This window comes from Vidua macroura, chromosome 8, assembly GCF_024509145.1.
Source record: "Vidua macroura isolate BioBank_ID:100142 chromosome 8, ASM2450914v1, whole genome shotgun sequence".
NCBI lineage: Eukaryota > Metazoa > Chordata > Aves > Passeriformes > Viduidae > Vidua > Vidua macroura.
The window spans coordinates 16,089,738-16,199,541 of NC_071578.1; the positions used below are offsets into that span (position 1 = coordinate 16,089,738).

At 36.9% G+C, this 109,804-nt stretch overlaps 2 protein-coding genes across 4 annotated transcripts; one reads left to right on the top strand and one right to left on the bottom strand.

Moving 5' to 3' along the window:
- Positions 1–32,889: 32,889 nt before the first annotated feature.
- On the bottom strand, positions 32,890–95,009 carry MYOF (myoferlin). Of its 2 annotated transcripts, XM_053983656.1 has the most exons (55): positions 94,878–95,009; positions 88,961–89,016; positions 88,011–88,102; positions 81,672–81,780; positions 80,373–80,457; positions 78,715–78,875; positions 78,090–78,218; positions 76,755–76,817; positions 76,592–76,642; positions 75,074–75,104; positions 74,517–74,632; positions 73,247–73,373; positions 72,759–72,862; positions 71,757–71,825; positions 71,599–71,642; positions 71,136–71,218; positions 68,928–68,966; positions 67,094–67,218; positions 66,510–66,626; positions 65,969–66,146; positions 64,963–65,087; positions 64,369–64,475; positions 61,890–62,082; positions 60,669–60,824; positions 59,576–59,707; positions 58,145–58,308; positions 56,401–56,515; positions 56,171–56,276; positions 54,507–54,649; positions 54,001–54,174; positions 52,679–52,790; positions 51,340–51,417; positions 49,399–49,580; positions 49,152–49,310; positions 48,901–48,999; positions 48,445–48,606; positions 47,771–47,936; positions 47,085–47,161; positions 45,598–45,654; positions 43,758–43,769; positions 42,834–42,932; positions 42,065–42,190; positions 41,041–41,196; positions 40,840–40,931; positions 39,707–39,877; positions 39,037–39,185; positions 38,680–38,819; positions 38,316–38,404; positions 38,139–38,234; positions 37,411–37,552; positions 36,998–37,097; positions 35,944–36,137; positions 34,626–34,735; positions 34,175–34,322; positions 32,890–33,723 (listed from the first exon to the last, which is right to left on the bottom strand). In XM_053983656.1, exons 1-55 carry the CDS (start codon positions 94,963–94,965, stop codon positions 33,688–33,690), a joined length of 6,234 nt encoding a protein of 2,077 aa, XP_053839631.1. In that variant the 5' UTR covers positions 94,966–95,009; the 3' UTR covers positions 32,890–33,687. The 2 variants fall into 2 exon arrangements, with proteins under 2 accessions (XP_053839631.1, XP_053839632.1); XM_053983657.1 differs by lacking the exons at positions 45,598–45,654; positions 68,928–68,966.
- A 1,392-nt stretch (positions 95,010–96,401) lies between these two features.
- On the top strand, positions 96,402–109,451 carry CEP55 (centrosomal protein 55). 2 transcript variants are annotated; one of them, XM_053984322.1, is made up of 8 exons: positions 96,402–96,772; positions 98,577–98,864; positions 101,089–101,133; positions 101,897–102,035; positions 103,908–104,221; positions 105,209–105,280; positions 105,909–106,034; positions 106,495–109,451. In XM_053984322.1, exons 1-8 carry the CDS (start codon positions 96,590–96,592, stop codon positions 106,699–106,701), a joined length of 1,374 nt encoding a protein of 457 aa, XP_053840297.1. In that variant the 5' UTR covers positions 96,402–96,589; the 3' UTR covers positions 106,702–109,451. The 2 variants fall into 2 exon arrangements, with proteins under 2 accessions (XP_053840297.1, XP_053840298.1); XM_053984323.1 differs by lacking the exon at positions 106,495–109,451 and adding an exon at positions 106,163–106,485.
- The last annotated feature ends 353 nt before the right edge of the window (positions 109,452–109,804 follow it).

Below are 109,804 nucleotides of genomic sequence, written 5' to 3' on the forward strand. Positions count from 1 at the left end.
AGTCACTTGAGTTCAAAAGTTCAGATGAACCATGAACTTTGTCATTTCACAGCAGGCAGTTCTACAAATATAATCCGAAAGTGAAAAAACATGGTATATTTAAGGTGCGTTTGTTGTTCTGTGGGGAATATACTTGCAGTTCCGCATTCGCAGAGTTCTGCTCGACTTAAAAAAACCTTTTAACTATTTAAAAGACAAAAAAACCTAAACACAATTAAGCCAAATAATTCCTTGATCCCTGACCTTTTAGGCTTTCAAACCAACACATATTCAGTGACTAATCATTACTGCACAAACTAAACCCAGCTAATCTTCTTAATAAATTGTGAAGTCTTGTATGTCTCATGGTTTCAGTGATGGCTTTTCTCCCTGTCTGGAACATTGCAGAATATCAAAACAAATGGGTCATGGCTTTATGTATTTGTTTAAAGTTTGAATCTATGTCATCTCATGATATAGTCTTGAATTGAGAAGGTTTTACAAGCCTATGTGAAGTATAAGACTAGCAGGAATGAAAAATCAGTCAATGCAATTTTTACCTACTTGCTAGAATATAAAAATGGGTGGACAAAACCAGTTTGTTCAAAACTATTTTACAAATGTGGAAACTTACCAGAAACTGAAGAGTCTGTAATAAATTCAGCTTCTTTTCCATGAAAAGGAATTCCTTATGCATACTCTCTTCCTCCTCCTAGTAGGTCTGGAGTCTCAATCTATCAGGAAGAAGCAGCTCTTATTTTTTTTTTCCAGACTTCAATTTGGAATTATAAGTAAATCTAGGCTGTTGTCACTGACCGTTCGTAAGTTGTAATTCAATGTTTAGAACAGAAAACCTCCGAATCCAACAGGATGTTATCTGAAATATATTTTTCAATATTATATATTTTCTGATTTTTGCATTACAATAACTTTGAATTTTTCCACTTTTTGTTATGCTGTATAAGGCCTGAGACTGCATATGGGGGCTTATCATTTGATTATAACACTCTAGGAACTTCTCATTTAAGGAACACAAAATAATTACAGATTCTTGATAAAATTTGGTCTCTGTATGAAGCACATGCTTTTGGCAGAAGGAGTAATTTAATTGTTTGAAATAATTCGTGTATCCTTGTGTTACTCAGAAGAGAACAGATATGAACATAGAGAAGAAATTACCAATCATGTTCTTTGTGAACAGCAGAGAGAGAGTGAGGAAACATCACATTTAGTGGACATCTGCCAACAGTTCACCAGCTGTGCTGCTGTGCCCATATTTGTAGCTGAGATTGTGACTGAACTTGTGATGTGAGCTGTGATTACTACCAGGATCACTACCCTACCTCCTTCCTCTTTCTGAAGGTTTGTGTCTGCTGAATGGAAAAATTACACCTTGTGAGAGAGTGCATTGCCTGTCTTGTCTGATAGTTGCCAGTGTTGGTTATCTCGGGCACTTCTGCTGCAGCACCTTGGCCAGGTGCACCAGTTCAGGGACTGGTGACATGGAACTCATGAGCTACCTCTGCTGCAGCAGGCATGAGCTCTCTTCCTGCTGGCAGGCTGTCCTGGAAAAAGCCAGGAAACAAAAGTAGAATTTCCAGAATACAAGCCATGCATTTCTGTAGCAATAGCTTCCTACTAGTGCTGGCAGGAAGCTTTATGTAATGCATCAGTGATTTTCAGTATGAGCCACAAACCTACTCGGAAATTTTGATTATAACCTAATTTTTTATATACATGTAAGTCTTTCCTCAGTCCCCTTATGCTGGGTAAAAATCACAGAGCAGTACATCAAGCTTTCAGGATTTTAGATCTAGGTGAGGAAGACTGTCTACTGAGAGCTCTCCTGCCCTGCCTTCCAGCATTCCTGGAGGTGGGTTGGTAGTAGGGGAGTCATTTATCACATCTGGGCAGCCTTCCATAACATGGTCAGTAAGTGACCTCAGAAACTGTGATACAGACTGGCTTCAGAGATGGCTTTAAGCAAACTGAGCATTCTGTAATTTCTGTGAGAGCTCTCGGTAGAGGAGGTACAACATATGGACAGCCTTCCTAAATTGCTGTCTAACCTGTAAGCTGAAGAGAATTTCAGGGGTGGTGGTGGTTGTTATTTGGTTGGTTGGTTTGTTTTTGCAAGGTGCAGTTTAGACCAGAGCCCTGTGTAAGCTTTCAACTAAAGATGAGGTGGCCTTCACTGATTGCAGTGGCATAGCAGTGGAATAGCTAGGAAGGATAGGCTGCTTTTCTGCTATTCTGAACATGGCCAGTGACTGTAAACACAGTGTTCTTTTTCCGTTTGGGAATGTGAGCTTTACTGAAAAATATTCTACTGGCACCAGGCTGCAACACTAATAATGTTAATGCAACACCATACTTTTCATTGTATTGTCTCTTTTATTCAACTTTAGTGAGATGATAGAAAAACATTTATTTACTTCTAGATATCTCGTGCAACAAAGAGATGTTCAGGATCTAATTCATTGTGGTAGGTTCTAACAGGTGAAAGCTAAAGAGGGCTCCTGTTTTTATCACTTCTCCTAAATGTGTAGTAATTGCTATGCAGTGCTTTTGATGTACTTTAGAGTCAGGCTGAGGAAATCAAAATCTTTAAAAAAAAGTGCAACTCACTTTTTTGTTAGATGTTTCTTCCTCTAGGTCATCTCAGTTCTGTGTGGGTATGATTAGCAAAAAACTGATAGTCACTGAGATTAATTACTAAAGCTATGTGAAAAAGGTCAGATTCCTCTAGTACCATTCATAAATTAGACTGTGTTCATCTCATATTGTTTTGACTGAAGCAGAATGATAGTGGTGATAAATGCAATACATTTTTCTATTCAGACTGCTCTTAATGGGAGTGATCAAATTATTGAGTGACTGGAAATCAGTCCAGGATGGGAGAAAGACGGGCATAGGAATAGTATTGCTCATTAAGGCTTGAATTACTAGATTTTCTAGCTAATTATAATTTGTTGTTTGTTTTAACAACTGTGACATTTACTAAGATTTGCTATTAATTATAATCGTATCAGTAACTTTATTTAGGTTACTCATGATCAGCACAGAAAGAAAGCACATTGCCTGCTTTGAGAATGCTGAAATTCTGGGGTTTCTTGATTTAAGCACCTAAAATGGTGTCAGTTTTTCTCAAGCTTCTTGAGATTTCAAATGTTGACTTGAAAACCTGAAACAAAAACTTGATTTCAGATACTAACCTCTTGCTGGTCCTTTTACACGTATTTGGGAAAGAGAATTTTCAGTGGTATTTTATCCTTTTGGCTCTGCTTGCAAGTTAAGTAATATTGAAAAACCATTAAGGTGATTTCAGAAATGTTCTGTTTAGACTTGACATAAAAACATTTAAAATATTTTTGGATGACAATGGTGGAAAATTTGTACACTTTTTCCCAGAGTGGTTGAACAATTACTAATTCAGTGGTTCCTGGTCTTATCTATACAATGCAGTAGAGGCTTTGAACTTCTTTTTCAAATAATGTCCTTTCAGAGTAAATATTAGTGTTACCTTTTTACTTCATAAACGCATTGTTCCTTTGGTTAATTGTTAGATTTACTGGTCCTCTGGGGCTGACATGGAGTTTAAAATGAAGTCACTTAAACTAAGGGCTGAACAACAAAAAGCTGAGACTGGCACTGACAGCACAGAGACCAGGCTAGTGCACTAGTGTATGTCTTTACTGTGTTAACAAAAAGCACATCAAAGGTGCAGGAACCTGATCCTCTGACTGCTCAGAAGTCTGAAAATAATTTGGTAGTAAGGTGCCTTCCCAGAAGGGAAGTGGTAAACTGCAGTCCCAACTCTAAGTCAGTGTGGTCAAGTCTTGCACTAGTTTGGGCAAAGAGTCAGTGCCTGCAGGAATTCCAGTTTGACCATTGGTCCACAGGAGCGGTGAGATATTACTTGTATGGCTTGCCCAAGAGTTTATGTCTCTAATTGCCTTAACAGGAGTGATGAAATACACAGCAGAATACTTGTGAATGGCAAAGAAATAGACTATGAAAAAAACAGGGAATAAATGAGAATGTTAGTTGTAAGAATTCCAACGAGAATTCTGTCTTTGTTTTTGTCTGCATTGGGATTCTCAAGTACTTTGACATCCTGCTACGGATACTGTCAAGAGAGATCTTTGTTTTGAACTTATTTCCCCTTTTCCTGTCAAAGGAGAGTCACTGACAGCAGGCTAGCCATATATTAACATATGTTTCATATCATCATCAGATCAGGTACCTGGCCAAGTTGTGGTTAGCAATTCTTTGCATTGTTTGCGGACTGCAAGACTGTAGGTTGCCTAAGCCTTCAGGACTACCTCCTCTCAGACAGTTGCTCCATTGCTCTGTTCCCCTATTCTTCAAATTGCTTTTACTATAACTGCTAAAAGCATATTTTTTAGCTTAGATATTCTCCTGGCTAGGTAGAAGTGAGAAACTGTCAGTACCGGCTTCACAGCCCATAAAAGACTCTGTGCTATTGATAGTTTTCACCACAGTATTTTGGAAAATGTACTATTGTAGGAAACGTCCAGGGTGCATTGCTGTACCCTGTGGACCTGCCCGAGGCCACACAGTACAGTGGCCTCCTTGCTGGTTTGTTTGTCTCCACATTGGGATGCCAGAACTGTCACTGGCTTGTCCTGTGCCCAAGGATGTTATCCCACTCCAATAAAAACTCAAGAGGATTCACTACTTCAGTGTAATGACAATGCTGCTGAAAGTCAGGGCATCCACTGCTGCAGTCTGATATGGCCAGTTCTTTAAACTCAAGTTCTGCATGTGTTTGGTTTTAATGCTTTGAACAAGCTTTACCAATTTCCACAGGAGCTGTGGAAGTACGAACTTTCTGATGGCATGTTTCCAGCTTGAACTGGAGAGTGCTGTTCATACAACACTTCCATAATTGGTTTTGACTTTGTAAAGTCAGTCCAAGGAAATAAATTTCAAGCAGTTCACTGTCCAATCTGTAGATGACTGCCTTTCAGACTATCTCTTTCCCTTGGTTCTCAATTCCCTACTGTCACTGACTAATTTTTCAGCCTACATCAGGGACATCTGAACTTTTTGTAGTTTTTTGTTTTCTCTGAAATAAAGAGATCTCAGCTGGTGAATCTGAAAGTTTGTGGACATGCTGGAGATCAGTATCTGTTCCAAGGTCTAATAATGCTGTACTTCTTTATTTTCCAGTTTGGATTCCATGTGCTTCTTAATGTATAAGGTATAATTCCTTAAAATTCATCTGCATTACTAGTAGTTTCTTTTATTCTTTCTCACATGAGCCTCATAGAAATACCAATAGGGAATGACACAGCTACCTCAGCTGTTCTGTTAGTATAGGAAATCAGCTTTTTCAGTAACACTGTATTTTAATGGATTTGCTGTCACAAAAAATGCACAGAAAGCACGGCTCAGGCAGAGAAGAACACAGGGAATGTCCTCTTCTACCTCCACTTTGGGGGCTGGTTATCTTCTCACACAGACTTGGAATGCTTGCAGCAGGCTTGCTTGAATGTAAGTGGGAGGGAAACTCTGGGAAACAGGGATATCTGCTTCGAGAAGTGCACAGAGGAGAAGGAAAAGGTAAAATCAAAGGTTGAGAAATTTTTGGCCTAAGAAGATGGATTCATCATATCTGTCAGTGGCACTTTCAAACAGTCCACCTTTTAGATGTTCTTGCATCTGTGATCTCTGCTCTGAAAAAATCTCCACTACATTCTTTCATCTTACAGCTGGAATATTGAATAAGTGACCTTTTCTGACTTAGACACATTGTTGTCTCTGACCTCCTCAAATCATAGCTTCACCTTTGCTGCTGCCAGATGCCTGACTGCTTTCCATCTCCCCTCTCTCTGCACCTCAAGAAGTGTCCTTCATTCCTAGCAGAGTCTTTCCTGTTGGTCTGTTGCAGAGCTGCTTTTCTCACCAATTGCCTCTCAGATGATTATAAATGACAGGCATTTACATTTTATTCCACTTTAGGAAAGCAGCTTCCATATGGAAAACACATTTTATTTGATGTTGGATTTATCCAGGAGCTGATCTTAGTCATAATAACTGTTTCTCATTCAGGGCTGCTGCTTTTTTTTTCTGTATTTTCCAGCTGGACTGTTTGAGGCATAGGAGGTCAAGTGACTTCTCCCAGACTATGAGTCAGTGCTGTGAATTTGGATAAGTACACAGTATCCTAAAGGCTCCCAGTCTTCTCTGACCATCACTAGACCATGCAGCATCTCTGAAAGGATTGGCTCTATGGAAAAATACAAATTAAGAACACTGAGTTTGAATCTTTAATTCCCAGAATGTAGTTATTGAGCCTTGCTCCTATTACAATGAAAACATGTTTTTTTAAGTAAATAAACCATGTAACAGCTTTTTGCGTTTTGGCTTTGTCTGTTTCTCTGCCCAGCTAAGTAGTGGCAAAATGTTTTTATCAGCAGCTAATACAGGAAGCAAAACGTGAAAGGGAAGAAATCTAGAAATGTTTGGCCTAACAGTGGCCATGATTTAACAGATATTTTGGACAGACTGGCTCTTTTGGAGCTGCTTGCAATTGAGTGCCTCCTCCATTTAATTAGAGAATACTGCTGTTTATAACTTGAGGTTAAATTCTCCTCTTTATTTGTGATATATATTGTGTTTTCCCAAGGGGACCTTCTGGAATGCTTGGCTAATACCTTAATTAAGACATTTTGTTTTCACAGCAGCTCCAGTGTGAAGAGGATACGCCCTCATCTTATGAAGTATGACAAAAGTGCAGGGAAGTTGGTTCAAGAGTTTCTGCTAAGTTTGTGACTCCAGTCTGAGGTATTTAGGCCTGATTCACTGGCAAAAAAAAAAGTTGTTGCTTATGATTTAAAAGATTTTGGCTGTTATTGGCTGTTTGAATTCAGTAAAAACTGAATACAAAAATTACTTCTTTGTGAACAAGATCTATGGGTTTCCACAAGATGCCATTTCATAGAGCTGATCCCAAAGAAACTTCTGTCCCAGGTTTTGGACTGACAAGCCCCTATGACTTGTTGTCTAGCTCAGTGAAGGCAACATGAAATCTTCTGCAGACAGGAAATCTTTTGCTGAGGTCTGATCAAACCTTTTTGTTTTCTTTCCCTATCCACTGCTCCTCATCCCCAAGCTGACTTCATGCAAGTGTGAAATAGTGGTCTCCCAAACCAAGTCTTAAGCCTTTGTTCTCAAGCACTTTAGTGCTGGGCATTATCATTGGAATGTATTGATGGGGCAAAGGTATTCTTCTTTCAGGGAGCAGTGGTACAGTTGCACTGCAGCTTTCTCTAACTCCCATGTCTGAGGAACATGAATGTTCAGATTAAAGAGAGTAGTGAAATGATGGGCAGTTGAAAAGAGACTTTTATAGTGCAAAATGATTCTATGATTCTATGCTTCTGGTCAGCTAAGCAAGTTCTGGAGATGACTGGTTCCAAAGTCAAATGTTTTTGATAATTGGAATTTGTAACACAGTGCTGATATTCATTTTCCTTTAGATTATCTCTCCTAGGTAAACATCACTGTGGCAAATCTGAGACCCTTCCTCCATACATTCAAATTAACCAGCTAAGTTTTAATTTAAATTTGAATTAAAAATTTGAATAGTTTTGTAAGTCTCTATACAGGGGCAAATACAAATGGCATTCTCATTGCTGCTTCCTAAAAATACCAAGTAAAGAGGTTTAAGCTCAGCATAATTTAAGGTTACATTGAAAAAATGGGCACAGATGAAAAGACATCCACATGCCATAAGATTCCAAGGGAAATATTTAAAGGTTAGCAATTCTTATAAGATGTCTGCTCTTTGAAATTTGATCCTTATGGAAATTCATATTCTCATGAAAATTTCAACTCCTAACAGACTAAAACTGAAGAAAATCTGTCTGGTTTTGATTTTAACTGGAGTCAAAGCTGTTCTTTCAGTATTGGACAACTTTGAGGAGACTGACTCTCATAGCTGAAGCTAATTTTTTTCTGAAATGTTAGATGAATCAGGGCATTAGACTCAAGGTTCTGATTATAACGCCTCTCTAACCAACTTCATGTAATCATGTGCACACATAACTTTTTAAACTCATTTTGTCTATCAGTTTGCACTGATATATGTAGAGTGAGGAAGTTTCACATATTGCAGAAGGGAGGGAGTGTTGGTTCCACTTGGTTTTTGTTTTGTTTAAGCTTGAATTTGAACTCTGGATGTAGGATTTTCCAAAGAATATCTATCTTGGGTACTTTTGAGACATAGACACTTGTGAAATGGAGAACATCTGGTTTAACATTGTTAATCTCCATTTGAAGAATGCCATTTAGTTATTACTCAGACTTTTTGGTGAAAAGAAAATATTTTATTTTTCAACACTGTCTGTTGTTTTTCTGCCTTTGAAACTTTTCTGGGATAGTGGGGTGGAAATATATTTACGATGAATGTGTTATGCAAATGAATTTTTTTTGTCTCTGTAACTGAAAAGTGTTTTGGTTTAGTGCTAGCTTGTCTGAAAAGATAGGTAACTCTAAATAGCAAATTACAGTTCTGGTTGCTTTGTTGTGGGGCTGTAGTATGCAAACTTGCAGTGTAAACTTGCATTCAAATGAGAGAAAATGAGGGCTAAGGAGGCTTGCCTGGTTTTTCACCTGCTGCAGTGAACTTCTGACTTCACAGAATTTGTGTAAAGCCTAGGAAAGCATTAAGTTTTACAGCTACTGGTCTTTCATCAAATCATTGGTAGCAACCAGTGACTGAAATACCAGTTGCTCCCTTGGGTTTCATATACTCAACACAATACAATTTGACTTTCATTCTTTCCCATTTTGCTTTCGCTCCCATTTAATAAAAATTGCCAAATACTTTGTAAGGTCTACATTGCAATGTACTTTGTCAGTTTCCCATAATTGTATCCAATAAGGAGAATGAAAATGTTTACTTCTCTCTTTATTTTCTTTCTTTTTTTTTTTCTTTTTTTTCTTTTTTTTTTTTTTTTTTTTTTTTATAAGCCTTTTATATGGCACTTAACAATGACTTTTTCTTTCTTCCACAGTATTTTGCTAACTGGGCAAATGATAATTTTGTTCATGACACAGATTAAGATAACGTACCTTTTAGTAATGTTCCCCATTAAATGATGCTTTTACCTTTTGAATTTCCACTACCCAATCTTTTTGTTCCAGAAACTTTGCTCTTGAGGTTAGTTGCCAAACATAGGAAGAGGTAGTTTGCATCAAAGGGTCTGCCCTGTTGTTGAAAAAGGATAAAAATATGAGAACACTCACTTTTTTATTTCCAAGTTTAATTTTTATTTCAGTTATCACTGAGCTTTTTTTTTTTTGTCTAATTGGTAAGGAAAATACTTTTATTTAATTAAGTGAAAGCACAGCTTCTACAAATTTTTCTACTTTGAATAATTGGAAAGTTAAATTCAGCAAGTTCTAGTAGTGTTTTGTTTGGGGGAGGGGGAAAGTACCTATATGTGTAACATTTTCTCTGAAATGAGGGGGGAAATCTGTAGGAAATCTCTTTAATTCTTATTGATTTTTTTTTTAATCAGTTATGACATGGTGCACCAAGAATGACTATTTCCCTCTCCCCCCATCCTCCATGAATTCTTCAACAAGTAGCAAATTATTTAAGATAAATGCCTACTGCTGTAGACAGCTGCCAGAATAGAAGTGAAAATAAACTGGTGAAAGGAAACTGCCCAGTTCATGGAAAGGGCAGCAACGATATAGTGCAGCAAGTCCATGACACTTCTGGATACACATGCTGAAAGACTTACCCTGGCTGGCCTGCTACAAATCTCCCAGTAATTCATTAAGGGGAAACGCTTCTTGCAACATTTCACTCCTATTTTAACACCCTTTGTCTTTACCTTACATACTCACTGGGTTCATTCCTATGTCAAGTGAGCCTCAGTGAAACCAGTTTTTCATTCCTGATAGAGCATACTGTTTTGCTCGAGTAGAAAGATTAGATGGATGCTTTTACTGTAAGTATTTTAGCAGTTTGTGGTATTTTTTCAAGGCTTGGGGTCAAAAGAAGGATATGATTATTGTGATCCAGTAAACAACGTAGAATGTAGTAACTTGACTAGTGACTGAAAGAGGCAATTTTTTCATGTTTTCCCATAACTTCGAAGAAACAGTTATTCTCTAAATATAATGCAGTCAGACATGTATTAAGATGGAAGTACAAAATCATGCCCTGGTTGTTCTAATCTGCTTCAAATCTTTGAAATTACAGAATTTATTTTCATTATCATGGGGCCAATTTGCTACAATTGTCTAGGGAGGAATCCCATTAACTTCACTCTGATTTTTTTTCTGAATGCTGACCATGGGATTTGACGTGTTTAAACAAAGCAGCTTGCCGTTTATTTCAGCTAGTATTTAGTTACATCAAGTGTCTCTATTCCTCCTTATGTAACTTTACAATACTGAAGATGGTTGTAGCAGAGTCCTGGTTTAGTAATTTTGTATTTCTAAAACAGATCAGAGTGATGGGAAAATGCTCGAATTTACACAGTACTGCCTCAAATATGTTGGCAAAAAACTGGGTCTGGATAACCTGAGTGTACCCACTGAAGCTGAACTGTCATCTTTGCTCATAGTTTACAGTTTCATGGTATTAGGTTGGGAGGGCAAACTATGGCAATACCAGTACCTCTGGTACAGTGTTGGTGTTTTGTTGCTGTTAGTTTGGAGGGATGGGGGGGAAGGCTGTTTGTTTTGGAGGTGTTTGTGTGTTTGTTTTAAGTGTCATAGATACATAATGGCATACTGGCAGGTGCTGTAATACTTTGAGCATAGTTTGTGAATGGAACCATCAAGAGAAAGTTTCAGAGTGACTCTATCAGATGTACAATTCAAGAAGCAATCTGTTTTGCATTAGTAAGTTTCTGGCTACAGATTATAGGGTTTTTAAAGTCTTGTTGTTATTTCCCAGTTTATAAAATAGCTCATCATTGATGGTATTCTGTGTAGCCTTTGGATTCCATTCATAAACCTTTACAGTTTGATGGGATTTCCATGGCTGAGACACATTCCATTGAGCATATGCAAACATCCATACGTGTGCATGTTTCAGTCTTATCTGTATAAAGGAAACTCCTCTTTAGTAGAGGTATATGAATAAAATATCATCTGACTGAAAAAATGTTTATACTGGGCCAAGAGTGGTCTGCATGTTCACGTTGGTCCAGTAAGAAAACTAACCTCTGTAATACTTGCAAATTTTGTTTCCTGGTTGTTTGTTTGTTTTTAAATGGTTTTCTATAGAACTAGCCAGTGTCCCTGAAGGTACCACAAGCTAGGCTGCTGGAACTCCTGTTAACTCTTCTATGGGTTTAAACTCAGAAAATCAGCGAGCTGCTGTTTCCTTGGTTTTACGCAAATGGTAGTTGCAACTAGGACAGAAACTTCCAATGTTAGAAAGCAATCCCTCTGCACAGTACTTATTTTTTCACTCGCTGCAATAAGTTTGAGTCTTCAGCACCTTTTTAAGTGTGATTAAAACATTCTCATGCTTTTATATGGGTGTATGTTTGCTGTCCATTTCTTAAAGATGCAGAGGAACCTATGTTTGGCATGATGCGGACGTGCAATGCTTGACACTCTTTCTTATTATATACACAGAACATTATTAAAGTTTCCTTTTCACCCTTACATCTTAGCATTGCTGTCTTTCCGCTGGGATTATATTCTGTGTCTAAATATTGTTTAAAGTGCTATGATTATTTAAAAAATCTCTCCCTGCTGTGACACATAAATACATCTTCTACTTGATGCCCTGTGTTTTCTATATTTCTCCTTTTCAGAATATTAGAAATTTACATATATGAGAATTAAACATTTTAGAGGGCATGGTCTTGCTGCCTAAAAGCAATGAGCTCCTGAAATACAAGTAATGTGCTTAGAAAGGAAGAAGTATCACATAAAATGTGATTTTATTATTTTTTTCCCCAGAATTTAGGCTTGGGCCTAAATTAGGGTACACTCCCTAATTTATCTTGAATTTATTTCTTTATGGGAACACAGAGGTAAAAAGGTTTGTATTACTGCTGGGAGATGTGGCAGAGCAGTTTGTTAACCAAGTTCTGAGGGAGACTTTGAAAGACTTAAGAAAAACATGTACCTGAATCTTATCAAGTCTCTCAAGGAGTCTGGCACCCAATGTGCCTTTACCAGAGGTGAAATTTTCTCTTATTTTGTTTACCAGCCTTACAAATGTAGGTTATTCTGTTTCACACTACAAAGTAGGCCTACTTCAATATTAAATTAGCTACTGCTTTCTTCCCTCTTGTTTTGTTTATACTTGTTTATTAATTACTTCTTTAGGGGTCAACGATAGGTTTAGGTTTAGGTTTTGTGGGTTCAAGGTTGATAAAGTAAAATATCTTTAACTACCAGAAGAGATTAAGAATTAATAGGTTAAAAACTTACTACATCAATCAATACTTTTGTGCCTTGTGGTTTAAGGAGGACAAAGCTGTGTAAGTATATATTGCTTTAAGTTCAAACCAAGAATCCCAGCTAAATTTTAAGTAACAGGGCATATACAGACCTGTGGGGTGGAGCATGTGCCTTAACCAAGAAATTTTAGTTTGGCATAGTGAAAAAGGAGAAAAAATTGTAATGCATAGTATGAACTGGTGAAAGAGAATGATGAGCAGCATTGCTTTGCTGGTCATGCTTCTGCTTCAGGAAGTCATCCTTACTTTAGGAAGTGTCAAAAATAGAAAAATGTGAGGCTAGGAAGAAGAATAATGGGAACAAATCTAATTGGGCATGAAAAGAAGCAATGGTGTGAATTAGAAACATCAAGATGCTGAAAGACTTTTTCTCTGTCAAAAATGAAGGAATAAATAAGATTTCAAATATGGAACTTGCATAAATCCAGTGTGCCAGCAGCCACACTTGTGTCCTCCAAGAACTGGCAAGAATCGTTGCTCAGATAGGAGATGTGGAAAGATTGCTTTCATCATGCTGCTTATTCCTTGTGGCATGTAGTGCCACTGAGGGTAAGGTAGGAAGTGACTCCTGCTGTTCTGCTGTGACATTTTAAAAATGGCCAATCCAACAAGGAATCTGAGGTTAGGGTACCCTGACCAATCAGTTACTATTTCATGTGGTAAAGAGGTGAATTACAGCAAATGTTAGGGAGGAAGGAGGACATGTAGAGAGCAGCAGGTTTCAGAAATGTAAGTTTCCAAGTTCTAGAGCCTTAGAGATACATAGGCATGAATAAAAAGACTTGCAGAACAGGGCACGCTGAAGCGTGTTTTCTGAATTAGGTCTCACAAAATCCTGAATTAGCTCATCTCTACTTCAGCCACTTGAGAAAGGAGCCAAGAGCCTTTTTGAGTTATCAGAGAAGCAGCCATGAGAGAGGACTAAAGGCACAGTGTGATAGTCATGTACCCCTTTGTATATTTGAAGTTCTCATTGCTTTGCTCCTGGGACTCTCTCTCCATCAGCTAATTCTGCTATGAACAGGTGAGTATGTACCAAGTGGTAAAGAAGCAATTTACCTCTAAGTTCAGGACACAGGACCATTTAGAATTGAGTTTAGGTTTTACAATTCCTTGTGACAGTCATCCTTCAGGTGAGTTGGAACAGCTTTTTCTCCTAGGTAAATAAAACTTTGAGTCTTGGATTTGGATTCCCCTTGCTATCATCATGCTAAAATGCATTACAAAGAAGCCAATCCCATCACCGCTAAATTCTAGTAAAACTTTAATAATTTGTGAAATCATACGCCACACTTGATGGTTACTTAGTAAACAGAGAAGAGAACATAAATTGAAGTGCATTGCAAAGCAATTGGATACATTTAAATGAATACCCCTAAGCCAGCAAGCCTGGTGTGAGTGAGTGTGCTGGTACTGGCAAGTTGAACCTTGTTTAAAAGGACAGGTGGAAATCAAGGCATTTGCTATATCAGTAAAATAACACTGGGAGAAAGGATGTGTATGACTGAGTGATGAAATGTGCCAGGTAAAGCAAAAGCACCAGGTTTTCTTCACCTTTTTGTTGGTAGGTAGGTAAGGAACTGATCCACTGAACAGCACTGCACAGGTACAGAATAACTTGGAAAAGCCCAAGCTGAATTGAAGTCACAGTGGCTGGAGCAGAGAGGGTCAAATCTTTTGTAAAGGTTAGAAAGAAGAACAAGTAAAATTCTCTTCAGGACAGCTGTGAGTTGGGACGATGCCTTACTCCTGTGTCTGTCTGACAGTGTGTTTTCTTGGAGAAGTGAGCAATAGACAACAAATGAAAAATTCATTGTTAATCTTCTTCTGTTTAGTTCTGTAGGAATTATTTCTGCTTATCCAGAAGGACATTTACAAATTAGGTAAGGAAAAAAACACCAACCCCTTAATTTCTGATGAGATCTTGTTTAATTGTAAGAAATTTTATGTCCCATTGACTTTAATTATGTCTTAGTTTTGGGATGTTTTCCCCTTTTGGTTTCTTATAATTTCCAGATATTTTTGGTTTGGTTTCCAGAGAGCACATCTGATTTACTAGCTCCCTTTTAACTTGAGTTACAAAGTTTTAGAAGATCAATAATAGTTTTTCTTGCTATGAAAAATGAAGTTCTCAATGAAAAAGGCTTTTATATGGTGATTGATAGATCTACTGTATTTCTGGTTTTAAAATTCACTTTGTTCATTTTTTTTGTAAAGCAGAATAGTGTGAATATTACATTCTATTCAGACAAGTCCACTATAGGCACTCAGATGTCAAAATGTTTCAAAACATATAAAAAATAAAGAAATGAATAGAAGCTTCCTTGTTCCTTAAATTATTACTGTGTTACCCTGAACTGTAAGTGAACCCTTTTTGCTTATAAAAGAAGCAGCTGTTCATGCGATTGAAACCATGGTTCATTACAAGCTGACCTCAAATTCAGGAGTAAAACTTCCTCTATTTTACTACAACTATTCAGACATGGAGTAGAGATAAACAATAATCAAAATCAGGATGAAACTTGACTGGGAAACCCTCTATACTCTTTGGCAGAATTATAGCAGCTTTTGGATCACCAAGAGTGATATAATGTTAAATGACCCTAAAACATTCCCTTCTCAAATGCAGCAGGTCTGTGCTGCCAACTCTGTAGCAAACAAAGGCTGATTGTAACGACTCCTTAAGCATAAGAGTATAGAAACGTTAATTATCGCATTTTTTCACATTAAACATTTACAGAGAGTCAAGATGAAAATGGACTTGTTTATGATGATTTCCCACTTCTTTTTGGGTAAGCCATGTGATTAAAACAGATTCTCATCATGTGTGTCTTATTTGAGTTTCATATCTTTCCGAAATGGTTTTGTTTTTTAGCTAATTTTGGAATTAGGAGTGGATGTGAAAGTAACAAAAGCAGCCAACGTGCCAGTACCCAGTTTTGAAGATGTATGGTTAGAATAATGTCTTACCATTAAAAGATGTAAACTAAATTAATGCTCATTACTAGCCAACTCTTTTATAAATGAAGTAGGGCAGTGACATAGTGCCTTGGATGTATGTTTCTCTCTTTTGGTCTATTGTGTTTGTTATTCCTCTTCTGTAGCTCCCTTGTTTGTTGTTGTCCAGTTCTGAAACACAGCACTGCTTTCTAGTATTATTCATGACCCATATAACAAGACTCAGAGATAAGATCCTTTACCATTTACCGGGGGGCTATACAGAGTCCCTAAGATTTCATGATCAAATACAAATAGGAGATTATGAATGTGTGTGTGCTTGCTATGATATATTTCATTACAGAGATTTGGGGCAAAAATCTTTTGACTCAGAGTGGAACATAATATGAACCAAATAGTAGCAATATTACTGCTACTTGTTCAGTAAACCAGACATCTTTCTCGTATTACAAGTATGTTCAGACAATTTCTTTTGCTTTCTGACCTAAATTTCTTGTGGGGTTGTTAAAAACTTAGTAATGGGAATGTGTCTCTGGGCTCTTAAAATGCATTATGGGAGTGTCTTAAGAAATTGATGTGGGAAAAAGAAAGAAAAAACTTGTTCTTCTATGCTTAGAAATCTGCTGGCTGAAATGTGTAATATTGTTCTGGGATAAGCTGATACTATCTTCCATTGATAGTTTTCCTTACACCTTATTCATTCATTGAAGAACCCTTTGTGGGGTTTGACTTAGAATCTGCATAAAATTTGTTGATTTCCTTTACCAACAGATTTTGAGAGGTTTTTACTGAAGATGAGGTTTGTTTAAATTAGTTAGGCTTTGAATGTTAGGAAAGCAAAAAGTACTTCTGTCAAAGTGTATTTTGAGGGAAGATAATTCAAAAGCTAAAACTTTACATTTCTGAGAAATATTTTCTTAAATTTGTTGTATTTTCTTGGTTCGTGACGTGTGCATTGCATTCAGTGTCTTCTTCCCTACTCCACAGAATTTCATGTCATCTTTATTCAGGTCTTGCCCCTGCCCTTCCTGTAAAGAAGCCCAAAGGAGGCCACCCAACTTGACATCTCAGTTCTCCTAATGCTTGGTTTGATCCCATCACCCTGGTAGATCATTCATGCCTGCTTGCCAGGGCATCAAGGAGCCTTATGTGATAGAAGTCAGAATCCCACTAAACTAGACTACCTTTTTTTTTAAAACTTTCTTTTCTTGAGCTACTGCCCAAATGGTGCAAATTCAGTTAGAGTCTAAGCAGAGAAGAAAGAGGGAGAGACACTGAGCAGCTGCTCAGCTGTGGCTCTGCTGTATGACGTGGAGTCACGCTTAACACAGACCATAGCTGCCTCTTGTTCTTCTCTCTCTCTGGGCTCTTGGGGATGAAACTCTTTCAAATGTTTCATGTATCCTGTTTTCAGTTGGTCTTTACTCAGCCTGTTTTCACTTTGCTGCTGGCCTCTCACTCCTGACAGTTGTGCCCTCTCTTCTTGGTTGTGTTATAGCTCTTCACTCTTAACAGGCCTTTGTTCTTCTCTGCTTTTGAACTTCTGACTTCTCTGTTTTCAAAATGGAGTTTCTGGTTTTGTTTCCTGTCTGCTCACAGTATTTCTTATTATTAATTTCATATTTTCTTTGAGTAATAATATTTTATATTTCATCTTTTTTAACTCTTAGTAAGTGGCACTTACTAACAGGGGTCATAGCTACATAATACAGGATCCTACATTATCATATCTGATACTTGGACCCAGCTATGTTCTTTTTGAAGTGATAGTCTGTAAGTACATTAACACTGCAAGTGTGCAGTGCTGTTGTTCCTGAGACTGACCAGTTTTTTGCCTTCACATGAAAGTAGTGTCTTTTTTTCATGCTCTGCTACCCTCATGTTCCTGTGCAGGAGGAGTGTATCACAATTCCACTTCCTCTCAGCTGCCTGCAGGATAAAAAAAATCTGCTAAATAAGTCTCCTGTAGAGAAATCATGAAGAATTTGGTCCTACAATTATTTGCTGCTGTTTTATGATCAGTCTTCAGCTCATGTAAATTCCTGCTGGGGAAAAAAAAAATCACAACACAAAACCTGGAGAAAATCCTGGTAATAGTTTTGGTTGTCAATCTTCTCTTGTGTCAATCATCTGTTTGAGTCTTCTTACTTCATTTTTGGTGAAGGTAAGTCCAAGTGCTCTGCTTTTGAGGTAGATGCATTTCTGTCCCAGAACAGCACTTTCTGCTTCTCAGGTGCAGAGTTCTGTGGTTCTCAGCAGCATCCCATGACAATCCTTTGCCCTGTTAGAGAGGACACCACTCAGTACTGGGCATATCCAGCAATCATCAGGCTCCTCCAGACACCAATGTAAAAGCACCTATGGATACTCCCATTTCACCCCCGTGACTGTTCATTCCCACACAAGTGTGTCCATTGCATCCACTGCCACTGTTTAATGTCATCCACGTGTCTGTAATCTTCTCAACCTCTGGACAAGGAACTCCTACAAAAGAAAAGCGCAAAGGCAGATGAAGACTGATTTCTGTCTTCCACTTAAGGAGAAAGCTGAGCTCACCCATAACCTTTTGGATATTTCTTCATAGTCCATTAACTGTTAGGTCAACGCTTCTACTTAACAAAGCTTTTATGGTTCAAGGCAACATCTTGTGGTTTATTCTGTCCTCTTGTCACCTCACTATGAAACAAGTCAGCGGAATGTATCAGCTTTCCACTGGGGAAACTGTTTTCTTGTTTGGTTATCTGCTCAGCTAGGAGTATCCATGAAATCTGAGCTGTTATCATAAAGACCCACATTTTTTAGTTGCCTTTGATAAGTGATCATTTCTCTTGGATTGGTGTGATTGGATGATTACAGGACCTTTGGATGTTCATTGAGCACCAGCTCATTGGTCATCAGTGCCTTCCAAACCTCTCGCTCACTGAAACCAAGGATACCACAGTGGAGTTTCAGAGAGCTCCTGATAATTTCAGAATCTCTCTTGGACTGTTATAAAAATATCTGTCAATTGTCTTGTAATTTCCATTTATGTTTTTGCTTCTCTAAGAGCAGTTAAAATTTACCAAGTTTCTGAGTTTCCATTCAACAACATCAAAATATGTTAGACAGAAATTGCTGGACATTGAGCAGGACAGTGCTTTTCAATTGGAAAAGATTTGTAAATTAATTTGAAGTCACTTCATCTGCTCTTAAAACAGGGCCATGCCATTTCCAACAAAGGATATGCACTCAGTGGTGTTGTAAAGAAAGTAGAAAAAGGAATAGAATTGTGCAGTGGAACAGATATATTTACCCCTCTGAATGGCCTGAAACATTTAATGGCCTAAGTGATCAGGAATATTGCTGTGCCTCTTGTAGCTGAGTGTGGGGTTCCATGGCTTACAGCACCCTGGATTGCCCTGTGTGCTCTCTTGCCTGTCCAGGTTGACAGTAAACTATTTAGGTGACTGTGATGGTACAACTTGCAGACAGTCTATTACCTTCAGTCTCACTCTTCAGTGTCTCGGATTAATTTCATAGATAAAAGAACCTTTGTCCTTTAAATCTTCTTTCAGTCGTTTAAGTTAAAAATGAAGTGTCAGATGTGGCTTTTAATTTCCTGCCTACTTTCTTTTAGGCCAGGTCTTTTGGCATTATTTAATCCAGGTCATTTGGTGTTATTTAATCAGTGTGATATTTTAAGGCACCTGTTTACATTTGACTCTTGCTCTGGCATGTTTAGAAACACACAACATGCCTGCAGTTTAGAAAGAAAATTGCTAAAAACTGAGAAGAACAAGGAACAAAATACTTATTTTTCTTATTTTTAAAAAACCCCAAAACCTGGTTATCTTAACATAGCCTAGAATGGACTTGGTAAAAAGATGACAAAGATAGTCTTTGTTTGGAAAATGCTATTTAGATATGGCTCATGCAGATGAGAAGTAGTTTAAAATGTGAGGGACAGTATTAATTTAAGGAACTTCTTCATATTTTGAGATTTTAAAAACATAAATGCAAGAAATTATCTACAGTAATTTGTTAATAGTAAAAAAGAAAAATATCTGTACCAAACCAAACTATTAGGATAAAGCCTATGCAGCATTTAAATAGCTGCTTTCAAAGCTAGCAGTGAAGTATGCTGCTTAATGTCATTTATGGCCTCTTTTTAGAGAACTTAGATTTCCCTGTGTTTGTATTGGATTGACTCAGGAAAACATAGAAGCGTCTAAACATCTCAGAGGGAGGTCTTCTGTTGCCTGATGCAGAGGCTGCTCATGCAGTAATGCAGGTTAGGTTCTTTTCAAAGAGAGTCAGAACAAAACCATCACTCCATGGCCGAAACCAAACTCTAAGACACCTTAAGTGTATTGGCCTTTCAGTGCCTTCTTTGTTCTGGTACTGCACCATCTGCCTCATGCTACACTGGGATTCTCATGAAGTGTTTATTTCTGCAGCGTCTGAAAGTTTGGGCTATAGCATAGATGTTAAAGCACATAAGGAGGTAGCACTGTACCTAAAGATCCTAAAGTTAAACAAGTAGGCGAGAGGATATTTTGCCCTTTTTAAAAAAAAACTGTTTTGTTTTGCCCATTCTGCTGTTTTCTGTAGTTACTCTTGTTTTCTAGTTGCTTCCTATTATTACTGGAGATTTGACTGCTCACACATGCTTTGTTGTTTCTTGTGTGACTCTTTCATAAGCTATCATGCAACTTTTATGAGTTTTTCCATTTAATTTGAGCTTTCATCTGTTTTTTGCACTTGTCAGGCACTTTTGTCTTTGCACTTTTGCACTTGTCATTGCACTTTTCAGGCAATGGCTGTGCAATTGTTACATTGGAATCTCAGAGAAAGCTTCTTCTAGTAGATTAAACCTTGGACCAGAATTTAATAAATTTGGCTACTGGGGATCGTGACCAGCTTGATAACAGTGAGCCAATAATTTTATCATACCTACATTTCTTTCAGCTGTTAAACAAAATTAGTCTGTATTCTGCTCCAAACTGCTCGTCACAGGCCTTTGGAGGAACCAATTCCCAGCACATAGGCTCCTGCTGAAAATGCTGATTACTGCTGGTGATCTTGCTATGCCAGGGCCACTGGGTATCTCCACTGTGATCATGAAAGATAACCCTAAAGTGAGAATGAAAACCGTGCTGTCCTTATTCCTTCTGATCTACTCTGTGCTTGCTTGTCCCAGGGTTCTGCAGCCTGCAACCTCTTTCACCTGGCTGCAAGAACAGTAACAGTGTGGCCTGCATAGACTGTGCAGTGGAAGGAGCAATGTAAATGGAAATTACGTGCAAAAGGCTTAGAACTCAGAAGTCCTTAAAAAACCCCACTTCCTAAGATTTTTGAATCAAAGAAGAGATTTATCTGGCATCCTACTTTACTAGCAGTAAGAAAAATTTGGTGTGAGCCAAGACTTCTGGCCCAAAGCTCAGAACAGCAGGTTTTCAGCTCCATAGAGGTGCAGGTTTTGCCTTGTTGTTGATCCTTGACAGAAATCAAGTGTAAGCACCCCTCGTTTTGAGACATCAAGTGATGATGTTGGCTCTGTTCCAGCAAAGGCAATATTCCAGGGAAAAATAGCATAGCTAAGCAAGTCAGCTGTCTAAAAATGATTGTGTTAGAAAGGAAGAAAGAATGAGAATAGAGAATGTCTTCTCAAATAAAAAAAAAAAGTGTTATTTTCATAGTTCTTCTGACTCCCCCCTAAAAGTGGCCTCAACTGTTTGTCAATTGGCTCCCAAGGTTATTGTCCTTCCACTGGAGGTGGTTTGTTTTAAAAAAGGTGACTTAAAAAAAAAAGAGGAAGAAAAATAAGGTGCTCTAGTAAAAATTGGAGAAAAGTTAAAAAGTTAAAAAAGAAAAAAGAAACAAGGTAAAATATTTATTCAGCATATTATCAAAATTATATTCAATCTGAAACTCATTCCCTCCAAAGCTGATATCAGAGAAAACAGCAACAGTCAGTTTACAAATTGGTGATTTAGAGAAATTTGAAATTCAACTAAATTTAGAACTCATTTTGAAGTAATTGTTGTGTTAACCTAGGAGATTAGATGAAAGAATACAAGTTTATCTGTGTCTGAACCAGAAATTCTTGCAGAAATTGTCATTTGTTTTTCTGGAGTGTGACTCCTGGGCTAATAACTTCCATGCAGCTGACACATTGCCCTCTATGGCTTCAGAGCAGTTTATGACTGTCTTTTCTCACTCCACATAGAAATGTTATTTCCATGGAAGGACAGTATTTCCTAGTATCTGTTTTTCTCCCCTAATACAGCTACGTATTTCTAATGACTTTGTACTACCTCTTAGCTTGGGTGGTTTTGTTTTCAAATTTATTTTCACAGAATTTCAGTAAGTCTAGGTTTGTTTAGTGCATTTCTGGAATTAAGAATACAAATTAATGAAATCTTGCTCAAATGAAAGACCTCTAAAGAAATTGTGTTCAGCTGCAGCTCTCTCTGCTTTGCTAAGATTAATGAATTTTAGTGCTCAAAAGGCCAAATCTATGTTCCTCACAAACAGGAAGCCCACAGGTGGGTGCCTTTGTCTGACAGGATAACAGAGTCTGGTGAAAAAGCTTTGATGTGTGCAGTGACCAGGTCAGATGTAGTATGTGATAGTAAAGCTTGATTGGATAAGTGAGAACAGTAATATGTGTCTATATATGTTGTTTTCCAGACACCCTGAAGCATCTCTGGTTCAAACAAAGATCCCCTATATGAACTGCTATTCTCCCCCACTCCCCAGTTGTGTTAGGTTTTGGGGAGGTGGGGGTGAAGTTGAAGACATGAAAATACTTCGGGATTTTCTTATTTCCGTGGGTTTTGGCATTTCTCTCTTTTAATTTTGAAGGGGTTTAAAAAGGTTTAGCCTCTGAAACATGTTGTTGCACATTCTAGAAATCATCAGCCTTTGAAAAATTAAAATTCTAACTAAAACCTATAGTTCTCCCATAAGATGATGACAGAATCTAGAAATCTGTTGTTTTTATAACTTGTGATAACAGAAGTGTTAAACAATTAATACTCTTGCAAATACAATCCAGGGTTTGAAAATTGAACAAAATACTAAAAAATACCCAGACAAAAAAAAAAAAAAAACTATGAGAGCACCACTTTTACATACTTGGTTCAGTCTTTTAATATCTACTCAAACCTGTACCTTAGAAGGGATTTGAAAACATTATTACTTTCTGGATTTGTTTCTCCTGCTGTATTTGTCTCTTTTTTATGCTGCCTCATGTTGGCTAGTACAGAAGCACTCAAATATGATGAGTTTAAGGAACATTGCAAGCCACTCAATTCAGCTTTTCAACCTGTGGGTGCAGAAAAATTAGAAAAGTCATGTCAAAGCATTAAAATCTTGAATGCTTATGTCAGGTAGCTCTGGATTCCATGACTACTTCCATCTCATTTAACCCTAATACCAAGCTCACTCAATAGGACAGAAAAAAATAGTCCCTGGGATGGGCCATCAGGTTATAAATAGTGAAAGTGTGTTACCTCTCCCTGCCTTTCCCATTGCTGTCTGAATGCTCCCACTTAATGTTTTAGTAGAGATTCCCACTCCTGTTGCACTAAGGACATCTGCCTTGTTTAGCATCAGCCAATACAATAGCACTGGAGTTGGTGTGTCTGCATGGTTCAGCATCATTTAGTACAAAGACAAGGCTCTGGTCCCTAAAGCAGGATCCTCGTGATGCTCATGAGAGACTGCTTGCTTTCTCAATGGTTTGTTTATTTGGCCATGGCACAGATTTGACTAGAGCACGAGAGTTTTTCTTCTTGAAATGAACTTTTCAGGCAATGGCTGTGCAATTGTTACATTGAAATCTCAGAGAAAGCTTCTTCTAGTAGATTAAACCTTGGACCAGAATTTAATAAATTTGGCTACTGGGGATCGTGACCAGTTTGATAACGGTGAGCCATAATTTTATCATTGTGTGCTTGATGCTTACCTAATTAAACCTGTTCACATGCACTGAAGCTGGATATTTTTACACTTCAGAGCCAAGAGTAAGAGTATTTCACTAGAATGCTGGATGGCTTAGTCTGATGTGACATTTATCTTCACTCATCAGAAGTGCAATCAGTGGGGAGTTACCCAGATCTTTGTTCATGAAGATAAATGTCAAATATTATCTATCTACATTCTCATATGGTGTCTATCACCATGGTGTCTGAATGCCTTCCAAAGCAGTGATGTACACAAATTAGATCTAAACCAGTCAGCAAATGATCATCATAGAGATGTTGCTGACAATTTTCTGGCAGTGCCTGTTTGCATCGAATCTTTCCTGTTTCCTTTCATTCTGTATCAGACAGTGAGAGATAAGCTTGTTTAATTACTGGGGGGGGGGGGGGGGAGAGAGGGAGGGGGAATCACAAAAGATAGATTGGACAGTATGATGGAATACTGAATTCATAATAAATTCCTTCTTTCACCTTCCTTTGAGTTTTCCTTTCTGCCCAGGAGGCTAAAGACACGTTCTCTTTTCTAAAGTCAGTATTGGAACAAGCAGTGCCAACAAGGCCAGGTGTAATTTAAAAATATTTATGCATTGTCAGTTCTGGAATTAATCTTTCTTAATTGAATTGACATGAACTCATGTCTGCAGGTAATGTAAACTGTCAAACACTCTGCCAGTGACAGCATGTTGGTCAGGGTGGTGAAGTTAATGAGAGATCTAAATTATGATGGAATATCTCAGCGTTGGCTTTGGAGCCTGATGTTTATAAATGCATTAGTAACATCACATTAGCTACAGACTACAGACTCTGGAGTTCAGAAGGGCTAATTACTTGTTTGCAGTTTCTGAAAGAACCAGGGATGAGTTATTTGCACCTCAGAAACATTTTGGTAGTATATACGCTGCAGTGAAATTTCTTTCCCTTGAAATACATATAATGGAATTTTTAAGCACAATATATTTCTCTATATATAATATAGTGCTCTTAGTTTTTGGAAATACTGTTTTAAAATACACATATCAAACTATTTATTGATGCTGTCTAGGAGGGTCTTACCCATTCCCACTGACAGTGAGATCAAGCCTGCCGTTACCTGTTAGCAAAGCACTTGGCACAATCTAACAATGATGTTTTCCTTTCACAGCAAAATGGAATGACTGTTAGCTTTCTAAAATCCAGAGAATGCAGGGTGGATCCTGTGGAACAGAAATCATAGATAAGGTTTGTGTAGAAGGAGCAAAATTAGCAGATGAGCCTTTGCTTGCCATAGGCAACTGTTGATGAGAATTTCCCAGGGTGCTTAGTGAGGCATCATGAGCTGTGCCTGACATGCTCGGGGTGAGGCTGCAGACTAATTTTACTGCAGAGAGGTAGGAGGTGATGAATCCAGTCTGAATGTTCCATCTTCAGAGATGAGCACTTGCTTATGTGCCATAACTACTTGAAAGTATAAAACTGCTTTTGGCACTAATTAGAGTTCAGACCCTTTTTAGTGAATGCAGACTGTGCGCAAACAAGGATGCTGATTACATTTTAAACAGCAAGGCTTTTATCTTGAGGTAGGTGGGTGATAAGAGAACACCTGACTGATAATAATGGGTCCAGTGATCCATTCTTCCAGACTAAAGGAACTGGGCTTGCAGATGGAGCCTTGGGGACAAAAAGCTAAAATACTTGAATATTAGTTTGGTATTGGGACAGTCTCCCTGTGGGTTTGAGCTCAGGACGAAACCAAAAGGATCCTGAGAGTCCTTTCAGGCCTTTCACAGGCAGAATTCTGAATTGATAAAAAGTCCCTTTCCAAACTCAACAGATGCCTAACTAGGAGAACTAATGAACATGGTTTAGCTCTTCTGTTGCAAATTTTCAAGAGGCAAGGTAATCCATTGTAAAAGAAGGTCTCCTAAAATTTCACGGGCTTTGGGTTGTGTGGGATAAAATTATTTCCTGAAAAATTTGAGTAAAGTTCACAATTCAGGTGTTTATAACTTTTGAGAGATATTACACAAGAATGTGTATTTAGCTGTGTTTTATTATGTAGGTGACCCTTCCAGTCTTCATGTCAGAGGAAAGAGAAGTGAAGGACGAATTCCTGTTAGGTAAGTGAACTGAAGCACACAGAGTTTGAAGTAACCTTGCTTGTTGTGAACATCAGCTAGCACAGTAAAGGTAACATCTACTGATAACTTTGAAACATATTTAAGAAATTCCTTACCTGCTGTAGCACTGCTTTCTGTAGATGGTTTACACAATGAAAGCACAGGATGGTTTGGCACATTTGGAGAAAATGCTGATTAAATTTAGCCACACAGCTCTTTGTTCTCAGCAGGTATACATCGGGCTATCTCTGTTATTCTCTGCATTCAATGCTAGAGAATTGTTGTTCAGAGACTGCAGGGAAGTGGAGGCTCTGTGGATTAACAGAGCTGCCTGGGAGCTGAGGTGCTGAGACAAGCCTGGTCATGAGGGGACCTGGTCAGCTCATTCTTCCACCCTGGTGTTTTAACTGCAGGGTGTGGGACCTGCTAACTCCTCTTACCCTGACTGTGCCTGCCCTTAACATCCTTAGGAGTATTGATGTCCTCCTTAGACCTTTTCTGCCTAGATTTATGTGTAGTTAGACATTTTGTTCAACGGGGTAAAAAAAGGAGGAAATTAATAACGCTGTTAACAAATGCTAATTTCATTTTATTTTCTCTGGTAGTATAAGGGCAGCATTGTTTATGAATGTTCTTCTTACAAATGCTTGTTAGTCCAATTCTTCCTTTTCCTCAAGTCCTCTCTAAACCACACATCCTTCCTTCAGCTGCTTTGTGATTCTGTCCTATGCCACATAATTTATTTTAATGGGGTAATTCTGTGTTACCTTATGAGGTAAGACAATTAAGTTTAGAATGGAGTTTTGTTTGAAATTCACCATTTTGCTTTAAAATCAGTTAAAAATTGTCATCTTTGTCAGACATACATTTTGCAAAGACATGTACTTACCTAAAGGAACTAAGAAATACAAGTGGGGTAAAATTAAATAACTTTGTTATGCATAAAAAGAAAACAGAAGTTCATTGATCTTGACATTTCAGTTGAGGTGCTGTTCATTATAGAGATACAGGGTCTGTTACAGCCTGGCCTGTATCTCTGAGAGGCTGTCACAACTCCAGCATTGCCCTGAGCTTGTTTAGATGTCACTGCTGTTACCACAGGCAATTCTGGTAGCTTTCTCCTGCTTTTCACTGTCACTGCTGTTCACAGCAAAACCAAAAAGTGTGTGTTTTCACAGATGGGCAATGATTTTTTCTTTACCCCTTTTTAATTGCTTTCACAGCAGATTTTCACAGGATTAAAAAAAAACATTTGTTGCATTCAGATTAAAAAAAAAAAAAATCGGAGGCGAAATTTGGTATTTCCAGTTTCCAAACTGGAAACTCAGCTTTTGAGCCAGTAGTGGCATGCTGCAGTGGGCATGTATAATAGAGTGCAAGTTTCATGGAGCAGGTGGCCACACGCTGAACAACTGCTGGGGGAAGGTGTTTCAGTGGTGCATCAGCATCTGTACTGCCTGACCTTTGTAAAGGTAAGACTGACTTGGAGGCTGGCTGAATTGAAGGCATTTCCCCCATGCTCCAGAAGGGACTAGGAGCAGATCAGTCACTAACCTGGTGCTGACAGCAGGACCCTCCCATGGTGTGGCAGACTGGCCTGGCTTTTGCTGTGCAAGAGAGATTTGGGGTTTCAATCCATTTTTTCCCCTCCTTATTGCCCTGAGCGAAGTAGTTTGTTTTCAGGGTCTTTTGCTGGTTGGGAGCACCAGAGCTAAGGTTCTCCTTCATTGCTTTGGGGGATTTCCATTCCCTTTTCCTTTAATTTTCTCCTCCCTGTTAATTGCATAAAAGAAGCTAAGAATGTTAACTGAACAGATAATTCTGGGTTCATGTATATGAGCAAGAAGAATTGAGATTTGCATGAAAATAGCTATCCTCAGGTTAGACCTTTGCATTTGGAAATAAGCTCTTTTCAGGTCTCTTTTCCCCCCATTGTTATGTGTTTTATTTAATGTGAATGGTGGATGTTTGGGGAGGGACAGACGTTTGTTTGACTATTCAGATGCATTGGCAGGGTTTAAGTTGGCACAGCACGGATCAGAGCAAGATGAGTGGAAACATCTTATTTCTATTTAAAAACACACACACATATACTTGTGCAACTGAAGTAAAAGTAAATCCTTTCTCAGAACTGATTGCTTTTAGTGCTTTTACCTGTCTACTTAGTGTGTGTGTGTTTAAGCTCACAGCACAGTGGGACTATCCCATTTTGTTTCAGGATGTTTCAAGGCAAGAAATAACAAAAACTTGGAATAAATCCTCTGTAACAAAGTCCCTGCGTGGCAACACCAGAAGAAGATCTTGCCAGGTGTTCCAGTTCCTGTCTTTCTTGCGTAAATAATTGTCTCTTGGGTTTGGTTTTTTTTTATTATTTTTTAAACTTTCTTAATATTCTAACAGTAGCAGTTATTCATATAGATGCATGCAGGTGCAAGAATGTGTCGATTTGGGGCTAGACTGCTCTGATGTGGGCAGGATTAGTTTTAAAAGTTTAATTGACTGCCTCCTACTCCAAAACAGGAACTCTTCAGCTTTGAAAGCAGCCCACTGAAATGGGTCTCCTCTGCCAGGCCAGGGAGCATCAGGGCTCCTGGGCAGGAGCTCACGGCTGGTCCCAGAGGTGCTGAGGCTGTGAGTTGCCTTTGGAGGCTGCTGTGAGACTGCACAGGAGGTGTTCGGGCTGCAGTGAAGGTGCTAATTAACTGTCCTATCAGTTCTCAGCCAGGGAGTTACCTCAGTTAAAACAAAGGCTTTGTGTTTCTGGGAGTAAAAGCAGAGCAGAATCGTATAAAAATACTTCTGCAAGGTTTCTCCCCTTGAAAACATGGAAGGGAGTGTTAAGAAATCTGTAGTTTGCTGTAGAAGCCTGGTGCTCTTCTCCAAGGTAGATGATGTCTAATATTTTGCTGCCAACTGGAGCCTTCATTGTTTTAATGCATGTCAATGTGTCTCTTATATTTAGAGTAAGTCTTGGCCTTCTTATGCATCCTTTATCTCAACTGATAAGTTGTCCTCTTTGCAGTGTCCATCCTCATTTTTGGTACTTATGTGAGCTGGTGGCTAAGTAGTTTTTTGTTACCTTAATTTTATATTTTATTTAGTTTTATTTTCTTTATAATATTTGTCCTCCTGTGAGCAAATAAATTCTTCTGAAGGTCTCTTCTGTGCTGCTGATGTATTCTTTTCTCCCTGAGTTTGCCTGCAGTCCTGAAATGGAGTCTTGTGGCAAAGGAACTTGCTGACAACTCAGTTTGAGAATATTTTGTTTGATGACTACATCAGCTTAAGATATCCTTCTCAAGGCCATAACCCATGATTTCTTTCAACACACCATAGTACTATGGCTGGAAGCAAATAAGAGGATTGTCTCACTCTAAACAAAAACTCAGAAAGGGTGTAGGAATGTTGGTAGTTTCTTTTTGTTTTGATTTTGTTAGTGGAGAGCACAGTAGTGAATGGGAATAAATACCTGAAGTTAGTCATGCCACCAGTGCCAATGCATTGTGAAGCCATGGCCCAACTGGAACAGTGACTCTGAGGCTGGCTCATGATCAGTCTTCATGGTATTTCATCTGATAACCTGAATAGTAAGCAGTATGCAGTTAAGGCTAGAAAACTTGAGAATTCAACAGGGAGGGACATCTTTCACAGCTGTGAATGCATAATCCTCCTCTCAGAAGCACAGTGCTATCTATTTTAGAGTGGAATACTGTTCTGGGGATTCCAGTGAGAATGGGATGCAGTGAAGCATCAGAGCTAGCTTATTTCATAACATTGTCCTAATATGCAAATGCAGGGAGGCATTGCAGGCTTTCTCTCTCCTTATTAATATGCTTCTAAATAATATGCTCTGCCAGTATGTTCCTACACTCACCTAAAATCTGCCCTAAAACATCTCCTTTAATTTTTTGTAAATTTTTTGGCTTTTAGTTTGAAGGTTTTGAGAGGGGACAAGGAGTCTTCATGTGTGCATATGCATGTTTTTAATATAGTCCCTGAAGAAATGTATCTGATTTATGTCCTCTACCTCTCTGTAGCCTACTTTAGACACTTGTTATTTTCTTGTTGCTCTGCCACTTTGCAGGCTAGTGCTGATAGCTCAAGATTTTCTTGAGATAGGAAGCCTTATCCAACTTGCTTGCTTTTGATTCTTTTCATTATCCACATTTGAATCTTTATTCATTAATAATGTGCCTTTTTTTGAGACCTGTAGAAAAACAAAGTACAGGGTTTGAACATAAGAGGATTATGATTGATAGAACAGTGTTAACATATCCTGGGTTTATTAATTGTTTCCTGTTGGATGATGCATCTAACTCCATTAATTTTCCTAACTGCTGTTTTATACAGAGCAGTGACACGACCCAACAGACACACAGCTGTGTGAAGAGGCACTGCTGGGAGTTCAGGTGCTTAGGTGCAAATCTGTAACTGTTCCATTACTGCCTAACAGCACTTCAGGTTTATATAAACTCTCCAGTCTCTCCTGGTTCTGCATCTTTTCCTTTCTGGAAGTATGTGTATGTTTTTACAGGTAACCAGCTTGGCACTGAACCTGCATCATGACCAAAAGTTTCAGTATCTCCAAAAGCCTGGGCTGACAGATTCACTCATACAACTGTCTGCACTGGTGACTGTCCACAATTTCTCCTAGAAGGTGGTGCCCAGTGTGTCTTTTGTTTTACCAGATTTGCTTAACAGTGACAAGAATTACACAGGAGACTGGAAGCCAAGGTTTGGTTCACTTCTCTGCCTGAAAGGTTTAAACCTAAATCGGTGCTTTTTTGCTGAAGTCCTGACTCCTTGTAGGTCTGGGAAAAGGAACAGAACTGTCTTGGAGTCTTTTATCAGCACCTGCAATGCATCCAGAGTTTTTGCAGGCTTTAGGAAAGTTTTTTTCCCTACAGTGTTCCTCATCTTGCACTTGTCAGTGAATGCAATCACTTAGCCACAGGAAAGGCTACAAGGGAAATAAATTTTTCAAAGGGTAATTTTGTGGTCAGAGCATGGTCAGATTCAACAGATAAAATGTGTATTTTCTTTATTTTTTTTCCACATGAATTTTTAAAGAAGTCGATAGTTTTCCATTAAAGAATTGTCTTTCTAATTCATGTCCCTGTCTGTATACGTGACATGGCAGCTCTGAGTATTGTATGTACTGTGTAAAAAACTGTATGGTATTTACTAGCTGAGCTAGCATTGACACAAGATGCAGCACTGAATTTCACACTTTACTACTGCTTTCCAGTTGCTAGATAGATACTTAAGCATGTGGGGGCAGGGAGTGGATATACAACAGCAGAGGTCAGTAAGGGCCAGGCTTGGAGTCACTTTGTATGTAACAGGTAGGTCCCAAAGGTGCTTACAGCTGTGTTTTTCAAATACACTTAGAAGCAATGGACTTGATGGGACTGGTTTCCCTTGATTACTAAATGTATCATGTTCATCTCCATGTGTGAGATGTATTTAGGGTAGGAATAAAACAGAAGTACTGGAAGGCCTTTGTGAACACACGAGACTTGGGATGTCATCTTGTGGTTGTTCAAAGAAATGCAAGAACAGCTTGTCAGTGTGCCTGAGTTTACTGCCTCTTTACACTGAGCTGGTGTAGGTGCAAGTTTCTCCAAATATTTTATCTTGAATTACACAATGGCTCTTTGTAAAGTACATGACAGTAGCTGTTAACTTCCTTACAGCCCATTCCAGTAGTCGGGGTTTGGGGTGACTACAGCAAGCATTGATAGGAATGCTTGGATATGCTGCTTGGATACCTGAGTGCATCAAAGAGTGCAGCCACTGGTGTCTGAACCTCTGTGATGGCAGAGGCAGGAGGACTCTGACTAGTTACCCATTTTATGTTATAAGCATTTTCAGTTTAGCTTCAGCCTTTCCCTGGCTGTTCCAGCTGGCTGGCAAAACAAATTCATAGGAGAAGGAATTCCTGGGATTAAGTAATTTCCTGTAATAAGGAGCAGTGGTATCAGGAACATCTACATTCTGCCCTCTTTTCTGTGGCCTCACAGGCCATTTGCCTCAGCTGCTGCTAATTGGAGTGGTTCAGAGCTGGACTGGCCAAAGTGAACATCCCAGTCATTGGTGCACAGCGAGAGCAGCACCAAGTTGTTCCCGACTCAGGGCTAAACCTTTGCTAACTGTTCCAGCTAGATAAAAACCTGTTGCATGTTGGAGTCATGCACAGCAGCTGCACCAGGGATTACAGATTTCACTAGCACTATATGTAAATCTAAATGATCACCTTTTCTTTCTTGTGAAGATGTGCTGTCTTTTGTTTGATGCTGGGGCAGGCTGGCAGCTGGAATGGCTTCTCAGACTTTTCAGTTATGTTTTTAATAGCACTGCCTAATTGAAGTGAAACGATCAAGCCTATGCATGCTTGAACAAAAAGGCATCTGGAAGAGGGTGAACTCCACTCAGAAGGGCAGTACCTGCCACTCTTCAAATGCTCTGTGAACAGGCTTGCTCGGATCTCTGCTCCACACCCTTTGAAGTTAAATGCTTTCTAATTACAACCCTTAGAAGCAACACACTTTCTTGTCTTGAATGAAAATAAGTTTGCTGTGATTTTTACCGTTTGTCAGATTTATGGCATTGATTGAGACAGATTTTAATAGTGGATGATCAAACATCAGCTCATGCAAATTGCTGGTTATTTCTGGAGTGCTATTTCATCATTAGTGGAGGGACAATCCATCTGGATAGTGATTAGTTCCAGCTCTAAGCTCTCATTCAAGGGTCAAGATGCTTGAGTTTCTTGACAACAAAAAACGAAGGGTGGTGTTATGTTTTCGACAGGGTGACTGCTGCTTGCTCCACTCTAGCCACTGGGACTTCACATGATGGAAACTATTTAATATTAGACCTTTACCCTAATTCCTCTAACAGAATAAGGTTACTTATTTTGCCCAGCAACTACATGCTTATTCTTTTACAGTACTGTGTTATAAGAAAGTGTTAAGTATGTCACTAAATACAATTACCAAAGTTTTTAAAGACTAGTTTTTGTAGTTATTTTTGACATCTTTTTAAAGACAGCTGAAGTCTTTATCCAGTCAAAAAAATGTGACAATCACACCAAATGCTGATTTCAGGTTCTGCTGCAGATTTTCCTTTCAAGGACAAGAGGATGTTCAGAGGTGCTTTTGCACCAGCCCTCCATAAAAGTGAGACAGAATCACAGACTATAACCTGATTTTTAGTGCAGATTATATTTTACTCTGCTTTGGGAGAAGAGATTGAGGCAAAATGAGATACTTCCCATGTGCAGATCAGATTACAAACAAGGATTGATTCTAGGTCATGTATTCTCCTGTGTTTTGATTTATGATCATCTCTAAATACAAGTAGTATAGTGAAACTAGTCAACAGATTTCTTTATTAATTTCCTAACTAATGAATAAATGAATGAGAACTTTGTGCTGAAGTATTTCCTTATTCTTCACTGTGCAGAAAACAGTAGAATACCTTAAATCCCAGGTCTGTGACATTATATCTTCTGATACTACACAAGTCCTGATACATTCTAGTTTTGTAATAGCTGAAGAAAACTGGAAACTTGTGTTTTACTTGTGGATAAGTTTATTTAGAATTTTGTAACGATACTAAAAAAACAATGTATAATTCATTTCTATGTTTATGAACTTGTCAGGATACGTGTATAGTGTTGTCAAGTCTACAGCATGGCAAATAAGACTTTTAAGCAGCACGATGATGAAAACTTTGGAACTAGAAACAACGTATGACCCTTTGGTTGCACTGTGATTTTTTTTTGGTAGACATAATTGTAAATAGTAATTGTTTTCCTTTTCTTTAAAATGCAGATTTTCAATGTGTGCTTAATGAAAAGGATTCTCAAAAGAAAGTATCTATTAAAAACCAGAGACAGCAATAGCAGGCAGCTCCTCTAAGTGATTTTTACGAAAAATCCACTTTAAAAGCAAAGTCAGAACTTTACCATGTATAGATACCACGGAAGTAAAAAAAAAAAAAAATCGGGGTTGTGGGTTATTCCTTGTTTTTAAAAAACCCCTTCCATGACCTCTTGAACCTTGGCTAACCTTATTGAAAGTCTCAATTATCTATTTTACCGTTCTAAATACAAGCAGATACAAAGGATGGAGAGTCTTGCTGATTTTGGTCCACAGCCTGGGGTGAAATTTCAGCACTATTTAAAATGATGAGGTAAAAAATTCTTCCTTAAATTGGTTTCACAATCTTCATTGACAAATAATTCTGTTGGGGGAGGAGGAAGAAACAAGAGAGGTAAAATGATGTACACAAAATACTGCAGTTTAGTTTTGTAAAAGACATTCTAAATATTAAAATGGATCAAAATGCATTTAGGGTGTGGTAATTTGAGTTAAAATACAGTGAAAATAGGCAATTTTTTTTCAGACTAACGTAGACTCTAGGCCAACTATTAGCTATTTTAATTATGTAGGTCATTAACTCTTCTAAAGCAGTTCCTTGTTCCATCTTTAGTTAATAGGTTAGTTTTAACCTAAATTTTAATTGTTTCTCAATAAAAATAAATTGAATTTTTCTATAGCTATAAGGCTATAATCCCTATCTCCTGCTAAAACAGAGGTGAAAGAGACTGTCTGAGTCAGGAGTGTATCCTGTTGATGACTCCTGTCTAAGCTCATCCCACAGCTGAGGAACAGTAACATTCAGAAATTCTTACCGGCAGGGAATAGAGGAGCACTGCTACAAACAGGAGGAGAATCAGCAAGATGATGAGGCCAATGAAGAGCCACTTAAACCTGCGCCACACAATAAATTTCATGGTCTTGCAGGGATTTGTAAACCAAAGGAAGGAAGTATCTGGCCGGCTGCATTTTGAAAGAAGTAAGTATTATTTATACTCTAAAACTTAAGCATGAGATTATAACACTTTAAAACATGCTTTAAAACATGGAGGTTGAAGAAAACCGTTTTGAAATGCAAGATAGTAGCTGCAGTAAACATGTGCCATTAGTACTGAAACAATCTTGCATTGTATCCTAATGCTTGCAGGAGGAAACAAGATTGGCTTTTATATTGCAAAGGGTAACTGATGACTAATATATTACTGCATGCATCAGAGAAGCTAGATATTGGGTATTTCTAAAGCTAGCGGGATAAAAATATCTTACTTTGGTAAATCTAGTTTGGGGTTCATGTTGGGCTCATCTCTTCCTTTACCAGCTGGCCTCTCCTCAGCTTCTTTTTCATTGACAACTTCCAAAGTCATTTCAACTTTACCCTTCAGAAAAAAGTGGCACGAGACAGCGTCTTATTGAAATTGCACTAGTAGGACTTGCTTGGTACTTATACAGAATAGCTGGGATCAGCTCATGGTGTACACCTGTGTTTCTGATTTCCTCCTCAAAATACACTGATTTCTGTACTATGACAGTGTCACAACAGTATCAGGAAAAGACACAGGAAAAATCAAATCACTGGGCATAAAATTGTTCTGCTAATTCATCTATAGTTCTAAGCCATAACATTTTTTTTCCAATTTAGCAAAACAAAAACAGTTCTTCTCTTCTTTCAAGAGCAGCCCGAGGACTGCGTATTTTCCAAATGACCATGCATCTAATTTTTCATACTGCTGTGGCTTGTAAATGTTTCTGAATATTTTTCCTCATTTATTAAATTCCAGTAATAAAGTTAGAAGAACAAGAAGAACAAGAAGACAACTTTGAAAGGCTTCATATTCTGCAAATTATAAATATACATTTATATTCTCTGTAGAACAAGTTAGAATTGGGTCTTCTGATGGCATACATAATCACAAAGCTAGTCTGGATTCTCAATACAGAGATTTTGTTTGCTCTGTACAAAAATCCTTTGGATTTAAACATTTTCCTTTCATCTTTAATGCATTTGGGATGTCTCTGATGTTCTTCTGAGCAATAATGTGATAAATTAATGAATCACACAATTATTTAGGTTGGGAAAGACTTCTAAGATCACCAAGTCCACCTTGTCAACCAGGCTATGGCACTAAGTGCCATATCTAGTCCTTTTAATGAACACCTCCAGGGACAGCGATTCCACCACATCCCTGTGCAGCCATTCCAATGCTTAACATCCCTTTCTGTGAAGAAATTTTTCTTGATGTCTAAGCCAAATCTCCCCTGGCACAGCTTGAGGCTATGCATTCATTCACATGACTCTATCAGCTGCTTTGGCAAGATAGCATGACTCAACTGGCACCACAGTCTTTCAGGTTAAAGGAAGTTAGCAGCAAACTACATAAATGGAGCATTAAACTCACATCTTAAAACAAAAAGTTGTTGCTGGACCAAATTCCTGAACTTGTGCATGAAATGTCCTATTTACCCCTCCTCTGTCCATCCACTGAAAGCTAACAGCTAAGTGGGAAACTCTTTACAGCCTTTCTTTGTAATTTCAAAAGAAAGGTGAGCATGTCTGAAGTACTTTTAAAAAAAGCAATAACCTTACCGCTAAAATACGTGAGCCATCCTTTTCAACATAACATGGCCACCATCCCTTCATGGATTTCTGTTCAAAGAGAGAGGCAGTCCTGGGAGCCTTCTGAGAACTGTCTGCCTTGTATTCTGGAATCATGTCTATATTACACTTCTCAGGAACTTTTGCTGGAATGATTGTTTTATGTAAATCAAGTTCCACAAAGCCTAGAAGGCGGATACAAAAATAAACACTGCATAACACAACCAACCATACAGCACAGCAACTCAACATCAACCCTGCTATCTCGAAACATACAGGAAATACAGGAAAGGCAATCAACAGACACATTATATTCTTGTTTGTCTGAAGATGTTGTAAGGCAGGTAAGTGGGACACATTGTGTTTAAGCCCCTCTTGCTGGTATTGATAAATCTGATTTAGCAAGCTTGACTCCCCTTCTTTAATGCAAGATTGTTTGATTTTTTAATAGAGGTTTTTTTTTTCCCCACACATCTCAATGGAAGATACCCAAACACAGCAATGCAATAAGCAATTTCTGACAGTTAAGTGCATAATTTAGCAAACATTATTAATGGTTATAAATCAACTACTTGTTTACAGATTTTGTATAGTTTGTATGTAAGCTAAAGACTTTCGAGCAGTCTTAATACAGGGCGGAGATCCCATGCAGAGCACTATCTCTAGAAATAGTGGGGAATAATAACAGTGTGAAGTAGACTGCTTAAACCTAAATTATGTGCTACTGTCAATACTCTTATTTAGAACTGAAGTGCCCTTGTCTAAGCAGTTTTACTTAAAGAAAGAAGCAAAGTAGATTTTCATGCATATTATTATTTCATATGCCTTGTGAGAGGGTTTACATGAGTGAAAAGTATCTTGGTTTACCTGCCTTTACTGAGTGAATACTTATTCATTCAGTAAGCCTGTACTGAGAAGAAAAGCTGGAATATATTTCCATGCTCAGTGTCTCACTGTAAATGCAATCCTTATGTGATAATTTAAAATTGTTCACTTTGATATCCTGCTTTGAGAGAACAGTAACTATTTTCATTCAAAATCTTACCCAGATAGTCATCCAAGGAGAACTTGTCATTATCCCATATTTGAATGATCAGTTTGGGTGGGATTCTGAATTCTGTCTTGTCAAGACTCCAAAAATGTTCCTAAAATTTTAAAGAACAAATACCAAACACCTTTAAAAATTACTTATGGAAATTCAAAGCTGGAGTCAGGTAGTACTTGTGAATTCTGAGGTTGGTGGAAGTATCAAGAGATCTAATCTTGCTCTGTTAAAAGCAGAGTGCTGTTGTTGCCAGTGTGTTGTTTCTAGCCCAAAGGCAAAATTAATCTGTTCACAACAGCATTGTGAGAAAGTATATGGAACTGAGCCAAATTGTCTCTTTCAATATGTAGGTACAAATTATCAGGTTAACTAGAATCTGTATTCTAAGAATTGAAATCTTTAGGATTACTTACCTTTTTGGAAACTAAACAGAGTTGCTCAGCTGGAAGATAGTCAAAAGGAAAAACAAATCTCCAGTTAAAGTTCCCTTCGCCATCTAATGATCGGTAGTGAACATCAGTTTTCTGCTTATTTTCTTCATTACCAGGCATCCATCTGAAAATATGGAGAGATGTGTCTGGTGTTTGCAGTGGGATTACACTGGTGCCTGTCTGTACTGGAACTGTGTCATTAAGGGGTTGCAGACCAGCTGTAAGAATTGCTCACAGAGGGCTGGGGAGTTTTTCAAGCCCCTTTGCAGTTTGGTTCCAATCTAGTACTGTAAATAGGAACATCTGAACCGAATTTCCGATCTAAGACCAGTGCTGTGGTCTTAGAACTCAGTGGTGAGTTGCTGAGTTCTTTTTTTAGTGAGAAATTAGATATGCCTGGTAGTATATTTATCTTATTTCTATTGCTTTTTTATATTAAGACGAGGGAATGTAAAAATTAAGAATACAAGTTATGCAGCACCAAGGCTAACTCTCTGCCTGTTCAGCTGCTGTTTGACTCAAGAGATGAAATTCTGGGATCTTTCACCACACATTAACTGGTCATGCTTTATCTCATAACACTTCTGTACTTCTCTGAGGTTAGCATTTGACTTGGCTGAATGAAGTAATATTTGAAATCCATGTCAAGGTATTCCCAGGACATTCTGAATGTTATACATTTTAAGTGTTACATGACAGAATGCTCTTACCCCTTCACATAAATGTCACTCATTTCTTCTCCTGTGATGCTCTTTTCATCCAGAAGGACATCCTTGGTGTTCCAGATGATCACACGCAGGATGTACCTAACAGAGATGTTTGGGGTGAGAGATGTGGATTGCTTTGTCAAGGCTGCCAGAGGGTGTGTAGTATGTGGGGATACTCACTTCTTGGCTTTTCGGGGAGTGATGTTGAACGGAGGGCCTGGTGGTCCTAAGCTTTTGGGGAAAACATCCACCCACATCTGCAGCTTTCCCTGTAGCAGTGAAGAAGATGGATGAGGGATTGTTTGTTGCATATACGTTTGTCATGGCCCCTTAATTTTTCAGGTTAGTTTTCTCATTTCTACAGAAACTTTCTTTAAAAAGCTGTGTTTTATTATGTTTCTAGACTAACCTGCTTTACATTTTAAGTTAAGCAATTGTAGCCCTCTTCCCCCTGAGAGTTACCACACCATTAGCAACATGATATAAATTCTGGAATGCTCCATTTCTGCTTTCAAGATACCATACCCAAGCCAGTTCACAGTACCTGGGAGATGTTGGGCTGGAAAGTGCTATATAAGGTTCTTGTTTCCACATGCTCAGGTACCAAGCCCTGGGTTCTGAGGATATGAAGGGCTAACCGCTCTTCACCCGGACCAAGATGCTGATGCAAGATTTTGTTAGCTTCTGAAACAAATGGGAAAAAAACAGGGGCTTATGAACTAGAATATGCGTTTGACCTTAAGAAAAATTAAAACCAGATATTTAAAATTGAGCATAAAAGTATGTTCAACTTGGAGAAAAATCAAAGATATTTTTCTAGCATTCCATAAATAACTGTAAAGTTTTCTATTTTATCAATGTGAATTTAAGACGTACATGTAAAATAAGTGAACCAACTCACCAGCATCCTCCAAAGTATAGTCTTGACCCCCGTAGTTAATCTTTCTGCCATTCTCAGAGAGGACAGGAGGAGCATAGCCTTTAAACCTGGCTACATTTTGCAATAATTGGGTGGGTTTTAGTTGATCACGCCAGGTATTCACACCTGAACTTTTATGAAAGCAAAAGAAACATATCCTAAAACTATTCACCATTCAGGGCATTTACACATCATGTAAAATATATTTATTAAACTAGCCCAGAAAGGGCAGCAGTGTAACTGCCTAGATTAAGGGCTCTGGAGTTTGATACAGTGACATAATTTTGTATCAGCTCAATTACCTTCCAAGACAGAGTGTTTTTTCTTTATGTATCAAAATAATTCACACTCTCAGATGCTTTCATATTTACTTGCAACAGTAGGTCAGAAAATGCTGTTAAGTGTGAGTTCTCTGGACAGAAATGACATACATTACTAGATTAAGAAAATATTAAAATATTTGATGCCATGGTTTTCAGTGAAAGCTGTTCTGAAGATTTACAGCTTCACTTGAAATTTAGATGATAGAACAAGCATAAGAAATACCTCTGAGAAGCCACAGCATTGTTTTTTAACCATAGAATGAAGGTTTTTTTAGAGATTGTGTACTAGGTCTTACAGATTAAAATTTTCAACAGACAAAATTACTTACATCCAGTACTGCTGGGGGATGCCACAGTGAGATCCATAACGAGAAAGGAATCTGTTTTCCAGATCAATTATGGTTTCACCCACTTTTTCATCACGAGTCAATGCGTCATAATCATAGACTGAAATTTTCAGATCCTTTTCTTGAGGCAAGAAGCAGCTGAGTTCATACATTCTAAACACAAAAATTGCCCATTAAGGCTATTGCTCTTTTGAGAAATGCTTCTTATTTCTAAACTTAAAAATACAAATTGAAAAAAGCACTTACTAATTTATTTTTGAGCAACAGCCTTTAGAAGGTATTAAAAGGATGCTTCCAGTACTGATAAATCTAGCAGCAGTTATCTTTCATGCTCCAATTTCTATTTGCACTTATAAATAATTTCATTTTTACTCCTCTGGATATTACCTCCTTCCTTTTGCACAATTTATAACTTAGATGTTTTCTGTGCATCAGATTGAATTGGGACTGAGGAAGGAAGTTACTTTGTGTCTGTAATCAAGTATCTGCTGTCTATTTCTTTGCACAATCTGAACAATTGAAAACCTGTAGAGCATCATTGCAAATTATGCTTTTCAAAAACCCTTTATAATCCTTCTAGTCCTCCTCTCTAGTCCTCCTAACTTCTAAGTTATCAAAATCCTCCTCCAACTCTAAATCGGACCTAGAATTTCATAGTAATTATGCAGATGACGTAACTTTTCATTCCTAACTAGTATTTTTTATTCATATATTTCAATAGTGTCATTAACCTTTGATGGGAAGACCAGTGTACTGGGAACACATGCTAAGCTGATTACTTGTGAGAGCCATCTAGTTTTCAGAGTTAAAACTTCTTCCATATTCCATAAGCATATTTTGTTTTTCTTATAAGCCTAAAACAGGCTGGTTTTAAGATATCTACATTGTTTTACTTTGTGCAATTTACCCACATGACAAAGAAAATCTATGGATTAGTCAAACATCTGTGTTTTCCAATGATTTCAAAGGAAGTCACCTTATGCAATTTTACTCACAATTAACTGTCAGTATATAACTATGAATAGAGCACTGAATATTTCAAGTAATGGTTTACCTTAAAAAATATGAAAACATTGGAAAATACAGGAAATTCAAAATACAAAACAGTACGTTACCTGCCAAAGATTGGGTTGAGGGTATTAGGCACATAATGATCTCTGTCTTCAATTACTTTTTTACTTAGAGATATTTTTATATAAGGATCACACTATTGAAAATAAGAAAAAAAGAACATTGTTAAGAAATAGTTATCAAGTCCAACTTCATTTGAAGTACAGGAGAGCAGTTAGGTGCCAGAGGAAAGCACACAGCCTCACCAGCCCGTTGTTGTCCTGGGGCTGGAGCTGCAGGGCTCGCACGATGTAGATTCTCACGATGCACTCCTGGGGGCCGCTGTCCGGCAGCTCCCGGAACTGCCGAGGAGGGGCTGGCACGGCGGGATCGTCCGGCAGGGCGTAGATCTTGAACGAGCCCTGAAAAACAGCGTAAAGACTTGTCAAGAGGAATGTAGAAAAGGCACTCTGCTAAGTCTGTTTTTTCTTATTTATCCTACACATACACACACTGTTTTATATAGGAATAGCAAAATTGTAGCCTGATCCACAGTGACCTAGAAGTCTTTTGTTTTATTTTAGTGGGTTTTGGATGCTAAGACTAAAAAGACAAGGTTATATCCTTTGCCAATTTAATTCAATTCAGCTGTTTTGATGTCATCCACAGTGACCTAGAAGTCTTTTGTTTTATTTTAGTGGGTTTTGGATGATAAGACTAAAAAGACAAGGTTATATCCTTTGCCAATTTAACTCAATTCAGCTGTTTTGATGTCAACACAATTGCTCAGTTTTGCTCCAGCTAAGAATATGTAACAAATACTTTGTTTCTCTCTCCAAAAACATCATTTAAGGTTTGGAGGTTTTATGACTGGTTGGTTGGTTTTATCTACATTAGCATTATTTTAATCTATAAAAGTCACAGAAACACTGAAATAGTACAAAATACCTTTTCCAAAATCATTCTAAAAATGTGCTTTTTGGAATTTTAGTCCTGTTTGAGAGACTATCTGGGAAGGTTCTGTCCCATGGTTACTGGGGAAGGTTACATTAGCAGGTATTATATTTACTTTCAATTAACATGTAGCACATCTAGTGTGAGCAATGTGTAGCTGTACTTTCCTTGAAAAAGATGGGCCTGTAGCTAAGTAGCTACGAATATCTGTTGCCCCTTCTAATGTACACATCCATATTTAAGCTGAAATGCTTGCATGTAGATCTACTCAAATAACCACTCACATTCAAAAGACCACAACTAGCATTTGTTTGTTGCCCATCATTTGAAATTTACCTTGAATTCCCCGACCACTGATGGATCATCACTCTCCTCAGATTTGCCTCTGTATAGTTTAAATGTATCACAGAAGTCTGTTAAGTTCTTGAATTCAGGTACTTTTTCCAATTCACAGTCATACACCTTAAAAAATGGAAAAAGGAAAGTTTAGAAATTCATATATTCATTTAGAAATCATATATATCAGATCCACCATAGCAACACTGCAAAGTATTTTGTGTTTGATGGAATATTTCAGGGAACCAAAGTTTTTGGAATTATTTTTATATCGAAGTGGGAGCAAATGCAATGTTTTGGAGAACATGTGATAAAGCTTCATTTATGCTTGGTTAAAATCATAGTAAGTAGCATGTCATAAGCTTATCTTTACTTTCTTTGTTAGCTGTATTAGATAAGAAATGAAAGTAGTCTCACTTCAAATTTTAGCCAACAAACAATAAAAGATTCTCTGTGCTCATACTTTCTTAATGTGTATGTTTATTTAGGATCTGCCTGGTGCCCAAAGATGTCAAGAGTAAAATTCCCTTTGACTGAAGGCGAGATTAAATTATTAATACATCTCTAAGTAAGTGTAGGTAAGTAGAAGAGAAACTAAGATATCTTCTTAAAATCTTCATTTAATCATATGAATTAGGAAAGAACTTTCATAGAAAATCATGTATAGTTAAATTTTGAATAGCATTTAAAGAAAAAAAGGGACAGTTTTGATCAGGTCTTGGGCCTATTAGCTCTGAAATATGTTAACTTATTTTATTCTGAGCAATACCTTTAAAGTGTCATATCCTTTTTTAATGTACTGTCCACATTTTTCATATTCTCCTATTGAAGCATAAAATTTGCTCCACCAATCAACAATTTCTTCCTCCTTAAAAGAAAAGCAAATAAAAAAAGCTTTTATTGGGAGATAAAGCCTCTCTCCTATCATACTGTACAGCAGAAATAATGAACAATTAAGCATAGTAACAAATAATATACTCTAAAACTTATTATCAGTTAGGTAATATTAAAGATTTATCTGAAAGAAAATTAGAATAATTAAGGCAGTTGCAGATCCACCTCACTGTTAACCAAATGCAGTCGAAAAGTAGCTGAGTCTGGCCCCTTAAAAATAGTACTTCAATAAGCCTCATGTCACCTAGATACTAGCAATCTATACATTCTACTAATACAGTATTTCTGTGGGGTTTTTGTATTTTTATTTATTTAAGTCTGATAATCACTGTTTAAGAAAGTGCTATTTTCTGTATTCACAGGGTTTGCATAATATAATTGTTTGCCCCTGAAAACAAACTTCCAATGGTAATAAATAGCATTCATTGTCTATGAATGAATGGAATTAATAGCATTCATCCACTGTGTAAATCTGATTTTTTTTTTTAAGATTGTTTGGACTTAAACAGAATCTTAAAGTACTATGCAGATCCTTAAAAGTGAGGGTTTGTTGGGGTTATTTTGGATTTCTTGGGGTTTTATATATATATATATATATATATATGGCTTCCTATTTCAGTTTTGCATATTTTTCCTAAATTTACCATGTTACAAGTTTACTGTAGGTTTTATATCAAACACTTGCAGAGATTACTGTTCTCATCCACATGCTTAAAATGCTATTTTTAGGCAGTATTGATATACTGGTTTTCAACTGGTGAAAGCAATGTGTAGATTTTTTGGAAGTAGTATACATTACCTTTTCTGTGAGCTGCTCATGAGGATCAAGGCATAAAAAAAGAGCAAAATAAAAGCAATGGTGAGGATTATACAGTTAAATAGGCTTTAAATGTTTAGGAGTTTGTATATAGTAAGTGTGCAAAGTTAGTTACAAACATTTAGAAATGTTTTTGAAGAATACTCAGATACCATGTGTTTAACTTGATTTTTTTTGGTGCTGTCAGAAAAGCAGAATATTCTAGATATTTAACTGAAGCATGCATATTTATATACACACACATTTTAGAAAGGACTGTAAGACATTATTACCCTGTGCTTTGTTCTTCACATAACCAAAAAAATTGTCTATAGATTTATCCATATGTTCAAAAACAATGTGCACAATCCAAAATTCTTCACCTGTTAAATCACAGATACCGTAATTATGACCCGCTAGTCCATTAAGAGCAAGCATCATGCATCCCATCTGGAAGCCATGATTAGCAAGTGTCATTTCTGCTACTTTTTATACATTACACCTCGTGTTTTCATTTAAAAGCATTAGCAATGAATTTTTATGCAAAGCAGAAGAAATATGCAGAACATTTTATGAATACAAGCCAAATGCATCAATAGGTCAGGACATCATTCTGATACATCATTCTTATTTACTCCCATTTCTGTTCTCTTAAGTAATTATCTCATTGGGATGTTCACGTCTATCATATTTTACTAGTCTTGTCTATCTTCAAATCATAAATACAGCATATTCTTATCAGATTAGCATGGGACTGTCATTTTCTAAAGACAGTTGGAGTGTATTTTTTTTTTTGAAACAACATCATTAGTGATTTGCAAAACTTATTGGCAGAATTCATGAAGTAATTTTCAATAGTTTGCTATATTTAAATTTCATTTTGTTTAAATACTGGTTTGTAATGTTGACAATGCAAAGGTTAGCTTGCATAAGTACTCAATCATAATTTAAAGAGCAAATTTGAAACCTTTTCACAAAATGCACTTTGTAGAACTCTGAATCTTTCATCAAAGCGTAATGTTGGCAGAGTTCAAGTCAGGGGTTATGTTTTGGATTTGTATTTTTTTGCCCCCTTGATATACTTCCAAATGTCTCTTCAAATAATGCACTTGGTAGTTTTGGGAAGAAGTAGTTAAGAAGAAAAATCAAAACTTTACGATCTTCTTCAAAAATTTCCAGAGCAAATAATAGTCTTCAATATTCCAATATTATTGTTACTAAAAGCTGTAATCAGGATGTGCTCACAGAATGCCAAAACACAGAATAAAATGCCATATGATAAATTAGAGATTTTGGAGTGAAATACTCACATGGTAAAAACAATGTAATCTTACTGTCCTTTTTAAAATGTACCCAGTAACTTCAGTGTACATTGTTATACATGAAGTTGTCAAGACAGTAACATTTAACTATTATATTTTTGAAAAACCTGGAATTATGGAAAAAAAATCTAAGAGATGCAGTGGATCCCTAGAAAAGTCAGAGTAAGAATTTTTTAAATTGTAATTTTATTTTCCAGAAAGTAGACTTCTAAACAAAGTTTAAATATTAATAGCACAGTGAAATAATTCCTGTTTATTTTTTGCTTTTATCACAGAGATTTTAAGTACATTGGCACACAAAGAAGTTTTCAGTAGCCCATACATATTGTATAAGCATAGTAAGATTTTCAGAACAAAGGTACCTCAATATAACTAATCCTACAGGACTTGTGAGCATCATCTCCTCCAAAATCTCTCTCTGGCAGAGCTGCCCAGGGAAGTACCCCTCAAGGCCCCAGAGGTTAACATTGCTCTCCATCCAGCCCATCCTGGTCACCTGCATGCATCAGTTTGGTACATACATGCACTGTGGTTGGAGAAGCCATTTTGCTGAGTGCTGCTGACATACTGCTTAAACACTGGAAATCGGAATGTAATTGATGAAATTTTGGCATTTTGTGTCCTCAGGGTGTTGTCTGCATAGCACTTACACTTTCCACAGTTTTACTTATTTCAATTCAGATTGGATGCTTTCACTGTATCTAATGCTATATTTGGCTTGGGTGATGTCAAACTAAAAGAAAATTGTGTTTCTGCTTATGTAGCATTTTAAATTTTCCCTTTTTAGTTGAAATAAACTACACAAGTATAATCAATATTACTGGTGACTTTGAAGTGCTAAATCTTCTTTATTTTCTAAATATTTTTCCTTATAATTTTTAAAGCAAATAATAGTTCTCTGTTCCAGCTTGTATTAGAATATATACTACTTATATTAGAAGAGAAAACCTATTTCAGAAAAAAGTTAGAGACTTGTAAATTAAATATTAGTGACAATTTACATGTATGATGACAGTAATCACAAGATCATGGTCTATCTATGTACTTAAATTAGAGTCTGAATATGATGACAATAAGAAGAAGAGATAAAGGAAGAACAAGGCAATCATTAAAATACTCAAATAGCAGTAAGAGTCCAAAAGCTTAAATTCAGGATTATTTACTTTTGGACTGCTATAACAACGTAAAATATTTTGCATTTTCAAAAGTCAAAACTGTGGATTAAGAGCCTGCAAAATTGCTGCGTATTAAAGAGCATAATTTATCTTCTTCCTTTAATGAAACAGGCCATCTATGAAACAGATATCTATGAAAACACCGTCTAGGCAAGGGAAACATTTTACAGTCCTAAAAGAATTAATATTTTTTTCCTTAAAAATGTACTGCTTGAATCTGTCTTCAGTCATGTTTCAACTCAAGAGTAAAATTCTGTAAGTAGAATTATTTTTTACCTGGAAAGTAAAACTGTATTGTGGTGGTCCCAAAAGAATCAGAGCAGTAAAGAGACAAGGCAAAACAGAGAAGGAAAAGAAGTGTTAGTGCAGAAAAAATTGTTTCAGTGTTATTGGGTTTGGATGGCTTCAAGGTAAGAGAGGCCAAGCTGTGACTGTGGTAAAAGGAAGGGCTGAAGGACCAGAGCATACCCCTAACTTCTAATTCCTTTATCAAAAACTGCTCAGTCTCTGCAAAATCAGGTGTCCCTCACCACCATCAGTGGGAACTGGGTGATGTTCTGTCACATCCTTTCAGTAGCTATTGAACAAGTGACTTCATTCTTAAGCTAGTGGTGAATTTGACCACGGACAAAATGCTATAGTTTAGTGTTCACTATATGAAAACAAAGATTAAAATTATACCAAATTTCCTTCGCTTTCCTGTCACCAAGTAACTTTCTCCCATCTGGCCTTCCAGAGGGTTGCATATGTTTCTGACAATTTTGTTGTCTAGATAGTTCCTCAGAAATCAGAGATCTTAAGAACAAAGTCAAGCATCAAATTTCAAAGATTACCTGAGCTGTTAGCAGTGGCTGTGTGTCTTCCATATCAATTACTGTATCCTGGCGAGGTGCAGCAGAGAGCAGACTAACTGTAAGCCAAAGGTTTTATTAAGGCAATATGGTGTAGGAAAAATATCGTACTAAACAGTTTCATCAGATTTAAATCCAGACAGTTACTGACGATGTAAAACAATTCACTGGCTGTATGTTTGATCCTCTAAAGAAAGCAATTCATTGCCACTTTTTTGCTAAAAACAGACAAAATACTTTGGTGCAGGATATGCAAACATTTCTCAAATATAGAGAATTAAAACTAAAAGTAAGAGTAAAACTTGAAAAAATGTAGAGGAAATGTCACCATTGTATTCAGGCCATATTTGCTGGAATACTGCATCATTTCTCTGGCACCAGTGCTGAGGTGTTCTGCAGGTAGTTAACTTCCAAGTTGATACTAAAGAGGAACTTCAGGGAATGAGCACAAGTCCAAGAATGGACTTGCCTTTGCATTTTGCCCTCTTATGCTTTAGAATGTTACTCTAATTAATACTCTGTTAGATGTTTTTCCTTTCAGATAATGTTATCTCCACCTAGGTACATAACACAAGATGGCTATTCATCAGTACAGCATGCAGAGTAAACAAGCAGGTAATTCTAGCACCTCACAAGAAAGTAGAACTTTTCATTTTCCAGCTTTCTACCTTTCAGCTGTGGTGCAATGTCCTGTTTAGTAGTGTAGGGGTCACAGCGAAAGCTTTCCAGTAAATCAATAGTGCATTGTCCCACGATGGGCTTCCGTCCAAATGGCCTGTGGTCTATTACTTTAATAACAAGAGATGGACTGTATAACTCCTCTTTTGGTAACAGCTAAAAATAGAAAGGTAAAGGTTTTTTTACAATGCAAACAGAAGAAAAAGAATAAAGATTTCCCCCCTAAATTAGAGCTGTTACTTCATTTATTTAATATTGAACTACTACGTTCTATGGCTTTATGGTGAATGAAAACATCTAAATTTATCAGTCAATAAAAATCAGTAAGAACAATTGCCCCAAATCTTGAATTTTCTTGACTCTTGCACAGCACCCATCCTAGCAATAGGACAGTAGCCAAACATCTATAGGTAAATTGATGCCTTTTCAAAAAAAAAAAAAATATATATACTGCACTGGATTGTGAGTATAAAATTGTGCAACCTACCAGTGACTGTACAGACATGTTTACATGATCTTTATTACAGTTTTCAGGCTCATAAATTGCTTATGGTAAATCAAAAAAGGATGCGTGAGTCCTACTCAGAACAAATCCTTGATCTTTAAAACTATGGAGGAACTTATTTTGCTATAGATAGCTGGCTTATAGGTTTTTGTAACGTACAACTTTCATGAAGAGAACAGAAGATGGAAAATTCGGTGTCTTTTTGAGGTTTTTGATCACCACAGATTCCACCATTTCACCTCCACATTCCACAATTAGACTTGGAGACATAACAGGTGCCAGTTGGTAGTTTTTCATGTTTCGCAACCCCCAGGCCAGAATCTGTAAAATAAAATCCAATATAAGCAAAAGTGGGAAGGGATGTCAATATGTTTAATATAATACTCAAAAAGTAGGAAAGAATAAATGAAATCTTTTCAATAATAATATGTGTCTGGCAAAATACTTCAAGGTTCTAGTTCTACGGAAATGGTGAAATCCACAAATGCTTAGAGAGAAGAGTATTTCTCACTATGTTTTTTTTTGGTTTTGTTTTCTGTAAGTAAATGCATAAACCTTCTGTCTAGAGGATGAGACGACTGCACTTGTATTCAGTTAGTTTAAGAGTAACCATACCTCAACAGCAGTGAGTTGAACTACTGGTCTGATTCCTTGAGGGACCATGTAAAGCTTTGGTGCCCTTTGTGATGGCAGAATTGGAAGGTTGGTACCGCCCTGTTAAGACACAAACATGAGTATTAGTTTCTCTCATCTTAGATTACATACCCTGCAAATACTAAGACAGTTCTTCCCATAATGTCTCACTGTGTAAGAATATATGCTGTATTTTATTATATTACACATACATACAAAAAAGAAATATATACCTTGTCTCTCAAAATAAGTTCTGAAGCAAAAAGAATGTCTCCACTGGCTTTGCCATTATTTGTTACAGGATACCAGAGCAGTTTTGGTGTGATATCATCTTCTGGGATTAACTTGACCATGGGGGAACAAACACTTCTTCCAAGGAATTCATCTTTACCCTGCAACCAAAAATAGCAAAAATAACCATAAATGTACTGTTAACTAATACAAATAAAAAAGCAATCAGGGTAAAAAGATTTCACCTACCACTTGGTCACTGTCAAAAAGTTCAATAACAACATTAGGTGGGTTTTGGGCTATTGACTGTGGGTCCCCATAGATCTCAATTTCATTAAATATGAGAGTTTGGTCCCATGTAGGATTTAGAGTTGAATGAATGATCTCAGTTGTTTTGCTTTGATGGAGGAAAGAAACATGAGCGTATGGATCTGAAATATCATACAGAGATTGAAAGCACAGTTACAGACAAACAAAACCACATCAAGCCATAAGACACACAAGCACGTCTTTTCTCAAATATAATGTTATTTTTCTATTGTTGTTACCAGTTTTATAAGCGATTCTATGTAAAACAAAAATGAACACATGTACATAATTTACATTTAATAGAGCAATTTCCATTTGATGACTAAATAACTTCCTTTATACAAGGCTTGATTAACAGAGCAATAAATGATAATGATAAAATATCTTGCAAAGCAGAAAGAGAACCAGAAAACTAAAATGAAACACTGTTTATACTAATCTTGTCTTAAATCTTGTCCATAGAAACTCTTTTTTGTTCTCTCCATTGATATACAACTGTACAACCTCATAAATAATAGAAAGAAATAATTCAAGGTCTGACTAGTTGCCAAACAACAAATTGTCCCAGGGTGTATTGCTCAGATCATGGTTAGATTTCAAACATGCTCATTCATAGCAACCTCTTTTTGTGAAACAGCTGAATGATTCAAGTGGTCTAGGCCCAGTATTTGGCAGGCCTTTAAATCATCAAGAGCTCTGTAGAAGGTATCTGATGATGGTCGTTAATGTTTCCTGTACAAATTGCAATCACTAAGGACTAAAAGGCAATTTTAAAGGTTATCTTTAGGTCACTTTCAATAGATTCTGACAAGGCACACAGAGTTTTACAAAATTTGGCTAATTCTTCAAACTAATCTTAGAGGAAAAGAAAATGTAGGTGAGCTAGTTTAGGTATGACTGCATCTGAGATGCCTGTCCTGAATCATCCAAATACAATTTAGAGGCAGTTGTAATTGTTTCTTTGCATTGCTTTTAAATGCTGTATATTGAAATAAGACCAAATTCACACAGGCAGCTGTACAAAACCCTCTTCATTTTAGAAAATATCACTAAAACTTCTAAAGCACTGTACCTTCTGTGACAGGGGCATGACACTTACTCAATTATAGGTGGAAAAAGAAGGATGCAAATGGAGAGTAATGGAGAAAGAAAATTCATTTCAACTTTGTCTTTTGCTGAACTTCCTTAAAGAAAGTGTGAAGTCATATTCTTACAGAATCTAAATTCAATTTGCTCTATGGCTTTCCAGTGAAATTTTGATATGAATTAGCAAAACTTGAAAACTGCGTATTAGCCTGACTACAAGGATGCCAGACAGACACAACACTGTTGGAATACCTAAGAGTTAGAAATAAACATGTAAGAACAAATAAAAGACATGCTTATCAGTAAGGCACAGTGTAGTTTTCTGCAAGTTCATTCCCATAATGAATTAATATAAAACACTGAACACTGAGAGGCAGTTGGTGACACAACTAATGAAGAAACCATCCAGCTTTCTTCATCCTTGCTTTTGTGCAAGCCTCCTGCAGGACAAGACTGCATGTAGGCTTTGGTTAGAAGGAGAATCCAAGGCAAAAGGAAGGGCCTGGTCATGGGACATTCAGACCTCATCTGAAATCCAATTCCCTCCCTGAGAATTCACTGGCAGCAACTGGTACAGGCCATACAGAGCACTTTGTCTGCAGCAGCCTCTGGGGCAATAGTAACCAAATTCAGATCATATGTAATAAAGCTCAGACTTTCTTTATGGCATAGTTTCAGTAGCTGGGACCTACACACAGACCTTAAGGAGTTAAGATATTCCACAACCAAATAAATCAAGCTACAAGTTCATGGCAAATGTGGGCTTTCTGCACCTTTAGAAGGATTTTTCCATACCTGAAAAACTGTCTTTATCTAAAGCCATGAGGTTTCTTGCCTGGTAGATGTAACAGCGAAGGTGGTAAGTATATACTCCTGTATCAAATAAATAAAACCAGTTCAACTGCATTATACAGGCTTCTTTTATGTGAGGAAGATATTTTTAGTTTATACAAATACCTTACACATTTTAACACAAGCACTGTAGTAACATTTTTGCTTTTTCATATGATGAGGGTATTAATACCAACAAGCTAGCACCTGAGAACATTTGTTCCAACACAAAGCAAAAATAAAAAAAAATCACTAATGCTACCTGGGTTTTTTCCACCATAAAATAATTTAAATATATATTCAGAAATTGCTGTTTGAAACAGTGTGATAATCTAGCTCACCCAAAGGGAATCAAGAACTGGGCACTCCTTTGCTTAATTTAAGTATTTACTACAGCACCTTCAAGGTCCTGGGTCTTTCACATTTTTAGCTCTTAGCCTAGAAGCTATTCCAATTGCAACTCTGTCTCTTTGGTTAAAAGATTTAAAAAATTAAACCACTCATGTTAGGTGGAATAGCTTAAAAAGAAGATGTGAGTGGCCCCAACCCAGGACTGTGTGGGGCTAAGTTACTACAGCTTTTCTTTAAAAGATGTCAGGTGTAACACTTTTAGCCCTTGAAAAAAATCTGAGCCACTATATAGCCTCATTGGGCTGAAACCTCTGACCTCTGGCAAGAAAAAGTGCAATCTTCCTCCAGCTATGGTCATTATTAAAACAATATTCCCCAGGTTCTGAAATATTTAAGATTTAGACATCCAATTTCGGCAGAGTTCAAATAAAGATGAGTGTTCCAATCAGAGCTCCTCAAAAAGGATGTTAAGTCCCAGGATTGGCCTCTATTCCTGTTAACTAACACTGGTGGCTCCCATCTCAACACCCCTGCTTTTGTGATTCACATTACAGTGATTACAAAGAATTAAAAACCCATCCAGGTTGGCAAAGTTACAGTTTTGTTCACTTTGCCAACTCAACTACATGGTACTGCTTCCTCTGGGCCAGGCATTGTCCGATCCTGTACTGAGCTGATTAAGTGACCTGAATCCACAAAAAAGTTAAATTTAGCATCAAAATTCCTGAACAATACAGGTTTTAAAAATACCTGTGAGACAGCGGACTGAAATATCAAAAAGACTAACTGTAATTTTTCTTTAATAACTTAAACAGGATCCAGTCAAGGGTCTGACAGTAATTACTACAGAAGGCACACAAAGCTAGAGGTAAACCACAAAGATTTATGATTCTGTTTGAGACCAAAATGAAACAGACAACATTTTTGAGAAAGGAATTGTTAAAGAACCTACTGTCAAAATAGCAGGAAACCATTGGTGTATTGGCACCAAACACTGTTGTAGCTGATTCCTTGGCTTTGTCTGAACTCTTCCCTTCTCCATCATCAGCACTATTGTCTGCTCCCTGAAATTACATATAGAGAAAACTTATTGAACATTTACAAACATACAAGGAACTTGATAGAAATGTACTATGTGGGGGAATGTATGGGTTTCCATCTCTCTTCCAGCACAAGAAGAAATTTCCTTCTGTGAGTAGATGTACTTTACAAGACGTTTACTCATGTCCAGAGGTCATTTCCTGTTGCCAGCTGAAGCTCTGCAGAAATCATAGGCAGTCGTTTCATCTTACTTCCAGAATGTTTTATTTCTGGATATGCACTAGCTACCTATCAGTTCATAGTGGAGGAAAGCTCACAGGTCTTCTACACTGTGCTGTGGCAGAGAACTGCTCTGGCTTTATCCCAAATACTAGCCCAGGAACTATAGCTGTAAGCAAAACTGAAATAAGAATTATTACTCAGAGCAGCCAAATTAACTGGAGAAAGAAAATGCTATCAGTGAATCCTTGGTCAACATTTGATGTGAAAAAGAGAAACAAACCAAGAAAAAATGTGAAGTTTTGTTAATGCTATACACTCATAATTATTATATATTTTATAAAAACAAAGGAGCCTTCCCACATTATTTGCTACAGTTTGTATTCTGGTAAATAGAGGTTATTTGTGAAGCTGTGTTAACCTCAAAACTTGAGGAATAACTGCATTCTGCTCATCTGTCTGTGTCATATGAAATTCTGGCTTCTCCAACACACTATTTTCTTTTCTTGTGAGCTTTTTTTTTTTTTTGGCTATCTTTTCTTCTGCTTGGTTGTTTATACAAGCACATGTTTATCAGGGGCAATTTTTTCCACGCCTGTTGACTCTTGTGCAGATGTTAAAACATCTAAATTACATGCATGAAAAGCTTGAGCTATCTTTTCACTTTACTTACAAGTAAAGCTTTTGAGCTAAATCTCACATAATGCAAAAATAAAAATAATTTAAAAAATAAAGTAAGATTAAAAAGATATAAACCATAAATTATATATAATGTTATCGCATAACATTGTAAATGTAATAAAAATATAAAAAATAAGTAATAATACAAGAATCTCTACCCCAACTTTAATGATCCCGTTCTGACTAAATAATTTAAACAATATACACTGTGTTAACTTCCCACTTATACACTTGTTTAACAATTCAGGGGCTAAAACGTCCAAAATATTTGTTTATTTACTGCAAATTAACAGGTTGACCTTTGAAAGATGCGTTTGACACTCTGTCTCTTACCAAAGCACCTTCAAGTTTAAAGATAGCTGCAGCACCATGTGTCTCTGAGGGAGCCATTTTTCTTCTCCATCGTCTCCGACGGAAAGTATCAGAACTGCGTTGTTCCCAGTGAAATTTCCAGCCAATCAAGGAAGCATATTCCCATCCTTCTTGATCTTCGTATGATGACCTTCCCTTGAAGATATAAATTCTTGTTATCCACAGTGTTATGTAACTGAAGTGAAAAAAAGCAGCATTTCCTCTGGCAGGCCTAAAAACCCTCTCATAAACCAAAGCAAGAAACATCAAAAGTTTAAAAAATATACACAAAGATAAAGATATAAAAAGATAAAGAAATGGAATATAATGAAAATGCAAAAGGTTATTCTAGATTTTTTTTTTTGCTTTGTATTAAAATTTTTCTTCACTCAGGTAATGAGCAATCTCATGCAGATTTAAAAACAAACAAACCAAAAACCTCAAACCGTTACAATGTACAAGTCCCTGACTGGATCTCTCTTTCTCACCCTTCCTGCTGTCATTCCTTCAGACTGTTCCCTCCTACGTTTCCGCACCAGCCGTCGTCGTCGATGTGTGTGGTACATTTTCTCTGCAGCAACCCACGACTTGGGTTTAGTGTCTGGAGGAATAGTAATTCCATATTCCCACCCTGAAGCAGAATTGATTAGTTGGTTTATTTTCAGAAACACAAGTGAGATACAAAGAAGAAAAGCACGGTAGTAGAGTGACTGTACCTACAGAGGATGAAGCTTTAACACACAAGACTATTCAGCATTGCAGACCCTTACAGCCTAATAGCCAGGGGGCCACATTTTATAATGATGCTGTGTTGTAATATATGTGACAATAAAAATCTCAACATTAAAACAGATACAATAAATTTCAAGTTCTTTTCTTTGCATTTTTGTTTTCTCAGATGTTGATATCACATTTTCACGCTTCACTGCAGGAAAATCTAACTCTTAATTTTAAATATGAGTAAAATGTTCTGTGCACTCTTGTGACTCCAGCAGCTTTTCATTTAAAGGAACACCAAACACATGAACTCTGATCATAAAACTTTAAGAACTGGTAAGCTTGTTACTGTATTTTTGGTCAATGTATAATTCAGTTGCCAAGCATCCAAAACTCAGATTTTAATTTAAATTAATCTCATTAAAAACGTACTGCAGATTCCTACCAGGTACTCTAGATACATATTTTTTTTCTACTCTAATAGCTAGCTATTTTTTATTTAGAAGCAGTAACTATTTGAGAGTTTTCATTTGGTTTAAAGCAAAAATAGTTTTGCAAAATGTTGTGTTTTTTATTATCTGCCATGATCTTCCCTTTTTGTAAAAATTATTTATTTTGTTTTCAAACCATCAAACTAATGCCCTGTACTTTGCTATGAGACACTGACTATTTTTCCTATTCCTGTAGAATCCAACTTATGGTCTAGTGAGCTTGTTTACAACTTCCAGTGATGACAACAGTCTTAATTTATTGAAAGTATTAAGCATATTAGGATTTACTAACCTGATCATATTAGTAATATATATAATCTAAAAATCTCTGTCTAGCAGCACCTGACTCTTCACAGAAAGATTTTGAAGGTTTTTTTTTTCATTTCAGAATTGCCTAATAACCAGTATTTCATCCTGATCAGTCTTTCATGGCTCCTCTCCCACAAATTCAGTGTTGCTATTCTACTCTCAGCAAAACAGGAATCCTTCCTACACTTGTGTGGTGTGTGACCAACACAAACTGGTTCTCCACTTCCTTTAGTGCCCAGACTTCCCGATTCTCTTCGTAGCATTATTTGGTGACTCATCCCATGGCTAAAGGCTCACAGGTAAATTATCAGACAGATCCAAACCTGGCTTTGCCACATATTCTTGGTGCAATTACAGAGGTTTCAGGTCTCAACCTTCTGACTTCTCTAAAAACCCTTCAATTGCAGCTACTAATCCATTAAAATGGAAATAGAAATAGATGCAGACAGTGAACACTTTCTCAGTGTCATATTATCTCATTCCTTAAGCAACTTTATCCAAATATTTCCTTGGTATTTTTCCACAGGGCAACCAATATCATGCCCAGAATATTGCTACAGTTTTGACATGTGTCCTCCTTCATTATGAACTACAGCAGGTTGTCCCAATATCAGCAGATAAACAGTAAATCTTACCATGTTCATCCACCGCTCGATTTAAATCGGATTTCCAAGCATCATCATCCCACACCCATCCAAAAGGACATGTGAATTCACGTGGGGGTGGGGCTTTTTCTCCATTCTTTTATGTAAGGGAAATAGAACAGTTTTCTGCATTAGGGTAAATACACTCTGTAGCAAAACATAGTAGTCCTTCTCTTAAACCTTTAAACCTTTACTTATCCAGTGAAAAATTTAACTCTCACCACATCTGTGAAACTCTCCTCAGATGCTTTCCATTCCCCTCCAGGATAGCGACTCTCATTTTCATATACTTCATCAGTAAACTCAGTATGACCAGCATCAGCTTCAGTCAACAGACTGCACATCCAAAAAAAATACAATAATAAATAAAACTCATTTTAGTTCACTACAGAAAACATATGGAAACCTAGTACAGAATGTGCACACATAGGAGTATTCTGCATTGTCCAGCTATACAAAGGAAACTTAGAAAAAAACACTGAAGAAACTCCAGTAGTAGTAAGCAGTAGGAGGAACATTACTCATAAATATGAGTGACTAGCAGGATTTAATTGCTGTTTTATTCAGGATTTACTTTGAATACATCCTCTTGGAAAAAGAAAAAACATAATAAATTTAAGTGTAGGAGACAAGGACTGTGTATGAATTATATGCATCTCTAAAGCACACGCATCTACGTATATACTAAAATTTGGCAATGTATTTAATTTTGTTTCCATTTATGCTGTTGACAAGGCAAGCAATTGGCTAATATTTTTCTAATTTGCAAGTAGAAGAAATAGGGGAACATGAAATCAGATAAAAGGCTGTTGCTATCAGGCACAGTGGTTCACTGTGGTTCAGAAGGCACCAAAGTGTGTTCCACACTGCCATTTGCTGGCCAAATCGAGTCACAGATCATCTCCCAGTGGAAGCAGCTGCATGGCAAAAATATGCATTTCAACAGGATTTGATGCAATTTCTTCATGTTATCTTATTCATAAAAACTATTGAGTTAATACAAACAAAACCCATCCATTCGTGCCTATAACTGATAAAATTTTAAAATACTACATATTTTTCCTACACAGTTTTTCTATAGCAACAGTTCTATATATTTTTCACCATCAGAACACAAGAATTTGAAATTGGTCAAATATTTTCTTTTAGGAAGAAAGAAAACGGTCTCTTTCTCATGCTGGTTTTTGATTATGAAACAAATAAAGTTCCCAGTCTGGTTTAAAGTGTGGCAACACAGTCGGACTGGCACAGCTCCAGAGCTGAAAACCTTTGGCAGAACAAGACTGAACCTGTTAGAGCTGAGGAAGGACTGACACTTCATGAATTTGGTCTACTGAAATCAATGTCTGCCTTGAGTCAGTTTGAGAAATAACCTGTGTCAGTTGTTTTGTGATGGCAATGGAACTTTTCAGCATTTAATGAAATAAACATAAAAATCCATCCAGTGTTCGTGAATGCCCATGCAAATGCTGTAATGGTGTTGCTAGAGCATGAACTGCAGATTTATACTGGATGCCAGGGTTAAGTTTCTATCCAGGGAAGATCCACCAATCCAAGGGTCTGCTCTGAAACCATCACAGCAGGATCTGTGAATCTCACACAGACATATGTAAGCCTCCTAGTAGCTTCCTAGGCATGAAATACTATTATTATCCCTTTTTAAAAGATGAAGCACTGAGCCCCAGAGAATATAAGCAATACAGCCATCATAACATAGAGACTGCAAAACCATAAGCTAGTTCTTAGAAATTGATACTTTCTTTCATTTAGTTTCTAGCCTGTTTTGTTTTATTTTTTAAAAAGGGTAATGTTAATGTTGGCACTATTATCTAGCTTTGACTAACTTTTGCTGTCCTGGAACATTCAGCTTAAAATCCCTTTCTTGTCCAAGAAAACAGAGAGGAGCTTTTACTCAACACCACAAATGCCTTTATTCCTAACTGAATAAAATTTTAAAAATCTGACCTTCTTTCAGGATCAACCATCCATTCTCCTTCCCAGTCCCAACCCTTTGGGGGTAGAAAGTACTCTCTTTTCAGTTTGATTTTTCCTGTAACATCAGAAAACTTGTGGCGACCAACAAGTCCTGAGGTACCCCACTTTCCAAAAAGGAGAGCCTGATTTTCGTACTGTGTGGGAAGAATACAAAAATCCAATTATTATTTAGGAATAATAAACAGCTTTTAGGAGGAAAAAAATGATATATTTATGGAACTATTATAACTGAAACACTTTACTATCAATTTACTTCCTCTGAAATTAAGTACTCCCCTCCTACATTACTCTGAAATGTCACCATCAATTTCTTTCTTTCATGTTCTTCTGTGTTGTCTGGTAAATAATCTTCTCAACTACAGTAAAAATTTATCTAAGTTAAAGCTCTGTTAAATAAAATTATGTTACATTATTCAAAGAAGTTCCTTCTGTTCCCTAAATGCATGATTCTGTCATTCATTTCCATCTCAAATCTCCTCCTATTTATAATCTTTTCTTTTGTAACATGTAGAACTAAATCCAAATCTAATCATAGTAGCTACCAGGGGCATAATTCTGATGTCAGCCCAGTCTATTTCCTCTTCTGGGATTATTTGTAGTTTATGATGGTCTTGAGTTTTCTGCCCTTATTCTTGTAAAATTGTTGGATTGTTGAAGACCAACAGAGACATTCAATAGCTTCTTAAACCGTGCACTTAAATAATGGCTTTGAACACCCACTGCTTTAAGTGACTTAGTACACCATTACTAAATATTTAAGCATAGGTGCAACAGTGACATCACTGTAAAAATGTCTTTTTATTAGCTATTTTACTGCTACTGCATTATATGCACCATTAGGTGATGTGGCATATAAAACACACCTGCTACTACCATCCAAAAGGTAGACTATTTCAAGCATTAGAATTCTGAATTTAACTCTTCTCAATAAAATGTGATTGTATTACAGCATTTTGTCAGCAACCCTAAATTTTCTGCTACTACAAAACAACCATTATTAAGCAAAACCACTTGTATGCAAGTATCATTTGTAGAAGTGAAGTAGCAATTAAAAAAAAGGATTATTCATATGCCAAAACATAATAGTTTAGATCTCAATCTTAATTACACTGATAAAAATCTAAAATAAACGGAATAAAAATCTAAAATAAACTGAAATCACTGGAGTTAACCAGATTTGTAGCTGACTAACCAGTTCAGAATCTGGTCTGCTGAAGTTCATCTGGTAGGCACAATGGACTTGATCATTAATTGCCTTGAATGGGTTCTACTTGTTTCCTTATAATAAACACTACTCTCTCTTTCTGTCCAGCATGCAAAGAAATTCAAAAGAGCTCCAGCTGCATTGAATTCCCAAGACTCACATCCGAGTTTAAAGTAAGAAAGCAATGATGGACATACCATTTCTGCAAAAACACTGAATGTTCCCTCTGCAAAGCTGTTAAACTTCTTTTCAACTGCACTGAGCCCCAGCCAAATGTTAATTCGCAGCTCTGCAGGCATTTTGACATCTTTCGTCTTGTCCTGTGGGTACTGGCACACAAACAAAAATGTTATTCTTTGCTATGTTATGGAGGTATCATAGCTTTCAGTAAAAGATGTATATTAACAAAGAGATATGAGTAACAATATATATTTATTTATCTCTTCCTGTTCTGCTTTTTCTCAAAAGCCAGTAATAAGTAGTAAAGGAGGAAAACATTCTTTAAATGATACCTGGCTAGGGCATGTAAAAACCAAACACATTAATGGCAGTATCATCCTTGTTACTGTATATTCTCTCCCAAGTTTCATTCAGCAATGAGTTTTTAGTTTTGACAATAACTTAAAACTTCAATGTTGATATTTGAGTTTCTTGTTGGGGCACTCTGGAAATGCAGAGGTTAGCAGGGATGGTTTAATAAAAGCACAATCAATGAGGTTTGAATAAAACCATGAAAATACAGGCTTGTCTGCAGTGAGGCATTCATGAACATAACTACTAGTAAAATGACAAACTCTATAAGTGCTCTTGTTTTACTGTCAGTTTGCCATTTTTCTGGTTAAGTTTATTTCAGTTGAATACAATATCAGCTTAGATGGAGAAAGGCATTCCCATTCAAGAGTAAGACTCAATTCAGAGAGACAGCTTCTGGGTATAAACATGCTCTATTGCTTACAGAAAACCATACAAAACTTCTCTGACTTACAGTTATCATTCCCTATGAAAGTTTCCATTCACATCCAAGCCCTAAATATCAACTCCAGTAGCACCTTAAAAGTTCTATCACAATTTTGAACTCTTAGAAAATTCTCAGAGACAGGGGCCAATACTGGTTCTAACTGGCTTATGATAAACGTAAAAATTCTGTGATATTTTGAAGAAATTATATGCAAACTCTGTCCCGAGTTTGACACCTCATTGTTCATAGTTTGTTTGCATGTTTCATACTCATGTCAGATGGCATGTCAATTCAGGGAGTTAGTTATTTCTTACGGAAAAAAAAAATAGTACCTTTAAGAAGATTGTTTGGGTCTTTCCACAATATTTACCAGACGATTCGGGGCTTGTTGTGGAGTAAAGCACTTGGTGTGCAGGAACACGAGCATAGGCCAGTCTTTTCTCCCCTCGGATCATCCATATGATTACATCAGGCATACTGTTTTGTGGCTGAGGATTATTTGTGGGGAAAGGAGAGTTAAGAAGACTAATTAATTGAACAATAAACTAATCTAGAGCTGAGACAAGAGAAACATAAATAAGGGCTTATGTAAAAGGATTTATCATTTAGAATCATGAATCACAACAAACTTATGATAAATAGAGGGAATTGCTTTGGTTTGCAAGAAAACCAATATATAGTTCTGAAAGCATCATAAAAAATACCATTGAGATTTTTGGAAAGCAAAGTAAGTTTTATTTAAAAAAAATCCTTAAATCTTTTATAAATATTTCTAGAGACATTTTGTATCTCGATTCCGTTATGGTGGTGATAGTGACTGGATGCCACATTCTGGTGCTTTGGACTGACCTGCCACACATTAAAGTGCTTGTGATGCTTCTACATTAAGGGTATGTAGTGGTAAGACTTTTAGCAGAAGACAGAAACCACCCATTACCTTTTTGGAGTTCTGTGCCCACCTTTGTGAGCTAGCTGCAAGTCTGGCCAAATAATTGCTCCTTTTTTTTTTTTTTTTTTTTAATCAGTAGCTCTACAGAGCAGAAGCAACAAATTAAAAATAAAACCATTTCTAAAATGTTTTGAAAACCAGTTATGAGATGGCCAAGATGAAAACAGAAAACATTGGTGAAAATGAAAAAAAAAATATCCACAGAAACAGATTGAACTCTGTTAGAAGTTGATTACTATGACTACAAACTGTGGAAATCCAACATACGCCCTGCAGTCCCTGAACCAGAAAAGTGACTTGCAAGTCTGGAAGAAAGGAGAGGGCAGAATAGTCACTTAAACAGAATAGGGTCTATTCTACCAATCACAGAGTGATCATTACCCAACACACATTCCCAGTGAGAACAGCTAACAAATGAGTTTTGTTTAAGTAAATTGCAGTTACAGAGGGGAACATGTTTACTTTCATGGCATCTAAAATTACTATTTTACAGAGAGTGGATATTGCTTGATCAGCACTGAACTTTACACCCATTTGTGTTAGACAGGTATTGCTAAACTAACCACTATTGCTAAACCAAACACCAGTACTGTGAAGCACTAACCTCTTCACTCAGTTGCAGTAATCTATCCAACCAATCCTCAATTTCTGTCAGAGTGGCTTTCACCTCAGTAGCTTCACTTCTCATCCTTGCTGCTGCTTCTCCAATCTGTTTGAGAGACTTGAGGCGCAGTTTTTCTATCTGAGTGTCAAGGACTGTAATATTAGATTTGCCTTCAATGAGGGGAAATGGTTTACTGAAAAGAGAATATTTGTTATGGTTAATAATCTAAGTGGCTTTTATTTAGTTACACTCTAAATGCAGACATGCAAAGAGTGGCAATGGATTGAGTGCTATCATTTCCTGTGATTGAAAACCACTGGAACAGTGCTAGTGCATCTATTTCTGCAGAGATTTTTCACCCCACAAGATATTTATAGTAAACAAGATAAAGGCTGTACTTACATAACAAGCACCAAGGTAGAACACCCTGAGGTGTTTGCTTTAATGTAATTGCTGCCAATCAAACCACGGAAAATCCATTTCTCTATATACTCACAGTAAAAAATTATCTTCTCAAAATGTACATCTCAAAACTGAAACCAGTGCCTTTAGACCAAGATTAGGTTCCTTTCCTTCACTGGAAACTGTACATTCTCAGAAACTCAATATACAAATATGGTTTATGGTTATGACAAGATTTATCTAACCCTCTGGCAAGAAAACATCAAAGAACTCTAGAAGAAATCTGTGACACAGAACTTTCGAGTCAGCAGAGGGCAGAGTAACTATTCAACGGAACCCAGAAGCCGTAGAATCCTGAGTTAGAAGGGACTCTCAAGGATCATTGAGCCCTGCCTCTGCACACAACACCCCCAAAAAATCACAACATGTGTCTGACTGTGCTGTCCAATTCTGTCAGAAAAATTAGACGAGATTTCAGGAAAAGGCCGCTTTTCAAAGACCAATGACTGTATCCCTTAAGCAGAGTTCATTAAAATGCCTTTAATATGATATTTTACAAACAGTTTAAAAATTTCCAAAGACACTGCCTAGTTTCTCTTCTTTGACCTACATTTAATGACATGCTATGAACTTCTAAGGGTTTTGATTCTGTAAAACCTTGATACTGACTATTGTGCCTTCCACTACAGTCAGTTCTACTAATCTGAATGCAAGGGTTCTCTGCCCTGGGAGATACTTCGACATGAATCACATGTACCAGACCAGAACCTTCAGACAGTCAAATCATTTTAGGTTTAAGTAGTGCACTGAAAACCCTCTCAAACTCCTAACTCATTTAAACCTTAGCACAGCAAGGAAAAATCTTTTATGAATTCAAGACAGGGAGCTATGTCTTTGACAGAGGTTTTTTGAGTTTGCTGAAAAAAAACCCCAAAAGAGCATTGTATCCCACGAGCAAAATGAAGTTCATTTGGTGCTATATCTAAGTGCTATTGCTCCATAATTGTTGAGTGATATTTTATAAAATAATGGTCTGAATTAATAACAGTGCAAATATGTGTCAGGATGAGGAAACAACCTGAAGTTTCCACACTGACTAGATGGCTCCATGTTACAACAGTTTGCCCTTCACATTTTACTTTCCTGGAGTTTGTCAGTCCTTTCTCTCTGTTTCTTTCAGATCACAGCGTTCTATGAAGTTATTGGTTTATATTTTTGTGTAAGCTTTCTATCATGTAATTCTTTCCTAGTACATACAGATCTCCACTGTTTTTTTTCCCTCTGCTTATTTTTATATTGGCTTTACAACATGATGAATTTGTTCTCTCATTTCATGTTCTTTGTTATTTCCTCTTACAGATAATAATTGTTCTGTCATTTTCCCTTTACTTTTCCTGTGCTGTTTTATCACCCACTTCTTTACTCTCCTCATCTCAATATCTCCTTTTTTAATGTCACTTTCTCATAAAATTCCTTCCTCTCTATTTAGAATTTATTCTCTTTCAAAACTCTAAATGCTGACTCCTGTTGCCTTCTCTGAACACCCCCATACATACAGACACATTGACTAAAAGCTTATTCAAAAATACGACCTTTATGGCCCATAATCCCTGCATACCTTTTGATTTTTTTACTTTGGGCTTACCAGTGAAGTACTAGACTTCCTTCCCTCTTCATTTTCAGAAATAACATTGAAACACAGGTCAACCAAAGGTACATGAGGAATTCTAAAGAAGGGTGGATGCAAGAAAGGCAGCAGAGAGACCTAATATCCATTTTCAGAACAGTCCTCCCTCAGAATTTTCTCAAGAGATGCTGTTTTGTCTTATCACTGTCAGTAATAAAACTATCCTGAGATAATGGAGAATTACACAACTAGATGCATTGTTTGATTGGTAATATCCATGATGTTTTGCTACTTCCAGACACTTTTGGAATTTCAGTTCTTAGGTCAATTCATGGGATTAGTCAGTTTTATAGTCCTCAGAATTTGTTTTCTGACTTAGCAGAGGCAATAACGAAGATTCTGAGCAGGCCTGGAATGATAACAATGGAATGATAAAAAACGTTCTTTTACCTTATATCTTCTGTAAGTTCATCAATCAGCTTCAACCACATCTCAGCTAATCTGTTTTCAGACACTTTAGCCTGCATTCCTGATTTTAAGGTGGCTAAGTTGGATTGCTGAAGAATTTAAAAGAAAAGAATTTGCACTTATAAACTTCTCGTGTGGCTTACAGTCAATAGGAGTTTCAAGGTTTTGACCTTATTTATTCATCTGTGTAAAGGCCAAACCAAAAAAGGACTCATGTTTGAAATTAATTTGTATTTAACAGGACTATTCTGATATTCTCCCCCAGTGTATTTAACAAAACATGCAAATAACAGTCCCACAGACTTAACATGCCCCTAACCAACACTGAGGACTCTTCCTTCCCATGGGAATCCCCTGTGGCTTAAAGCAAGAGTGTATTGAGCCTTGCTAAAATACAGGCCTATGATTAACAGTGCCATTTGTTACACCAAGCAACTTTTAACTAAGAAAAAAGGAGAGAAAATATCACAAAATGTCCATAATGTGCTCAAAATGCCACTTTTTGATTATACCTCTAAATGAAAAAGAGTAAAAATGAAAAGCCTATCAGAAAAAGAAAGATTTTAAATTTCTTACCAGTCTTTCAGCCATGTTTAGGATTACATTCACAGGGTCTAATCTATGACTTATGTCCTCCCAAAAAGACGTCAGCGTTACAACTGGCTTTGTGTTTGCCCATGGCAAGTAGTAATAATAATTACCTGGTGTGAAACATTTGTATGTAAGATTTAGAATTCATGGCAGGAATACATACTGTACACTGTTGCTACATTCATATCATTTATCTACAAATCATCAAGAACATATAAGCTACTCCAAATTCACAAAAGGATTTGTATTTTCAAGCCACTATAGCATCTGTTGAATGGTAAACGTTCACTTCAAATCGTCTCAAATTGTTCCAAAATACAATAGATTTTAAAAAATAAATTAATTATGTTATTATGTTAACATATTGTTTCCCATAATATACTGATGTAGATGGCACATAAATATAGCTTTATCTTTGAAGTAAAATATTCAAATAATAATTTTCTAGAGTAAATCTGATTATTTCATTTCATACACAGGAAAAAAAAACCCAAAACTACTCTTCGCAATTAATAAAAAATATTATAGGCAAAATTTATTTTCCTGTGATCTAACTAATTTTTTTTTTTCTAGGCTGAGAGATGTATGGTTTAAAAACAAGTTATTATTTTACTCTAAATCAGAATATTAAAAGTGTGTTTTCCCTATTTAACTCTAGATACCTCTAAAATAACGTGATTTCTTCTCCTGGCAAAGCTTGTGAATATCTACTACACGGTCAAAAGATTTCACTGAATTCTGCCAAAATTTCACTAATAACCTCAGTAGGGCCTTGCAGTCTTGCAGCATAAATGCAACTTCATCTCAAAAGCTGTGAAGAGCCACACACTCTGTCATATCTTCAGGAAGTGTCCATTTCTTCAGCCACACACTTCCTGTCCTATCTTCAGGAAGTGTTCAGTGCAGTTTGGGTTGACATTCCCAAAGCTATAAATAGCACTTCCAAAAGACAATTTTAGCTTATTTCAGCCCCAAACCAGAGCATCCTCACCATCAAAAACGGCGCGGCTGTACTGGGTCGTTGATGCCAAAGGTTTGCAGGTGGTGTCAAACTTGTTGCCGTAGTTGCCGATGCTCACTTCGAACTGGATGGGCTCTCCCGTGTCTTGCAGCATTGTGGCAGAATGAAACACAGCAGCCAAGCAGAACTTCCGTCTGCGCTGGTATTTCTACCAAAACAACCTTTTCAGTTGTATTTCAAACCAGGATCCACAATCATAAAAAAAACAATAGCAATATCTACATGGAAATAATAACTTCAATATTTGTACTGTTTTCTGAGAAGAAACCAAAAAATATAATGTGTATAATAAATTACTGTATTTGATATTATAAAATATTTGAGATTAACAGTTCTTGCTACAAGGGCACAACATTTTTGTAGCCACTAATCCTCAGCCACCAGTAAAGGCCTCTCTTAACTTGGAGATTGAACTCTATTATACTGATTTTAGTGAGTTAGATCACTCTCTAAAAACAAACAGCCAAGGCACATCTCCACTACCAACAGTGACAATAAAACAAGAATTTACCTCGACAACCAGTAAGTCATCATTAGGAATCATTTCTAATTTTTTATTAACAGGCTTGCTTTCAGATAATGTAGACAGTTCAACCAGAATTCTCCCTCTATATGCAACTCCTTCTCCCTGTAACATGAACACATATCAAATCAGATTTTATATATTTACCCGAAAGAAGCATATTTTTTTTTAGCTGTACATGATTCTGGCTTCACTGAAGTGTTCTCAAAACTCCTGCTGAGGCATGGATGTATATATTGGAACAAGTGAAATAAAGCAGTTGGCTTAATGCTAGAAGTGAAAAACATATTTATGCAAACAAGTAAAGAAGAAATAAAAACACATGCAAAGATGCAGTTAGTGAAAATCGTCAAAATCATTGCTAATCCTTCAAAAATACCTTTAAAACAAAACCAGATAGGAATGGAAAATACAATCGTACTTCCTTATTAATCTTAAATATAAAATATTATTCAAAAATAAAGAGCAAGAGGTGTGTAGTGTGAAAAAAACCCCATTAAAATGAATTAATTCATTGATTAAAAAGAATTGCATTAATTATTTTATGAAAAACAATTAATAAAGAAACTTACCTTTCCAAAGTTTAATTCATCATATGGGTCTGGGAAGCCAGTGTATTCTCTTGGACTTCCATAAAAGTTTAGGTAACAAGGCCCAAATGTCGGTAAAAAGCCAACTTCAGCTTCTCCAGAGTTTACTAACAGAAGACATGACCATTGTATCTTTGTTAATTACCATATTAAGCCAGAAAGAAACAAATAACATTACTATCAAATCCGTTAGAAGAAATGTTAGATATTAGTTAGGTATTAGTAATATAAGAGCACTTTATTCTCTGGATATACTACATGAATTTAAAGTAATTATACCACTGACTGTACTCGTACCTAACTTCTTTCTTCACTGTACAACACCTACACTAAATGCAGTAAAGCACTTCATGCAACACAACACTTCATGCAGCAAAATCCCACAAAATGAGAAGAATTTATGTCCCACTCTAAATATATGGCTTTAATTTATGTACAAGGGTAATATGCTCTTATGCTAACAGAAAATATGTTTTCTAGAAAAAATGAAACTGAGTAAAACAACATTTGCAATCACTTAAATGCACAGGCAAATCAAACTAAACAGCCACAGAAAAGATGCACTCTCTAGCAAAAAAAGAGATGAGAAACATGTCAACGTTGCAACCAAAATTTCCTGGAGTGATCTGGAGCACAGAGGGGGATGCACTTCTTTCTCAGGGGAAAAGAAGGCTGAGGTAAGACAGGGGCAGTAAAGGGTTATGCCTTGTGTGGCTATGCCACTACTGAGTGACATGAGTGAACTGTAAAAGTGAATGTGATGTCTTGATGTAATTTCCTCTCAACAAAAAGTCACCTATAACCTGCACAATATAAAATAAAGATTTGCAGTTCTTTATTTTGCAATTGGCTACTTTCACACCCTTACCTCTGAATCAGAAACAGTTCAAAAATTGAATGAAAAAAAAATCATTTGAATAATGCTCAACTAAAAAAAAATTCTAAGACTGAACTGCTCACATCATACCTCAGTGTGATTAGGTTTAAGATACAGATATGTGTTAAATTAATATATTCACTACTTACTGATACCAATAAATTACACAGAGTATAAATTTAGAAACATATAGACAACAAAAAAACCCTCCCAAAACTGGAATAAAAAGAATTTATTTTCTATTTTTTAAATTTAAAATTCAGTTGTTTAGTTTTAGAAAGCTAATGATCATCTATAATAGAAAGTGACTCTGAGAAATTATTTCAGCCTTTAACTTAATATTACTTTATTAAGAAAGAAGGACAGTAAATGAAGTACCATGTGGATGAATGTTGATTACCTTTCAACTGCACTCCACTTGTATTTCTTTCTCACTACTTAAATATTTACCAGAAAGTCTTTCAAAGTTGAATGTCAACCTGGAAAAAGTCACCTCCCCAGGTAGTAACAGAATCAGATTTTTTTTAATCCAGATTTTGTTTATATAGCTTGCAAAGCATAAGCAAAACAGCCATTAATTATTTTAGGCAGTTATTTACTTCTGCAAGGCTCTGCAGTTGCAAATATACCTGTGATCTCATAGCTAAGTTAAAAATTTCAAGCCATGGTTAGACTAAGCACTCTGTAATTGAAGCAACTGCATGCTCATCTCTAACACACAGCTCGAAGCACCAGCCAAACAGAAATATTTTCAAACCAATTCCAATGCCAAAACTGGTTTATAGAGTTAGTTATGTTTGATACTCTGTAATCACAATGGTGAAATCTTTTAGACAACAAGAATTATTAAAAATATTTTTAAGCTGATGGAGTATCTTAGGCAATACTCTTCAGTTTGGGCAATGGAACACAAAATCAGTAACAGGTGAAGAGATAAACCTTCATATGATGAAGCCCCTGTTCCCGAAGATGAAAAATCTATATTATGAAAAGAGAAGTAGTTATATGACAGTGACATAGCATTAAAAAAAAAAAACCACACACACCACAAAGCAATCTCCTTTAAAAATAAAGTTGAAAACCTGAAACAAAATAAATTTCATATGGGCTAGCATTTTGCTTCTGGTTAATATATGAAGGTATTACTCTTCCTGTACAAATTCCAAAGGGGAAAAAAACAGCATATATCTGACAAAATATCTTGTTTAAGTGCTTATTTTTCAGCTTTGTACAATTCTCCTCCACACAAAATACAGATTTATTTTTAAAACTACTTTTAAAATCTTAAGGACATTTAAAACCCCACTACATTTCAGGGCCCCTTAGACTATCTGCATTTACATTTACTGAGGACTATAGACTAGTTCAGTTTCCCAATCCTTTAGAAGCCAGAATAGGCTTCAGGCACAGCACTAAAGAGAAGATAATAGAAATGACTATTCCAATGCCAGTACCTCAGCAGAGAGAGAAACCAAACTGATCTCCCCAGGTACTGAGTGCCTGGGTTTGAAGTGTAAATGCTCTGTGACTCAGCTGCAGTTCAAGATACACACTCATAGGGGAGTACAAGTGATCTCTCCAGAGCTGAATTCTCCCCAGCAGCCCAACCCCTCTGTCTTGGCTTTCCCATTGCCTCTTCCTTTTGCTTCTGGCTGTGCACAGGACACATAAAAAAAAAGTCTGCATGAAGTCTTACTTCAACAGCAGTCCTTCTAAGAGGACTACTTTATAAGCTTTAATGTGACTGAAAATACAATTCTATCCAATTCTTGCCTCCTTACTCAAGTCAGTATAGGATTGGAGCCACTAACTTTGTTTTTAAACATCTGATATAGCCACCAACCTAAGGACAAACTGGTCTGTCTCAGACAAGTACATATCATATAGATTTTATAAACACAACAGAAGAAAATAGTAATTTAGATTCTTATTGTGACAATGGTGAAAATTATTTTGAGACAGTGTCCTTCAAACTGTTGTAGACAGATAAATACATGTTAAGCCTGTTTAACCTTGAGCTTTACAATGCTGTTTGGATAACTAACATGCCAAGCATGTTCACTAAAAAGATAAAACAATTTTTCTGGCAAGTTAACACAGAATCCTAGTGTGGGAGCTGGCCCAACTGTATGAAAGATCTTGCTATAAAAAGAGGTGATTACAGATATAGATCACAAAGAAATTATCAATAATCACAAGATTATATTATAATATAAATGTAACTGGATTTTTTCTAATATGCTCCAAAATATTGGCAGAAAAAGTATTTCTTATAATATTTTAAAGAAGAGTTTTACTACAAAGCTATTTTCCAATGGGAACAGTATGTTAGACACCTCATATCTTGCCTAACTTGTTTGCTTGTAGTTAATCAGTTTTGGGTTTTAGCTGTATGAAATTACGTATCCAGCCATCTCTACTGATTGAAGCATATAAATCAATTGTCTGCAATCATAGCAGTGCAATCAAAATCAGATTTACAAAATAGGAATACAGAGCACTTGTGCAATGAGATGCAGTGCCTGCTTCTACTCAGCTGCTGATCAGAGCAGAGATTGTCCCAAGTTCCCCAGCATCTGCAAGCAGCCCAGTGGTGTCCAGGAAATGAGTATGTGGTTCTAGAGTTCCTTTAGGCTAACTACTCAGGAACATCCAACAGCTTTTAGGTTCTCTTCTCAGAAATATAACAGATACTCTTATAAGGTAAGAAAAGGAGGAAGTCTTTTTTACCAGTGTCCAAAAAAGAAATGATTCTGAAGCAGTGACTGCAGATTGTCTTGAAATTAAATATCTTATTAAGCATCTAAGTAAATTTGCATATCTTACACATGGTAGATTGTGATATCACATCATTTTCTGAATTTGGGAAAGTACTCATAAATTTACTTGGTTATATTAATATGTATATATATATATATATATGTAACAGAAAACTAAATCTTGAATTACTGCTATTTCCACCATGATGTTTAAAAGTCCCATGGAGTATTTTCTAGGAGCACTGTTTTGAAAATTTTAAAAGGAAAAGACAATCCTGTTGCCAGGGAATTGAGAAACTATAGATAAATATATACTTAGAACATTGGTCTTTGCCATTCTGTGTAACACAAGAGAAGGCAGTGTGTTACACACTGCTCAAGCAATTACCTTCAATCTCTCCTCCTGAAGAAGCAATTTTTGAGAGACTTAAATATGTTGTTCCAACTACATCATTTTTTGTAAGTCGATCCCTACAAAAAAGAAAAAAAGCAAGATTGTATTTAAATATAATGGTGGTCATCACACACAGTGGCAAGCTACCAGTACACACATTTTCTATGATCTGAAATGCTTCAATTTTAAGTTCCAAGAGTGGGCTGTAGACCATGAATAAGTCACCTGACTTTTACACTATCATTAATCAGTTACGGGACTCAGTTCTCACTGCACACAATTAAAAATAATCTCATGTTACACTAATCAGATCCCCTGTAAAGAAACCATAAACACTTAAACACTTGCTTTAGTACTCTCATGCAGTGTAAAAATACCTGACATCTATAGAACCAGACTTTTCTCTGCTTATTATCATTTAGATTCTTACGTAATTTGATTAAAAGTCATAACTCACCAGTCAACAACTGAAAGTTTTATTTTCTCACACATCGAGGGAAACTAAAAAAAAAACAATGAAAGTAAAATAACATTTTTCACCTTTGTAATGTTAATGCCCTGAGTTCCAAAAAAAAAAAGGCTGTTTACTATGGAAACAAGGGTAAAAAAACTGACCTTGATTTGAAGGTAAATAATTTGATTCCATTCTGGATTAGCATTTTTCTCAATTATATTTGTGCAAACCTGCCAAAAATGAAATCAAATATACAACAGAACATCAAAGATAAAACAGAAAAAAAATGTATTTACTAGCTCTGATTTAGGGCACATCATCATCTGATTGGAAAAATTAGGGATAGTAGTCAATGAATCCTGGATTAATGCTGCAATGAGCCATTGATGCTCAATGAGTCTTCCACTGATAACCACTGTTAGAGTACTCTGCATATGCAGCATTAATGACTTTTAGAGAAAAAGCAAATATTGAAACAGTGTTTAAATATGAGATTTGGGTTATCCTGTTGTTTTTTTTTTCACTAACTACAACTAAATGAAATTATTAAAGCTCGTTATTTCCACAAGCCACAATTTAACCTGCTTTTATCATTGCAGAGAAATGAGATTAAGTAATTACTTGATTCCAGCTTTCTTTATGCAGATTTTAGGGTAGATGAAGAATGAATGGTAGGGGAGAGGCTGCATTATTTGCTGGTCATGTCTTCTAAAGATCTTCTACACTACTGGGTGTGGTAACCTGACTATATAGCACATTAAATGACTGACAAAATATTGACTAGTAATGAATGTAAGTTATGCAATTGTGCTCCAGATTAAGTTTGGCATTCTAAGGAACACATTATTATTTAAATGTACAAATGCAGTTAATCTGTCCAGAAAGATCTGTATCACCAATTACTAAAAGTAATCAGGAACAACTGGTAGGCAAGCAAACTGGCATACGTCAGTTCTAGCCTTTAGTCATACATTCCTTTCATTAGTCATCAGTTTTACACCCTTTCTCTTGCACCTTGAAGTTTGTCATGTTACAAAGTTAACTTTCTTTTTTCATTTTTTTATTTCCATAGTTCCAGTAAACTTAAAAATTCATGTTGGTTTATGAAATCTGTTACCAGGACTACAATTAGAATACAAAGGTACAGATGTTTACTAAATTACCTTTTTCCCAGCAAAAGAAACTTCTACAAATGGATCTACCAGGTTTTTCTTGTCTGCTTCTCCTCCAAATATCTCCTTGACAGTTTGTGCAAAAGCATCATCCACTGGAGAGGTGTCAAAGATTAGATTAAGGTAGTTGTTTATTATTATTATTATTACTACTGCTACTACTGCTACTATTACTATTCCTAAATAATAAATTACCCATTGCAATCTACCAAAATCAACTAGCTCACAGATCTAGGAGCAATTTTAAGAATATAGATTTTCCAAACATCATAAGAAGTGCTGATGAATTTAAAGGCATACTGTATTTGAAAAACATTATACATGTATTTGAAGACATTGCTATTTGGCATAGATATAGGTGAGAAAATATGCTAATAAAGGATAAAAAGTAATTTATATTCTGTTCTGAACAACTAACACAAATAACTATTTCTAACAGTATTCAAACACCAATGGACAAGGAGGGAGAAGCTACTTACTTTGTGGAATGTCCTCAGCTCTGTAGATTTTGAGAAGGAAAGTGACCCATCGAAGTGCAATCCCAGCAGGTAATAAAAGATTGCTCTCCACATCATCACTTTCATTATCTCTCTCCCTTTTTTCAACCTGTTGGGGGATACAGTTGTAGACAAAAAAGACAAGGCAATGTACAGAATTAGAATTAAGGTGATTAGCTAAACTGTTGATTAGCTAAAGACTGGTGTCAGTTTCATGATGAAGAATGATGTATCAAATGATCATGTATCAAATTATAATGTATCAAATTATCAAGCCACAAAATTTTAATTCTATCTAAACTATTTTATTTTCAGTTTTGTCTCTAAAGTACTAAATTGCAGGAGCCCATTATAATCACACTGTTAAAATCATCATCATCAAACAATGATGATTTTGGCACATATACAATGCCAACTTCATGCAAACTTCATACTCGCCTCATGAGAAGGCATTTACTACAAGTAGAAAAGGCTTACAAGTCTGATATGCTTCCTCATTTCAAAATAAACACACCACAAATAACTAGATATATCCTTGTGATTTCAAGAATCATGAGGATAGCAGAGAGGAACAGTTAGTACAAAACTAAAAGGCAATCTGCCATGGTTCTGGGGACCACATTATATTTAACTAAGGAGAATAGGATGCAAAAATATCAGACAGGAAGAAAAGCAAAACTACAGGCAATGGTCTGGTACAAAAAGCATTACAAGAAAAAATCACCTGTATTCACCTTGACAGAACAGCAGATAGTGAAGGATTGGATTGTTTAAACTTCCTGCTGCTTTCATCTGCATCAAATTACTGGTGCCTGACTTGTAATTATTGAGGGGTCTAATCTTCATCAGGAAAAATTTGGTGGTACTCTGGTTTCTCTATGGGTTTGTCTATGTTTTGTAGAAGTGGAGGCATTCCTGACTTAGTCCTGGAACTGGTATCAGTGTTACTCTGCCTGCTTAGCTATGCTAAGGAGAGTTACATATTAGCTTGCATGCAAAATCAGGCTAACACATCTCTGCTTCCAGTATGTGAAGGAGCATCCACAAATGGTAGATTTTGCTTAACTGAGCAGAAAAACAAAACAAGTTTTGAGTTAGCCACTTAGTACAGGATGAAACCACTAGTAAATTCTGTTTTGCTTATAAATACTGCTCATAGAGCAAATTATACAGTATTAAAACAATGTTGGGGGGATACAAATAAGTATCCATGGGATGGAGAGGGCAAAAAAAACATTTAAATTAAACTTACTGGTGGCTCATCTCCAGTTCCCAGGACAAACATGCTGACTTTCATATAGCCTTTGGCTCCTGAATTTGTATCTTCAGGATCACTCAGCAAGAGCCATTTTCTCATGACTGCATGGCCTAAAATAAAACAAACATCACCACTGGCTCCAGTAATGTCCATTACAAAATGGCAGACATCATACAAGCAGTGAGCTATTTCAAAATATGCTTTATCCTAAATTACCCTAATTATTTAACAAAATAATCCTGTCCTAGACAGGTCTCAATAGTGCCATCCAAAACAAGAAATCTGGTGTTAAACTATTTTGGTATACTAATTCAGGAACATAGTTATCAAATATTTTTGCATTGTTTTTCAAATTTTAGGTCTTTGATAAAAAAGGAGCTTGTTGTGAATTCACTGAAAAGATTATATATTGTTGGATTTTTTGAAGTTAATACTTAAAGCCACAAACTTAAATAACTTAATGTAAAGTTTCTTCTTTTACTTGAGAAATTTAAGGAAACATTTCAACTTGTAGTTTCAAGGAAAGAAGTTCTGAAGTAACCATTACTTACCAGGCTCATCATAAACATAGCCAATGTCAATCTGAAATAAAGATCAAAGACATTACCTCTGAAGAAATATCAAAACAGAAAAATGGTTGAGCAACTCCCCCCACTTTTTCATGGGCAGTACTACATTGTTCTCTTGTCACAAACAGAAGGCAGTTTACATAGAATATTACTAGGAGGAAAAAGAGAAAATGCCCTACATTGAAAAATGAGGGATTTCAAAGGGATAGAGCAGCCAAGAAGAAAATGCAAGAAAATATGATTAGAACTAACACATGTAGTTATTTTCTTCTTCTCTTGGATCCCCAGCTTTTTAATTTACCAGAGACACAAGATGGGGCTGGCTTACTGCTTTTTGAATTTCCTAAGCTCATTCATTATTTTATGTTCAGATAGGCTTTTCAGAGCACTTTTGTTCCTTCTTCCTGCTCAACATTTCATCCTCCAGTTCCAGAAATGAAATTTGGTTTTTAAAAAATGAATAATTTCCTTTTATTTATTAAGAATTATGACCATTTCTTTCCCCATTGTGTCAAATCTGGACAAGATTGCCTCATTCACTGTATCAGATTTTAAACATGTTCAGGAATGTAAGTATGTTTGCTCATGGCAGTTGGGGCCAGTATTCCTTGCAGGTGAAGTCTTTCTAGACAGAATTACCCTTGTGGTTTCCTGTTGGAATGTGTGCCTGCAGGAACAGAAAGTAGCTGAGTGACGTGCTGTCACCTGCTTAGTGAATAATCAGTCTTCCACACAGCAATACACCACTGACTGAATCACTAGAAATCACAAAGAAAATAAGCAGTGAGAAGCAAAAAGCAATCAGCTTTGTGGCAGCAAGTGTTTCATTTAGAAAAGAGCACTCTTCCCTCTCTGCATATTTTTGTAAAAAGCTGGTCTAAAGACCTATTGAATTTATGCAGTACCAAATAAGCAAGCAGAAAAGACAGCCAGTACTGATACTGGAAGTGCTGTAACAGTGGACCCCAATAGCCATTACAATTGCCATGGTAAATCTTGTCTGCTTCCCAGAGTTGACCATAACAAATCCAAATAAAGACCATCTCACTGATATCATCAGCTCCACAGAAACTACTTGAATTTTTCACCATTGTTTTTACTTAACTTCTGACCAAAGGAAGACCTCTCCACATATTTGAGAATGCGTTATGCCACCATACATAACACTATTCTGCCTATTAGCTACCTAATAAAATTATCTCTTCAAACCCTACCTCATACCAAATAATCACCTGACCACAAAAGAAAAAAAAGTTACCTGGATGCAAATTAGAGAACTTGCTATATAAACCACACAATTTTTTTACACAATACTCTTCTACTCAAATACAAAAACCTGCTTACTAGTGCTTTGAGCAAATGGTCTCTAGCTTGAGAAGCAAGACATCATCATGACCCCATGAAAAAGATGTAGAAATCTAAACATTTAAAACCAGTACTTAAAATTTTTCTCCCATTTTATTTAATTTAGTCCTGATATGGAGCTTTCGTCATACCCACCTTAAATTCACCCATTAGACAGTCTGCTCGAAGAGAGTGAGAATCATACACCTAAAAAGACAGAGGAGCATGAAACAGGAATGTTCCTAAACAACCTGGTGAAATGGCCAGAGGATGCTACAGGTATCCAGCAGCCTTGTGACTATGCACTGCTTTTTCTTACCCGAATGCTAATGGTTTCATCAAGCAGCTCTAAAGGAGTCATGTGGACATTGTAGAAAAAAATCTGTCAAGGTAAAAACAAACAAAAAACCTGTCTTAAAATGATAGACACATAATTACTTGAACATGAAATGCAAAAGCATTATTTTAAGAGGCATGTGAAGCATGCCTGATACAGCACTTTTGCCCTACCTCCTTGCTGGATATATTATGTGGTAACAGTGCAGAATGAAAAACTGAATTTAGTAAATTGACTCAGTACAACACAGACAGGACAGTCACAACTTCCACTTGGACAAACACTGGCAGCATAACTGTGCTGCAAACTTCCAGCACTGCCCTTTGTTCCTTGCTCTGCACTTCATATTTCTCTCAGGGGAACAACTTCAGAAACAATAAAGTTCATTTGCCAAAACATTAAATCCTGCCCTAACCATCTCTGTTGCAGCTGTTAAAGAGGCCTTGTTTAGGGTTAGTGGTGAAAGTGATTCCTATTCCAGTTTTAGACTACTATGGATATTGAGACTGCCAAGGAATTTTTTCAATATAAGGTGCAACCGGCTTTCTGCCCTCCCTATTTTTTCCATGGCTTCAGAAATCTTGGCTGCTACCTACAGCTTAGTTCAAGTTTCAAATTTTTATAAATTCCTTGGTCTTGCCTGTCTGCATTAAACATACTTGCCATGCAATTCCAAAATCTTCTGAATTTTTCAGACATGCCCAGATAATGAGTTATCCTCAGCATTTTCTCTATTACACTTCAGTTTTGCAACATTAGTCTTTCAGATGTGGGATCATTCTAGTGTCCTTTAGGTGGCTTTGAATTCTCTCCGGTATTTCAGTGTGTTTGATGCACAGAGCCCCTGTCTGGACAGAGGAATCTAGCTGTGCTTTTACAAATCATGTGTAGCAAGGCAGTGACATTTCCAGATGCTGTGGTAGTCTATGGCATAGTACTGAGCACTTGTCTGCACACATCACAGATGTCTACAATGATTTCTAATTAATTTTCTGTGATTTTTATAACCTGAACACAACTATTCAAAGTGATTCTGTCACATGGCCAACTGCACCAAAGAAAACATTCCGTATGTCTCATATAAAGTTTGACTTCCTTCTAGTCAGTTTTATCTGCTAAGACTGTCAGTGATGGAGATGTGTTTAGTGATGTGAATACATAAAGAAAGGGACTGGGAATGACATAATGCATGTTAGCCATAATTACCCATAAATATTAGTAAATTCTTATTAATTGCTCATAATGAAAGCTGTATTAGCTACTTCTCAACATTTGATAGCCTCAGCACTTCAGCTGGAGTGTTCTTACACCACTTACTTCATCAAAAAATGGGTTATTTCCCCTTTTGATTCTTGTCCGGTGTGTCTGACCACAAACATGAACTTTGACAACTGGTTTTATGTTATTTCCAGACAACTGACGACCTTCAATAATTCTAACACGAATCTGAAAAAAAAAATCAAATATTTCTACAAATTAATTCTCTATATTATCTGTGATCCTGATCACAACAATTCCTTATTTTACCACCAAAAATATTAGCCAACACCTGAAGTAACTGACAGATAGGAACTAGACTTTGCAAGCTTAATTATGACAGTAACTAATTTTACAAGACAAGTGAGAGTTAATTATTTCGCTGAAGTTTTTTCACTTGCCTTTACCATTTATTTTTAGAGCTGCTAAGAGTAGTTTGAAATTTGTACAACTATAAAGTAAATAAGGTTCATCCCTATTTCAGTCAGAACTGTACAAAATCAGACATCTCAGTAACAGGAACATTTGAGGAATAATTCTGAAATACTGGCTTTCAAATGAAGAGGCTAAGTATCTCTGTGGTGCATTAGATAAGCTGACATTAAATTATGCTCAGGCTGTGTAAAAGGAGGAGTGTTACGCTCAGCAGAAAAAGGGAACATGCAATATTTAATAAATCTAGTACCTGAAAATCTTGTGGTTTGTTAGAGAGGATTCGCCGTGTTTTCTTTCCTCTGGTGATGCGTTTAGCTAGCTGGGCTTCCTTTGTGCCACTTGGAACTGTTGGTGTGATACCACCAACTGGACCATCCAACCCATCCTCATAATCTCCATCTTCTTCTCCATCTCATACAGCAAAAAAACCAGTGCAATTAATAAATAAATAGAACTTGCTGTTGAAGTTACAGGAGTAAGAGTCTGATATCCAGAGTTCCACTAAAATTCTATTATTAGCTCACATCAACAATGTTTTTGCCAACTACGTTCTTCCAACTCCTTTTGAAAGCTAGTCATTTTAGCCTGCTTAAGAACAACTTATATCCTAATCAAACGTACTCAAGATCAGTCTCTCTTCTGGATGCAGAGTGTCTAATACAATTCCCATACACTTTTTTAATCAACCAATTCAAGCAAAGTTGAGCTGTAATCATTCTCCAACTAGTTCACAACTCACCACAAGGGATTCATTTTATTCCAGCTGAATAAACATTGCTGCTGAATGAATCTTGCTGTTTCCCATCAGCAGCACTAGACTACATCACAGATTTGGTTTTTAGTTCAAAACCTTGCATACACAAATACATTTAGGGTCTGCCATCCAAAATAAAACTGAATCCTTCTCCACAACATTTAAGTGTGGAATAAGTTTTTCAGTAAGGCTCTTTGACAGTTCTGAAATCAGCATACCTCTGTGGAAGACAGTTCTACAACCACATGACACTGTAATACTGAATCATACTCTGAGATTCCAGTATTTCAAAACAGGATCCATAAATAGCTAGACCACAAAAGTGGTCACTTCCTTGTGTTTCCAGCTTTCCTTAACTGGACAGTGACTATGGTAAAATTTAGAAGGAGAATGAGCTGTGTCTCTGGTGGTTGGCATTAACAGAAAGTATTCTATCTATCTATCACCAAATAATGGTCAAACTGATTTACTTCTCCTCAAACACAAAACATTTATTAAACTTCCTTCTTTCTTCACAAACACAGCCTTGATATTAGGCTTATTATTTTCCAATCAACTGCAAAAGCTTGTTATTTCACAGTTCTTTTAAAAGTCTGGAAAACCAGATCTCAAAAATACTCTCAGCGAAAGCCTGCTTAATATGATATACAGAGAGATTAAAGAATATTCCCTACTGATCATAGTATTTCATTGCCATTCAAATATCAAGCTAATATAAAACAGTGTCTTCCAAAACTTAATTGTTCTACAAGGGAAAAGAGTTTAAAAAAGTTTAATTAATCAAGAAAATTTTTTCACCAACCTCCCTGACATTGCAAGTAATAGATGGAATGTCTCTGCTTTTTGCTTAGCCCTAGAATTGCAGCAGATAATTGTTGCTTCCTTGAGCATTCAAAAATCTTTCTTTCCTAAACAAAAGTAATTTTGAAACGTTTTTAAACAAACAGAGAAAATTATACTAAAATCCATTTTATGTCAGGAAATGCCAATTTTTTTCTTAGCTTCTGAATCATCCTTCATTCCTTAGAAATAACTATCTGGCAGTCTTGACATGCTTGCTTCTGGTGAACAGTGCTGCTGAATCACCCTCTTGCCTTACCTTAAACAGCTCCTAGAGCTTTTAACAAAAACGTTCTGAGAAAAGGATGAAATACCTTCCTGTGCACTGGTCCCTCCTGGGTCAGTTGGATTTGCAGGTCCAGCTGGTGGCTCATATCCTATTACCAAATCAATTGTTGCCTATAGAGAAAACGTTTTTTATGTAGCCTACAGTATTCACAGCAGTTGATTTAAAGCAGTAAGTTGTTCTAACACTGTGCATGAACAGTTAATTATTCATGAGCACAGCAGTTTTTTAATGTTTCAGCTACTAGTAAATTAATAAACTATTATTAAGCTATATATATATACACAAACAATACAGATTGCACAATTTTCAGCTAATGGACTAGGTTCTAAAATAATATCTAAGAAATGGATTAGCTGTGTTTATATTTAGAAAAAATCTGTCACAATACAAGAATGTAAGTTGTTACAGATGTTAGTTTTAGTTCCACAATATTCATGGCTGACAAGGTGACATCCTAAATTTGCAGACAGAAAACAAAGGTAATAGAGAAACAACACTATCTCATCAACAACTTAACAAGTCTGAACCGTAAGTAAAATTTCCTATCTGGCTTCTCTAATTGCTTGTTATATCTCCATCCTGGAAGAAAAACAATACGTCATTTTCCATTCTAATTATAGAATTGTCTTTTTTGTGCTTGACTGTGCTTTTGGATTATTGAACAAACCATTATTATTACTAGTTGCCAGAGTAACATGAGGAGTCAGCAAAAAAAGCCCAACCCTGTGACCAACTAATCATGATATTAAACTCTCAGCAGCTGCTGAGAGACTGAAATTACGCTTAGAGTCTCTCATGACTGAGTGTACTAGAATGCAGCATGAAGTGCCTTAAAAGCTACACTGCACAAACACAGTAAGGTCCCAGTTCCAAAACCTACTTAATTAATAACTAAGTTAATAACCATTTAAATCTAAACATGTGCTAAATCAAGTTAAGCAAGTTCTTGTGTAACTTTCTGAAGGGAGCTGGCAGTGAACATGTACATGATCATGTGCTTTCCAGAGTCAGGAAATGACACAGGTAGCTGGTACAAAGCATATGGCAAAAAGGCGCGTGTGAGAACTCCATCTGGTACTTGGAAAATGCACTTTTTCAACATCAGGCTGATTTCCATGCATACTCTGTGGTCCATAATATTTATTACACAAATATACAAATACATAATATATACAGAGAAAACAAAATTGTATAGACTTTATTATCTCTGGTTATAAATTTCCTCTGTCTGGAGCTTTTGCTAGACATTTCCAAGAATTAAACTGATATTGCTGTAGCATTTTGATCAAGAATACAGTAAAAGAAGAAAATGTAAGTCACTCACCCCAGTTTCTTGTCCCCTGTCATTCAGTAGAGGTATGAGTTTGAAGGGAAAAGATCTGCTTTGGTTACCTACAAGATCTTTAAGTGCTACGGATGCACTGCCAATTAATCTGAAATTAAATAAAAATCATTATTAGAATGCAGATATACATCAAACAGAGGTTCCCATTTTTCTTTTGCTACCATCTGTTAAGTCAACCAAGTAACTCCAGCCATGACTTGAAAACTCAAAGTACAACAAAAGACCATTGCAAACACCATGTAATGATTGCGTATTGCTAATTTTTGATTTCTGTTTCATTACACTCAAATGTGTTGGTGTTGTTTATGGCAGCCACAGCTTTAACTTAAAAGTGGTTAAAAAATGAAATTATTTTTCATGTATTTTTGAAAATAATCCAGTGTGTATAACTTTCAATAGCAATGTCACTTATTTCCACCACTGAATTCTCATTGGCAAACTAAAGAATATAAAAATTTCTTTCCCTACAGATTTGCAAACTCTCAGGTGAGAAGTAGTGAACTAGGTACAACAGCTGTTGTACTACACAGAAAGAGACACAAAACCAGACAAATCCACATCTTTGTAATGAAAACAGTGATACAGAACATATGCAATCAATGTGCTTACTAGAGAATCAAAAAATTATTCTTCTTGCTCATATTCTGCATTTTGGAACAGGTTCATCTTCTCCCTTCTAAATTCTCAGAATGTTTCTTATGGTTCTAGAGCAGTCTACCAAAGGAAGGTTTCAGAGGGATCAGACATGTGATAGACTGTTCTGAGCTACTTCTGCCTACTTTGGGACTGCATCTGTCAGTCCCACCCTCTCCCAGAAAGATGAAAATTGCAGGTACTTTTAGCCCAAGACATTACTTTTAGGCAAAATTTCTTAGTGTGGTACTGGTCTCATGATACCTGGCACTGTATTTCATTCCCATGGTATGTAGCAGCAGTTTACTCCCATACTGAAGTGGATTACTGGAATTTTTTTAATTTTTTCAATTAAAAAAAACAAGATAATTTTAGCCTGTAAGTATTTCAAAGATCATGTGTCACAAATAAAATACCAGCTCTGCTGCCAAAGCGGAAAAAAGACCTGTACACAAAGAATCTGAGGTCCCCTGAAGTTACAGAGCTTATTCATGGAGCAGCTAAGGATGCAAGGGTATCTTTTCACATGGAGCAAGAGCACTATTATAGCTACTCTTGCATACTGTGTTACGAGAACATAAATGAATTTTTTTGCAAAGTACATTAGGATACCTAAGTATAAAACATCAATTTCCTCCAAATACACCTTCCAGGTATTACACATCACAACTTCTGTTCAGTTGCAGAAACTTATATGTTTTGAGATGCCATAGAAGGGAAAAAAAGGGAAAGAAAATATTTTCCTATGCACATTTGTAGAAAATTTATATAGACTTGACCTTCTGATTTGATATAAGCTTACTGGAGCTTATGAAGTGACTTCAAAACAATTCAGAAGCCACCCAAAGTAATCTCAAATCAGCAGGATGAATGTTTGAGCAACCACACCCTCCAATCTGGTGACATTAACTTAAGAATTGCCATCCACCTGTAGTGCTTTTCAAATTTTCCACTGTACATTTCCATTTCTACATCCTCATCTGCCCTGTACAAATGATAACTGCACACATTTGAATGCACAGTAGACATTTTTAAAACAGTGACCACCTTCAGCAGACTGAAGAGGGAATCAGTTACACAGACTTCTTGCTTGCAACCAGCTGCCTCTATACACTGCCTCTCTATCTACATGCCTTTATTTCCCCCCTTTAGCAGGTTGGGCAACAACAGTCTCCAGTCTTTTTCCACTCTAACAAGACTGAGAAATTTAATATTCAATCTGTAAACTCTCTTAGTCCACCTCTAGACTTTAGCCAAATTTTAAGCTTTGGACACTATTCTACCTTTCCAAAAGTTGTCCTGCTCCCTGAATTTGGGATGTTTCACCCCTCCCTTATCAGAAGCACAGGACTGATGAGGTTGGAAGGAATCACTCATGATCATCTAGTCCAGTGCCTCTGCTCAAGGTTAGTCATATAGAACAGGTTACCCATGACTATGTCCAGTCTGGTTTTGATCATACAGCTACTCAACAACTGAAGTAATACATTCCAAAGTAACAAGGAATGCCTCAAAGTCATCCTTAGGTCTCATCTTTGTCACTTTTGTACAAGTCTTAGAGAAAGACTTTTTTCTGACATGCTTCTCTCAGGTCTCTAATCTTTGGGCTAAGTCAGCTACATCAGATCTCAGGAGCTGTTGGGAGATTATGTCCATCATCAGTTCATTGATGTTCAGTGCTGTGCTGCAAGGTCTGCTCCTATACTTCCCTCTGACACGTAACTAGACCCCACTTTTCTGCATGGCTACTGTCAAATTGCTGGGTTCCTCTGAACTCTGAAGACTTTTTACCTTCAGGCAGGATTGTATGTGACCTCCATCTGAAGCCATGACTTACAAGATGACAAGGAATCCTTTCCTTCCAGCACAGCTGTAAAGACTTTATACCACCTGTACATTGTCAAAGGACACTGTTCTTTGCTGGACCTATTCCAGCTTTCTCCCTCTTGCCTGAGCAGATCAACATGTGCCCATTTAATTCCAGGTCACAGTAATCTCTTGACACCACCAAGTGTGACAGCTTCTGCTACTAGAATAGCTTAATGCATCCTCTGACCTTTCGTTCATCAGCTGTTTTAGTAGAAGACCAAAGCAAATTAGTATTGTTTCTTAAATGTTTAAGTACCTTTTGGCTATTCCTAAGACTTCCACAGGTATAATGCCCAATCAGTCTGGTCTCAAACTTTTCCAGCTTTGCAGGAGTAAAGCAAAAACTCTGTTCTGCAAGCAGTTTAAACATTCTGGTCTACCACTGGAGACGACACCAAAAATAAATGCAAATTCCCTAATCAGAAGCTGATTTTGAACCTTACCAGGCCTACAACAGATTCCCCACGCTGATAAAAGGAAAACACCTAGTTTATAAGCATGAAATCAATGAACTACTGATGACCAACCATTAAACACTGAGTTGCATTTGTGCCAAAGCTAATTAATCCGTTAGTGCTGTGGTTAGCACTTCCTGTTAGCTGCCTAAATAACCAAGTGAAGTGAAACTTCACACCCTTGTCTGGATCAGGAAGTGCTAACTCACAGTTCCAACCATTTTATTATCCCTCTTGGTTTGAAGGTAGCCATGTATAGTAAATTCTTTAGCCTATCATGTCCTCTAGCTGCTTACACGCTACTTCTACTAGAAGCCCCAAGGCTTAAATTACTGAAGAGTCAAGCATTTAAATTATTTTCATCTATTTTTAAGGGTATATTTTGGCAGAGGTTTATATTTATTATTCTTACCAGCAACTTGATTCTACGCGGCAGTTACAATTACTAAACTCAACCTTTCTTTCTCAGTGTCTATGTTTCATTATAGAGTATGCTACAAGACCCAACACCCACCTTCTGTTATTCCTGCTATGGTTAAATATTTTTATTGAGAAAAACCTCTATTTTATCTTTACTTATTTGATAATACTTTTTGCAAGAACAAACTTTAAAAAAGAAACAAAACATGGACACTGTTTTGAACAAGGAAGAAAAGCCCAAAACTGAGTCTTAAGCTGTCTAGATCTTCCATACAATGGATGCAAGACAATCCTGCAACTATGTACAGTCACACTGATGTGGAAAAGAATCCACACAAAAGGGTACAGCTGTAGGAGGATTTAAACAATCCGGAAATTATTTAACGACGAGAAATCCTTAGTAATGATTAAATAATTTGCTGCACTGCTCATTTGTAGCTGCATTTTTCTGTTAGAGCAAAGGGTGTGCCCAATCTGTTTTTCCTGTCTCACTAGGTTACTAACTACACAAAGGACATGGGGAAACACATAATCCCAGCTCATTCTCTTAACTTTCACAGGGAAAACTGACATAACTGTGAGGTTTTTTGGGACTTTTTAACTGCAGAAAGATTTGTGTTCTGAGAATTTGAAATCTTTCTACTAACAGTATTAGATGTAATAGATAACAGATGTGTTCTCTTTTCAAACATCTTTACGCCAGAAAATCCAACTAAGCATGAATCATATGAGTCCTCCGCTTTATTCCTATGATGTTCTGTCTGTATACAGTGGTTTGCTTTATTTATCTTTTCCAATGATTGTGACTTTTCTCCATGAAGAGCACTCACTAACCTATCTGCAAAAGTTTAGTGATCCTGTAAATGAAGCAGTAAATTTCCTCTCTTGGAAAACAAAGAAATGGAAAAATATCCAAATGTTCTTTCAGGCTTAATTTACAGAAACATGCCAAAGCAATGAGTTCAGTGCCTTGGCACAGTGCAAGAGCAGAATAACATCCACTGTACTCCTCCTCCAGCATGTTTAAAAACAGACTGGGTGAACAGTTTTTAGGAACAGGAACAAATAATGTCTTATATAGCAATCTTCTGCTCTGTTGCTCTATAGGTTCTGTAGTCACCTCTTGGGCATAGCGACAGACCAGGTGTCTGCAACTAGTCAGGACTAAGAGTGCACGGACCAGCAGAGTGTGTGCTGGCCAGGAGCTCTGTGAGTGAGCAGCCAGAGAGGGAGGCTGGCCTGAAAAGCACAGGGCTCTGCTTCTGGCCTACAGACAGACAGTAGCAGAACATTTGAGCAAAAGTTGTCACTACCTTGAATGTAACAACAGCAATCCCCACTGCTTATTTTCCCCCAGAAGAAAGAAAACAGAGCCAAAGACATGGTGCAGCTTCTTCTCATTCCTCATTCTTAGGCAACAGAGGCCCCTAGACGTGCTCTTTATACTCAAAAACTAAATCCAAATTAAATCTAGATTTTAAAATAAAATATATAAAACCATGAATCTCTAAAGGGAAGACTGTTGATTTCAACTCAAATCCCACTTAGCTTAGACACCTAATAGACTTCCCAAGTTAACGGGTCTACTTGTGAATGTCAGAAGCAAACACTGGGTTTCTTAAACTGTCATTAGAGTAGCTCTCTGTAGTAAGGACCTTAGATAGGCATTGTGCTCCACCTTTCCAATCCTGAACTAGCATGCAGACAAACCATGGGAGTGTTATTTGCACACTCTTCCACTGAGCACTGTTTTGAAATGCTGCAGCACTTCAGACATGTATCTAGCTATAGACTTTTTCTTACATATTAGAAGAGATACCATGAAAAAGTAGCAAATCTATGATATGGTAATCCTAAATCTCTCCCAACTCAGGAAATAGAATCAGTAACTGTACAGAAATACAGGTTATGCATACATGCAATTGGTAGGTGAGAAATTTATTCCACATTCCCTCCTTTCACCTAAATGTGAATGTTCATAAGTATCAAATCTCTTGTTGTTACAGTGCTTTGCGTCCTTAAAAGAACTACAAGATGCTATTTCCTATTACCATGTTAAAATCAGAATGCCTGCTCATGTGTTTCTCACTTCTCACCCCCTTGTCCTGTTTCCCTGCCAATATCCCTTCCAAACACATCACACATTGCAAATATGAGGATGTTACTGAGGATCTATTTTCAAAGAGCATCACTTTGAAGGTGTTACTCTGCCTTTGGTATGAACAACTTTCTGTGCATAAACCTAAGCAAAACAAACAGGCATTTGCACGAGCTGGGGGTTAAGTGTTATAAATATGAGTCTAGATGATATTTAAAAATACCATTTGAAGAAAACCAACCACATGACTGCTTAACTTTGAACCCATATACAGAATGAAACATTTTAGGTGCTTCAGATAATCACTTTCCTTTATTTTCTGATGCATTATAAAGTCCATTACAAAATTCTGACTACTGATAAGCTTTCCTATCTCAAGTTTTGAGATCTCCCTAAAGCCAGAGGCATGCAATATATTCCTGCCTAACTGACCTGCAGGAATCTCAAGAATGAGAGACCTGAGGGCACTGTCTTGACTCACAGCGATTTTATGACAGAGCTGTTAGAGTATTGTGAAAACCAGAATCCATATGTTGGGAGGAGGCAGAGAGTAGTAAAGAAAAGCTAACAATGGAATTGGGCTACTATAAACATGAATGTTTGCCTAAGACACATGAAATCCACCATGAAATAAAAAGAAAAGATGACACGATCATACTTCCTTTCAGAATAGCAACACTACTTGGCAGAAGTAGCTGAAAAGTAATCGACAGAAAAGGACAGAAAAGAGAGAGCACAGCAAACATCAGCTATCAGTTCCATTTCCCCCTTGTACTTCTGTATTGAAAGTTGTGTTTAATACTGGGGTGGGAGTGGGTAGGGAGAGGGAAAGAAGGAACATACTTGTTTTGTCCAATTGTTTCAAAATCCTTCACAATAATTGTTAGGGAAGATGAATTATCCAGAGCGATTCCTTTCAAGTCAAATTCAACAATCTGAACAAAAAAAAAATAAATAAACCAAACCCAAATTATAATTACAAGTTATGTAAAAATTAACAGCAGAGTAGCAGATACAACAAAATTATTCAGAAATAAATTTTGCATGTAGTGAGAGACCAAATCCAGCTTACATTTGCACAAGCAAAGTAAAAAATGCTCATAACATGTATTTGATTTGCTAATTACTAGCAACAATAGCATGATTAAATTGTTTAATAGTGAACCATCATTTCTTTTACATTTCCACTTCCTCACACTAGCATACATATTGTCATGTCATGCGTAATATCTGATATTAATCCACTCCAATATTGGCTGAACTCAGTTGCTATTGAATTTAAACAAATAGTTGTGTGTTCCCTTTCTTTATAATTCTAATTACAAAATATAAGAAAAATCTTTAACTTTCATTTATCATTGAGAATAAACACTGCCAAGAAAACATTTTCCCCAAGAAAAATATTCCAGAAGATGCAACATAAGACTAGGCCTACAAATAAACCGTGAGGACTTTCAATACATAATTTCTTTTAATTCTGTATGGTTTTTCCTAGTTCATAATAAATTATACCATTAGGTTCCCATGGCTGAGTATCATTTTGATCAAAAGAAAGTGGGAACAAAAGCAGACCACAAACTCATCAGTTATCCATCTAGTTTTGCATTAACACATTGCTAATAAATTGTAATATATGGTGCAAGAAGAATCCATTCACCTGCATTTACTAACACCTTGAAAGAACACATAGCACTAGATCCCCTTTCCAACAACATGCTCAGCTGTTGAAACTGACTTAATGATTTTACAAGCATTGTCTTAAAATGACCAAGGATTTATTTTTTAAAAATTACCTCATTCCAAACAGGATTGAGTTCATTTTCAATCTTCTTTGTTTTCTTTTTTTCATCTGCAAATACAAACAAAGCGTGATTATTTGTTTCTGCTAAAGCACTACAAAAATATAGTATCTTTTCCTTTCACTTTTCTAAAGAAGGCTTGAACTTTAAACCAAATATTCCAATTCCTTTTACCTCTTCCAGAAGTTGTAGGTTTTACAATCAAGAAGTCCCCTGGGCAATTTTAGTAGTTGAGGCTTTTTATTGTTTTGTTTAAGCATAGCTAGTTGTATTTCCAAAAAGCAAAATAAATATTTAGGTTTCACAACCTTTTATGACCCTTAGCTTCACCTTCAATAATGATGAAAAAATACAGAATAAAAGACTTGGAGATCTCAAACCAAACAGTAACCTCTAAGTGATAGGAGTAAAGCACTACTTTTGAAAGTAGTAGAGAAAATGTGTTACATATTTATCATATTTGAGTTACAAAATACTTTTGAATGTTTAGGTCTGGAATAAAATCACATTGAAAAAAACCCTTATGAGATACGCTTACAGTGTCAGCACTGTCTGGTTTAAATGAGCAAATATTAGAAGAAATGCACATGCATGTAAGAGGAAATGCAATCCTTCCTGAAAAAATGGTTTCCAGAGGTTATGTAGATATGACTTCACTGAACTTACTGTAGCCTAAAAATTACAAAAATTGCAAATTTTCCATACTTCATGGTAAAATTTGCACTTGGGCAAACTATAAATCATGAGAATGTGGGTTGTGGTGCAAATTAAACAAAATTTGGCATTATTTTTCCTGTTCAGTTACAATATCTAGCTCCAATGGAGGACAAGTCTTTTGACACTCAGAAGCACAAAAGAGCACAGACAAACACAGAGCTCTATAAACAGAGATTGCATATATTAGTGATAACAAACAAGCATATTTAAGTACAGGGTGTAAAGCAGCTGCTGATCTCCAAAGTGCTCAGCCACCACAAGAAGTCCAAGCTTTAGACACACTCCACATCTTTAAAGACTGCAGTAAAGATAATTGCATTTTTGGTATTTGAAATTATGACTGCACTTAGCCTCGGAAGGAAGAGTAAAGATATGCCAAATGGGCAAGTTCATATACCCACTAGTCAGGCTTACTGACTGTGGTGGCTCTTTTTATTGGATGAGAGTGGGATGTACTGAAAAAATCAGCCCATGCTGCAAATTACAAGAACTGACTCCCATTTATGTAACAGGAATTGTCTACAGTTCATACAGGATATTGACTCACGTTGTAGGACAAAGAAAGAGCTTTCATAACATACCATACTGTGGCCTGACATTTTGCAGAACAAAGCACTAATTACCAAGCTAGTGAGAGAAATTCAACTTTATGCTATCTAATAGGAGACAAATCATTTTCAAAACTGGCTATCCCAGAATATCTGGGGTTGGCACTGATACTCCAAGTCCCTCTAGAAAATGGGAGATGAAAAGATGTTTTCACTGTCAGTGAAAAAAAGGAACAGTTACAGCTGTTTGTAAAGAGGACAGTAAATTACAGACCTGATTCTGATGGAACTAATGGATAAAAGTCCTGTGATCCCTGCCAAAGCTAAAATCTCTCTCTAAGATGAGTCTGGCTTGAACAACAGTCAGAACAACTCTTGATAAGGTGCTAAATTTTCCACTCTGAATTATCCATTTTCACAAAAGCAAGATTTATGTTTCCACTAATATGCATGTTCTAATTTACACTGAGAAAAAACCCATTTTCTGTTATGCATCTGTGTGAAAGCTGGATGAAAAAACACTGGGAAGCACAGCTTACCTTGGGTTTTAGTTGTAATGTTAGTCAGAGTACAACATTCCCTTCCTCAAGGAAATACTTTGCATATATTCTCATCTCTTTACTGACTTCCTTTTTATTACACTTTTATCAGTATTTTAATGCAGTAGGTGGTGGAGATATTTGTTTTTAAGCTCTTGGCAAAGCTCTTTCTTCTTCCAATCAAAAACCCCTGTTGCCAAGCCGGGTGAGGTGGACTGCTCAGTTATTCCAGGAGCTCACAAAAGTTTCAGCTCCTCAGGCTGTTTTCCTGTGCTGGCAATGATTGCAGCTATAGCAACCAAGACTAAACCACACCAGGATAAACTGTGCAATAGGGCCAGTCACCATTTTTTGTGTGGCCCTACCATGAAATAAGAAATTATAGAGCATACAGATAAAAAACTCTATACTTGGTTTCTTTAAAAACTAACTACAGTAACTGTGGTACTGTAGAAGAAATCACTATTTGCTTTATCTTGATGGAGGCACCACACTACCTTACATTAAAACATGCTGGTTAACATTCTCAGGTGGAAATGACTGTAATAAGAATTTAATTGCTCAGTGTCCAAAAAAAAAAATTAAGATGAGCTGTTTAAACAATAACTGTTGATCATTTAAAAGATCACCATAGAGCAAAACACTTAATGTTTCCATCTTAATTTTTTTTTCTATTATAACTAGCATTTTAATCAACATGAGCATGTGGGGAATAGCAGAAGCAAACATTATCTTTTACAACAGTCCTAAGTCTAAGATTTAAGACAGTATCACATTTCAGTTAACTAAGCGTCCCATAAAACTTTTGTCAAAGGAGAATTAAGATTGCATGATGGCAGCAACTGCAGGGTCAAATGGGCAGACCTCCAAAACCGTGGAAATTAAATTTAGATAATTTAACTCTCTGCAAAACAGAAAATTTAAATCCAGTAAATAATTACACTCTAAAACTATTTTCTTTCACACACCGAAATATAAACTAAAACAGCTTTGAACTACTGCAGGCCTGCAGGCCTGCTGGAAAGCTCTTAGATTAAGCACAAATGGAATCAAGTTAGATTAATCTAATTAAATGCCATTTCACCTCAGTTTTTACTGCATAAAGTGGAATGAGGCAGCCAAAACAAATGGTCAAACCACTAAATATCCTAGCATTGACTGCACATACAAACAATGGAATCAATTTTTACACACTGAGACGAGAATCTAACAAACCAGAATTATTATACTGATCATATAATTATATGATTTTTTCCAATTATATTATTATTATTATTATCATATTATATAATCATCATCACCTAGTGCCAGTTTAGCAAATGGCAACAGTTTTTTAATATTAATTTGACCAATGAATTGTCTCATGTTGAGTGACAAACTCAGAATTCTGCAAGAACAGCACCCAATTCCAGATAGCAATATTCGTTTACTCAGGGTGTAGTTCTCTTTGAACTGTGACCTTTTCTTAAAGTAAATAAAAGTTCCATCCCATTGGACTGGACATAAATGTGTTTAAAAAAAAAAAAGGGAAATGCTTGCACAAAACTGCTCTGCTATATCAGAACAGAAACAGCTGCCTATTCCCTCCTAATATGCAGCTAAATTATATTAACTGCCTAGTCTGAAACCAGCTTAGTTTTAAAAATTGGATTAAATATATTCTATTCATAGATGAAACCATATTAACTTACATGTCTTAACATATAAAACATTTGCAGTCCTTTTATATTAACAGTTGCAGGATCATGAGTTTTTTCTTCACAGCATGGCTGTAAAGGTCTGAGACTGAAAGACTGTTCTCATGGGAGGCTTAAATTTACTGAACCTGACATCAGCAAAGGCCCTGTAAATTAAAATTTGACCAAATACTGTTCTAATGAAATGCCAACTTCCACAGCAGTCTTCTGTCAAGTGAGTGTGGTTCACTAAGACTTCACCAAGAATACTCCAGAGTCAAACAAGAACATGAAAATGTCCTGCAGGACCATGGCCATAGTCCTGCAAATGCTTAAGTTCTTCCCAGTCTAGAACATGCACTCCCAAATGCGTTTATGTCCCCCAGGATTTACACTGGGTAGGGACTAAAGTTAAAGATGAATGCCCTTTGACACTTTCTTCCAAAAATAAGAGTGGTTTCCTATCTCTACACATTAACAGGGTGAGGGGGGAACCAGCAGTGTATAAAAAAAAAACATCTATAAACATAAACAGCTAGAAGTCAAACGTATTTCAGATATGACTCTGTCCTTGCACTTGGTAACCAGGCACTCACTCACAAATTAAATCAGAGCTGCTTAATAGCTGGTAAAAACCTGGTATTTTCTGTCCCACTTGAATCACTCTGGATGGGAAGCAAAAAATCAGACTGTTGGTATGTAGTGAAATCACATAAATAGAAGTGGCAGGATAATGAGAAATTAAATATCAGTGACCCATGAGGTCACTAAAAACCTGTCACAATTATGAAGCTGACACTGGTTAAGCATGTTTGGAAACATTTAAAAATCCCAATTCTAGTACAGAGAGGATAAATATAAATTCATTCCTTTAACATCTGTTGTCCAATTCCTGTGTTTGGATAACTGAAGGACTGAAAAACAAATCAAGCAATGAAGAAAAAAAAAATCTGTAACTTCTATTTACTACGTAAAAGTGAACTGCATTAGAGCACATTAGAAGGAAGAAAAGGTTACAAGGAGGGATTAAACAGACACTTAAGCACAAAGACGGGAAGGCATAAACCAGCTCTGGAGTCTGAAACTGCAGGAACAGAGGCAACACAGAAAGGCAAAACTGGCAGGAAAGCAAAGAGAGACAAGGAACTGGAAAGAGAAAATGGATACTTAAGAACTAGCAGAATGTGAAACAAACCAGAGAAATGACAGTACATTCACTTTTTGCAGGGCAAGTAAAATCATATTTTAAGAATTATGAAGTTCCAAAAGCTACGGAGACAGGCTCTGCCACTTCTAACACACAGGGTGGTTAAAAAAAAAAAAAAAAGACAAACCTTTAAAAAAAGGAAGAAACTAAAGGAAATGGAACGATTTCACATCTTTCTGATGCTGAAATAAATGTATCTGGAAACTTGTTACTTTGAAAGTTAAGATTCTGCATGTGCAGTGCCTTGTCCTTTTTCAGCCTACAGCTGTCATGATTTCAGATTTGGTTTCTAAAGGTGACAAATTCCTGCAAGGACTTTTCACACTTTAAAATACCATTTGGATTTCAGTGCACAGTTAGGAAACCAGGTCACCAGGAGATAAGATGCCTGTTTGTCACAGCTTGGTTTGATGTATTACATTATCCAAAATTGCTTAAAGGTTTTGGCACCTTAAAGATAAATCAATACTAGAAATCAAGTTCCTCTAGTCTAGCCGAGTGAGGTAATGTTGGCAACAGGTAAAATATACTCTAAAACATACTTAGCTTATATATATAACATATAAATGCTAATTTTTCACAGTCTTCTCCCATATATAACTGATAAGCAATGAAAGTGAAAAATACAGTTTCCTTCCAAAATCCTGTAATTAAATAATCTCAACAGGCAAAATTTGATATGCATTTCTGTTTGTGGGGGGAAAAAAACCCCAAACAAAAAAGCAACAAAAAAACCCTCCAAACCAAACTAAAACAAAATCAAGCACATTCAGAAATAGTACTACTGTTTTTCAATATACTACTTGTAACAACAATAAATCACATTTTTATTGTATGTGTGTGACAGTAAGCAGTGCCTATTCAAAGTAATCAAGACAGGAATGATTTTTCAGATGGAAAACGAGGTAATCTTCAATATCAGAATTAAAAGTGGGTTCATTTACACAATTAGATTTGTTTTTAAAGCAACAGGTTAATCCTTTGGAAAAACTTGTAAAATGTGGATCCTGAAACACAAGAACAGCTGCTCAGAACAGACCAATGTGGTCCACCCAGTTCAAACTTCATTCAGGTAACTGCTGTCTCTAATTAAAAAGTCTTCCCTAAAATTACATCAAATGCAATTCCAGGAAAACACGATTTCCCAGATTTTCAGATACTTACAAAGGGCACTATCTTTTACAAAACTTCTTCCCTGGCTACATTTATGACAGTTTTGCTTACCTTTAAAAATAACAGAAACGATAGGATCTGGTTTCCCAAACTTGGTTTTAGGGATATTGGTAGCAGATTCCACAATCACCCGAAGCATTGTTTCCCTCTTGCCTAAATGCTGACTACTACCGAAGGAATTAAATCTTCAGTTTCACAGTCCTTAACTTCTGGACTGAACTGCTAGCAGGAAGAGGAGGCAGGGAATTACCGGCTTACAGCAAAGGAGGTCTATGGGTGGATCTATGACGGACTAGCTGCTCAAAGCTCTAAGAAAAAAACAGTCCTGTAAATTGACACCACGTTCTGTCTTGCTGCACAGAGAGAGCTCTCGCTAGTGAAATCCTGGGGCACACTGCAAAACTCAGGTTTCTTGCTGCTGCTTTTATTCTTAAACTGCGTGATAAATTTCTCGTCAGAAACCAAGGCAAGAATAAGCGTTAAGCAACATGAACATTGAGCACGACTCTAGAACTCGATCTAAACCACGTCTGCCTCTCGGTATACCAAGGTCTGAAATTTCACGATGGCTTGTATTTTTTCCCCCTAATTTTTAGAACTTCATTGTTCGCAAATGCTTTTGGTTTGCCTCTGTGCCAGCCTAGTCAGAAACTGGCGATGATCCCAAAAAACAGTTTAAGTCCTCCCCCTCCTGTTGCATTCTGGAACGACACTGCAGCTTCCTCATGGAACATCCTGGATATAGTGGACTTATAGTAGAATTACTGAAATATGTATCCACAACTAAAATTAAAAAGCATTAAGGAAATGCGTGCAAAAAAGAAATTTTAAGTGACAAGACTCTCTTTTTAATTTGGAAACATATGACTGTTTTGTCTTAAACGCGTGCACAAACGCTCTGGTAGCATGAACTAGGCAACACTAAGATGAGAAGCGCAAGAGCTCTGAGCTCCCCCGCGCTCACACTTACTCTCAGCTGTGAGCAGAAGTAAAAAGCCGAGAGGTTCAGGCTGCCACTGCCACACGTGTCCCCGCGTCCCCAAGGAGAGAGGAGAGGGGAAGCCAGCAAGAGGCAGCAAAAGGAGTCACAAGTTCAGCCTAGGTTTCACACGGTCACATGAGACCTATCCTAGCTTACTTTGCAATTTCTAAAATTATTAGATTTCGGGTAGATGGAGAGGATTTCTGAAGAAGAAAAACCCCACGCGTTCAGGGAGGAACGAGGACACAGACACGGAGCAGACAGCACTGAGCGGTTCCTGCAGACTCGACCCGAGCACCACTGCGCCCCGCTCCCGCCTCCGGCACCCCGCTGCTGGCCAACACCGCCGCCGCCACGCGGCTGGGAGCCCCTGCGCCGGAGGGCAGGGACGGCACCGGCCGGGCGGCCACACGAGGGGCGGCGACACGAGGGGACACCGCCCCAGCCGCCACCGCCCCGCGGGGACCATCCGGAAGTGACGGCCCGGAGCCGCGGCATTCAAACTCCCGGAAGCGGCACGGGCCGGGCCGGACGGAGCCGCCGCCGGGCCGTGCCCCGCACCGGGCCGTGCCCCGCACCGGGCCGGACGGAGCCGCCGCCGGGCCGTGCCCCGCACCGGGCCGTGCCCCCGCGCCGTGACTCGCGGCCCCTTCGAGCCCCGCGGGATCCGGGAAGGCCCGCGCCGCGTGCGCTCGCCGCCAGCTGTCGGAAGCCTTGTCCTGCCCGCTAGAAGGGATCGCTGTTCCGTAGCGCCTCGTTCGGTTTGTGCAGGCGACTAACGATGAACGCCAAGACCGCCATAGATCGAATTATTGGCAAGGGGGGCCTGAAGTCGGGCAACTCCAGAGCTGACAGTGGGCTCGAGAAGGGTAAGAGGGAGGGCGCTGCCCCGCGGAAATCCGTGGAGGAAGTGGCCACAGGCAAAGGCAAAATGACGGACCCGGAGAGGAGCGAGCTCCTACAGGTGAGCCGGGCTCTCCCCGAGCCAGCGCGGGCCGGGTCCCACGGATACGGCGCTCGGCCGCGGGAGCAGGAGCCCCACCTTTCCTCTCAAAACTTTTGATGTCACAACTGGTTTAGTAGTGTTAGACAGTCCAGACAAACTTTTCGTTTCACACTTTCATTCTCAGATATTTTTCAATGACAGCTGAGCTAATAAAATCACACTCATCTGACAAGGCTGGTAAATACAAAGACATGAGGTCAGAGGTGCCAGTTAGTCCATTAAGACCTGTCCTCATGTGTCCAACAGAACACATCTCAGAGAAGTATTTTAAGCACTTCCTGCGAAGAACTTAACGTTTGAAAACATTTGTTTAAGAACATGCCAAAAAGTGCAGAGTGTTTGTTTGAATTGAACTGTCAAGCTCCCACTCAGCTATAGGTAAATGAAACTGTAATTGGGTCGTTACATTATTCTTCCATTGCAGATAAGAGCAGAAACTAGGACGCTGCAAGGTATCGAAGCATCTGTATGTCTATGACTGTTCCACTCGAGGTAAACATGTGGTTGCAGAGAGAGACGTTCAAGAGCTAATAGGTGACCTAGGTACAGCCTGTCAGGATTCCCAGAAGGATGGGGAAACTTTAGACGGACACTAGAAAAGGATACAGCTAATGTGGACTAGGCATACTAATATTTCTAGGCCACTTTTTTTAACAAAAGGGCGTGTCATGTGTCTGTGCCACAAGGCCAGCTGAGAAGTCCTAAGCCAAGGATGAGTTATGGCTGGGCAGCTCATGCACAGTTTTGGCTAGATTCCTTAGTGTATTTGCTGAGTCTGCTGGTGTTTGCATGGTGTTGGTTACTTAATACTGGTTTCCTATGAACTAGAAAACACAGGTGCAAAATCACCATCGTGTTTGATACACCGGATACTCTTTGGTGTCACTATTTTAATTTTAGTGAGCAGTGGTGTTCAACCACTCCCTAACTTAGGCTCTCCCAAATTCACTTTCAGTTTCTCTTTCTAATGACTTGATGTCAACGTGCAGGATTTCAACATCAGCCTTTCTCAGCAGAATTAAATGCTGTCATGTCTGAGGTTCATGCAGAGCCCCATGGCATCTAAAATGCAGTACTAATTGTGTGTAATGATTACCTGTGCTGGAGGCCTACTGGAAAAAGAGTGCATGTTGAAAATATCTACTAAAGCACATTTTGAAACTACAGGGCCAGATAACATGGAAAAACAGGATCCTCCTCCTGAATGCTTTATTATAACTCTTGTGTAACTCACTATCATGTAGTTTACAAGAAGGCTCTGCTGCTTCCCAAAAGCTACCAAATATGCTAAGAAATATACTAAGAAACGTAGCACCAACCTCTTTGCTGGAAGTGTTTTGGAGTTCTTGTACTGCTTTCATTTTAAGGCTCATATACTGTAGTGATCTTTATTCATATGCAAAGCTGAGTACCTGCCAAGCCTGTGAAACTTGGTTCTTTGCATTCTCTCCTTGCTTCATCTATTTCAGACTTGAAATATTTCAGATGATCACTCCAGTATTGTCTTTTTGGAGTTAAAAGTAATTTTCTCAGCTAATTAAAGGCTAAGAGAGAACTTTGAAAGTGAGCATTACAGAATCATAAGGTCATAGAATGGGTTGGGTAGAAAGAGACCTTAAAGATCACCTAGTTCTAACCCACCTGCCATGGGCAAGGACACCTTCCACTAGACCCTGCTGCTCAGATCATCTCGAACTACTGTAAACTTGCTAATGCATTTGATGCATAGACTATCACCTACTCTTTATTCTGTTTCATTTAGAAAATATTTTCACTTGAGAAAGAAAAAGAAAAATACAACCATCTTCTTGAAGAGAAGGACAGAGAAATCCAAAACCTGAAAGACAAGCTTAGGTCCAAAACCAAGATTAATGAAGTGTCCTTACTACAAAATCAACTAGAGGAAAAAACAAAGGAAGCAGAAAGGAGAGAACAGTTACTTTGTTCTCTATCGGAAGAAATTAACAGGTTAAAATGTAATTTATCTGCAGTCATGGCAAAATGCTCTGATCTTGAGAATGGAGCCAGTAGTACTTCTCAGGCATCCCAGGTAAGTACTGAAGAAATATTGCAATTGCAAATTGGAATTTGTGCCCACTAAGCACCAATACCTGTTATAAAATAGGATGGTTTTTTAATTTTCTTACAAGCTGTGTTGCATGCTGAAATATTCTTGTATGAAGCAAGATGGTATCCAGATTGAACTCTAAATGAGGAACAGTTAGAGAGCACACTTCAGGCAACATAGCTGGGGAGGGAATTCTCTCCTGCTGTATTGCAAGGTCCCGAGTTCAAGGTCACACACAGGTAGTGTGACCTGTGGTACTACTGGGATACACTGTTGCTTAGGCAGGCACTGTGCCCTTCTCAGATTTGTGTGCTCAGTGATTAGACAGAGTGAGAAGGCAGCAGTGATAAGAGATATGGGGCACTAATAAAGAAACTAAGCTCCTCACCTAATTCAGCTTCAGTCATGAGAATATCTTTCTTCTCTCTGCTCTTATGAATCCTCATTTGTGTCTCAGCTGTTAAAACGAATTGTCTTTATTTTCTATGGCATCACACATGGTAAATTCTTCAATGTGGCACAGGATAGGACAGGAATGATGAGTTTCTCCTCTCATGTGAAGTGGTCAATCCTTGGCAGTGTTTACAAGTCCATTTAGGATTCTACAGTTGTTTTTCCACCCCTGCCCCGTTCCAATGTTCTTTGGAAAATGCAGTAGTATCTCTATGAGGGGCACAGGGAAGTTGTTTAGGTACAGGTGCCTAGGTGGCTGGAAGTCTTTCTTTTCCAGCTTTTGACCTGCAGATGGTGCTGGTTCCCTACACTCTTCATGGGAGTTAAGCAATTTCTAGAAATTCTGCTATAGCCGAATACATAACAGAATATCTTCATCTACTACTTTTGAATGGTAACACATGTGTATGTAGTACTTCTCATAATGCAGTCTATTGAGAAATACCACTTGAAAAGAAACATATTTATTTTAAATTTTAAGACACTTGGAACTTCATTAGAGGTGTTAAAATGTCTATTAAGTCAACAGGTTTTCATGATATTTTTGTCAATAAACCACCAAAATATGTTTTAGTTTAAAACCATAGTTTTCTTTTAAAATTTTAACTGATTTATCAACGGAGGACAATGATGTTTTACTGGATGTCTTGGAGAACCTGAGAACAAGTCTAGCAATGCTGCTTGAAACTGCTAGGTGGCATACTAGCTCTGAAATGGAAACAACAGTTTTATGACACAATTTTGAGAAAGTTTTTACTGAGGCAGGACTCTGATGTTCATAGAAATAAGTTCAGTGTCTCTAAATCCTATTTTTATTAGGAAGTATTAAGTTTAATAATTATATTCAAAGTTCTGTGTTTTTCAGCTATAAATTCTGTTGTAAATCATGTTCCAAGATCCATAGAAAAATGTTGGAAAAAATGTAGTTTGGATTTGGGTAGTAATCTACTTTTTTTTTTTTTTTTACTCATTGAAGTTCCCTCTGACTTTTATCTACACAATTTCATAACCACTTTGTATCCTGCAGAGAAGGTACATGTCAGAGTGGGAGAAACATGACTGCATAACTGCTCTCCAGTTTTCGCTGGGTCTCAAGAAGCCTCCTACTCATACGAGTGCATAAGTCATACTTGCTGTACTGGGGCTCAGGCTCAGAAAATCAGGCAGTTTGTCCTTGTGCTTGCAGATAGGCCTGCAGGATTTCCCAGATGTTTAGTCTTCCTGTTATCCCAGGGAAGCATCGAGGTCTCTGGTTCTTCCCAGCTTCTCTGGGTCATTGTCAAATGTATGAGGATAGAGAAATAGAAAAAAACATTTACTTCTCCTTGTGTACTTAAACAATAATCTTCATTTTTCAAAACCTCTTTGTGGAACACCCTTCAGGACTTCCAAGACAGCAGTTCAGCAGAAAATACAGTACGGTTTCCTTAGGAAATATTTTAATGTAACTATGAGTTGCAGACTTATGGAATAAATTCCATGTAAATCTTTGTCCCATATTTTGCAGAAGAGTCTATTTTAAATATATGAAATGGCTTTCTACATAACTTGGATCCTTCAAAAAAACCCCAGCAACCAAATATAAAGATCTTTAAACACAAAAGGCACATCTGTTTTAATTTTTAAATGTATCTGATTTAATTTTTAAAATATTCTTATGCTCTTCATGTAAGATTAATAGCTGTAAAGGAGTGGCTTTGCTGTTTCAGCCATCTGTTTTAAACAACACTAATAAGTTGTTCTTTGTCTGCAGGAAGCTGCAACAAACAGCACTGAAATTGAAAGACAATTGAAAGATGTAAGTTACCTGTAAATTTCAAGCACATACCATCTGTATTGAGATGCAGAAGAATGTCTATTATCATCATGTATATTTTGGGGTAGTATGGGACCTCAGAGGGTATGTTTCTCTCTAAAATATAAACCCTAAAATGATCTTGTGACAAGGCAATAATTTAAATTAAAAAACCCAAAAACTTGCAAAAGAAAAAAATTAAGATTTCCATCATCTTTGAAAGACACTATCAGAACAAAGTGGTTAAGTGGTTGCTGACAACTCAGAAGCCTCTAGGAACCTGACACTGCCCGGGATAGCATGAAGTTGGATTAGAAACCTCTTGAGTCCCTTCTAAACTGAATAAGTCTATGAGCCAAGCAGCTGGAAAATCCATGTCCTTGTTCTTACAAATTAAATTGTAATGATACAGTTTTATTTTATTCCATTTTCAAGGTCTGTTATTTTATATTTTATTTTATATTTGAGATTGAAAAGTTAATTCTTCATAATCTAGGCATGACTCATGAAAGCCTTTGTTTTTTAAGTAATTTTCCCATTGCTGCAGTTTTAACTTATGCTCAGCATCCTGAATTAACTTTCCAAATGAAGATGGATTTATTTGTTTATTGTACAGATTACTACAATTTGCAGCAGACTTAACTAGCTTATCTTTAAACTGTCTAATACATAACTTCTAATATTTTGAAGACATAAGACAAAGACTTTTAAAAACTGATTAATTACCAGAGACTTTTTTGTCGTTCTTCTGTTTCTTTTTATGAAGGCTCTTGAGAAAAATCAGCAGTGGCTACTGTATGACCAGCAACGGGAAGCATATGTCAGGGGATTGCTTGGAAGGATTTTTGAACTGGAACAGAAGGCAGAAATAGTTAGCAAGCAAGAATCTAAATCTAATTCAGAAGGTATCAACTTCATTTTTACCCCCACATGTGACCCAAACCATAATTATCTATAGAATAAATTTTCTGAAAACAAATTATAGCACACTTAAAATCAAGACTTTGTTCTCAATGCTTTGGCTGCTTAATGGTACAACTTGGCTAAATAATATTCCTCTGCTTCCTCTTATCTAGTTATGTTACTTGACCAACAGTACTTCCTGTTCTTATCCACTTCAAAGATGGTTTTAACAGCCTTGACACTCTATTAGCAACCTCTCTGTTTGTGGAAAGTGTTGAGGCAAATAGATGTATGTCTCCCATCCTTCAAGGTACACTTTCAGTAGACATAATGGAAGCATTAAGGATTTATTAGCTAGGTGTGGATCAGATTTTTTCAAATTTACTTTTTTCAAAATAAATATTATAAAAATGACTCAAGATTGCCATGTTCTTTATTTACCTGAACAGTTGTTACAGGGAAATAAAGCCTGTGATAGGTTTTGGCACCTCTCCAAAGCAATGTTTCACAATAAGGTTCTGGCCATCTCCAGCTCACTTCCTTGCTGTGCAGTTCCTCAACAAGGCACACCCTCTCAGTATTAATAAAATCATTTTAAGCAGAAGAACCAGAAGGCATTCACTTGCTTTTCCTTACTAACAAATTCTTGATTTCACACATGCTGTAACTGACCTGCAAGGTAAATTCACTAAACAGAACTAGCATCATGTGGAGTAAGAGCATACCCACAGGCTTGCCATTAGTAATTCATGGGCAGTGGCTTGGTTTCTGCATTGCTGTTTGAATCTTTCTGGAAAACAGTGAAATATTGTCCTAATCTTGTTTTGCTGCTGTTCAGAAATCTATGAACAGTATTTTTAGAGGGAGGCAGGCTCAGCTCACCAGAAAATATTCTGCAGAGTTACTGCAGTCAAAGCTTTGCCACAAGAGCAACCAAGAGACTTGAAGTCAGGGTGTAAGAAAGTTCCTCTTCAAGCAGCAGAAATCCAAGTTTCTAAGAACCTAGCTATACAAGTTGAAAGTATATATACATGAAAACCTTTTCCAGGGAAAAACTTGGCCTGGCTCTGAGGATGTCACTGCCCTGTAAAGGAGTAGTGCTAGTGAGAAGATAGGGCTTAATTCATAGCTGAGGGAAGGGAGAACATTCAAGCAGGAAACTCTCCCTAGTAAATTACACTTGGAATAATTAGGGTAAGTCTTCAATAGAAAAGGTATCAAAGTCACAAAACTTACAGTGCCAAAAATCAGAAAGCCCATGAAATTCCACATCCTTCATTCTGCTTCTACATATATTTTGTATTGTCCCTGAATTTTTGCAGTCTGCCTCTTAATTTTTTCCTACTTATTAAACTTTTCTTGGGTCAACAAGCAGAAATTTTCTAACCTAAAGCATTTTTAATCAAAATAACTGTCCTAGTCCTTTCTATTTACTATTTAGAAGTAAATTGTGGCATACTCTTTGGAAAAGATGGTCTGCAAAAGACAGTGGAAGGTCTGGCTTTGGTCAAAAAGGTTGAAGTAGAATCTATCACCTCCCCAAGGGTATCTCTGGGGAGGGAGTAATGCCAGCAGCTTGGCTAAAGATAAAAGTAGGAATCCAGTGTCTTTGGGTCAGATTCCCATGTGTCAGTATAATGCATGAGGCCTTAGAAGAACTGTGTTTTCCAGTAAGTATATCAGTAAGGAAACTTAATGTATTATAAATACTGAAAGCTGTTTCAACCAAAGTTTGGTTCTAATCTGAGCTGTGCAATAGCCTACTATGTCAATCTCTATCAATAATCCTTAAAATGCTGTTAAAGATTTAGTTTTCTGATTTTTAAGTGGTTTTTTTTTCACATTACTAACTCAATTATTTCTGACTCATTAAGGTCATCTACAAGAGGAAAAACAAGAGTACTATGACCAGCTGTTACTAACTGCTAAGAGTGATCCTGAGACTGAAAGATGCACTATAACCCAGCTGAGATCTGAACTTAACAAACTTAAAAAGACATATGAAGAGACACAAGAGGAAATGATGAGTTTAAATGCCTTATTGCAATCACAACGGCTTGCTGAACTCAAGACTCAAGAAAATGAAAATAAAATGAAAGAGAAAGCACAAAGACTAAAACAGGAAAATGAAACTATCAAAGAACAGCTCAGAGAAGAAAAAGAAAAGTCTGAAGATCTTTTATGTCAGGTAAGTGGATGGATTTGGAGGTTTGAGATCATTAGCAAAGAATCAAGAGATATGAAAATTCATAGTTAATCAGAATGGACCATCCTGTCTCTGGTAACTATTCTTCACATAGATCTAGACTCATGTCCTTGTGCTTAAAACGGAATTGTTTTAAAGAAGAAACTTCTTTGTTCATTTATTTCCCTAGTCTTCAGGGACACAAAAGAGAAGGGAGGAAATATTAAATTGATTCTAATATAGTTCATCCTATAACAGTAAATGAGAACAAGAAACTAATAGTAAGACTAATAGTAAATAAGAACAAGAAAGCTAAAAATTCATTTTATCATGTGCTCCTAACTATGGAATACCACTAATATTAGTTGTCACCTGGCATCTAAAATACAACTGATATTTGAAATACGAGAACAAAATTTACTAGACACCAAAGTAAACAATACTTAAGTTTTCCAAAGACAGACTGGTTCTCACTGGTTGATTGATGATTAAATTTTTTTTTTTTTTTTGAAGCTGAACAACAGCATTATCCTAAAAGTTGACACACGATGAAAGCAGAGAAAATTTTAATGTATGCATTTACTTAATGATTATAATATAGTACTTTCTCACCCTTAAAGTTGTTCTCTTATATTTAAAAAAAATTGCATTGTTTGTTTTTATTAACATCATACCATGTTAGTGCGAACATAGGTTTTGTGAGTATATTTTTGTCAGCATTCTGGCAATCACCTAGGAGGCTTCCATTTTTGGTTTCTTTTTTAACATCCTGCATTCCCCCTTCTCGATGCAATAATAATTTTTCACTAGGGTTTTCCTTGGGGAAATAGTGATTTGAACTAAGTTTGGTTCTTGCATAACAGACATACATTTTCTGTTGGCATTGGAATGTAAGAGTTTGCTTCCATCTCATTATAAATTAATTCTTTTTAAGCTTACTAACTATTGTATATGGAAGTTGTTTGATACAAGTGTTCATCTGCCTTGTAGGTGCAACTCCTTCGTAAATCATTGCTCAGACAGGAGGCAGAACACACAAGAATAGCCTTGTTGGAACAACAGGTACACAGTTATGTGCTAAAGGGCTGATATTTAATCTGTGTTAGACACAAAGTCTTTCTAGACTAACTTCACATTTAACAATGATTAGTATATCAAATAAAGTAATGCTAGGCATGAATATTCAACTGTACATAATCTCTTGATGCTTTCAAAAATTTTGACATGTGTCAGGAGGAAAATCTGTAACTTTGTACTGATAAGAGGGTATGATCAAACCTGATGCTGTTTTCTCCACAATCACTTGTTCAACAGGTAAAGCCTCAGATAAGGCACAAGAAACATCCTAAAACGAGTCACCTAATTAAAGTTTGTAATATGTTTTTAATATAGTTATATAAATAATTGCATTGCCATATTTTCTATTTTCTTTATTTGAAATTGAAACACCCTCCAATCAAAATACCTTCAAACTGTACCTCTTCTAAGGGAGATTTTAATAACTGGGCATGTGTGAATTTCACTGTAATGAAAGCAACAGCAATTTTTAATTTTTCATTTAAACTTTCCTTTTAATCCCATTTTAAGATGTTATTGCAGAGCAAAACTGACTTTAAATATATAAATGGGAAACATTCCTCCCAATTCATACTAACTTTGACTTTAATTTTTCACTTTGTTGGGCTGCTAGATCCAGATATGTACCACAGACTTAGAGAACGGAAAGCTTGATCGCCAGAACTTGAAGCATGAGTTAAACCATGTTCTCAAGGAGCTGCGCAAGGCCAAGGAGAAAATAACCCGTCTGGAACCTCTGGTATGTACTGAAAAACTCACAAGTGAATTCAGCCAGGGATTTTGCATAAATATACATCTTCTTGCTTTGGGATCTTGTTTCAAGCACTGAGTAAGTGTCCCTCCATCCTTTATGTCTGTTTCCCCAAGGCGCAGAGCCCTGTGCAAGCCAGGCAGGCCCTGCTTTGCTCCCCAGCAAGCACGGAGCAGGAGCACTGCAGCAGGAGCTCCAGAGCAGTCAGGGTGCTGAGCAGGGAATGCTCTGTATTCTGTATCACAGTGTGTCACCCAGTTTTGTCTGCTGCACCGTGACAAAGATGCAATGTGCTTCCACTCAGACTTGCTGCTGGTGAACAGGGCACAGTCCTTAGGGCTGTAACACACCCAAGGCTTGTCTGCCATCAAGCCTTAATATATTTTCCTACAGTGTTTGATCAGTGCATGCATGCCCCAGTCTTACAGTGAAGCTCCTCCTTTTCCAGAAACTCCAGGAATCTGGACATACAGAATCACAAGAAGATCTGCAAGTTGTATTTGACAAGAAGCTGACCACATATGACAGAAGTCCTCCCCTGAAACATTCCAGCTGCCTTGATGAAAGTTTTCTCGAGTGTCCCAGATGTAAAGTGCCATATCCAACGAGCCGGCATAGAGAATTACTAGCACACATTGACTTCTGTACAGCTTGAGCTCCAAATGGACTTCCTATCTTTGCTTCATATATGCTGCCAATATGCCTGGCAAAAGTCTTTTAAAGCTTTTTTCTTAGTTATATAAAGGACTGCTGATTTTATAATTCAGTTCCACAAAAACAGTATTAACATTATAATTTGGCCTCAGTATTTTACCTCATGTTTTTGCAAAACAGCTACTGCATTTTCTAGTTGCAAACAGAAATATTTTTGAATTAGGAATATTTAAAATAGTAAACTACTGACTCTTTTTTTCGTTTTGCACTATTAAATGTAAGAATAGTAAAAGCACAATTATTGTATCAGACTATATTGTAGTTTTGGCATACCCAGTTCTTGGTTGTTGAATCCTGATGATTGTGCTTGTACCTTAACTGACAAGAATAGCTGCAAAAGATTTTTGGCCCTCATAGGTGCACTATATATATATTTATTTATACATGGTGCGTGTATATATGTGTAGTGTGTATAGTATATATGTGTTATATATCATATATATGTGGAATATATCAACATCTTGATACATAAAAACTCAGGAGGGCCATGTTAGATCTTTGCTGCTTAAGGTAGATGTTCAAACTATCAATCTTAAGTAGCTGATTGTCCTGAACCATCACCAGGGGTGACTAAAATGCTGACCAAGGTTTAACCTCAGAAAAACCAACTTCCTAGCAAACAAAACCTTCCTTGGTGCTAAAGAAAGTTTATATTTTAGACCACATCAGAGGCTATTTTTGAATTTTGCATATAGAATTACACTGAATGAAATTTGTTTTACTTCTGTATTTTAGAGGTTAAAGTTGGGAAATGTCAGTTATTCAACCTTAGATTTGACAAATGTCCCAAAATGCAGTTTTTAACAAATTGCTCCAGTGTATTTGAAGTGTCACTGTATTTTGGTATTAATACAAAACATGAGTTAATGACAAATTCTGGCAACAAATTAGAAACCAGCAAAAAAAAATCCCTAATGGATTTGCAATTGCAGTGTTATTTTTCTCTAGCACTTACTGTAAACTTGAACGTGTTGTGAGCGTTTTGTTCCTTGCATATGTAGTGAAGTCCCAACAAGAAGTTACTTCTTTGGAAATTATTAAAATGGGGAAATTTTACAAAAATACACTAGTTAAGAATAAAATTGTGCATTTTACAAGTTTGTGGTTTGCTGAGGACACACAGGTGCCCAAGGTGTCTCTTTCTCTGGCCTGCTGATTCTGGTTGCTAGCTGGTGTCAGCTTTCTCCATTGTGCTTTGCTGCAAAACTGCACTTTTACCCATAATGTTCACCTTAATCCCTGATGGTTAAATCTTATTCTTAAATATAAAGGTGTTTTCCAAGTTATTGAAAATAACTGATAGTATTAAGTGATGTTATTCTCAATTGAATCCAGTGCTCATAAGATAGAAAATACTAAAAGGTATTATCTTTATATCTGAAATATCTCTGCCAGATTTATTGTATTATCCACTTTTCAATTTCACTGACTATGTCTCAGGCTAATCTTTGTATTTGACAATTTCCTCAATTGCTAGTAACAGATTTTTCTGACCAAAGATATGATAAACTAATGAGTAAAACAGAAATTGTGCTTCAGAATCTCAAGGTTTTGCCATGAGGGAAATTATCTTAATTTCATATATTTTTAAAAATCTTTTCGTTCAGGATGACAACTATGCTTTTCATTACAGCCTAATAATTTTAATCTCTAATTAAACTACTTTAAAAAATTTAAGTCTGTCTTTGAACAACACCTTAATCAGCTAGCATTCTATTCTCAGCTGCATACTCAGCATAGTTTCTGCAAAAGGAAATCCTTATCTTTTATGTATTATAAATGAAATAGGTCTGCCTACTACAGGTCAGAATTCTTCAGTAGTTCTGAGGCTTTCTTAAATTAGCATAAAACACTTCTGCATTAGAAACTGGTACTGTAGAGGGAGCCCCAGAAAGTTCATAATGTTTAAAAAGTTTTGTTCATTCCACCTTTTCTGAGCTTTAACAATGGGTTTAGTCCTACCTGATAAATTTTATGCCTAAGCACAAAAAACCCCTTGCTGATAAATTTTTACAGATTATTATTGCGGTATATGTTGCAAAATACCAAAATGACATTTCAGTGAAGTAAAACACTTATTTTGAAAGCAGACCCACAAACACCATGGTCACCACCAACCTGTAATTAAAACCAACTATAAAACTCCAACTTCATAAGGTATGCAAATCATATCACTACTTTTTTTTCCATTTCTTAGAAGCGAAGAAATTTCAGAATTATTTTTTTCCCTCAAAGTTAACAAAGGCGATCTGCTGCTCCTCTCTTTAGTTATATGTGGGGAAGAGAAGTTTGTGCCTAACATGCTCATCTTACAGGTAAGAATTAATTAGCTGAAAGTATAGTTCTTGGTAAGGCAGGAAGCAACAGCAGTGTTTTCATTACTTCAAGCACTTTGGGTAAACAATTTCAGGAGCCTTTTTCTGTTATGTCTCTTTCAAGTAATTGAATTTCACCTACCAGAAAGACTGCGTTATTTGAAGCTGTTGATCTAGGGAAGCTTGGGGGCTAATAAAATGGTTTACCAATAGTAGCATATTTTTAAATCTAGCTTTCACACTGTTCTTTTTCAGCAAATTAAATGGTTTTGATGCAATGTTGGGTGGCTGGAAAGACAGCTAAAACTCCACAATTTTTTTTCCATAAGAAGAGCTGCTTGTGAAATAAAAACTGAAAGATGGCTCTGTTATTTTACTTAGATCCATGAATCAATTTCTAATACTCTACTTGCTTGTGTAGCTTTTAGTCTCAGTTTTGATAACAATCAAACAGTTTTGATAACAAGTTTATGTTGATTTTGAGTATTGTACTTCAAGAACAATTCAGACTAATATCTATGTAGTAGAAGTCTTTCAGATTTCTGATCAAATTCATGGAAGATCCAGGCTTATCCAGTCTAGAAAAAAACATGAAAAATTACAATTTCATACAGAGGAAAGAAAAATAAGTCTTCCAGTGCTCAATGAAAAGACTAACATGTTGAAAATTGCAACAGATAAGGAGAATCTTTCTGGTAGTTGGAGTAGATGAGCAGTGAAACATATTGC

What these genes read in the sequence shown, in the direction of transcription:
- MYOF (XM_053983656.1), bottom strand. Translation starts at nt 94,965, where the DNA reads ATGCTTCGGGTGATTGTGGAATCTGCTACCAATATCCCTAAAACCAAG. An exon ending in AGGAGAGTTTCACAGATGTG is followed by an intron (nt 56,277 to 56,400) that starts GTGAGAGTTAAA and finishes CTTACATAAAAG; the next exon opens with AATGGAGAAAAAGCCCCACC. An exon ending in ACTCCCCGAAAAGCCAAGAA is followed by an intron (nt 38,235 to 38,315) that starts GTGAGTATCCCC and finishes CATCTCTGTTAG; the next exon opens with GTACATCCTGCGTGTGATCA.
- CEP55 (XM_053984322.1), top strand. Translation starts at nt 96,590, where the DNA reads ATGAACGCCAAGACCGCCATAGATCGAATTATTGGCAAGGGGGGCCTG. An exon ending in GTACTTCTCAGGCATCCCAG is followed by an intron (nt 98,865 to 101,088) that starts GTAAGTACTGAA and finishes CTTTGTCTGCAG; the next exon opens with GAAGCTGCAACAAACAGCAC. An exon ending in TTGAAAGACAATTGAAAGAT is followed by an intron (nt 101,134 to 101,896) that starts GTAAGTTACCTG and finishes CTTTTTATGAAG; the next exon opens with GCTCTTGAGAAAAATCAGCA.